This window comes from Perca flavescens, chromosome 15 (assembly GCF_004354835.1).
Source record: "Perca flavescens isolate YP-PL-M2 chromosome 15, PFLA_1.0, whole genome shotgun sequence".
NCBI classification, from domain to species: domain Eukaryota; kingdom Metazoa; phylum Chordata; class Actinopteri; order Perciformes; family Percidae; genus Perca; species Perca flavescens.
This window is the reverse complement of record NC_041345.1, coordinates 33294296-33432079: the sequence shown is the minus strand read 5'-3', so window position 1 is coordinate 33432079 and position 137784 is coordinate 33294296. Positions and strand designations below refer to the sequence as shown.

At 41.0% G+C, this 137784-nt stretch overlaps 5 protein-coding genes, 1 long non-coding RNA gene and 1 pseudogene across 8 annotated transcripts in view; 1 reads left to right on the top strand and 6 right to left on the bottom strand.

Annotated features, from left to right (window-relative positions):
- Positions 1 to 6398, bottom strand: part of utp18 (UTP18 small subunit processome component) — a 22573-nt gene extending 16175 nt beyond the window's left edge. For 2 of the 3 annotated variants that reach the window (XM_028599538.1, XM_028599539.1), the window contains exons 1-2: positions 6017 to 6398; positions 2407 to 2558 (exon numbers count right to left, since the gene is read on the bottom strand). In XM_028599538.1, the coding sequence (XP_028455339.1) occupies positions 2407 to 2558; positions 6017 to 6235 (371 nt within the window). In that variant the 5' untranslated portion in view covers positions 6236 to 6398. The remainder of the gene's footprint in view (positions 1 to 2406; positions 2559 to 6016) is intronic. The other variant, XM_028599540.1, reaches the window with a different exon arrangement.
- Positions 6399 to 16411: 10013 nt separating this feature from the next.
- LOC114570255 (cephalotoxin-like protein) lies at positions 16412 to 17277 on the bottom strand. Its single transcript, XM_028600497.1, is given in 2 exon segments — positions 16412 to 17025; positions 17028 to 17277. Coding segments are annotated over 2 exon segments (864 nt in total).
- A 24396-nt stretch (positions 17278 to 41673) lies between these two features.
- LOC114570254 (cephalotoxin-like protein) lies at positions 41674 to 47737 on the bottom strand. Its single transcript, XM_028600496.1, has 2 exons — positions 47651 to 47737; positions 41674 to 43343 (listed from the first exon to the last, which is right to left on the bottom strand). Exon 2 carries the CDS (start codon positions 43339 to 43341, stop codon positions 41674 to 41676), a length of 1668 nt encoding a protein of 555 aa, XP_028456297.1. The 5' UTR covers positions 43342 to 43343; positions 47651 to 47737.
- Positions 47738 to 60113: 12376 nt separating this feature from the next.
- On the bottom strand, positions 60114 to 62138 carry LOC114570319 (uncharacterized; annotated as a pseudogene).
- A 105-nt stretch (positions 62139 to 62243) lies between these two features.
- On the bottom strand, positions 62244 to 85063 carry LOC114569988 (uncharacterized). The gene is made up of 5 exons (XR_003694442.1): positions 84942 to 85063; positions 66325 to 66487; positions 65750 to 65944; positions 62584 to 62700; positions 62244 to 62441 (listed from the first exon to the last, which is right to left on the bottom strand). It is a non-coding gene; the product is annotated as an uncharacterized LOC114569988 (long non-coding RNA).
- Positions 85064 to 93581: 8518 nt separating this feature from the next.
- On the bottom strand, positions 93582 to 107868 carry LOC114570366 (WAS/WASL-interacting protein family member 2-like). The gene is given in 11 exon segments (XM_028600658.1): positions 93582 to 96006; positions 96173 to 96274; positions 97117 to 97185; positions 97188 to 97231; positions 97233 to 97347; positions 97958 to 98093; positions 98095 to 98582; positions 98739 to 98846; positions 102761 to 103058; positions 105458 to 105541; positions 107666 to 107868. Coding segments are annotated over 10 exon segments (1458 nt in total). The 5' UTR covers positions 105515 to 105541; positions 107666 to 107868; the 3' UTR covers positions 93582 to 95965.
- Positions 107869 to 132585: 24717 nt separating this feature from the next.
- LOC114570253 (SE-cephalotoxin-like) lies at positions 132586 to 134238 on the top strand. The gene has a single exon (XM_028600495.1). It carries the CDS (start codon positions 132586 to 132588, stop codon positions 134236 to 134238), a length of 1653 nt encoding a protein of 550 aa, XP_028456296.1.
- The last annotated feature ends 3546 nt before the right edge of the window (positions 134239 to 137784 follow it).

Sequence of the window (137784 nt, the reverse complement as noted above, 5' to 3'; positions counted from 1 at the left end):
TTTTCAGTTATTGCCTGTTGCCTGCTGTGTTCAGACTCCGCTACATTCATGAAGGGTCTTTCTAAGAGCAGATGCAATACAAAGAAAAGTTCATATATAGCTGACTGCTTGAATTTGTTGATAAAAACCATGTGTAGTAATATAGGATTTTTTTTCTTTTAGATAATTGTTTTGGCCATTTTAGGCCTATATTTGTACAGGACAGATGAAGAAATGAAGGGGGAGAGAGAGATGGGGGAATGAGCAGGTCATTCACACACACAGACACAATCACAATCACACACACAGCTAAAGACATGAAAGGGGAGAGAGTCAAACTGGCGGCCACTGCGTCTAGGAGTAAACCTCCATATATGGGCGCCTGCTCCACCAGGTGAGCTAGCCGTTTATCAGTGTTTTAAGCCCCCCAGCGTCTCCACCAGGATTAGACAATCACCAGTGTTTCCCGCAGTCTTCAAAAAAAAAGTAAATATCCGCTGTGTTCCTCTGTCCTGTTTGAGTGGCTGTAATGTCCAAGTCGCATCAACACAGTCACAGCAAAACAAGGTAACAGCCAGTTGTCAAAATACCACCAATCACAACGGAAAGAACCTTTGATTCCTGATTTTTTTTTTTTTTTTATACAAACATTCCTTTGTTGTTTTATTCTATGTTACATTATTAATTCTTTCTTTGCCTAATTATATTCATGTTACCTCGCACATACGATTATGTATTTTTAAGGCATATTGTTTCTGCCTTCCCTGTTCTACCTGTAAAGCACTTTGGGTCAACTGTTGTTCGTTTAAATGTGCTATACAAATAAAATGACTTGACTTTCTTCTCTTGTTTCAACCAAGTGAAGACATGACGAAGTGACTGGACTATCAGCACCTCTCTCGCGTGGATTCTCACTGTCCCGGCTGCTGCTGCCCGCTCTTTGAGACACATACAGCTGTTGTCTGGTTGTTTTAATCACTACACACGGTTCACAACCCACGGTTAGTTAGCGTAGTTAACACTACAGAGTGAAATGACATGTCCTGGTTTTATTTCACGCATACTATCTGCTTTGAGTGAGTCTATTATCCCAGAACTGTGTTTTGGAGAAGATTTGTCAGGTGAAGTGGAAGAGAGCGTGTCACGGAGGAGAATGGGAGCCATGCCAGTAACACTGTTATAGCACTATACTTTATTTTTTTGTAATAGTTTAATGAGCTTAAAATTGCACATTTTTGAAAAGCTGGTTATTTATTAATTATGAATTATTATTGAAATGTAATACTTAGTAGTTAGGGTTAAGGTTAGGGTTAGGTGCCTTGAAGTCAGCGGTCACAGCGCTGCCTGGAAGGACACGTTGGGGGCTTAAAACACCATGGAGCGAGCTGCCTGGGGGACCACAGTACTGTATATAAGAAATCTGAGGAGGTGGCGTATCATGATGCATCGTTAATTGCAAGATAAGCAAAAGCAACACGGCATGGCACGGGCACACCACGGTCCAAACGTAAACATGTTGGAGTCCTTGATGAGGAGGAAGGGAGTTCAACAGCACGGTAAAGTAAATGTAAAGTTCTTATACAGCGCTTTTCTAATCTCATCGACTACTCAGAGCGCTTTAACATAGTACAGGAACCACTCACCATTCACACACATTCATACACTGTGGCCGAGGCTGCCGTACAAGGTGCCACCTGCTCATCAGATAATCATTCACACACATTTACACTCCGATGCACAGCATCGGGGGCAACTCAAGGACACTTCGACATGGGCTTGCAAGGACAAGGTTTGAACCACCAACCTTCCGATTGGCAGGCAACCGCTCTACCACTGAGCCACAGCCACCCCAGCTGACTAACATGACAAGCTAGCGTTAGTAAAACAGGGGTGGTATAGTTTGCAAGACTAAAGACACGGTTTTATTCAGTCAACTTTTTATGTCATTATGTGCTTGTCCCATATCAGTTATTGTTGACAAATATATTAGAGTGTGGTGTATAAATGAACTTAACTTGCACTTACTACAATGATGGTAATAGTTTTATAAATAAGTGTGAGTGTGTGTGTGTGTCTCTCTGCGTGTGTGTGTCTTGTCTGTATCTGCTATTTGGGTTACTTACTTTTACACAACTATTAACTAAAACAACAAGTATGTATGTATTGAGTTGATGTAAATTAATGTTTTTTTTTGTTTTTTTTATCAGATTCATCGATTAATCGAAAAAATAGACAGATTAATCGATTATTAAAATAATCGTTAGTTGCAGCCCTAGCGCAGACGTTGCTCTACCCTTCCAAAATAAAAGCCTTTTCTCTTTGAGGGGGCCTGTGAGCATGCTGAGTGCAGACGTTGCTCTACCATTTCAAAATAAAAGCCCTTCCTCTTTGAGGGGGCCTGTGAGCGTACTGAGTGCAGACACTCACTCTTCCTCCAGATTGTCATCCTCGTCCACCCAGGCGGCTGCTCTGATTGGCCGGCGCTGCAGGCAAGCCGCGTCCTCAGCCTCCGATTCCCCCGACTCATGGTCTCCGTCCTCCACCAATAAGCTTCCAGTCTGCTCCGCCGCATCCTCCTGCTTAGAGTTTAGAGAGGATGATGATAAAAATACATGTATGTGTGTGTGTGTGTGTGTGTGTGTGTGTGTCTGTATATATGTGTGTGTGTGTGTCTCTGTCTGTGTGTCTAAACTAACACTCTCTGTTCATTAGGCCAGTTGATATCAAGATGATGATGACAATATGATATATTGTGCAGCCCTATTTGTTGCTACTTTAATTTGACAGTTTTGTGAACGAGGTCTGGTGGGAAGCAGCACTGGAATGTAACTAAGTACATTTACTCCAGTACTTCAGTCCAAATGTTGAGGTACTTGTACTTTTCTTGAGTCTTTTCTCTTCATGCCACTTTCTACTTCGCCACATTTCAGAGAGAAATGTTGGACTTTTTACTCCACTACATTCATCTGTTACAGCTTTAGTTACTCCACTACATTCCTCTGTTACAGCTTTAGTTACTAGTTACTTTAGTTACTCCACTACATTCATCTGTTACAGCTTAAGTTACTAGTTACTACATTTTAGCTTTAGTTTAGTTCTGCTACATTCATCTGTAACAGCTTTAGTTACTAGTTACTTTAGTTACTCCACTACATTCATCTGTTACATTCATGTTACAGCTTTAGTTACTAGTTACTTTAGTTACTCCACTACATTCATCTGTTACAGCTTTAGTTACTAGTTACTTTAGTTACTCCACTACATTCATTCATCTTTGTTACAGCTTTAGTTACTCCACTACATTCATCTGTTACAGCTTTAGTTACTAGTTACTTTAGTTACTCCACTACATTCATCTGTTACAGCTTTAGTTACTAGTTACTTTAGTTACTCCACTACATTAATCTGTAACAGCTTTAGTTACTAGTTACTTTAGTTACTCCGCTACATTCATGTTACAGCTTTAGTTACTAGTTACTTTAGTTACTCCACTACATTCATCTGTTACAGCTTTAGTTACTAGTTACTTTAGTTACTCCACTACATTCATCTGTTACAGCTTTAGTTACTCCACTACATTCCTCTGTTACAGCTTTAGTTACTAGTTACTTTAGTTACTCCACTACATTCATCTGTTACAGCTTTAGTTACTAGTTACTTTAGTTACTCCACTACATTAATCTGTAACAGCTTTAATTACTAGTTACTTTAGTTACTTCGCTACATTCATCTGTTACAGCTTTAGTTACTAGTTACTTTAGTTAGTCCGCTACATTCATCTGTTACAGCTTTAGTTACTAGTTACTATAGTTACTCCACTACATTCATCTGTTACAGCTTTAGTTACTAGTTACTTTAGGTACTCCACTACATTCATCTGTAGTGATGGCAAAAGCCATCTACCTGTCTCTTAGACCCCATCCCAACGAGACTACTCAAACTGCTGCAGACAAAGGACTTGTCTCCATACTTGTTTTATTAGATCTTAGTGCTGCTTTTGACACTATTGACCATACAATCCTGTTACAGAGATTAGAACACTTAGTCGGAATTAAAGGAATTGCACTAAGCTGGTTTAAGTCTCATTTCTCTGATCGATCTCAATTTGTTAATGATAAATCCTCTAAGTACGCGAAAGTTAAACATGGCGTTCCACAAGGCTCAGTGCTTGGACCAATTTTATTCTCCTTATATATTCTTCCTCTTGGTAATATCATTAGGAAACACTCAATTAACTATCCCTGCTATGCGGACGACACCCAATTATGCTTATCAATCAAACCAGACTAACTTCAAGCATGTATTAAAGATATAAAATCCTGGATGACATATAATTTTCTGATGTTAAACTGTAACAAAACTGAAGTTATTGTGCTGGGCCCTAAACACCTCCGACCTTCATTATCTAAAGATATAGCTACTCTGGATGGTGTTGTCCTACTACTGTCAGAAATCTAGGAGTTATTTTTGATCAGGATATATCCTTTAACCCCCATCTAAAACAATCATCGAGAACAGCCTTTTTTCATCTTCGTAACATTGCCAAAATTAGGAATATCCTGTCTCAAATATCCTGAAAAAACTGTCTCAAAACGATGCTGAAAAACTAGTCCATGCATTCGTTACTTCCAGGCTGGACTATTGTAACTCCCTACTGTCAGGTTGCTTAAATAAGTCCCTTAAGACTCTCCAGCTGATCCAGAATGCTGCAGCACGTGTTCTGACGAGAACTAAGAAAAGAGATCATATTTCTCCTGTTTTAGCTTCTCTGCATTGGCTCAGGATTGACTTTAAAGTCCTTCTCCTGACCTACAAAGCCCTAAATGGTCAAGCACCATCCTATCTAGAACAGTTCTTAGTACCTTATTGTCCCACTAGAGCACTGCGCTCCCAGAATTCAGAGCTACTTGTGGTTCCTAGAGTCTCTAAAAGTAGACTGGGAGCCAGAGCCTTCAGCTACCAGGCTCCTTTCCTGTGGAACCAGCTCCCAGTCTGGGTTAGGGGGGCAGACACCATCACCTCATTTAAGAATAAACTGAAAACTCTCCTCTTTGATAAAGCTTATAGTTAAGAAGTGAGGAGTTGCAGCGTCCGCCTAACCCGGCCCACCTGCTTCTCTTCGTAGTCATCAGATTTATTGATCATATAATCAATAATATAGTGTGAGTAGAGGGGGGCAGGTCGGTACAGCCTCTCATCAATGTTTTCATTCGTTTCCTTTTATATGCATCCTGTCCCAGAACTGCTTGTTACTAACCTAGCTCTGGGGAGTTTACTCCCCGGAGTCCTTATGTTTCTTCTTTCAACGCCCGGCCGCGTCCTGCTGCGTCTGCTGCACCCACCCGTGCTCTGCAGCGCCACGTTTCATCCCGCAACCTCCTGCTGTGACATGAACTACAACGACTACCTTCAAAGTCACTGTTCCACTATCTTTAATGCGACTATTATCGCCTTCACACCCCCAACCGGCCCCGTCAGACAATTTTTACAGCTTTAGTTACTCCACTACATTCATCTGTTACAGCTTTAGTTACTAGTTACTCCACTACATTCATACATTCATCTGTTACAGCTTTAGTTACTAGTTACTCCACTACATTCATACATTCATCTGTTACAGCTTTAGTTACTAGTTACTCCACTACATTCATACATTCATCTGTTACAGCTTTAGTTACTAGTTACTCCACTACATTCATACATTCATCTGTTACAGCTTTAGTTACTAGTTACTCCACTACATTCATCTGTTACAGCTTTAGCTACTAGTTACTTTAGTTACTTTACACATTCAGATTCCTGCACACAGAACACATGTAGTTTATAAAATCTGATGTTTGATTCTAAAGTAAACTAGCCGACAATATAACGGCTACAAGTCACGCTGAGATGATGTGTGTGTCTCTGTGTGTGTGGACTGTAACTGTAACAGAGTACAGTGTGGTATTAGTACTTTAACTGCAGTAAAGGACCTGCCTACTTTGCTCCACCGCTCTCTTAAATGGCTGTAGTATTTGGGACCGGGCTCTGGTGTTACCTCGCCGAGTCTGTCCAGCAGCTGTTCCTCCGCCCCGAACACCAGCTCCTCCAGCAGCTTCACCGAGCTGTCTTCCTCTCCCAGCACCGACACACACTGCACGTTTCTCCGCCGTTTCTCCTCCTCCTCCTTCGGGTTAAACTTCGGTGCTCGGGTCCGTTTCTTGGCCGTTTTTCTCTCCTCCGTCGACGGCAGCTTGATAACATTCACGTCCTCCATGTTTCCTGAACCAAACTCCCAACAGAAAACTACAGATGTAAGCCCTCAGCGGACAGACATGAAGGAATAAACTGTTAATATTTCTGTTATTAATCCGCTTTCAGCAGCTTCTGGTTCCACATGTGGTGGAGTTCAGTGTTTTTCTTCATGTGTTTCCGGAACACTGACCTCTGAACCCGGGTAAATAAAAGCCCGCCCCCTGGTGTTCACTGACTGTAATAGGTTGGGAAAAACCAGAGTGATAGAGAAAGACCTAAAATAATAATTAAAAAAAAACTGATACAAAATTTCAATAAAAAATACTAATAAAAACTATTAAAAAATATTGCAAATGATTGTGAAAAAATTCAGTTCCTTCTTACACAAAATAATAATAAACAACTTAAATAAAAACTATAAAAAAGCATAATAAAAATGAAATAAAATTATACTGAAATCATAGTTTGTGTTAGAATCTGATTGTTTTCATCATCTCTGCTTCATGAACGAAGATTGTTTTTGCTCAAACAGCTAAATGAACTAAACCCAGCGAGGAATGTAACTAAGCACATTTACTCCAGAACTGTACTTCAGTCCAGATGTTGAGGTACTTGAGTCTTTTCTTTTCATGTCACTTTCTACTTCATCATTCATTCTACAGTCATCTGTTACAGCTTTGGTTACTGGTTACTTTACACATTAAGAGTACTGCACACTAAACACATATAGTTTATAAAATCTGATGTTTTATTATAAATAGAGCCACCAACAAACCCATCAGACTTCATGTAAATAATCAGGACTTTAAGCGTGTAGCCAGCATATTTCCACCAGACTCCATGTAAATAATCAGGACTTTTAGCTTGCAAAGAGCCAGCATATCTTCACCAGACTCCATGTAAATAATCAGGACTTTAAGCGTGTATAGAGCCAGCCCTGTGGTGGCAAATTTTATTTTAACCATTTGTTTAATGATATTGACCATTTGTTTTTAGATTGTTTTAAACCTCCACATAATCCTGTTCCTTCCTGTAGACTTAAAGGCATCAGTGAGAGAGCTGGCCTTGTAGACTGTGAGCAATAGCAGAAGTTATTTTTGCTAAAGAAATTGCAGCTCCTCATTTGTTTATTTCTCTCAGATAAAGTGAAGAAGGCTATAACACTGTCTGAACCGTATCTCTTTCTGTCTCCTGAGATAAGCAGGTGTTTAGTCTAATGTAGGAGACACAGGAGCAGAATGGAAGGTTGTAAAATCATCTGACTGTCTATGGTATTTTTTAGAAAAGTGGCAACATGCTAAAGATATTTGAAGAGGGGTGGCTTAACGAGAGTTTCTTCACTATAAGATGTTTTGATTTTTAGGTTTCTAGTTAGGAAAGACATTTTCAGTTGTGCTGCGTGTACCTTTGAAACTGTGTTTTCTCCATTTGCAAATGTAAATAAATACTCAAAGACCAAACTTTGGTTTAATTCTCAAACAGTCGTTATTCGTTTTCATTTGATCATTGATATTTCTAAACGCTGCTGCTTCATAGGAAAACTTCCATCACAATTTGGCGTTGTCGGCAGGATGGATGAGTTAACAGAGAAAAGAGCTCCGTTGGGTCGCTGATGACTGGCTATCCAGGGATTAAAAATCACCTGCCTCATACCTCTAACCTTAAAAAGGTTTTTCAGAGAGAAGAGGGTTAGGACCGCGGAGCGCTCTTGACTGTTTTCCACTCCGTTAAAAACGAACAGGAAGAGATTTCAAGCAGCACGGTAAGATCAAATTGATTAATTACAATTGGATTGTGAATTCAAGGTTTTGAACAAACCTTCTAAACAAGCAACCGTTGCTAAACGAATTAAGTAATGAATAATTGCCGAAATCATTCTCTTAACTAAAGAGAATAAATGAAACTAATTCTGACTCTTGGGAAGTGAGTAACTGGGTATTTGTTTTGGGTCATTAGATAGGACAAAGATGTTATGAATGACATCTTTTGGCAGACACGGACAACGTCGGACATATTTATGATTGAATTCTCATATGGTGATAAGACAATTGATTGACGGACAAGACCAGTAAGAGAACTGGCAGAACAGTAGGCAAGGCCTAAAGAATTAATCTACGAAACTGATAGCACGTTTCGTGATTAAAGCGGCGGACTGCAGAGTAAAACAAAACAAAAAATAGTTAACTATTTAAGAGATTTTTGACTGCAGGGTCGCACCGGGTTTTTCATACAAGTCTCCCCAACAAAAACAAATAGTCTAAACTCTAAACGAGTTCTGGACCCTATAAGGACGGTCTGGGTTGTAATGATACTCTAAACAAGTTCTGGACCCTTTAAGGACAACCTGCAGGACAGTCTGGGTTGTAATGATACTCTAAACAAGTTCTGGACCCTTTAAGGACAGCCTGCAGGACAGTCTGGGTTGTAACATTACTCTAAGAGAGCTTCTTGATTATTTAGAGACAGACTGCAACAAGGCAAAACATACTAAATAGGTTGAGTTATTTGACTATTAAGTTGATTTTGTCCGCAGGGCTGTACACGGGTTTTCACGCAAGTTTCCCGAACAAATAATCTCGCGGTGTGGTGACGATCACATCGACCAAGACATAGTATACTATAAAGTCCAAGAATCAATTATGGGAAATGAAATTTCCCGTTCCAGTGATGCAACTGGACCCATAGTGGGTGAAATGACTCATAAATATGGACCGGAATGTTTGCGATGTCTGTCATAACTGGTCATAAAGCTTTGGCTTTCCGAGAAACGGATCTTTGTGTACAAAGACACTGAGAATGTTAAAGCAAGATTTTAGAAGAAGTAGAAAGAAAATTAATGGGCAACATATGGAGCGCGGACCCGAAGGAAAAAAGGCCGCTCCCACGAAGGACGTGGTCGAGCCAGAGAGAGGCCGAGGCGGGTACCGTGGGCAAAATGTTGAGCCCTACAACCGAGACCCGTGTTTGTACTGCAAGGACTTTGGACATTGGGTATGTAAATGCCCAAAGAAAAAGCAAATAACACCTCCGACAAAGAACAACACTAGTCCCTCTGTTTGACTGAGTCCAAAAGCTGATGAAGAAGGTAGTGCTACCACACACACACTCGCTTCATGCAATGAAGAAATGCTTGGCACTGATACACTGTTTTTGTTTTTGCTATTAGGGACAATTGATAGGTTAGAAAGTTCTGAAAAATAATCTATTCAGTTAAACCATTATAGTATGTTATCTTCTGAAACCTAGAAGAAGATGCCTACTACTGAAGGTAAAGTTAAAAGGGTTCCACTCACATAACTTGATTATTAGAGCTAAAGATTTGACACTGAAGATTATTTGGTCATTCTATTTGGTCAATTGGAGTTGCAGGTCAAACAGTCAGAGAACAATTCTCTGTTCCTCTCTCCTGTACATGGGAAAAAAACAATTCTTGGTGTATGAAGGTTCCACTTATTTGGTTTAGGTAGTGATTTAAGGTGCACTTTTAACATTGGTTTAACCTCAACACCTGACGGATTGAGAATTTCTCCTAATGTTCAACTGACGTAACCACGTTAATTACAGTGTGGCTAAAGTGACCTCACTGAGGCGGCGTCTGTAATCAGCCCTGCCTCTGACTGCATGAAACCTGATAACCAATACATCACTCAAGGCTGCATCTGCTTTTTATCCCTCATGAAAAGGTTTTTGGTGCAGTGCTGTTTTCATGTAAAATGAACAGAATAGCAGCTTGTTCAGTTTAGTGTTAACGATTAGATTTTTACTTGAGCCGGTCACCTAGAATGTCTGTACACGTTCCTGATGTCACTGTAAGACTTTTGCTGCCAAAGCTATTGAAGCGTTCGTGAATATGAAACTGTCTCTGCAGTCTCCCCCGATGCTGGGACTGCCAGATCCCTAAAAACAGTTCATACAGACATACACGTACATACACATGCTTGCAATGAAGACAGGCTTTCTGCACGCTACAAACACTCCCCCACGATAGACAGATCAAATTAGGCGCTTAAAAACAGCACGACAAACAGAAATAACTTTTGGAAAATATGTCCAAGTATTCAATGTGTTTGTCTGGTGTGTATACAAATTGCCTAGCATGGTGTTAATTATACAAGGGAAGAAAATTGGATTTTTAGTTGATTCGGGAGCAACAATTTGGGTTTAGTGAAGTTTTGTTCTTCAAATCAGAAGCTCTCTGGTAAACTAGGGTTTTTTTCCCTTAGAGAAATGGTTAGAAGAAGGTTATCTCAGAGAAGTTCACCATTCTTATGAATTGAGTATATTCAGATCCTTAGGATCCTGAACTAGATAAGAAAGGAAAATGTTCATCGTTTCTTTCTCCCTTCCATCTGAGTGTCCTGTAAATTTGGCAGGGAGACATTTGAAAATGTCTATTTGAAATTGAAGCCATTGGCTTTAAAATTGTGCTGTGCGATAAAAATCACTCTTTGGCTGACATATTTTTGTTGCCTAAAAGTACGTATTTGTTTACAAATTTTAATGTAACACGTACCATGTCAGTCTGTTAATCTCCTGATTACGGTAACAAATTGGGACACCTGTAGCTAAGTTTAAGGAATCACAAATATTACATGCATTCCTTTTGTCACCTTTTGACCCTGATGAAGACTACGTTGAAAAGTTTTTTTTAACAAATCAAAGGACGAGAATGAGTTTTCTTTTGTCCATGGCCATATACGCATGTCCAGTGGCTGTCACCTTGACTGATAAACTATTAGTTTTTCAGAAATTCTAACTCAAAAGCTCACATTCATGTTTCTTTGTCTCCAACAGAAGAGGAGACAGACGTAGGACACCTTGTGACTATTTGTAAAAATTTACTGACTGGACTGACATTACTGATAATGTTTTTATTTGTCTCCATCGACAGGAGACTATAGAAAACCTATACGACAGCGTAGGCCGTGTATTCACAGTGTTTTACATATTCAGTGAACCTGTGACTACAATAGATGCATATTCACACGGTAAAAACGACATTTTATCTACTGATGTTTCACCACCTTTTGTCTCAGGTACAGCGTTATCTCTGGACAAAACACACAAATGTGATGTGGATTGATTGACAAATTGTTAACCTGTAGTCATCAAGCTGCGTTCGGACTACAGGCCCCAGAAACATCAGTACACGCTATAACAGGAAGTAATCGACAGAAATCCGACCGTGTTTTTAATTCTTTATTGACGGATGGGGTTTATAGTTCCGTGTTTAGATTCTCCAACACGTACACTTATTCTCTCAAGTAACATAAATAAGAAGAATCATTTTTATTACAAATGTTAAAGTTTAGTTTTATTCAGGACCTTCGAGCAGTAAATGCAGTGGGTCTATGCTCCTAATAGAGCACCTAATGTCTCCCACAGCTAAACATAACATTCTGCAGGGAATGTTAAAGGTTTTGATTCTCTGTTGTTTCGTCTAACGTTTTTCTTTCCTCAGAGTTCCAGTAGAAAGACAGTAAATATCGTTTTATAGTTCTGGGTGATGATAAGCTGTACACCTTGACACACCTTTATGAGGAATACATTGAGTTGTTGATTAATGATGCCATAAATTACAGAAAGAATAGTGTGTTTATATGTTTATATGTACCCTGGAGAGATCCTTCTTTCTTTGACAGAGGACAGCCAGAGGAGGAGACACACACACACACACACACACACACACACACACACACACACACACACACACACACACACACACACACACACACCACACAGATAAGGCACAAGCTAAAACCAAGCATGAGTAGTACAGTAGTACAAGTGAAATTTTATGTGATATGTTTCCCGTAACAGGTAACGATTTGGATAAATAGATGTTCAAAGTACACGTGATTAGGTGTGCTTTAGAAGGCTAAAAACTTTAATTTGTAATGATTCTTGGAACTAGCAGATAGTAATTAGTGTTACTTTGGGTTGTAAACTGGAGATAAAAAATGACATAAACAATGTATTTTGGGTAATTCGTCTTAGTTTAATGGTGATATTGAATAAATGAAGGTTTAAATGAGATTTAATCCTAAAAGCAGTACGTTTCATGTCGTACTCTAATGAGTTTTTGAGTTGCTATATCACAAATTGTTTTATCTAAATTAGTTGATGTTGATGTTGAAACTTTACTGAGGTGAAAAGTCCCCTAAAGAAATTATTCATTGAACTTTGGTTACTGATAAACAGGATTTGCTGTTAAACCTAGAACAATGTTAAGGATTAGAATATTAAACAGATTATCTATATTGCTTTTGAGTCATGAGCTTTGTCATGTCTCAAAAAGGAGGGATATAGTAGCAATAAATACTGTTAAATAATTTTAGTGTTAAATCATTTTTCTAAAGACGTTTGAAACACTTGTTGTGACATCACTGTAGCTCCAGTTTAAAAGACCTTGAACAACCAAAGTGATAGAATAGTTAACAATTGAACATTTAAAGGAAAAATCTGCTTAGCTGAGAACAAAATTGACAAAATTGATAGTTCAACTGTAAACAAAAGGATCATCTACCCCCTGATTGACACAGTAGTGTAAGGGGATGCAATAGTAATTGTTTTTGTTTTATTGGTTCTGATTTGCTCCAAAGAATTTTGCTCTAAAGATTTTTTTTCTTTATTTATACATAGGTAGGGAGAGGCCCATAATAAAAAACACCTATTTCTTCCACGGCAGTATAAGGGAAATGACAGGATAGGTTAGGTTATTGCGTGAGAATTTTCTTCTGCTCTTTTGGCCATGAGAATCCAGGTGTCAAGCCTGGGGATTCTGTGGTGATAACAACTTCAGGAGGAAGGATTGGCAGATAGACGGTGAAAGAGACCATCGAGATGGTTCCAGTGACACAGGGCAGTGAAAGGTTCCAGGGAGAGTCACCTGGATACACGCATCACTACAAAAGGTTCCGGAGGAGAAGAGGAGGACAGGTTTTTCTACAACCTGCAACAAGTGACGAGCAGATCTTCTGCTGAGTCACCTACAAAGGAAATGGATTCAGAGATCAGCCTGACAGACGGCGTTTCTGTGCTATCTCTGAAATCTAATCTGGAGTTTTTCTCACTGTTTGCAACACATTGAGAGAGGAGGAAAACGAGAAGTTTTTCCAAGGAAGAAAAACCAGAAGCTACATATTGGTATTGTAGCCTGCTGTTTAAAATCCTTTCAGAAGACAGCAGTGATACTGATCTCTTCTTTGACAACCACAGCACATTCTCTGACAGTGACAGCAGAATATACTTCACAATTGTAGAGGACACACCACCTCTCTCTCTCTGAACACACACACACTCACTGCTCATTCTTTTGAGGAACTGTTGACATTCCTCTGAGATGAACACACACACTTTCAGAGCAGTGTGCTCTGGCGCACACATGGAGCAGATGGACAGAAAGGACTGGAACAGGTACCCTTCAAGAAGAACATGGGGGGGTTTCCACATTTGTAGTGTGATTATTATGATTTTCTATTGCATTTATGGTTTTTGCATTTTATTTTTGATGAGAGAAAAGTATGATAAATCAGGTGTAACCATTCCTCCCAACATTTACATACACCAACACACTAGGGTGACTGGAGGAAAAGACGGGTGATGCGTTCACTACTTTCCATCAATGAGAAAATAGTGGTTGGAATACAATAAGTACGAGTACAGAGCTAATATTACTGTAATGATTAACTCACGTCCACTCTTATGTTCCGATAATAGGCAAAGGGATGTTTGGCATACAAATGCTACTAAATTGGGGCTAATTGGGGTTTTGTACTTTATGTGGTTCCTCATGACCACACAAACTCAACTGATAGATTATTGATGAAAGAAAGTAAATTATTCCTAAACAGCAATATTGTTAATATTGAACAAAGTTAAGTATAAAGACCTAGGCCATTTTGTTGTGTGCTTTAGAACTTAGGAAAAGTTCCTTGTGGATCTTTTATTACATTGAAGTAATTTCACCTTCCACATTTTGATGACACACATAGACACCACGTTTGACTAAGACTCTTGAAAGATTATCTAATAGATACATTTTCTACTAAGGAATGATTTGGGTTTAGTTAGGAAATGTACACGTGATGTAGGTTATGATTTCTGTTTCCAGTGAAACCACACACATAGAATAACTGAATTTTATTTGTGCTCTGACAGCACTTAATGATGTTAGAGACAAGGAGGGGTCAGTTTGATTCTGATTCTTCTCAACTTTCACTCTGTGAGAGCTTTGATAATTGTACTGAGCGTGTTTCAATTGATTTATATTAAAATAACCAAAGGGGGGAAGCATTTGATGGCATTGCATAATTTAATTATCAGCTTTATGGAAAATTTGACTTCGCCGTATGGGTAGATATGAAATTAGTAAATGTTCACACTTCACACCAGGTTATTTTAATGTTTAAATACATAACACATTCTTTACACAAATTATAAGGCAGTAGTCTGATGTGACATTAACCAGTGACATTTATGTCCAGGGTTTTTAGCAGATTATGTTTGGTCTTAGGATTTGTTTTTTTGTGTTTGCTATGTTATTACCCTAATCAAGAAAAAGAGTTCTTCATTCTTATGGTAAAAATGATTGAGCCTTCTGACGTATTCCGTCTTTCTGAATATGATAATAATGTTTGGACACCGTCTCTGATACTGTGGGAGATTGATTCATTTTGTTTTATTCTTTGACGTGGATGCTTACTACTATTTAAAAGAGGTTTTTTTTGGTACCTTTCCATTTAACAGGTAAGAAATAGACATGAATATCCATAGGGTTGAATCTTTAAAAGTAAAATTTATTTTTGTGATTATTTTGTAATCAAAAGGGTGAACTGTGGTGGCAAATTTTATTTTAACCATTTGTTTAATGATATTGACCATTTATTTAAAGATTGTTTTAAACCTCCACATAATCCTGTTCCTTCCTGTAGACTTAAAGGCACCAGTGAGAGAGCTGGCCTTGTAGACTGTGAGCAATAGCAGAAGTTATTTTTGCTAAAGAAATTGCAGCTCCTCATTTGTTTATTTCTCTCAGATAAAGTGAAGAAGGCTATAACACTGTGTGAACCGTATCTCTTTCTGTCTCCTGAGATAAGCAGGTGTTTAGTCTAATGTAGGAGACACAGGAGCAGAATGGAAGGTTGTAAAATCATCTGACTGTCTATGGTATTTTTTAGAAAAGTGGCAGCATGCTAAAGATATTTGAAGAGGGGTGGCTTAACGAGAGTTTCTTCACTATAAGATGTTTTGATTTTTAGGTTTCTAGTTAGGAAAGACATTTTCAGTTGTGCTGCGTGTACCTTTGAAACTGTGTTTTCTCCATTTGCAAATGTAAATAAATACTCAAAGACCAAACTTTGGTTTAATTCTCAAACAGTCGTTATTCGTTTTCATTTGATCATTGATATTTCTAAACGCTGCTGCTTCATAGGAAAACTTCCATCACAATTATCTCCACATATAAATGGGTGAATTAAGGGTTTATTTCAACCAAACCAGAGTGGTGATTGTTGGAACAGTGGGAAGATGAACCAAGACGGATTTTGGTAGTTTTATTTAGTTTCTGTCCACTTTGAATGAAGTGTGTGTTACAATGCTAACAGTAGTGATTGTTTACATGGAGTCTGGTGGAGTTTGGTGATGGTGATTTCGGGGCTGTTTCATGTTAAACTAAAAGGATCTTACTCTTTAACTAAAAGGTTTATCTCTGTAGAGATCCATCCCATAATGTTGTCAGACACTTAGAATAATAATCTGAGTCTGGCAGCAGCAACAACAGAACTTGTAGTGGACTCTAACTGCTGCTGAACATTAGTCCTGTAGGGTTACATTACAGCTCGGTTCTGGTTTAATACTGGACCAGTTTCACAGGTTGTTGTTCCATCAGACACTCAGACACACAAACATGGAGACATAAAGTCTGGGTTAAAGAAAAACCCTGAAATTACCCTTTAAAGCAGGGGTCTTCAACGTTTTTTAAGCCAAGGACCCCTTTACTGAAAGTTAATATTATCATATGAAGTTGCAACCTAAAGCCTTCTTACATACCCTTTTGCATAAGCTATTAAAATATCAATTGTTGGCATGATTTTATGAATCATCTTTTAATCTTACACATGTGGCACAGTGAATCTAGGATTAACTGTATCTGTGGGCTGCTATCTTAGTGACTACTTTACCTATAGGCCAGTAAGGTCTATAGGTTGGTCAGGCAGTATTCCAGAGCTAATATCTGAGCTGTGGAGACGTTCTTGAACATCTGGGTGTTTTCGGCTTCTTTGCCCGATGAATCCAACCCTATCAGTTTCCAGTAGAACTGGTTCAGCACCATCCCCTTCCACAGCAAACTGCTGAAATAGACGTTATATTTGCCGATCTCTTGAACGTCACATTTAAACTTCTTCCTCAGCAGTTTGTTGAGGTTTCCACTGAGAGACGTGTCTGAGACTGTCAGGTAATGGTAGAGGTTGGCCACACTGGATTCAGTTCCTGTGTTCTCATAGTATTTGACGAATATCTCAGCCAGTCGGAGTTTCTGCTCTTCACTTTGTACCAACTGACTGTTCTGAAGAAGCTCATTGAACTTCTTCCAGGAGTTGAGGATGCGGAGCTCGTCTTGAGAGTAGACACTGGCGTAGTTAAACCATTCTACGTCTGTTGCCAGGTCTGAGATCTGGATGGAGAGCAAGTCCAACTTTCTGTTCACTTCTTCAAACCCTTTCTTCACCTCGTTCAACACTGGGTCATCCTGAGGGATGAAGATCAAGATCATGTTGACAAAAGAGGCGACCAGACCTCCAATGCCAGGCGCATCACATCTGTCAACCTGTCGGGATCAATCTTTTCAATCACTTCTTTGACAACAGTGAGGATGCTGTTTGCCACCGCTAAAGATTTATCCACTTTCTCTCTGTTTTCGAAAGGCTGGTCTCTCTTCACCCTGTAGGATGTTGAGAGGATGGAGGATGTGGGGTCATATGACCGAGCTGAGGATGTCGTCCAGTAGAGAAGAAGGATCAATGAAGCCAACAGCATGGAGGCAGACAGCCGAGGGAACGCCATGACTGCAACACAGACAAACAAAACATGGAAAAAATATTATATGGTAGTTTTTATAACCTGTGAATCAAACAAATCTGCTGAGCTGGTGTTTTATTTTCTCTGGCAGATACGTCTGTGTCTCAGATAAGATGATGAGAACCTTGGCAGTTCAATCACAGAGGAGCGTCCAACAAGCCACTCCATCCAATTGATCAAAACAGAAACTTTTTACATTTGTCTAGAAATAATTAAGGAACTTACTTCCATAGAGAAAAGCGTACTTCTGTGTGCTACCTATGCCCCCCCCAATCGACTCCCCATATTATAAAGAAGAAATGTTTTCCATGCTGGAAGAAGAGATTACCTATTCTAATCTCATGGCCACATTATAGTCTGTGGAAACTTTAATGCTAGGACAGGACAAGAACCTGACACCCTGAGCACACAGGGGGATACAAGCGTCATCCGACGGGAACACAGTGCTGTCCTACGCTCTGACAAGAGTGTGTTAATGAAACATTAAGTTGTTAAATTTGTCCTAATTTAATGATCAGTCTGTGTAATGTTTAAATAGGTCAACTGGAAGAAAAAGCGTTGTGCGTTGGCAGAACGTGAGTTGGCGTACCCCAGTTACTGCTGTGCATTTAAATATATTGTAAAAGGGTGAGGATGTACAAACACGGCACTGAGGTAAAAGCATGGTGAGGTATGTACCAGACTACACTGAGGTAAAAGCATGGTGATTTGGTTTGACCACACTGAGGTAAAAGCATGGTGAGGTATGTACTAACAGGCTACACTGAGGTAAAAGCATGGTGAGGTATGTACTAAAAAGCATGGTGTAAAAGCATGGTATGTACAAACAGTAAAAGCATGGTGAGGTATGTACTAACAGGACACACTGAGGTAAAAGCACTGAGGTACTAACAGGTCACACTGAGGTAAAAGCATGGTGAGGTATGCACTGAAGCATGGTGAGGTATGTACTGAGGTAAAACAGACTACACTGAGGTAAAAGCATGGTGAGGTATGTACTGAGGTAAAACAGGCTGCACTGAGGTAAAAGCATGGTGAGGTATGTACTAACAGACCACACTGAGGCATGGTGAGGTATGTACTAACAAAAGCATGGTGAGGTATGTACTAACAGGCTGCACTGAGGTAAAAGCATGGTGAGGGTATGTACTAAAACAGACTAACACTGCACTGAGGTAAAAGCATGGTGAGGTATGTACTAACAGACTAACACTGCACTGAGGTAAAAGCATGGTGAGGTATGTACTAACAACAGGTCACACTGAGGTAAAAGCATGGTGAGGTATGTACTAACAGACCACACTGAGATAAAAACATAAAAGCATGGTGAGGTATGTATAACAGACTACACTGAGGTAAAAAATCAGTAAAAATGAGGTAAAAAGGGAATAATTCTGTACTAACAAAATGAGGTTTGTTTAACAGTCACACTGTAAAAAATGGTGAGGTATGTACTAACAGACCACCTTTTTCTAAAAACAAATGGTGCCTTCAATTGGATTGGATAGTTGTGTGACTACTGTTTACGTCTATAACCTGCTACGTCAGTATTAATTTGGGTTAAAATTGTTTTATTAAACATATGCTATGTAAGATAATACAAACTTTCAAATCAATCAACTGTAAGATACTGCAAGAAAAAAAAGCTGTCAAATCAATAGGCCTGCAAGAAATTCGGGAAAAATATGAAAAAATATGAATCTTTTTAGAATTGATATCACAGTTCTCTGCCACAAAGCAATATTAATGTTTTTTTTAAAGTAATGTTTATTGCACACATGAAAACAAAACTAACTGGCAGCACCAAACATAGATTTATATATTTTATATATAATAAAGTTTATACTGGCCATTTAAGTACAGTAGGCTACCAAAAATACTGACATATAACACATTGAAATAAATATGGCCCTGATACAGGCTCTATCTGATCAAAATATAATCCTAATACAGGCTCTATCTGAACTAAATATAACCCTAATACAGGCTCTATCTGAACTAAATATAATCCTGATACAAGCTCTATCTGAACTAAATATAATCCTGATACAGGCTCTATCTGAACTAAATATGGCCCTGATACAGGCTCTATCTGAACTAAATATGGCCCTGATACAGGCTCTATCTGAACTAAATATGGCCCTGATACAGGCTCTATCTGAACTAAATATGGCCCTGATACAGGCTCTATCTGAACTCCTTCAATATGTCTTTACATCATTAAAACATGCCAATAAACATGCTGCAGCTGCAGCTTCAGTCTCTAGAGAAATGGAGTAAGAACAGTATCAAAAACAGGATGATTTCTTAGCACACTCTTTAACTGCTTGCCTTCCATGTCTTCAGCTGCCCTATCAAAATAAAGGCCCAAAATGCCCCCAAACAAATTATTATTATAAAAAAAAAAATCGAAGTCATCTTAAAATTAAATTGCAAACAGAGGTGAATCGAGACCTACCATATAATATGTTTAACTTCAGTTAACTGTAGAATACTTTGAAAGTACAAGTTGTTACTGTATTTTAAAAACTGTAAATTTAGTGACAGTAAGATGATGATAATTTTATGTTTTTTTTCTCTCCAGTTTTTTGTATGAAAATTCTTAACTTTTAACTTTTCTTTTTTACAGAAAGCAGAGAGTTCAGACCTGGAGAGATGCTCGGAGAGCTGGATGCTGGTCCAGAGACGTCTGCCTGCTGTGATTGGTCGGCTGATGCTAGGCCAGAAGTGTTTGCCTGCTGTGATTGGTCGGTTGGCTGGATGGTTGCTGGATGTGATGGTGGTCTCTGAGGACAGTCTGCAGGTTGTTGAGTCTCGGAGGAAGCCCCTGATCTCTGAGCCTGACAGGACAGAAGCAGTCCTTTTTCACGGAGCTCCCGCAGCTCTTCGTCTGTACACTTACAAAGTTCTCAGTGCTTCAGTTTACATGTAGGGACCCTCATTATGCTACCGTTGAAGTTTGGTGATATTTTGAGCCTTTTTTGTGGTATAAATAGCGATTTGTTTTTACTTTCCCTGTGCCCCGAATACTAGCTAGCGTTGTAAGCTAGCATTGTAAGCTAGGTTAACCAGCGGTCCACGCTAGCTTCGTTGAAGCTCCAAACACAATCAATTAGCATGAAAATGGTATGTTACAGTTTTTCTCAATTGTTTACACACAATTACTGGTACTTGAGACACAATGAGCACAACATGTAACCCATGCACCAACCCCCTGAACCAATTCTGCTGAACTACAAGCACAATTCCTGCTTTACACTCAAATTGCAGTTCTAAAACACACTTTTTTCAAAACACTACACACAATTTCTCTGCATTTGGCACAATTTTCATGCATACAATCTGTTGTTTTCACAAGAAACACACTGACATTCAAATATGAACATTGACTCATCACATGGGCTAACACCCATCACACAGTTTTACAATTAGCAATCAGAGCTTTAGCGTAAAAGGGCAACAGGTGAGCTCTTCTGTTTTGGAGCAATGGATGCCAACATTAGAAACAGAGGCAGAGCCAGAGGAGTGAGAGTAAGAGGAGGAGGACGGGGAGGACGGGGAGGACGAGGACGAGGACGAGGAAGGGGAAGGCCAAGGACCGTAATCTCTGATGAGATCCGAGCCACTTTGGTTGATCATGTGGTCAACCATGGTCTAACAATGAGGGAAGCTGGGCAAAGAGTACAGCCAAATTTGAGCAGGTACACTGTAGCATCCATCATCCGGACTTTCCGAAATGAGAATAGGTAAGAAATACTCTCACTAGAAAATTGCAATACTACATATCAATACAGTACTCAGTGAGTACAGTAGTACAGTATTGCCTGTGGACTGTTTTGTAGGACTGTAAAAATAAAGTATGTTTCAAGTATTTGGGAAATGTATTCCTACTTTGTATTTACAGTATTTTACTATTTGTTTGGCAGAACTGAAAGATTACCAACACAAGGTGGTCGGGAACGTCTTCTGTCTCCTGAACAGGAAACTGAAATAATCAACATGGTCCTAGAAAATAACGCCATAACATTACGGCAAATACAAAGAAAAATACTAGAAAACAATGAGATGTTTCAAAATATTGATAGGGTAAGCTTATCAAGACTGTGTCTTGCGCAGAAATAATCTGAGGATGAAGCAGGTCTACAGGGGGCCATTTGAACGCAATTCAGAAAGAGTCAAAGAATTGCGACATAACTATGTGCAAGTGAGTCCTATACAATCCCACAATTGATGCATACTCTCAACACTGTATAAATTATACATATTTCAGTATTGTAATCATAATGATTGTGCTCCACAATAGTGACCACTCATGTCTATTTCTGATATTGTTATGTGTGATTCAGAGAGTCCTCGAGCTAGAGGTGGCTGCAGTGGAGCACCAGTTCATCTTCACTCATGAGGTTGGATTCAACCTCACAAAAAGACGAAAGAGGGGAAGGAACATCATCGGCCAGCGGGCCATTGTTGAAGTCCCTGGCCAGCGCGGAGGGAACATCCCAATGTGTGCAGCGATTACCCACCAAGGCGTCATCCATCACCATGCTACCCTTGGCCCCTACAACACTGCCCATCTGATCACATTCCTGGACACCCTACACCACCCACTCATTCCACCAGACCAGGTAGATGGCCCAGAGCAGATCAGGTATGTTGTCATTTGGGACAACGTAAGTTTCCACAGGGCTGCTCTGGTTCATAACTGGTTCACTGCCCACCCACGCTTTTTAGTCCTTTATCTCCCTCCATATTCTCCATTCCTCAATCCAATTGAGGAATTTTTTTCTGCCTGGAGATGGAAAGTGTATGACAGAAATCCACAAACACGTATACCTCTTCTCCAAGCTATGGAAGACTCATGTGGAGATATAGCAGCTGATGCTTTTCATGGCTGGAATCGCCATGCGAGGCGATATTTCCCCCGCTGCTTGGCCAGGGAAAACATTGCTTGTGACGTGGATGAGGTGCTGTGGCCGGACCGAAACAGAAGAGAGGATGCAACATAGGTTTTTTTTGTTTTTTTTTTATTACGGTATTATTTTATGTAACTGTATACAGAAAAATCTTCTGTTGTTTTGTATGTAGACCACTGTATGTGAAACTTTGTGTTGGTTTGGAATGGGATGTACACGGTGTACATTGTTTTTGTGGGAAAAATAAAATATATTTGTTACCGTGTATTTGTGTTTTCTGAGTATAAGAACAATATTCTCAATTTTTTTTTACAACACACTTATGTACTGTCTGTAGTAAGTGTAACACTGAACCAAAAAGTCATTATGATGAATGGAGAAGTGTTTTCAGTGTTTTACATTGAGCACATCTGTGTTCATCTGGTTCTTATAAATGTCTATTCATATGATGGTTTGTGTGTGTCATTTGAAAACAAAATACCCTTTTGAGAAGAAATAATTATTTTGAATGTAAAGTTTAATTTTGCAGGAGCGTTGAGGAGTTTTGCCCATTGTGTGTGTGTTCTTTGGAATTGTGTGTAGAGTTCTGAGAATATGAGGCATGCTTTCAGAAAATGTGTGTAAACAATCGAGAAAAACTGTAACATTACACTTTCACCCTTTCATCATTTACATGATCAGGTCAGCTCTCTGCTTCTGATACACTTTGAACTGTTCGTTTGATTTCGTATGAAATAAGGCGACCACCGGTCACATGATCGTCACATTTACATAATCAAGAACTTTGGTTGCTTAAACAAAAATGAGTCAAAAAGGTAGAAACAAACGATCAATGTGGTCGTTTGAAGAATGATGTGTGTGTGTGTGTTTGTCTGTGTGTGTCTGTTTGTGTTTGTTTGTCTGGCTGTGTGTCTGTGTATGTCTGTGTGTGTTTGTGTGTGTGTCTCTGTGTGTATGTCTGTGTGTGTGTCTGTGTGTGTTTGTATGTATGTCTGTGTGTGTGTCTGTGTGTGTGTCTGTGTGTCTCTGTGTATGTCTGTGTGTGTCTGTATGTGTGTACCTGTGTGTGTGTGTGTATATGTGTGTGTGTGTTTACGTGTGTGTGTGTGTGTTTATGTGTGTGTGTTTATGTGTGTACAGTTGAAACCAGATATTTACATACATTTCAGAAAAAACACAAACATTTATTTCTTTACTGTCATACATTAAATCAGAGTATACTTTTTCTGTTTTAGATCAACACATTAACATATTTTTTTGCATTTGTTAAAGAATTTTTATGTATTTTTTTTTATTACTTTCATCAAAGTCAGAAGTATACATACACTTCCTTAGTATTTGGTAGAAATGCCCCGAAACTTTTTCACGTGGGCCAAACGTTTTGGGTATCCTTCCACAAGCTTACAACAATAGTTTGCTGGAATTTTGGCCCACTCCTCTTGACAGAACTGGTGTAACTGGGTCAGGTTTGTAGCCTTCTTGCTCGCACTAACCTTTTCAGTGCCGCCCACAAATCTTCTATGGGATTGAGATCAGGGCTTTGTGATGGCCACTCCAATACCTTTGTGACTTTGTTGTCCACTTTGTAACTAATTTGGAGGTATGCTTGGGGTCATTGTCCATTTGGAAGACCCATTTGTGCACAAGCTTTAAAGGTCCCATTGCATGAAAATTTCACTTTATGTGGTTTTTTAACATTAATATGAGTTCTCCCAGCCTGCCTATGGTCCCCCAGTGACTAGAAATGGTGATAGGTGTAAACCAAGCCCTGCTATCCTGCTCTGTCTTTGAGAAAATGAAAGCTCAGATGGACCAATCAGGAATCTTCTCCTTATGAGGTCATAAGGGGAAAGGTTACCTCCCCTTTCTCTGCTTTGCGCACCCAGAGAATTTGGCCCCCCCATGAGAGAGAGAGAGAGACATCATGGCTTTCAAACGAGAAAAGTGGCAGTTGGTCAAGGCCACACCCCCACCCTCCACCTTGCCCCTCCCTCTCTCCTCCTCAATAGCTTCAGACACAGAAATGGCACATCCTAAGGAAAGCTCATTGTGGGACTGGCTCTAGTGGCTGTAGTTCTGCACCAAAGCTGAATTTCGGGAAAGAGACTTCAGATACAGTATTAGGGGACCACTAAGGTCTATATAAAAGAGACTTCAGATACAGTATTAGGGGACCACTAAGGTCTATATAAAAGAGACTTCAGATACAGTATTAGGGGACCACTAAGGTCTATATAAAAGAGACTTCAGATACAGGGGACCATACAGACTTCAGATACAGTATTAGGGGACCACTAAGGTCTATATAAAAGAGACTTCAGATACAGTATTAGGGGACCACTAAGGTCTATATAAAAGAGACTTCAGATACAGTATTAGAGGACCACTAAGGTCTATATAAAAGCATCCAAAGAGCACCATGTCATGGGACCTTTAACGTCCTGGTAGAGGTGGACCTATATAGGTTTTCTCAGGCCGATGCCGATCTTTTGAAAATCAGGGTCGGCCGATGGCCGATATATGCTGCAGATCATTTTTGGCCGATATTTGCTTGTTTTTAACCTCTATTTGAAAAATAAAATGTATATATTGCATTTGGCCTTCCCTGGTGTTGGCTGGGTGAAGCGCTGCCATAAGGGGGTGGTTTTCTTTTCAGCCACAGACTTAATGACTAAAAATGGGGGAAAATACAAGGTTAAGTTAGTATTTTTGTATAGTATCTTCTTCAAGTCATTTTATGGATGTTGGCTGGTACAGTTTTTTCCGATTGCTAAACGACAGTGGGCACAACTGGAGTCACATGTGCAAAACTCTAACTACAGTCTGCACTACCAACAGTCACCTGAGCTAAACAGTTCACACCTCCTGCAAAACTCATTCAAAGCAACACAACTCTTAACACACGTCTCAAAACAGGCTCAGTGCAGCCAAACACTATGGACAGGCCTCACTGAGATAACACACACTGTCACTCAGAACACACTGAGATAACACACACTGTCACTCAGAACACACTGAGGGTAAAAACACTAGCATCAAACACCAATACACAAATTACAAACTTTTTCATCTTTACAGTTTGAACAATTTGAGTGACTTGACACTACTCAACAGTTTATTTAAGGAAAAATATAGATTGTTTAATATACCAATTGTTACGTAAGGTAAACAAGAAGGAATGAAAATCAGCAGTTTTCTTCAATATAGTATTTTGTCTCTAGTAATTTATGGAATTACTGGATAAAAAAAAACTAAAAAGGTACATACGTAACAGTACCAAAGAATAGTGTGACTAATCCTGCCTCTCTCCAGCATCATGTGGCAAGTTTTCTTCATCACATTGGATGTCTTCATCATCTCTAAATACTAATGAATGTGGTGTTTCTATTGCTTTCACCTCCATTACTTTCTGAAAAACAGTAAGAACACAGTTTTACTATTGTAAAGATATAGTGTTTTTCACTTTTTTTATATCTGTGTATATAACCTCAGACATCTTACCTGGACATATTGGTATCTTTGATCTTTTACCTGTTTCTCTCAAACATACAGTGTATAATTGTTTTATTCTTATTTGGTGTTTGTATACAAAAAAAAAAGTCTCTGATCTTTCTCTATATAAATACCATATATGTTCACTAACTAGTCTATAACTAGACACCTGCTTAGGCTTTCAGCTAAAACTCCAATCAGCAGTGTTTGATAGGCACCAGACTGGAATCTATTCTGTTTTGAATGTGTGGTTAACAGTGTTGACAGCAGTGTGTTAGCATCTGAACAAAGTGCTGTAAATCTACAGTGTTGTGCACATTGTGGTTAAAGTCATGGGATAAGTGTGTAGAGTTTAGAAAACTGTGTTCAAGCAAAAAAAAAAAAAACTAGAGTCTGGTCTAAATGAACTGCTGCTGTGCAGACTGGAGTTAGTTTTGCACATGTGACTCCAGTTGTGCCCACTGTCGTTTAGCAATCAAAAAAACTGTAATATTGGTATTAGCAGTGGTGCGCTGCTCATGTGGCGACCTGACGGCACAGAGAGTAGCGTCTGTCTGTTTATGTATTTTACGCCGTTCTTTACGTCTTTTGTGAGTGGGATTGCTGTGTACAGATTATCATGGGTGGAGTGCGGACAATTTGAGTTTTTGAAAGATACCCTAAAGTTTTTCCTTGAGAGGGATCTACTTCGTGGCCTTCTCCTTGCTTCCATGCCTATCCAGTCGTTGAGGAGGCCACCTGTAACAGCTGATTGAGCCAACCATTACCGGCTAGCTCGTAACGCCAACAATAGAGGAATGGATGGTGCAACTCTCCTGTGGTTAGTGGCGCTCTTGTCCTATTACCTGGATAACTTCTCCTGTTTTACATACGGACTATGCACTCCGAATGGACAGCAGATTACATACTCGAGGCACTCCCTGCTGCAATTGCAACATTTTCCCCATGAAGTTGCGCTCTCTGTGAGGCCTCCGGATGAGATCCAGCGTAAACATCCGAACGATAAAGACACCACACACATGAGAAAGGTAACAAAGCGAGGCAAGAAGGGTGGAATTAGAGCCAGATTCAAAAGGGAAAAAAATAAACACAGCGCACTCCCCTCTATTGTGTTAGCCAATGTGCGCTCTTTGCGCAACAAAATTGATGAACTGCAAGCCAATTTCAATTATATGTATGAATATCGGACTGCATCTGTTTTGGCATTTACTGAGACATGGCTTAATGCGAGCGATGAAAACAAAAGGATGCATATTGATGGCTTTGGATCACCCATACGTCTTGATCGAGATCCTATGCTTACAGGCAAACAGCTGGGAGGCGGTGTCTGTTTTTATGTTAACAAGAGCTGGTGCACGACAGCTGTTGTTAGGGAAGAACTTTGTAATACTGACATCGAACTGCTGCCTGTTTCCCTGCGTCCCTTCTACCTACCAAGGGAATTTCCACAACTTTTTTAAATTATCGTTTATATTCATCCCAGAGCTAAAGTCTGTAGCCATTGACTGTATTAGAAAACGATAGATAAACTTGAACTTATATCTCCAGACGCCCCTAAATTAATTTTAGGTGATTTTAATAACTGCTCAGTGGACAGATCTCTTAAAAGGTTTCTACCAATATATTAACTGTCCCACCCATTCAGGAAAGACACTAGATAAATGCTATGGATCAGTGCCAGGAGCATATAAAACCATCCCCCTGCCCCCTCTTGGCTCTGCTGACCACCTGGGCATACTACTAGCCCCAGCATACCTACCAGTTGTGAAGAGGTCAGAGAAAAGGATGCTTTGAGACCACCAACTGGTCCATACTGACATCCTCTTCTACTGACTTAAATGAGCAAGTGGATACACTATCATCTTATATCTCTTTCTGTGTGGACAATATTATACCTACTAAGAGGGTCACAATATTCCCTAACAACAAACCCTGGGTGACCAAGGACCTAAAGGAGATTTTAAACAAAAAAAAAAAAAAAGAAGGTCTTCTTCACTGGCTCTGAGTTGGAAAAGAAAGAGGTCAACAGAGAGGTCACGTGTGCCATAAAAAAGGCCAAACTGAGATACAAAAATAAGGTGGAGAGAACATTTGCCCAGGGCGACCTCCGCTCTGCATGGCAGGGCCTTAAAAGTATGGCAGCAGTTAACCTTGGTCCTGGTAGTCGCAAGCCCATCCAGGTTGCAGGCTGCAGCCTGACCTCACTACCAAATGACCTGAACATCTTTTTCACCAGATTCGAGAGAGATCACAGTTCTGATCTCAAGAGGTTAATTTCCTCATTCGACCCTGATGACTGATCACTATCGACTCTGGGGAAGTGATCTGCGCCTTTAAGAGGTCCAAAGTGAACAAGGCGCCAGGCTCAGATAACATCTGTGGGCGGACCCTTAGGCACTATGTGGAGCAATTGGGAGGTGGATTCCAACTCCTGTTCCAGTGCTCCATCAACAGCTGTACAGTCCCCCGGCTGTGGAAGCACTCACCATACCCAAGAAGGGTACCACTAAAGTCCTGAACGACTTTAGGCCTGTGGCCCTAACCTCTCTGGTAATGAAGGCCATGGAAAGACTCATAAAAGGACTATATCACAAAGATAACAGATCCTATGATGGATTAACTCCAATTTGCTTATCTGGTGGGGAGGGGGGTTGATGATGCTAAAATGTTCATCCTAGACAATATCCACAAACATCTGGAAACCCCAAACTCCATAGCCAGACTTCTGTTTGCTGACTTTTCGTCGGCATTTAACACCATGCAGCCACATATACTAGCAGAGAAGCTCATCACCCATTTTCATTTGGATCATCAGCTTACCTTGTGGATTATAGACTTTCTGACCAACATGACACAGAGGGTACTGATTAACGACACCTTTTCAGATGTCCGGATCACGTCAACAGGTTCGCCACAAGGGTGTGTCCTTTCCTCCCTCCTGTACATCCTCCACACAGACGACTGTAAGTCTACTCAGCCAAATTGTCATATGGTGAAGTTTGCTGATGACGCAGTCGTCCTGTCTCTGCTTTCAGGCAAACTCCATGACCACAGTTCAGCTCTGCAGGAGTTTGTGAAGTGGTGTGAAATGTGCTGTTTGGAGCTGAATGTGGATAAACCCAAGGAGATGATAGTGACTTTCTCTCCCAAGCAGAGGCAGTTGGCTGAGGCAGTTACTACTACCATCCAAGGAAAGCCAGTGGAGGTTGTAGAGGAGTATAAATATCTTGGGACTATTTTTGACAACAAGCTGAAGTTTTTGTCCAACACAGACGACATTCTGAAGAAATGCCATCAGCGGCAGTACCTGCTTAGGAAACTAAAATCATTTGATGTAAGCAAGGTAATCCTAATCACATTTTACTATTCATTTATTGTAGTATAAAGTATAAAGTGTGATGACCTTTTCCTTCACTTGTTGGTTTTTTCCATTAGCCTTTAAAACAGGAATAATTTACATCGAACTGTTAAAGTCTGTTCCAGAATTATTGGGCACCCCTTGAGAGATCCGTCTATCCTATGTGAACAGCGGACACTGAAGAACAGTGATGCCACGTAACGCATTACTAGTAACCCAAACGGGGCTCTGTGTCTATCTGAGATCTACCGTATCAGCAGAGCAATCACGTAATGCACAGCAGACTATGGTGCAGGTATAGATTTTCTGAAATAAAGTGACTTTATTCTTGTAATAGCCTATTACAACTTTATTTTTCACAAAATATCACAACTCCTCCAAATCACAGACAACACAGATATATTTTGAATGTGCACAAAGTTTTGAACATGAGCAGAAATCTTGCTCAAACATCTGAAATATTACTGTCCAGGGGTTTATTAATAAATTAAAATGAATTAATGTATCATTGAGGTGAATAAATGTCATATGCACATTTAAGGAGGTTACTTCCAACAAAGACGCCAAACAGGAGGGAAGAGTAAATGATGATAGGCTACAAGGTGCTGACTCAGATATAATTAGAAAAGTCAATCCAAAGGAGAATAAATAAATGAAAGCAATACAGAATGCCTGAGAGCCTTACTTCAATATATTCCATAATGTTTTTATATTTGGATTGTAATCTATGTTTCTCTTCACATAAAGATATTTGCATCTTACATTGATTCAGAAAAAGGTAGAAATTGGTGCATACAAATTCCTAGAATGCAGGAAATGAAGTGTTTAATGCTCAAAATTTTCAATAAATCATTTTAGTTCTTTTGGTGTTATTGGAATAAATAACACTTCTCAACATAAATCACACTAAAACTAAAAAAAGCTGTTGCTGCAATTTTGTTAATTTTACAGGAAAAAACACCTATTATTAGATGAGGAGCCTACGATCAAAATAATGAACTGTAACTGTCTGTGTCTATGTCTGACCTGGGCTGGCACATGTTCACGTTAAAAAGTGTGTGCTTGCACGAGCACTACGGTCACGTGCAAAGTGTCCCGGTTTTAGCTCCGGGAAATCTGGTCACCCTACACTAGGCCTATGTTGTAGAGGAAATGCTGTCCTTAAACACGGCTGACTGGCTCTCTTTGGTGCCATAATAAACCAGATCCTACTACTGGCCACGCCGAGCTGCCTCACAGTAAACCGGTTGTCATTTTTATGTTGAGGCTGTGGGGGGGGGTTGTCAGCAGCTGCTGCATGTAACTAATAAAGTAACTTGTAATCTAACTTCGTTACTTTTAAAATCAAGTAATCTGTAAAGTAACTAAACTACTTTTAAAATCAAGTAATCTGTAAAGTAACTAAGTTACTTTTTCAAAGTAACTATGGCAACACTGCTGAAGACTGCCTGTAAGATTCTTCGTGATCCATCACATGTTATGTTTATAATGTTTGAGTGGCTCCCTTCAAGGCCAAGACTTCGTTGTCAAAGCTGTAAGACCCAGAGGAGGAAGGTGACCTTTGTCCCCAGGGCTGTCCAACTCCTGAACTCCAATCTTCCTGAACTATCATCTTCCCAAAAACTGTCCTGAAACATGTATTTTTGTTTTGTTGACAGACAAAGCCAAATGGACAAAACCTAATTAAAAGGGGGGAAAACAACTTTAGGCCATATGGTCAAAATTAAATGATTTAATAATAATGTAATAACTATAACTTATAACAATAACGTATTTCACTAGTAAATTGCTGTTGAACGACAAAAACAACCACCATGGCAACAAGGTATTTTACAACTACTTTGAATGCACCGCGACGCACCGTCTGTGTTGTTCTTCAGACAAGTAGACAACGGCAGCTGCACACTGCTTAACATGCTGCTGTTGGATCCTATACAGTGAAATAAATCACACTTTACACCGTTTAGCTGTCAGCATTTTAATTGTATTTAATCCATCTGCTAGCTAACGGTAGGCTAACGTTAGCTGCTGACGAGTGTAATGTTAACTAGCGGCACATGCTGCGATGTTTCTGTTATTCTAACATTTGTTTTCAGAGCATCAGAGAGCAACGCAGGCATATCAGTGGCACCGAAATGACTCACAGAAATCCGCATTGCTATTCGCTCCGGTAGATACGGGTCGTTAAGGCACAGGGGCCATATTAGCAGCGGGTCTACTCTGTACCAACCCTAGCAACGACGCTAGCAAAGCAAAGCCAGTCCTTCACTAGCCTATGGTGCGGTGGTCTCTTTTAACTACAACTTCTTTCTCTGCATTGAGTTGACAACCCTCTCAAATATAGACACACAAACAGAACAAATAATGTCGCCTATTCATGTTTTTTCTCGAAGTTGGCAGTAACATGTCATACGTTTTTCATTAAATATATAGGACTTTAAGAATTTAATCCTTACCGTTTTCTCCGAGGAACAGCTCCTTCCTTAGGCACTGGGTGAGGTCTGCTCACTCTGCTGGTAATTGACTCTAGGGGCAGCGTGCGTCGAACACGTGTTCCACAACAACAACAACACCAGGCTGCCCGCAGATGTGCCTGCCTATTAATCGGCTTGATATTGGCCGATGCCGATTATGTAAAAAAATGCCAAAACAATCGGCCAATTAATTGGGCCGATTAATCGGTAGGCCTACCTCTACTTCCTGGCTGATGTCTTCAGATGTTGCTTCGATATATCCACAAATTTTTCTTTTTTCTCATGATGCCATCTATTTTGTAAAGTGCACCAGTCCCTTCTGCAGCAAAGCAGCCCCATAACATTATACTACCACCCCCATACTTCACAGTTGGGATGGTGTTCTGAGGCTTCAAAGCTTCGCCCTTTTTCCTCCAAATATACCGTTTATCATTATGGCCCAACAGTTCAATTTTTGTTTCATCAGACCACCGGACATGTCTCCAGAAATTAAGATTTTCGTCCCAATGCGCAGTTTCAAACTGTAGTCTGTCTTTTTTATGGTGGTTTTGAAGTAATGGCTTTCTTCTCCCAGAGTAACCTTTTAGCTCATGGTGGTACAGCACTCGTTTACTGTGGATAATGACACTGTCTTACCAGTTGTCAGGGATGCAGGCTTGGACCCAAATGCAGGAAGACAAGGAGAGTGCAGCAGTAAGAAATAATAGTTATTTAATGTTAACTCAAAGAGACTTACAAAGGAAAGCAGAGCAGGTGAGCAAAACCAAAAACGAGAAATCCAGGAACACGGGGACACAGCAAAATCACAGGAATAGCACTAGAAAAACAAATGACAATGACGATCCACCAACAACAGACACAGAAAACACAGGGACTAAATAAACAGGGTAATGAGTAAACGAGGGACAGCTGACACAAGGAGAGGGAAACAGGTGAAACACATTAGGGCAATCACAAGGGCGGGAAAACATAGGAAGAAAGCCAGACAAGACTAGGGAGAAAAGACAGACTTCACAATAAAACAGGAAATGGGAAAACCAACAAAAACACGAAACCAACTACAACAAAGAAACTTCACACAAGGACTGGCGAACAGGTGAAAGACAGAAAACCAGAAGACAGGGAGTAACAAAACAAGAAACACTAAGGGGAACAGAATAACTCCTAAATAAAACAGGTCCAAACATACAAAAAACACCATAAGAGTGGGGCAGGCGTGACACCAGTTTCAGCTAGCATCTTCACAAGGTCTTTTGCTGTTGTCCTGGGATTGATTCGCACATTTCGCACCAAAAAACGTTCCTCTCTGGGACTCAGAATCCGTCTCCTTCCTGAGCGGTATGATGGTTGTACATTCCCATGTTTTTTATACTTGTGTATTATTGTCTGAACAGATGAACGTGGGACCTTCACATATGTGTATATGTGTGTGTATGTGTGTGTTTATGTGTGTGTGTACGTGTGTGTATATGTGTGTGTGTATGTATACGTGTGTTTGTATGTGTGTGTATGTGTGTATGTGTGTGTGTTTGTGTGTATGTGTGTATATGTGTGTGTATATGTGTGTGTGTTTGTGTGTATGTGTGTGTATGTGTGTAGAGCACTGGAGTGCTTGTATATGGGTTAGGGGGTTAGGGTTAGGATTAGGGGGTTAGGGTTAGGGGGTTAAGGTTAGGGTGCAACAGACTAGAGCACTGCAGTGCTTGCATTTGGCTCTGTGCTTTCCAGGTGTTCTTGTTAGAATTGGTTCTTCAAAATGAACTAGTACAGATGACCTTTTAGGCCTGCTATTTTTTCCCATGTACTGTAAAGCTTCATTGTTAAACATGTGTGTGTGTGTGTGTGTGTGTGTGTGTGTGTGTGTGTGTGTGTGTGTGTGTCTGTGATTCCCACACATAGACTATTGTGTGGCGGTCCGTCTCACTATCAACACCGGCCGCCACACATTGCGTTTCATTATTATTTTTTTAAACGCTATTTAAAATATGTTCTGCATTTCCTTTCCCTGCTCTCCTCTGTCTCTCTGTCGCTTGTGTCTCACACACACACACACACACACACACACACACACACACACACACACACACACACAACCCGACTCTTAGCAAACAAGCGATTGTGCCCGCTTTAGAAAGGTAACTAGTCGCAAGTTTGCAGTAAAATGCAGTTGGGTTGTCGAGGTCAAAACACTATATGTAGCAGCTGTGAATCAAATAAACGTATTATAAATAATGTTATGTTATTTTTTACTCTTACACTGAATATTTTCTGTGTCAATCCAGATGAGTATTGAAAAGTATTTTCCGCAACTGAAAAAGGCCCTTGTTGAGGATGAGGACCAGCCTGAACCGGAGGTATCAGTCTGAAACAGAGCTCAACAGTCCCACCAGTGGAATTAGTTATGGTATTAATGTGTTTTACAGTATTTTCAGGCTTCAACCAGTGAAAGACAGGGGAGAGAAAGAGATAGATTCATTAGGCATTGAAGTAGGAGATGAGGACAGCATCCATCTGCGTGCGTCTCTCTCTCTCTCTACCACCCACCCACCCACCCACCGGTGAAACGGGCGACACCCACACACTGCCACAAGTTGCTTCCTAATCTGTGGGAAACACTGCTTCATTCAGAACGGTTTGACACATATTTTACCTTTAATAAATATTGCACCCTGAGATTTGGATATTGCACTAGTCCATTTTGCGATTTCAATAAAAATTGGGATTATTTGTTCAGCCCTAATATATTTGGGGAGCGCCAAACATTCCTCTATGCAGGAAAAACACCAGGGCACGTTCAGCCTCAAGACAGCGAGCAGCGTGTTGCTATGGTTTCCTGGTTGAACGCCATGTTTCCTCTGAACGGTCTACAACGGGCTCTGAGATGTGTTGTCTCTGGTTTATTGTCCCAGCTGACAGCCAATCAGCACTGAATGAAAATGTTATTTTTGGGTAAATACTATTAGAAGCATGCTAAGCGCAGATATTGCTTTGACATTTCAAAATAAAAGCCTTTTCTCTTTGAGTGGGCCTGTGAGCGTGCTGAGTGCAGACATTGCTTTAACATTTCAAAATAAAAGCCTTTTCTCTTTGAGGGGGCCTGTGAGCGTGCTGAGTGCAGACATTGCTTTAACATTTCAAAATAAAAGCCTTTTCTCTTTGAGGGGGCCTGTGAGCGTACTGAGTGCAGACACTCACTCTTCCTCCAGATTGTCATCCTCGTCCACCCAGGCGGCCGCTCTGATTGCCCGGCGCTGCAGGCAAGCCGCGTCCTCAGCCTCCGATTCCCCCGACTCATGGTCTCCGTCCTCCACCAATAAGCTTCCAGTCTGCCCCGCCGCATCCTCCTGCTCAGGGACAGGAAATGATGTCAGAGTCAAACAGTGAACTGAGAATAGGGCTGAACCACGTGAGGAACATACGTTGAATATCTATCTTCTGTAAAAATATTTTATTTCAACTCTAACTCTCTCTCTTAGAGTGTTAGATATAGAGATGATGATAAATATACATGTGTGTGTGTGTATATATGTGTATGTCTGTATATATGTGTGTATATTTGTGTGTGTCTGTATATATGTGTGTGTGTGTGTGTCTGTATATGTGTGTGTGTGTGTATGTATGTAGGTAACATTCACGTCCTCCATGTTTCCTGAACCAAACTCCCAACAGAAAACTACAGATTTAAGCCCTCAGCGGACAGACATGAAGAAATAAACTGTTAATAATTCTGTTATTAAAGCAGCTTCTGGTTCCACATGTGGTGGAGTCAAAGCCGGTCTACGGAAAGCCGTTCCACTACCTATTCAGCCCCATTGTACCGAATTTGGTTGCAGTTCCACCAGAGTTCCACTGGGGGTGATCGTGGTCCAGTGCAAAATGAATGGAACTCTATGGAGCTAGACGGCTAAATGAATGGGACTCTATGGAGCTAGATGTCTAAATGTGTCTCTTTCGCCCGATTGTTGTTGAGAAACCTCAGATTTGATTGTAGTTTTTGCAAGTACAACATGGGTTATAGGTCGAAAGTTGAATGAACAAGTACTTATGTCCTTTTGATTTCTTACAGGGTGAGTTGTTGTTGCCCATGACACGCTAGCATTCTGCTAATGAATGCTGATTGGTCGGTGAATGTCTGATTACGATCGGAGATCCAGCTTGACGGCATCCGAAGCAGAGCCTGAATGTCAGAGTAAACATTTCGGCGTAGTCTTTTGTTGGGGACCAAGAGTCTGGTTAAACCTGATTTTAACCAAAAGGCCTCAGATTAAACTGACCTCTGGATACAGGACACACATGTGCTCAGAGACAAAGGAACATTTGGCCAAGACAAAGGAATCTTGGCCTGCATGTAAACCCCAAAGCCGGGATAATTCACACATCTATGCGAAAGTGCCAGCCAGAAGGGAAACGCCTCACAACTGGCAGGAAGTCAAAGAACTACAAGATTGTAGTCTTCACCCTTTCAAGAGTTTTGAGTCTTCCTATTGGTTCAGCGGGACCATAAACACAGCAGGGGGTCTTAACCTATAAAAAGCCTGATCCTAGGAAAATCCTCGTCTTCCATTGCAACTCTGTTGCTGAGGGGAGAGCGCAAGCGCTTGTGCTGAACTTCCATTTTCTGGAGAAAGTGGATTTTATTTCGGTGGATCCTTGAAAACGCACCAGTGTTTTCATATCTGCAGTGAGAAGGAAACAACGTTTTCTTCTCAAAGTCGACTAAACTTTCCCCTTGCTGCCTTTTTGGAGGAAGTTTCTCCGTGGCTGCTGATGAGCGCCAGGGGATTCGTCTGTTTCATTTCTGTGGAAATCTATGGACAGACACAAACAGACTGAACACACCGTAAGGAGGCTTATGTCTGGGCAGAGATAAGTAGTATGTTTATTAATGAGCAAAGGGTTCGCTACCATTGTTGCCATTATTGTGATCCGATTTAATCACGTACTGGTCCATATGTGATTATTAATCTGTGAATGTATAAATCGAACAATTATACCGTTGGTTTATGTTGTGTTAAGTAGCTGGGTATAACTGTAATCGCTACCTGCTTAATCACTCCTTTCAATTCAATTCAATTCAATTCAATTCAATTCAATTTTATTTATAGTATCAAATGATAACAAAAGTTATCTCGAGACACTTTACAGATAGAGTAGGTCTAGACCACACTCTATAAATTCCAAAACCCCAACAATTACAGTAATTCCCTCAAGAGCAAGCATTAGCAGTGGCTATTGCGACAGTGGCAAGAAAAAACTCCCTTTTAGGAAGAAACCTCGGCAGACCCAGACTCTTGGTAGGCGGTGTCTGACGGGCCGGTTGGGGGTGTGATGAACAGTGGTGATAACCGTCACATTAGAAGTCAAAGTGACTTCGAAGGTTATTGTGGAAGTTCATGTCATAGCAGGGCACATCGTGTCATACTGAGTAGTGCAGTCTCCTATACCGGATCCTGACTACTCTGTGCATAGGAACATCACAGCAGGGCGTTGCGGGATGTAACGTGGCGCTGCAGAGCACGGGTGGAGGCTGCGGATGCAGCAGGACGCAGCAGGATGCGGCCGGGAAATGCAGAGAATCGCAGAGCATAGCTCTGCGAAGAAGAAACATAAGGACTCCGGGGAGTAAACTCCCCAGAGCTAGATTAGTAACAAGCATTTCTGGGACAGGATGCATACAAAAGTAACAAGTAGAGATTAGAGAGCAGCTCAGTATGTCTTAGGGAGGAACAGCCTTCCCGGCAGTCTAGAATTGTAATAGCATAACTAAGAGAGGCAGGTTAAAGACAGGTGCCTGGTCGGGCTAGAACTCTCCCCAACCGGATCGGGCTGTACTGGCCTGCCTCCCTCTACTCTCGCTAGATTATTAATTATACAGTATATAAAACTGATGACTACGAGGAGAAGCAGGTGGGCCGGGTTAGGCGGACGCTGCAACTCCTCACTCCTTAACTATAAGCTTTATCAAAGAGGAGGGTTTTCAGTTTACTCTTAAATGTGGTGACGGTGTCTGCTCCTCGAACCCAGACTGGGAGCTGGTTCCACAATACTGGAGCCTGATAGCTGAAGGCCCTGGCCCCCAGTCTATTTCCAGAGACTCTAGGAACCATAAGTAGCCCCGCATTCTGGGAGCGCAGTGCTCTAGTGGGACAATAAGGTACTATGAGCTCTTCTAAGTATGATGGTGCTTGACCATTTAGAGCTTTGTCAGTCAGGAGGAGGATTTTAAATTCAATCCTATATTTCACTGGAAGCCAATGCAGAGAAGCTAATACAGGAGAAATAGGATCTCTTCTCTTAGTTCTCGTCAGAACACGTGCTGCAGCATTCTGGATCAGTTGGAGAGTCTTAATGGACTTATGTGGGCAACCTGATAATAAGGAATTGCAGTAATCTAGTCTAGAAGTAACGAATGCATGGACTAGTTTTTCAGCATCGTTTTGAGACAGGATATTCCTAATTTTGGCAATGTTACGAAGATGGAAAAAGGCTATTCTTGAGGTTTGTTTTAAGTGGGCGTTGAAGGATATATCCTGATCAAAAATAACTCCTAGATTTCTGACAGCAGTGCTGGAGGCCAGGGTAATACCATCCAGAGTAACTATATCTTTCGAAAAAAGAAGTTCGGCGGTGCGTTGGTCCTATCACAATAACTTCAGTTTTGTCTGAGTTTAACATCAGGAAATTGTGGGTCATCCAGGATTTTATATCCTCAATACACGTTTGAAGTCTTGCTAACTGACCACATTCATCTGGCTTAATTGACAGATATAATTGGGTATCGTCTGCGTAACAGTGATAGTTAATCGAGTGTTTCCTAATAATGTTACCTATAGGAAGCATATATAAGGAAAATAGAATTGGTCCAAGCACTGAGCCTTGAGGAACGCCATGGCTAACTTTAGCGTGCTTGGAGGGTTTATCATTAACATTAACAAATCGTCAAATCGGGATCGTTCAGAGAAATAGGACTTAAACCAGCTTAGTGCGATTCCCTTAATGCCAACTAAGTGTTCCAGTCTCTGTAACAGGATGGTATGGTCAATAGTGTCAAATGCAGCACTAAGATCTAGTAGAACAAGAATGGAGACAAATCCTTTGTCTGCAGCTGTTAGAAGGTCATTAGTAATTTTCACCAGTGCCGTCTCTGTGCTATGATTCTTTCTAAATCCTGATTGAAAATCATCAAATAGACTGTTGCTATGTAGAAAATTACATAACTGATTAGCAACCACCTTCTCAAGGATCTTGGATAGAAAGGGAAGGTTAGATATAGGTCTATAGTTTGCTAAGACATCAGGATCGAGGGTGGGTTTTTTCAGAAGAGGTTTTATCACAGCAATTTTAAATGACTGCGGTACATAACCTGTTAGTAAAGACATGTTGATCATATCTAATAATGAAGTGTTTACCACGGGTAACGCTTCTTTGAGTAGCCTCGTTGGGATGGGGTCTAAGAGACAGGTAGATGGCTTAGCTGAGGATATCTTTAACATTAATTGTTGAAGGTCTATAGGATAAAAGCAGTCCAAGTATATGTCGGGAGTCGTCGTTCTTTCTAGCGGTCCTGCATTTAAAGATGAACTGTTAGAAGTTAAGGGCAAAAGATGATGAATTTTATCTCTAATTGTTATAATTTTATCATTAAAGAAGCTCATGAAGTCATAACTACTCAGAGCTAGAGGAATAGATGGCTCAGTAGAGCTGTGGCTATCTGTCAGCCTGGCTACAGTGCTGAAAAGAAACCTTGGGTTGTTCTTGTTTTCTTCTATTAATGATGAGTAATAGTCTGATCTGGCCTTTCTTAGGGCCTTCCTATAGGTTTTCAGACTGTCTTGCCATTCCAAACGGGATTCCTCCACTTTGGTGGAGCGCCGCTTACTTTCGATGTTTCGTGAGATTTGTTTTAATTTGCGAGTTTGGGAGTTATACCAATTAGCTAATTTCCTTTGCTTTATCGTCTTCTTTGTGAGAGGAGCGACAGAGTCTAAGGTCGTCCGTAGGCAAGTCGTAGCACCGTCTACAAATGTATCAATTTGAGAGGGACTGAGGTTAACATAGAGGTCCTCTGTTATGTTAAGGCACGACATAGACTGGAATGCTGTAGGAATATTTTCCTTAAATTTAGCTATAGCACTGTCAGATAGGCATCTAGTGTAGAAGCTGCTATCTGGTTTAGTATGGTCAGGTAACAAGAATTCACAGAGTTACTAGTTACTGTCTGCGATAGAATCTGTTGTTAGCCACTGAAGTGGTTATAGTGACGTTCTCCTCAGCAAAACAAAAGTCTCAGTCTGTCCTAAACTACACGTTAGCCACACACACACGACACAGGCTAGCCGCGTAGCTCCCGAGCTAACGCTGTAGGCTAGCTTCACACGTGGAATCGGCTTACGTTCGTACAGAGCTAACACAGGAACTAACTACCATACCGGCTAAGCGTGCACGTTGCCTAGCAACCCCCGGCTTCTTCAGCCCTGCCCGTGCACCCAGCACCACTACCGCCCTCTTGAGGCTAAATAGTTTTGTGCAGCTCACCGGAGTAGCCATTTTGGGAGTTTGTTTTCGTGTTAGAACCACACTCCGACACCGCCTCCCCCCCTTTTACTCACTCTCTCTCACACACACACTCACACACGGACACAGACGTGTCCGCCCATGCTGCTTTGTTTTTGGTTTTTGGTTGTGATATTGTAAAAAGGTATATAAGTATATTATTGAAGGATTATTGATTAGCTACTGATAATTGTGACGTTAATAAATCTTATTATACTTAATTAGCAGTTGCTTGTGATTATTTGTGTACTTGTTGTAATAATTGCTGGTTGATCAGGTCCGTGCTTGGATTCACCCCTTCCTTTATTTCCTTTTTAAAGGATTACCACAGAAATGAGACTGTTCCACAGTTTGATTATTGGTCCCTGACTTGCAGGGTGGTGCCCCGTTTTGATTGTTTGTCGATTTGATACAGTTATTAATAACCATATTCATAACTTTATTAATATTGATAAAACATCTTTGATAATTTGCCAATGATCAAATCTGTACCCTACGAGAATCCTACACTTTAAAACATCAGGAAACCTCTTTCTAGCACGTCAGTGTCAGTCTAAGATATCAGCCCACAGATACAGTTAATCCTAGATTCACTGTGCCACCTGTGTAACATTAAAAGATGATTTATTAAATCATGCCAACAATTAATATTTTAATAGCTTATGCAAAAGGGGTATGTAAGAAGGCTTTAGGTTGCCCTAACAGTTATTGTAGGCCCAGTTTAATATGCAACTTCATTTGATACAATATTAACTTTCAGTTAAGGAGTCCTTGGTTTAAAAAAGACCCCTGCTTTAAAGGGTAATTTCAGGGGTTTTCTTTAACCCAGACTCTATGTCTCCATGTTTCTGCGTCTCTGTGTCTGATGAGAACAACAATCTGTGAAACTGGTGCAGTATTAAACCAGAACCAAGCTGTAATGTAACCCTAGTTACACTAGCACTAGACACTGACTATCATCAGTGGGAAGTTATATTTGCTAATAATATGTTGGAATTATGTGAAGACATTTTTTGAAAGACTTTCAAAAATTTACAATAATTTGGAGGCCCCCCTGCAATGACTCTGAGGACCCCCTAGGTGTCCTGGACCCCCTGTTGAAGATCTCTGCTTTAAAGTGTAAAACAACTAGGAAAAAAAAGACCAAACATTCATTTAAAATATGGAAGGTGGTCGTCTATTCCCACTGTTATTTGTGCGTTTTATTCAAACAAATCCAAATATTCACACATTTAGTTACAAAAAACAAGGAGTGAGTCTTTAGTTAGTAATTCTTTTATTTGTTTCTTGTCACATTATCTCCATCTGGTGGTCAGATCAAGAACAACAGAGTTACACTGAGCTGGAACAGACTGCAGCAACTTAACAGTTAACAGAGGACAGAAAAACAGATCAACACATCATCCTTCAGCTTTCTAAAGAAACAACTCATCTCTGACACCGACATGCTTCACTGTTGGGAGGAAGGTTTACAGACTAGAGTTGTTGACTAAACATAATTTTGTTTTAATGAGCATTGTTTACTTCATTGTCCTTCCTAGCTGTAAGTCATCGTTCCTGTCGTCTGTCAGCGGTCTGCAGATATCTCCTACTAGCCACGATTTATGTCATTGATCGACTTGAGAATCTCTTCCAGTTTTTTTTCCAGTTTGAGCTCCATCTTTTTCATTTTGGTATCAATGGTGCTGATATCAGGAACAACTTGTAAATCGACTGCTGTAGCTGGGCTAATTTGGGTTCTCTCTTCACATCTCTCACCATAGTAACCCTCTGGACAATCACACATCCATTCATTGGAGTCCAGCAGCTGCTTGCACTTTCCGTTGTTGTGACAAATTTCGCCTAGGCAGAAAGGCAACCTCCGGGAGTAATAGATGGAAATCTTTCTTGTATAGCTACCCCACCAACAGTCACGTTGGAGTATGGGTGCTGGAGCCTCAGCAAACTCTTCCCCATAGGCAGCATGTGTCGCTTTAGCATAATCAGTGAAATGGTCAGGATCATCTACTGGATTCGGATAAAGAGACCAAGTATACCTACATTGATGTACTTTGTTCTCAATATCACACAATTTGTCTTCAAAGCATTTATCAGCTGCTTTTATAACTTGTTCTTTGTTCTTGTTGTTTTTTGCTTTCAGAGTGTATCCCACAGCGACGGTGATCGTGTCCTCTGTAATCTTAGTCAGATTATATAGTATGTAATAATCAGCCTGGGCTGTGTTGTACACCAGCACCACCCAGTTGTACCAGTTGTACTTCTTATCTAGAGCTTTTTTCACCTCATCAGCGATGGCTTTTTTGTTGTCAGCACTGAATCTTTTCCTGATCTCCACCACGTCTTCCTCCACATACTGCATGTGGTTGGTCAGGCAGTAGTCTAGAGCTGATATCTGAGTTCTGTAGACATTCTTGAACATCTGGGTGTGTTCGGCTTCTATGACTGATGAATCCAACCCGATCAGTTTCCAGTAGAACTGGTTCAGCACCATCCCCTGCCACAGCAAACGACTGAAATAGACGTTATATTTGCCAATCTCTTGAAAGTCACATTTAAACTTCTTCCTCAGCAGTTTGTTGAGGTTTTCACTAAGAGATGTGTCTTTGACTGTCAGGTAATGGTAGACGTTGGCCACACTGGATTCAGTTCCTGTGTTCTCATAGTAGTTGACGAATATCTCAGCCAGTCGGAGTTTGTCCTCTTCACTTTGTACCAACTGACTGTTCTGAAGAAGCTCATTGAACTTCTTCCAGGAGTTGAGGATGCGGAGCTCGTCTTGAGAGTAGACGCTGGCGTAGTTAAACCATTCTACGTCCGTTGCCAGGTTGGAGATCTGGATGGAGAGCAAGTCCAGCTTTCTGTTCACTTCTTCAAACCCTTTCTTCACCTCGTTCAACACTGGGTCATCCTGAGGGATGAAGATCAAGATCATGTTGACAGCAGCGAAGACCAGACTTCCGATGCCTGGCGCCAAGCTGGCAACGTTGGAGAGACTCTTCATCACATCTGTCAACTTTTTGATATCAATCTTTTCAATCCCTTTTTGGATTAAAGGGAGGACTTCTTTTGCCGCTGTTAAAGCTGCCAAAGATTTTTCCACTTTCTCTCTATTTTCGAAAGCCTGGTCTCTCTTCACCCTGTAGGATGGTGAGACGACGGAGGATGGGGGATCATGTGACCGAGCTGAGGATGTCGTCCAGTAGAGAAGAAGAATCAATGAAGCCAACAGCATGGAGACAGACAGCCGAGGGAACGCCATGACTGCAACACAGACAACACAACATAAAATCATAAGATAAGATAAACTTTATCGTCCCGAAGGGAAATTTGTCTCAGGCAAAATTGCTGGCAACAGGTACATACAAACCTATTCATAACTTATCATTTCATTCAGTTTGTACAATATACAGTACAATAGATGACAGTATATATGTAATGTACGTATTGCACTTTATAAACGAATACTATAAATTACGCATAGTAAAGAAATTGCACTAAATAATAGAATGCCATTTGATTGACCATTTGGTAAGTAATTGACACAGGTTAAAATAAACAGCTCTAATAATATAAGTCAGCACAGTGTTACAGTGATGAGGACTTATGTTGTAAACGCTGGACGTTCAAGAATCAACAATCAATTGTTAGTTGTTGACTCGTTAGCATTTGATTGTAAGTTATGTAATCATAACAAATGCACGTTCACAGCTGTCCATATTTGTGACAGCAGTATAGAAGTCAATAACACTCTGAAACTGTAGGGGGCGCCACATCAAGGAAAATAACAAAGATGCATTATGTTACTTTAATATGTTTCTTTTTTATAAGATTCAGTGTTCTCCTTTCCCTGATGCTTGGCCATTGTTCTTTTAGCTCCTTGGTTGTTTGAAATTCCTAATGCAGAATGAGACTTTGTGAATACAGCTCGTGTTCAGGTCTTCACCCTGTTTTTACCGTGGTCTGGGTGAATGCTCAATTCTGACTGGCTGCAGGGTGTCTGTAAATACATGTAAGTGATGAAGGACAGGTTAAACTGATGGCTTACCATTCTACATGTGAATGTGAATCTGTTATTTTCAATATCATTGAGCCTCTTTGGACTGCAGTCAAATCAGCCGACACTAAATTTGTAGTGCACTCTTATACTGGCACGCGATGTAAATGCATTTAAATGGCCCAGATCAAGTAAGCGATGGACGGACTAGTGTAGTTAGCGAAATGATAAACATGGGACTACTTCTGGTTTTCAAAACACAATGTGTTGATTTTTTGTAAAATCTGACTGAAGTTGCTGTATTCATGACAGCATGGAAAGGGTGTGTAGGCAAAGATTTAATAGAAAAAACTAAAAGCACCGACTACATCGGCAATGTCATTATTATTTTTTTTTTTAAAGAATATTTTTTTTTACTTTTTCCGCCTTTAATGGACAGGACAGGTTAGAAAGGGGAGAGAGAGGGAGGACATGCAGGAAATCGTCACAGGTCGGAGTCGATCCCTCGACCTTTGCATCGAGGCATAAACCTCTAAATATATGTGCACCTGCTCTAACAAGTGAGCCCCGGCAATGTCATTTTAAACAGTACAAATGTTTCGTCTGGGTTTAGTTAGAGATGTCCTGTACTCCAATATATTTTAGTCATTGTGGGACATTTCGTTGTTAAAATCTCCAAAATCATACAGTAAAAATGATTTTCAGTAAGGGTGCAGTCAGTGATGTCCTAAACTCAAATATATCATTCATTACCTGGAATTATGGAGCAAAGTCTTTTTTATAGTACCTTATGTTTCAGATTTCAAGTCATTTTACCATAGAAATGTGAGACTTTACTTCCACAAATCTCCAAAATTAGTTACATTGTTAGATTTTAATTATGATGTTTTTAGAGATGTCAACTCAAATATTTGACTGGATTCATGGAGCAAAATAGGGTTTTAGCACCTCGACTTTCAGATTTGAAACCATTTACACAATGTGGGACAATTACTTTGTAAAATCTCAAAATGTATACAGTAAAACTTTTCATTTTATTTCTTAAAACTATAATCCAATAATCTTATTTTTATGTGTAGGCCTACTTTATATATAAACTTTGACACCTTATTTTGAAAACTGGAAGTAGTACCATGTGTATCGTACTGATAACTTTGGTAAGACCGTCGGATCGTTTGATACATTTACCAAAAGTACTAGTATAAAAGTGTACTACAATTTCAGCGTTGGCTGATTTGACCACGGCCTCTTTTGGGGAGATCTCAAATGAGAGACAACCCGAGAATTTAGGGCACCTGGAGGCTTTGTGTCAAGAAGAATTGGCATCTCTACCATCTTGGGAATAAGGTACTCATCCACAACTATCACTAAAGACTGCAAGCTGTCATTAGTAAAAGAGGACAATACACAGTATTAAGATCTAAGCGTATGTTAACATTTAAACGGGGATCATCTCATTGTCTTTATTGCTATATTTTGAGTCATAGACATTTCATAAATTGTGAGCACAACTGTAAATATCTCCCCTTGCTAAGCAACGCAAGTCGTATCTAAGGTCCGTCCTATTTACTGGAGCAGTGAACATTTGCATTGCATAAGAACCTTTTTGGATGGGAATGATTGTTCCAGACATTAGGCAAACCCCTCAGGCGTAAACAGGGAAACAGAGTTATTGTTTGGAAAAAAAAAACACATTAAAATATAAATGAATGGTCTTAAAAAATGTAATTTGGCAAGTGACTGCGGTAAGCAGGTTAATGCCCTCCGAGGTGTTTGACTAAGGCGAGACCACCGTTTATAAATGTAGATAGATAGTTAATACTCTGTCAAGTTTTTTAAAGCATCTATAAACATCATTTGAATAGCTTTTAAGTTACAACTAATGCTAAGAATAATGCATTAACAATAAATAATGTTATATAATGAATAAATGTAATGTAATGTAGGTAGTCGGACGTTTCTGGCCTCGCATTCATCCATTAATTCCTGACAATTGACACATCGGTGGTCATTAACCATAACCTAATTTATGTTATTCTATCATTAATTAAAGGTTATATACTGTAAAATAATTACTTAATACATTTAGATAGTAAGTGCTCTGTCAATGTTGATACTTTTTGTTTTATTTGGATGACTAATGCTTAGACTAATTAGTTAATGATTAGTTAACCCTTGTGTTGTCTTCCTGTCGACAATGCAACTTTTTGATTTTGTGGACGTCTTTTTCGGCACTTTTTTTGCTTTTCCACGCGCTGTAGGGAACCATTCATGTTATTTCTTTAGAAAATTTTGTTGAAAGAAACCCAAATGTCTGATACAGAAACTTTTTGAAAATGGGTTTTAGTTAATGATTAGTTAATGATGAGTTAATACTCAATGTTACTAATTGATTTATAAAGCTTATATTGACATTATTTACATGGCTTGGTCGGGGTCCTGATCACCCTGTCGGGGTTGTATTCGCTAAAACAACCGTCTCGCTCTACATTATCCTGTAGTTAATGGACTTAATGGACATTTCTGGCCTCCTCTTCAACCATTTATTCCTGACAATGGCCATTAACCATTACCTAATTTATTTTATTCTATCATTAGGTGTCTATCATTTGTTCCTTTGTTTGGCTGGTTACAGTACAATAACTATATGCTTAAGTTTAGCACAACAATGATTCATTTAAGAGACATTAAATACAAAAAGGACAGGCAAAGGAAACCCTCAGGGGGCTTGGCATAGTTTTTAGTTTTAATAATTTTCTGGGACCTTGTGTGTGTATTCTCCCTTGTTTAATGAAAGCTATTTACACATGTAATAATTGATTTTATCTGGTTTAATCAATATATTTACAGTATTGAACTTGAATATAATATATTAAATAAAATATAAATATTTGAGCCTAAAACTAAGGCGGGGTAATTCACATTTACAGATGTTCTTTTACCATAGACATGTCAATTCACAGGTGTTCTTTACTGCTTTTGTTTAATTTTTGCGTTTTAAATCTGTAAAATAAAACAGAATATTCCTGTGAAATGACAAGGGTTGGGTATCGTATGGTTTTTTTCCAATACCGGTGATGCCTGAACCGATACGTTTAAAAAGATTTTTTTTTTTTAAATAAGTAAGCAGTGCTTAGGCCACATGGTCAAAATTAAATGACTTATTAAAAATGTTATAACAATAACTAACAATAAAACGACAATAGGTTATTCAACAATAACTTTGAATGCACCAGGAGGCTGGCGAGGCGAGTTTCAAGTGAATGCACCGTCTGTGTTGTTTTCCGACAACGGCAGCTGCAGACTGTTACGTCAGCATTTTTACTGTGTTTAATCCAGCTACTAGCTAACGCAGACCTGCCAAGTGTATTATTTTAACTATCGTCACATGCAGCGATGCTTCTCTAACCTCCGTTTCGAGCACCAGAGGGCAGCGCTGGCATTTCACTAGCACTGAAATGAGGCACCGAAATACGCGTTACTATTTCGAACTAGTAGATAGCGGTTGTTAAGGCACCGGTGCTGTATTAGCACCGGATGTCAGTACCCAACCCTAGAAATGAAAAAAAAAGACCTGGAGAGAGGATCGGAGAGCTGGACGCTGGACTAGAGACGTCTGCCTGCTGTGATTGGTCGGCTGGCTGGGTGGTTGCTGGATGTGATGGTCTCTGACAACAGTTTGCAAGATGTTGAGTCTCAGAGGAAGCCCCTGATCTCTGAGCCCGACAGCCCTTTTTAAAGGAAGCTGATTGGCCACACCTTCTGACAGGTGGAGCTGCAGACGCAGACGTTTACCATTTAGGGACAACTCTCTGACACATCTCTGAAAAACAACTCTGCATTTCATCTGTCTGTCTGTCTCTCTGTCTGTCTGTCTCAGAGCCTGAATATGTAAACTCTCTGCTTCCAGGGGGAGTCTCAAGTCTGCAAATCTGCCAAATTCTGCTTTGAGTGTCGCATAATTGCAGTAATAAAAGGTTCCCTTCTTTTGGTTTGGCACACAACTTGGCGGGCCAAAACTTGCGAGGGGCCGGGTTCAACAGGTCAGAGTCTGGAAATGTTCATTTATACACTGCAACAACAAAAGTGTCTCCTGAATTTGTCAAACTGAAGCAAACAGCGAACGGACTGTAAATATTCAAGGCAAGGCAAGGCAGCTTTATTTGTATAGCACATTTCAGCAACAGAGCAATTCAAAGTGCTTTACATGAAAACAATAAAAAAGAAAGATAAAAACAGATAAAATAAGAGAATAAAAGTTACAGTGCAGTATAATAAATTAAACATTGAAGAGCAGTTAAAAACAGTTAAAAATATAAAAGCAGACAAAAAGGATACAAAAGGATATTTTGTGTCATTATATCCACTATCGGTCCCTCTGGGACGTGCTTCCTACTCTGTTTGCCACCTATTCTGGCGTGGAAAGTACTTTATTTGTGTCTTCAAATCAGGCACGGCGCCAGGATTCCAGTTTTGGATGGGCCAGACCAATTGTGGGTGGGCCTTAAATTAAAAACGTTATCAAATCCCTGTTTAACCTAATAAAAATGACTAAGGCTAATATACTGTTATATTATATATATTAGATGTGCTTATAGGGCTGGGCGATATGGAGAAAATCAGATATCACGATATTTTTGACCAAATACCTTGATATCGATACCGCAACGATATTGTAGTGTTGACTATTGGTGCTTTCACAAAATATTTACACAATGAGATTTTTGATAAGTAATCATCAGTAATGTGGACATAATGACTAAGTGGGTAAAGGCAAATAATAGAACAGTTACAACGAAATGACATCACTTTACTGTAATGCAGCCTTTAAAACCAGGAAAAGACAACACTTATGCCATATTACGATATTATGATATCCAAAATCTAAGACGATATCTAGTCTCATATCACGATATCGATATAATATCGATATTTTGCCCAGCTCTATGTGCTTACATAATAAAGATTGTAATAGCTTGATGCTATTTATATGTTGTTGCATTGTAAAAAGTTTCGGTGCAAAGGACGGACCTATCTGCGATCGCTCTCCTTGGTTCTGCCCAAAAGAAGAGCGCTTTGGACTCTCCATTACCACCATACCTGGCTGCGCTATAGGGCATCTCTCCTAACCTAAGGCCTATCGACTGTAAAAGTGGTCAGGAATCTAATATTTCCCCAAAACATAGTTTAGTTCTGCTCGTATAACATGAGGCAGAATATTTTTTTCAACTGTTGTAAGTTTTCAACAATATACAGATCAACAACACTGCCCAACAGTTTCAATCAATACTCGGCCACAGAGCGTGTTCATTGACAACGTCATCTGTCATGTAAAACAAGACTCAAGTTATTTCCTTACTTTACTGTGATGATTCATGTTATAAACATGTTTAACAAAAAATAAATAAATCACATTAACAGCCCTAAAGCATTATTGGCCATAACAAGAGAAAACCATGAGGGAACAACAACTTGACAACAGTAACAAGCTGTTATAGAAATAGAACTGCGCCTGCAGCTTCTGTAGCGGGTTATGAATTGATTATTTTAATCCATATATCTCATATAACGACATAATACAATACAGGCAGAGTAGCCTTCACATACCTTACTGTTATCCTCTGGCGGTCCTACACAATTAACTCAGCAGAAGAAGAAGTGACCGGATACTTTAGCACTGGTTGAGTTGCGGGCTCATCCACGGAAGACCGATTGTCAGTACCCGATCCGTTCCACCGGCACAATCCGTTCTGCGCGTGTGCAAGATGACACGTATGCCATGATGTAGGCGCAGATGATAATGCGTTAATGCCACCACCACCTATCTGATTTAATTTTATAATTAATTTAACTGATATTTAATGTATGATACTCTGGCTATGTACCTTTTCGTTATTTTTATTCTTTTTCTTTCTTATGTTTCTTATCTTTTATGAAAACATGTTCTGTAACGAAATGAGTTGTGTTCGACAAATCCAATCTATTTGTTTTGACAAATTGTAACAGAAATATTTTGCATTTAAAAAAAAACAAAAGAAAACCTCGGAATAACAATGGGAATAATGGCACCGCTTCCACCTGCACGATCCGTTCTGCGCATGCGCGGACCGCTAGGTGATTATAGCGGTCTGCCGTTAGCCTCCACCGGGAAGCTAACGTTAGTTTAGCTAACGGTTAATTTGGCTAACCGCTAGCTGATTGTAGCGGTCTGCCGTTAGCCTCCACCGGGAAGCTAACGTTAGTTTAGCTAACAGCTAATTCTAGCTAAAACCGCTAGCTGAGACAGCATGTAAACTTTAAAAGACCCTCAAAATAAAACTTGAAAATAAACGTTAACATATATAACAGCTGTTACGTCAGTTCTAATTTACTTGTGCTCATTTAAAATACAATCACTCAATATTTGTCTTTATTGTTATTACTGTAAAGTCTAAATTTAGCTGTAGCCTGCTTTTCAACGTAACCGGGGGGCGGTGCCTGTTATTCCGAGGTGGCATGAATGCAGCATTATCATCTGCGCCTACATCATGGCATACGTGTCATCTTGCACATGCGCAGAACGGATCGTGCCGGGGCTATATCATCCACTCGCGAGGCAGAAGCTAAAGGCTATAGCACCGGCGCTGGTCGCGCTGGCCCTAGCCGCGTTAGCATCCTGTGGTGTCCGAGACAAAGACGTGCTCGGCGTTGTGGATCTCAGCTCTCCTTCATCTCCTGGTTGCAGCGATGACTCTGAGAACGTTCGTGCACGTTTAAGGTACCTAAACAACGGCTGTTGCAACCTTGTCCTTTACTGGAAATGATTTTCACACTCTCAGATCACTGGGAGCTAGCCTAGCATACCGACAAGCTACATCCGATCCGAACCTCACTGTCTGCTGAACTTGCGCAGAAACATAAAAATAGACATGACCAGTTTTTTTAAATTGTATTTGAAAACTAAACATTTAGACCATTTTAGCACAAATTATGAGATTATTTGCCTTTTTTTTAATAATTCTTCACCAAATTATAATATATTAATTAATTAATGCTTTTTGAGGAAATGTTTTGGGTGGGTCTGTTGAAAAGTGGGTGGGTCTGTTGAAAAGTGGGTGGGTCTGTTGAAAAGTGGGTGGGTCTGTTGAAAAGTGGGTGGGCCTAGGCCCGTCAGGCCCACCTATAACGCCGTGCCTGTTTCAAATATAGTCGTCACTATTTTCTTGGAAAACTGTAGGTTGAAATTCACACTTTTTGTTACAAGTGGTCTTATTTCAAATTGAACCCTATTGATTGAAATTCACACTTATCGTAATTATTTGTCTTATTTTTAACCTGTGTCTGTGTTCAAGATTCCTGTTTTACAATCCTTGTGAGGTTGAATCGTAAATTCATAAAAAATGGTTTTCTATCTTCCACTTGAACACACCACAATTTGGGAACAGTGACACACAATCTAGTCAAATAATAATTTATTTTTTCAAACTAATTTCAATTAATGCAAATGTGATTAATGCATGCAGGTTTTGTTATTTGGGCCTTGGGCTGCTCCGTAGTTAGTGAAATCAGGAAGCGATGCAGCATTAACGTTAGCAGAAAGCTTTAAGTTCTCCATGATAACACAGAGGGGATTAAGAAATCCATCATCCGCTGTCTGGCTCACCACAGCGGAGTGAAGTGCATCTCCAGTCTGATCTACTAGGAGACATGTGTTAATGGTGTTCCTGGGATAATTGTATCCCAGGAATAACAATTACAATTAAGGATAATACGTGTTTGATGCACAGAAGCAGATTTTCCAAGTTCAGAGTTAACAACACTTTATTTATTTTGGCACTTTGGTTTGTTGGAAAAGCCAACGTCCTTTCAGTGGTTCCACCTTTACCAGCATCTCTTTCACAATCTTCACTTGCAGGAACCCTCTGTTATGTAATGTTAACATTGATATTAGGGTCATATCCAGTCTCAGTGGGTATGCTATTATCCTTTTTCATACACACACTTTTCATCATAAAATTTCCCCTAAAACTCATTTTGTATTTTCTTAAATAGTTTTGTAGTAAATTTATTACACAGCTACAATACTTCTGACCCATTTTATTTCCATTTAGATGAAGCCATCTAACATTTTTGCTCCCTCTGTGCTGGGGCCCTGGCAGGCCTGTGATTGGTCCCTGGCCGGTCCGTGGCTGGAAAAGAAATCCTCCCACGATGATGTAGTGAGCGCGGAGCCGTCTGGTAATGCCCCTGAGCACTGTGTGTGGAAAACTAGTTGCGATAGTTCATCTATCCACCAAGGGAATCAGTAATATGGACACTCAATCCATCATGCTGTATGTTGACCAGGTCATGACAATATTCTGCTGAAGCATTTGTAAAAACCCGATAGACTACAGATGGCTTGTTGTTTTAATGCTTTAAGAAGCGATACACCCGAGGGAGACACAGCTGTACTGTCGATCTATTCTCTCCATAAAAGCTGTGTTATTCAAAAGAACTGCATGAAAATGAAAATGAAAGTAATGCTAAGGGTAATGAATGATATGGAGTAAGAAATAGGCTACTTCTTACTCCATATAATTCATTACCCTTAGCATTATTATTATTAATATTATTATTATTATTATTATTATTATTATTAATAGTAAATATAAAAAATAGATAAAGAAACACAATACAATTATTATTAAAATATAGATAAGGCAGAGCAAAAATTATAAAGGACAACCAAGGCATCTTTCAAATATTTATAAAAAAATCCATAAAAACATATTAGGTGGGACCCCCTCTGCAGGTAGATATTAACCCTTGAAAAGGAAAGGATAATAAAATCTAAAAAACATGCTATAAAAGATATACATATGTAAATATTAAAATGAATACCCAGTAATTATTAAACATAAATATGGATTAAAGCAATAAGAAAAATCATATAAAAGAGAAAACAAAGGAAATTAAAGCTGCGAACAGCGATGGACGGGCCCTCGCGCTTCTGCGCGCATCGGGGTTGCCGGCAGACGCCGCTCCTTGCAACCGTGCATTTGTGCGGCACTCAGGCACCGCAAATCGTCAGCAATGAAAAGGGAACTCCCCGCCGAGTTCAACGATACCTCACACAAGACTCTATGTCATACGGTTCATTAGCTGTGAAAAGGGGTGTGGCTAAAGCATAGGGGGCGGGCCAAACCATCACCAATTTAAAAGGAAGTCTCTGCTGAGATGAATGATACCTCACACAAGACTCTACCTTAGATGGATCAGCATGTATGAAAGGGGGCGTGGCCTAAACATAGGGGGCGTGCCAAACCATCACCAATGAAGAATAAAGTCTCTGCTGAGTTCAATAATACCTCACACAAGTGTATACCTTAAATGGTTCAAATGTTATGAAAGGGGGTGTGGCTTAAGCATTAGGGGCAGGCCAAACCATCACCAATGAAGAATAAAGTCTCTGCTGAGTTCAATGACACCTCACACAAGGGTATACCTTAAACGGTTCAAATGTTATGAAAGGGGGCGTGGCTTACGCATTAGGGGCGGGCCAAACCATCACCAATGAAGAATAAAGTCTCTGCTGAGTTCAATGATACCTCACACAAGGGTATACCTTAAACGGTTCAAATGTTATGAAAGGGGCCTGAGTAAGTGGGCGTGGCCATATTATAGGGGGCGGCTCAGTATCACATGTTGACCACACATTCTAAGTTTCATGTAAATCGGATGATGTTTGTCATATAAGGCGCATTTCCTGTTTCCAGCTATGACCAAAAGTCAATTTTGGCCTGTAGGTGTCCTCAGGCCTGGACCCTGAAATTTCGGGCAGATACGACAACGTGCACTCAAGTTACAACAACTTCTTTGTTCATCGCTAAACACTCAAAATGGCCGCCACGCCACGCCCACACCGCCTGACGAAAAGTTTTTCTTTTACACCGTCTGACTTTTAAACCTACAGGCCAAAATTGACTTTTGGTCATAGCGCCCCCCGCTGGCAACAGGAAATGCGCCTTATATGACAAACATCATCCGATTTACATGAAACTTAGAATGTGTGGTCTACATGTGATACTGAGCCTGTTTAAGGTAGAGTATTGTGTGAGGTGTCATTGAACTCAGCAAAGACTGCCTTATTCATTGGTGATGGTTTGGCCCGCCCCCTATGCTTAAGCCACGCCCCCTTTCATAACGTTTCAACCGTTTAAGGTATACCCTGGTGTGCGGTATCATTGCACTCAGCAGAGACTTCCTTCTTCATTGGTGATGGTTTGGCCCGCCCCCTATGTTTAGGCCACGCCCCCTTTTATAACTAATGACCCATTTAATGTAGACCCTTGTGTGAGGTATCATTGAACGCAGCAGAGACTTCCTTCTTCATTGGTAATTGTTTGGACCGCCCCCTATGTTCAAGCCACGCCCCCTTTCATACATGCTGACCCATCCAAGGTAGAGTCTTGTGTGTGGTATCATTGAACTCAGCTGAGACTTCGTTTTTAATTGTTCATGGTTTGACCCGCCCCTATGCTTAATTCAATTCAATTCAATTTTATTTATAGTATCAAATCATAACATAGGTTATCTCGAGACACTTTACAGATAGAGTAGGTCGAGACCACACTCTATAATTTACAAAGCCCCGCCCCATTTCATACAATTGGAACTTTTTAAGGTATACCCTTGTGTGAAGTATCATTGAACTCAGCATAGACTTCTTTCTTCATTGGTGATGGTTTGACCCGCCCCCTATGCTTAAGCCCCGCCCCCTTTCTTACAATTTGGTCCGTTTAAGATAGACCCTTGTGTGAGGTATCAATGACCTCAGCAGAGACTTCCTTCTTCATTGGTGATGGTTTGACCCGCCCCCTATGCTTTAGTCACGCCCCCTTTCACAGCTAATGAACCGTATGACATAGAGTCTTGTGTGAGGTATCGTTGAACTCGGCGGGGAGTTCCCTTTTCATTGGGGACGGTTTGTGGCGTCTGAGTGCCGCGCAGATGCACGGTCGCAAGGAGCGACGTCCGCCGGTAACCCCGACGCGCGCAGAGGCGCGAGGGCCCGTCCATCGCTGCTCGCAGCTTTAATAGTCTTCTTAGAATTGTACTTAATGTCAAAGTCTGAGCCATATTGGGAGCAGACCATTAATAACTGTTGAAGGCCAGCACTATATGGACTAAGAATGACCAGATCATCTGCGTACATCAGGTGGTTGATAATGGTGTCCCCAACCATACAGCCTGTTCCACAGTTGTTTAGCAGCTTTGATAGATCATCCATATAAATATTGAAAAGAAAGGGAGATACGATGCTTCCCTGCCTAACTCCATTGCTTACATTGAATGGGGCAGACAGAGAGTTACCCCATTTCACATACATTGACTGATGAGCATACTAAAAAGCCAAGATTTTCACTAGATATTTGGGAACCCCTCTGTTGTACAATTTGTAGAATAGCTTCTCATGATTCACACGATCAAAGGCTTTAGAGGCATCAATAAAACTGTTATACATATCTAGGACCTCCTTTATGGCAAAAATACACATATCCGTGCCATGTTTAGAGTTGAAGCCAAACTGGTTGTCAGGGGTCAGGACAAATTGTTCCAGCCTATTCAGTATAGTCCTCTCCAAGACCTTGGATAAAATACTGGCCAAAGCTATAGGCCTGTAATTATCCAAGCTGTTAATCTTACCAGCTTTGTCTTTGATAATAGGCACTAATGTGACAGACAGAGGTGTCAAGTAACGAAGTACAAATACTTCGTTACCTTACTTAAGTAGAAATTTTGGGTATCTATACTTTACTGGAGTAATTATTTTACAGCATACTTTTTACTTCTACTCCTTACATTTTCACGCAATTATCTGTACTTTCTACTCCCTACATTTTAAAAATAGCCTCGTTACTCATATTTCAGTTTGGCTTGTTTTCATTCCAGCTCGTCATCGTTAAAAAAAAACACACACAAAAAACCCCTATCCAGATCGTTCCATCCGGAGAGAGTGAATTTGATTGTGGTTGGATGAGAAGTATAAACATAGCTATTCCGACACCCTATTGGTTTTTACGCGATCCATAACACCTGTACAGACCCGGTGCTAATACGCCACCGGTGCCTTAACGACCGTTATCTACCGGACCGAATAGCAACACGGATTTCGGTGCCTTAGGTGCCTGCGCAATGCTCCGAAAACGGACGTTAGAGGGAACTGAACATCGCCGCACGGGACGCTAGTCAACACTACGGTTGGAAGCAGGTTAGCCTAGCGTTAGCTAGAAGATGGAGTAAACATGATAAAATGCTGAGAGCTAAACGGTGTAAAAGTGTGTCTGTATTTCACTGGAGAGGAGTCTGACACCAGACTGTAGCTGCCGTTGTCTGAAAAACACAGAAGAGATGTAGCTAGCCCGTCAAATTTTACGCACTATGCAAGTAAGTACATAGTGTACGAAGTGCACTTCCCTTAGTGCATTACGGGAAGTGCGCGATTTGAGACACACTATACGTGTCACATTTTTCAGCCCTTCTGAGTTTGCAGGTAGCGATATGATTTTAATATACTGTAACATTATTATAGTCATATGATTTTGTCCCCGCGTTTTAGAGTTAAGCTGTTGTCCTTAATGGCATTTCCCCCCCTTACATCAGGGGTCTTGAACGTTTTTTAAGCCAAGGACCCCTTAACTTAAAGTGAGATGTAGCAGGGACCCCCTACATATTGTATGAAATTAAGTTGCATATTAAACTGGGCCTACAATAACTGTTAGGGTAACCTAAAGCCTTCTTACATACCTTTTTTCATAAGCTATTAAAATATTAATTGTTGGCATGATTTTATAAATCATATTTTAATGTTACATACTGTATGTGACATACTGTATGTAGCACAGTAAATCTAGGATTAACTGTATCTGTGGGCTGATATCTTAGGGACTACCTTACCTATAGGCCAGTAAGCTTATCATTTATGTTTGCTAATAATATGTTGAAATTATGTTAAGGCATTTTATTTTTATTTTTTTTTTAAAGACTCAAAAATGTACAATAATTTGGAGGCCCCCCTGCAATGACTCTGAGGACCCCTTGTTGAAGATCTCTGCCTTACATTACTTTTACTTTTATACTTTAAGTAGTTTTGAAAGCAGTACTTTTACACTTTTACTTAAGTAAAAAGCTTGAGTTGATACTTCAACTTCTACAAAAGTCTTTTCAAACCCTAGTATCTATACTTCTACTTGAGTAATGAATGTGAATACTTTTGACACCTCTGGTGACAGATAAAACAGAATCAAGTAGATTACTGTGGACTAACAACCCAGTAAAACACATAGCAATTAGGGGACAGAGTTTTCTACTTGCAAGTTTTAAATGCTCTGCAGATATATTATCCATACCACATGCCTTATTATCTTTTAGCATCATAATTGCATCATATATTCTTTAGGGAAAACAGTCACATCTTCATTACTGGCAATGTTACCCACTGTAAAGGAGTTACTTTTAACAAAGTTAAACAGCGCATAATAATGTTTCTTGCCTCAGCATGCATCTATTCCACATAGTCATTCCAGCCTGGCTTGACTTTGTGCAATCTGTGTGTCTTATACAGGGTTATACAGGTTAGACCAATCTATTTTTCCCACACACATGTTATCTACAGACATGAGAGTAGGTAGATTACCTAGATTTACATATAAAGAAAAAAAGGCACATGATCAGTAGTGGCAAATTCATAATTAATTCTCATGTTCTCTAAAGAATCATGTGCATCAGCCGTGCAAATGCAGTGATCTAGCCATGAAGTTGTGTGCCATGCCTCACTGATGTAAGGTGTAGCTACCATCAGGCAAGAGCACTTTGCTAGAAAGAATCAGACCATTATCAGATCAAAACTGCATTAAATGTTTGGCAAATAACAAGCATCTGCATTCATATCACCCACAATAAAGAAGCATGTGGAAGCATTATCTTGAATGAAAGACATGACACAAGCCAATCTATCTAGATATTATCTTCATTTTGAGAACACTCATAAGGTGTATAAATGTTTAAGATAATTAAGGTTTTATTACCACAATTGAACTTGATTCTGATTACCCAATCAACATCCGGTCTGACCACATTAACCAGCTGATCATATGTTGTATGCCATAACAGGGCCACACCGCCAGGTATTCTACCATGAACTATCCTGGTACTGAGGCCAGTAGTAGATTCACCCACCCCATAAAAGTCTTTATGCAGGGAATTTAGACCCTCTAAATCCTGCTTTGGTAAAAAAGTTTCTTGAACACATAGTACATCACAGGCCTCCAAGAGTTTATCCACTACAAGGCAGCGCTATTTGTCTGCTTCACTGTACCCAAAGTGCAGTCGTTGTGCATTATATGTCACAATATTGATATTAATTTATGTTTATTCATCCCGGCGGCTGCTCCCCTGTGGAGCTACAGGTGTAAGGACATTAACAGAGTGCTGCTGCTGTGGGCCAGCCTCTCCTCCTGATCCAAGGGCCGCCCTGTCATTGTTAACTTTGGGTCTGCGAGCCTCAAAACATAGATCCCCGCCAAAGTTGTGGATCGTACATTTCATCAACAACTGTCTGTTGGCTTCTAAAGTGTAATTGTTCTTATCTTGGATGACTATTTGGCCCCCTTTGTTTGCGGGTTTTATGACTATGTGTTTGTTATTACCTAAGGAATTACTAATGTGTTTGTGTTTCTGACTAATGTTGGGTGTTCTGTGTGGAAAGGGGCGCTGATGTGTGAGTGTTTGGTTGTTTTTATTGATTAATTGTGCTATTTGTGGTGATAAAATGTCTGTGTTTAGTTTTTTTAGTTTAACATGAAACAGCCCTGAAATCACCATCACCAAACCCACCAGACTCCATGTAAATAATCAGGACTTTTAGCGTGTATAGAGCCAGCATATCTCCACATGTAAATGGGTGAATTAAGAGTTTATTTCAACCAAACCAGAGTGGTGATTGTTGGAACAGTGGAAAGATGAACCAAGACGGCTTTTGGTAGTTTTATTTAGTTTCTGTCCACTTTGAATGAAGTGTGTTTTACAATGATACAAGTAGTGATTATTTACATGGAGTCTGGTAGGTTTGTGATTTCGGGGCTATATCATGTTAAACTAAAAGGATCTTACTCTTTAACTAAAAGGTCTATCTCTGTAGGGATCCTTTCATAATGTTGTCAGACACTGAGTCTGTAATAATCTGAGTCTGTCAGCAGCAACAACAGAACTTTTAGTGGACTAACTGATGCTGAACATTAGTCCTGTAGGGTTACATTACAGCTTGTTTCTTATTTTATACTGGACCAGTTTCACAGATTGTTGTTCCATCAGACACTCAGACATAAAATCATAGAGTCTGGGGTAAAGAAAACCCCTGAAATTACCCTTTAAAGCAGGGGTCTTCAACGTTTTTTAAGCCAAGGACCCCTTAACTGAAAGTTAATATTGTATCAAATGAAGTTGCATATTAACCTTGGCCTACAATAACTATTAGGGCAACCTAAAGCCTTCTTACATATCCTTTTGCATAAGCTATTAAAATATCAATTGTTGGCATGATTTTATGAATCATCTTTTAATCTTACACGTGACAAAGTGAATCTAGGATTAACTGTATCTGTGGGCTGCTATCTTAGTGACTACTTTACCTATAGGCCAGTAAGACTATCATCAGTGGAAAGTTATATTTGCTAATAATATGTTGGAATTATGTTAAGGCATATTCTTTTTTTTTTAAAAGACTTTCAAAAATTTACAATAATTTGGAGGCCCCCCTGCAATGACTCTGAGGACCCCCTAGGGGTCCCGGACCCCCTGTTGAAGATCTCTGCTTTAAAGTCTAAAACAACTAGGAAAAAAAAGACCAAACAGACATTTAAAATATGGAAGGTGTTTGTGAATTCCCACTGTTATTTGTGCGTTTCATTCAAATAAATCAGAATATTCAAACTTTTATTGTCAAAAAACAAGGAGTGAGTCTTTAGTTAGTAATTCTTTTATTTGTTTCTTGTCACATTATCTCCATCTGGTGGTCAGATCAAGAACAACAGAGTTACACTGAGCTGGAACAGACTGCAGCAACTTAACAGTTAACAGAGGACAGAAGAACAGATCAACACATCATCCTCCAGCTTTCTAAAGAAACAACTCATCTCTGACACCGACATGCTTCACTGTTGGGAGGAAGTTTTACAGACTAGAGTTGTTGACTAAACATAATTTTGTTTTAATGAGCATTGTTTACTTCATTGTCCTTCCTAGCTGTAAGTCATCGTTCCTGTCGTCTGTCAGCGGTCTGCAGATTTCTGCTACTAGCCACGATATCATTGATAGACCTGAGAATCTGCTCCAGTTTGTTTTCCAGTTTGATCTCCATCTTCTTCATGTTGGTGTCAATGGTGCTGATGTCAGGTACAACTTATAAATGGATCGCTGTAGCCAACCTAATTCTAATTCTCTCTCCACATCTCTCACCATAGTAACCCTCCAGACAATCACACATCCATTCATTGGAGCCCATCAGCCGCTTGCACCATCCATTGTCGTTACATGTTTTACCTTGTCAGACAGGCAACCTCCGGGAGTAATAGATGGAAATCTTTCTTGTACTTCGACCCCACCAACAGTCATTTTGGTGTGCTGGAGCCACAGCAAACTTTTCCCCATAGGCATAGGCATGTGTCGCTTTAGCATAATCAGTGAAATGGTCAGGATCATCTACTGGATTCGGATAAAGAGACCAAGTATACCTACATTGATGTACTTTGTTCTCAATATCACACAATTTGTCTTCAAAGCATTTATCAGCTGCTTTTATAACTTGTTCTTTGTTCTTGTTGTTTTTTGCTTTCAGAGTGTATCCCACATCAACGGTGATCGTGTCCTCTGTAATGTTAGTCAGACCATATAGTACGTAATTATTAGCCTTGTCTGTATTGTACACCAGCACCACCCAGTTGTACTTCTTATCTGCAGCTTTTTGCCTTTCCTGATCTCCACCACGTCTTCCTCCACATACTGCATGTGGTTGGTCAGGCAGTAGTCCAGAGCTGATTTCTGAGCTGCGTAGACGTTCTTGAACATCTGGGTGTGTTCGGCTTCTATACCTGATGAATCCAACCCGATCGGTTTCCAGTAGACCTGGTTCAGCACCATCCCCTGCCACAGCTAACAACTGAAATAGACGTTATATTTGCTAATCTCTTGAAAGTCACATTTAAACTTCTTCCTCAGCAGGTCATTGAGGTTTCTACTGAGAGACGTGTCTTTGACTGTCAGGTAATGGTAGAGGTTGGCCACACTGGCCTCAGGTCCTGTGTTCTCATAGTAGTTGGTGAATATCTCTGCCAGTCGGAGTTTCTGCTCTTCACTTTGTACCAACTGACTGTTCTGAAGAAGCTCACTGAACTTCTTCCAGGAGTTGAGGATGCGGAGTTCATCTTGAGAGTAGACGCTGGCGTAGTTAAACCATTCTACGTCTGTTGCCAGGTTGGAGATCTGGATGGAGATAGAGTCCAACTTCCTGTTCACTTCTTCAAACCCTTTCTTCAGCACCAGGTCATCCTGAGAAATGAAGCTCAAGACCATGTTGACAGGAGGCAACCAGAACTCTGACACCAGGCGCCAAGTTGGCGAATTTGGAGAGATCCTTCATCACAGCTGCTACCCCTATGCTGACAGTGAGGCCGCTGGTTATCATTTCAAAAGTTTTTTCCACTTTCTGTCTGGTGTCGGGTGGCATGGCTCTCTTCACCCTGTAGGATGGTGAAACGACGGAGGATGTGGGATCATGTGCCGGGATGAGGATGTTGTACAGTAGAGAAGAAGGATGAATGAAGCCAACAGCATGGAAGCAGACAGCTGAGGGAACGCCATGACTGTAACACAGACACTAAACACAGCAAGTTCAAGACTCACAACCCCCCCGTCCCCAAACTTATTTTTTGTTTTGTTTTTAATGTCTGCTGGTTGTTGCCTTTCCTGTTTCTCCTTTGGCTTGGAGCCCCCAATTTGTTCTGATTTGGCTCTTAAGCCACAACAAATAGGACCCAGACACCCAGACACCCACACACACACACACACACACACACACACACACACACACACACACACACACACACACACACAGGTTGATTTTACGTTTTTGTTATGTGTACAACCTGCTATATCAGTATTAATTTAGGTTAAAATAGGTTCTTGTAATGAAGGTCCTCTTCATCACTAATATTTTGCAGCATTAGTACATTGTAGCTCATTATGTTACGGGTAAATAAAATGAGGAACAACAGTTTTGAATGTTTATTGGAAAATATTAATATATCTGTTTTGTGAAGGTTGCAGCTGGTGTTGATTGGAGGTCAGCCCTGTCAAGAGAAACACATGTACTCAGTTGCTAGTTTGGTTACCTACACATGTGCAGTATGGTATAGTCTTTGCCTGATTAGTTGAATGCAGGTTAACAGTTGCTGTTTGTACAATAGTAAAGTTTGTGTTCAAGTAACTCACCTCTGTTGTGTCTCCTCTCCAGAGTGTTCAGGCTAAAAGAGTCCCCAGCGAAGCGAGCCCTATATTAAAGGTTCCGGGAGATATTCAGCCCCAAAACATCACTGCTCTAGAGGAGATCTGCATGGAGGAATGGGCCAAAATACCAGCAACAGTGTGTGAAAACCTTTTGAAGACATACAGAAAACATTTGACCTCTGTCATTGCCAACAAAGGGTATATAACAAAGTATTGAAATTAACTTTTGTTATTGACCAAATACTTATTTTCCACCATAATTTGCAAATGAATTCATTAAAAACCGTACACTGTGATTTTCTGGATTTTGTTTTTCATTTTGTCTCTCATAGTTGAAGTGTACCTATGATGAAAATTACAGGCCTCTCTAATCTTTTTAAGTGGGAGAACTTGCAAAAATGGGGGCTGACTAAATACTTTTATGCCCCACTGTATGTGTGCCTGCTCTACCAACTGAGCTAACTGGCCACAACCCAGCCAGATACTTTTAAGCAATTGAAACATGCTTGTTCTGGAAATGTCTTTTTAATATGACTTTTTTGTTGTGCTTATATTATGCTCATTTTCAGCTCAGTAGAGAGACAACAGTAGAGAGTAGTATGAAGAGAGACAACATTAGAGAGTAGTATGAAGAGAGACAACAGTAGAGAGTAATATGAAGAGAGACAACAGGAGAGAGTAGTATGTAAAGAGACAGCAGTAGAGAGTAGTATGAAGAGAGATATCAATAGAGAGTAGTACATAGAGAGACAGCAGTAGGGAGTAGTATGTAGAGAGACAACAGCAGAGAGTAGTATGTAGAGAGACAACAGTAGAGAATAGTATGTAGAGAGACAACAGTAGAGAGTAGTATGTAGAGACAACAGTAGAGAGCAGTATGTAAAGAGACAACAGTAGAGAATAGTATGTAGAGACAACAGCAGAGAGTAGTATGTAGAGAGACAACAGTAGAGAATAGTATGTAGAGACAACAGTAGAGAGTAGTATGTAGAGAGACAACAGTAGAGAGTAGTATGTAGAGACAACAGTAGAGAGTAGTATGTAGAGAGACAACAGTAGAGAGTAGTATGTAGAGAGAAAACAGTAGAGTAGTATGAAGAGAGACAACAGTAGAGAGTAGTATGTAGAGAGACAGCAGTAAAGAGTAGTATGTAGAGAGACAGCAGTAGAGAGTAGTATGTAGAGAGATAACAGTAGAGGGTAGTACATAGAGACAACAGTAGAGAGTAGTATGTAGAGAGACAACAGTAGAGTAGTACATAGAGAGACATCAATAGAGAGTAGTACATAGAGAGACAACAGTAGAGAGTAGTATGTAGAGAGACAACAGTAGAGTAGTACATAGAGAGACAACAGTAGAGAGTAGTATGTAGAGAGACAACAGTAGAGAGTAGTATGTAGAGAGACAGCAGTAGAGAGTTGTATGTAGAGAGACAACAGTAGAGAGTAGTATGTAGAGAGACAGCAGTAGAGAATAGTATGTAGAGAGATAACAGTAGAGGGTAATATGAAGAGAGACCTCAGTAGAGAGTAGTATGTAGAGAGACAGCAGTAGAGATTAGTATGAAGAGAGACATCAATAGAGAGTAGTACATAGAGACAACAGTAGAGAGTAGTATGTAGAGAGACAACAGTAGAGTAGTACATAGAGAGACATCAATAGAGAGTAGTACATAGAGAGACAACAGTAGAGAGTAGTATGTAGAGAGACAACAGTAGAGTAGTACATAGAGAGACAACAGTAGAGAGTAGTATGTAGAGAGACAACAGTAGAGAGTAGTATGTAGAGAGACAGCAGTAGAGAGTTGTATGTAGAGAGACAACAGTAGAGAGTAGTATGTAGAGAGACAGCAGTACAGAGTAGTATGTAGAGAGACAACAGTAGAGAGTAGTATAAAGAGAGACAATGGTAGAGAGTAGTATGTAGTGAGACAACAGTAGAGTAGTATGAGCTAAGCCTTCTACCTGTCTCTTAGACCCCATCCCAACGAGGCTACTCAAAGAAGTGTTACCCGTAATTAACACTTCATTACTAGATATGATCAATATGTCTTTATTAACAGGTTATGTTCCACAGTCATTTAAAGTAGCTGTGATAAAACCTCTCCTAAAAAAACCACCCTCGATCCTGAGGTCTTAGCAAACTATAGACCTATATCTAACCTTCCATTTCTCTCCAAGATCCTTGAAAAAGTAGTTGCTAATCAGTTATGTGATTTTCTACATAGCAATAGTTTATTTGAGGACTTTCAATCAGGATTTAGAAAGCATCATAACACAGAGATGGCACTGGTGAAAATTACTAATGACCTCCTTACTGCTGCAGACAAAGGCCTTGTCTCCGTACTTGTTTTACTAGATCTTAGTGCTGCATTTGACACTATTGACCATACAATCCTGTTACAGAGATTGGAATACTTAGTTGGCATTCAAGGAATCGCACTAAGCTGGTTTGAATTATAAGAACTGTTGGGACTTTGTAAATTATAGAATGTGGTCTAGACCTACTCTATCTGTAAAGTGTCTCGAGATAATTGAATTGATACTATAAATAAAATTGAATTGAATGGTATGTAGAGAGACAACAGTAGGAGACAACAGTAGAGAGTAGTATGTAGAGAGACAACAGTAGAGAGTAGTATGTAGAGAGACAACAGTAGAGAGTAGTATGTAGAGAGGAAAGAGTAGAGAGTAGTATGTAGAGAAGAAAGAGTAGAGAGTAGTATGTAGAGAGACAAGTGTAGAGTAGTATGTAGAGAGACAACAGTAGAGAGTAGTATGTAGAGAGACAACAGTAGAGAGTAGTATGTAGAGAGACAACAGTAGAGAGTAGTATGTAGAGAGACAACGGTAGAGAGTAGTATGTAGAGAGACAACAGTAGAGAGTAGTATGTAGAGAGGAAAGAGTAGAGAGTAGTATGTAGAGAGGAAAGAGTAGAGAGTAGTATGTAGAGAGGAAAGAGTAGAGAGTAGTATGTAGAGAGACAAGTGTAGAGTAGTATGTAGAGAGACAACGGTAGAGAGTAGTATGTAGAGAGACAACAGTAGAGAGTAGTATGTAGAGAGACAACAGTAGAGAGTAGTATGTAGAGAGACAACAGTAGAGAGTAGTATGTAGAGAGACAACGGTAGAGAGTAGTACCCCACCCACCATCTTTTCCTAAGCCTAACTGTCCCGTTCCTGTGCTGCATGTCAGTTAAACATATGTCCCGACCCAGAGCCTCTAAATATGACAGCAAAGGAGACTTTTTGCGTCAATAACAAACAGCTGGTCCACGGTCTTGCTGGTCCATGTTCCTGCTGCTCCACGTTCCTGCTGCTCCCCGTTACTGCTGGTCCACGTTCCTTTATATTTATTAAAAAAAAAAAAATCACATTTGAATAGTAATTTCAGCATTCGAATAGTATTGACTTTTTTGCTATTCGAATTATATTCGAATTTTGGTATGCGTTCCAACAGCCCTAGTATGTATGTGTGTGTGTGTGTGTGTGTGTGTGTGTGTCTGTGTATGTGTGAGAATGATGTAATGTGTCCATGTGTGTGAAGGTTGAAGCTGCTGATAGTTTTAGGATTCAGTAGAGAAGATAAACGAGGAGGCAGATGGTGTACTGTATAGACTTCCTTTTTGGGGTTTTTGGTCGTTCGTTTAAACTAAATGAGCCGTTATCAGCGGTGTGTCAGAGAGTTGTCCCTCCATGGCACAACTCTGTGTCTGCAGCTCCACCTGGTCAGACGGTGTGGCCAATCAGCTTCCTCGGATGCCCTCCAGCTCACCCAGTAGAGCGTGCGCCCCATGCAGGCCCATGAGTTCTTTGCAACGGCACAGGTTTTATTCCGACCTGTGGCCCCTTGCTGCGTGTCATCCCCCATCTTTCTCTCACCTTCCGCTGTCAGTATCAAACACACACACACACACACACACAATTCACAGCTGTGTGAGATAACTATCTCATTACCTCACACATACTTATTTAAACGTACAATATGTAACTTTCTGAATGCATCTATTCACGGACGAGTTTACCCATTCAAGTTTATTCACGTTACGTTTAGTAACGTTTATTCATGTTATTCTAATAAAATAGCTGCAGTTTCCACAACATAATTTGATTTGTATTGTTAGCTGACCGGTTAGCTAGTGAGCCAGCAAGCTAACGTTAGCCAGCAGCTAAAACACAAAATATTTCACATATCTATGTCACCTTTTGGATGGTTTCAACACCGGGGCGGACGGGGTTTGTTGTAACGCTAGCTAGCTACTCAACGAGGCTGAGAGATGGGTGTTGGGGGGATTGCCTGGGGGGGATCTCCGCGACGGCGAGGACGTTCGATGCCTGTTGTGCAGCAGCAGAACATCTCCCAGCTGCCTGGAATGATTAACCCTGAAATTTGGCAGGGAGGAGATTTTCAGCAGGGACACTGGTAGCGCTAACAGAGATGTAGCTAGCTAGCTAACGTTTGGATGGCTGCTGTTGTGACTCGGGTGCTGGGTCTGATATGGTCTGTTTCCCTACGCTTCATTAAACTGCCATTAGCGTCGTAAGCACCAGGCACTGGAGTTAAGTGCTGGCCTTAACAGCCTCCTTGACATATAACTAGCTAGCTAGTTATATGTCACAGGTAAGACAGAGGGGGGAGAGGGACAGAGGGAAGGCAGGCACTTCAATTTATAAATGCGCTTGTGCTGGTTGAGATTGCTGTTAGCCTTGTTTCACTCAGGGGAAAATGTCAAAAAGACAACAAAGTTTGCTTAACTTTTTCAAATACGCTGGCCAGTTGGATCCCAAACCTCCCGTTACCTCCAACCCCCGTTTTGAGTCGCCAGATCCACCCCCCCTCTGCGCTCCGGGACCTCCCACTTTACAAATTAAGCACTGCAAAAACTGGAATATTATGTGCAAACGTACTCAGTGTCGGCGAGCACTTTGTACTCTGGATTCTTCAAGTAATCAGTTCTAGAACCGGAACATGTTCATTTATTTAGTGATACCTGTTTTGCTGTTATTTGGCAGTCCAGAATGTTTTTGAATAAAATGACTAAACATCTAAAAATGTGAATCTGCATTTGATTGCATTTGATTATTACAAATAATGAAGCAAAATGTTCATCTTAAAAAGGTCCAATATGTAATATTTGTACTGTAATAAATCCAAAAATGACACCAATGCCTCATCAGATATTAAGGAAAAATGTTAAAATGAAATACTATCTTTTCTGACAGCAATGTTAATGTCAGTATTTTTTCTTTTTGAAATTTACATTCCGTGACGGAATTTATGTTTATGTTTTGATCTGTGTGTTGTTATCAACGGTCCAGTTTGGCAGCCAGGCCGGGTTGCCAGATATACCTGTAAACACGTAAACCCAGCACGCTACAGCTGTAACGGTAGTACAGCCATGAAAGCAGCAAACAAACGAACAGGATCAACGGAGATAGATTCTACATGACATAAAAAAGAGAAAACAGCATGTTTCTAACAGTTGCGTGACCAGAGACGTAACAACCCCCTGGTAAATATTGGAGATGTATTTGAAAGATGGAGACAGCTTAGATCCCAAAAGGACTCAGAGTTGGCTTATTTTCTCCTGAACAGGTAAGCATTAGCTTCAGGCTAATTTATCACAGCTACTAGGGATGGACATTTTTTGTCATTTAAACATTTGTGTACTCACATTGAATTATATAGCTAGAGTACCCAAGTAGGTTACTCGATTACACAATTGAGAAATAGCCAGTAAAGTGATCCCGACTGGTCCTGGCTAACGCCGCCATGCTAACCCTGCTAACTGTTAACGTTACCGGGAGGACCAGGCATGCAGCCCATGGCTGTTTACAGCGTGTAGTTTAGCGGCTGGAGCAGACAGCGGTGAGTTATTTTAAACCACAAGAGGGGGGCTGTAAATTGGAAAGAGAGGACCGTGAGTTTGCAGTGTGTTTAGCGATTGTTGCCGTAATTCTAAGCCAATGAAGTGTGTTCCGTCGGCAAGGTCGTTGTATTTTTAGCGTTTCGTATTGTAATTCTAAGCCGAGGAAGTGTGCCTGACTGGCGTGTGGAGAGGCCAGTGAGGTTGTTGTGTTTTTAGCGGTTCGTACTGTAATTTTAAGCCGAAAAAGTGTGTCTGTCAGTTGGACAGACGCGTGAGCACGGGCTTTTATGACTGTCAATATAGCCAGCATCTACCGTTAGCTACTCCGCTGTGCTGTGGAGTAATGTCTGGCTATGTGAGACTAGCATCTAACGTTAGCTACTCCGCTGTGCTGTGGAGTAATGTCTGACTATGTGAGACTAGCATCTAACGTTAGCTACTCCGCTGTGCTGTGGAGTAACGTCTGGCTATGGGAGAAAAGCATCTAGCAACATTGTTGTGAATGCTGCGGTCTCAGCCTGGCAACCACCAGTTTCACAGGTTGTTGTTCCATCAGACACTCAGACACACAAACATGGAGACATAAAGTCTGGGTTAAAGAAAAACCCTGAAATTACCCTTTAAAGCAGGGGTCTTCAACGTTTAAACCAAGGACCCCTTAACTGAAAGTTAATATTATCAAATGAAGTTGCAACCTAAAGCCTTCTTACATACCCTTTTGCATAAGCTATTAAAATATTAATTGTTGGCATGATTTTATGAATCATCTTTTAATCTTACACATGTGGCACAGTGAATCTAGGATTAACTGTTTCTGTGGGCTGCTATCTTAATGACTACTTTACCTATAGGCCAGGAAGACTATCATCAGTGGGAAGTTATATTTGCTAATAATGTTGGAATTATGTTAAGGCATCTTCATTTTTTTAAAAGACTTTTCAAAAATTAACAATAATCTCGAGTCCCCCCCTGTTCAAGAACTCTGCTTTAAAGTCTAAAACAACAAAGCAAAAAAGACCAAACATTAATTTAAAATATGGAAGGTGGTCGTCTATTCCCACTGTTATTTGTGCGTTTTATTCCAACAAATCAGAATATTCACACGTTTATTGACAAAAAACAAGGAGCGAGTCTTAAATTAGTAATTCTTTTATTTGTTTCTTGTCACATTATCTCCATCTGGTGGTCAGATCAAGAACAACAGAGTTACACTGAGCTGGAACAGACTGCAGCAACTTAACAGTTAACAGAGGACAGAAAAACAGATCAACACATCATCCTTCAGCTTTCTAAAGAAAACTCATCTCTGACACCGACATGCTTCACTGTTGGGAGGAAGTTTTACAGACTAGATTTGTTACTGTGCTAGTCATGGATTGTCTATAACAAACACCATGTTCGAACATAGGGATGCTCATAAGTGTACTTGGTACCAGAGCACCCTAGGCCAACGGTCAATGATCAATTTTATAATCGTTTCATCTGATCTGAGGCCGCATGTTTTGGACACTCTGTTGAAGAGAGGGGCGGAGCTGTCAACCAATCACCATTTGGTGGTGAGTTGGTTCAGGGGGTGGGGGAAGACTCTGGACAGACCTGGTAAGCCCAAACGGGTAGTGCGGGTAAATTGGTCTTAGGGTCTTAGGTGCCTCAAGGGGCGGTAACCCACGAACACCGTGGTGGACACCAGTGGTCAGGGAAGCCGTCCGACTGAAGAAGGAGTCTTTCCGGGATATGTTATCCCGGAGGACTCCGGAGGCAGTTGCAGGGTACCGAAGGGCCCAAAGGGCTGCAGCCTCTGTCATGAAAGAAGCAAAGCAGCAGGTGTGGGAGAAGTTTGGAGAAGACATGGAAAATGACTTTCATTCAGCACCAAAGTGCTTCTGGAAAACTGTTCGCCACCTCAGGAGGGGGAAGTGAGGAACCATCCAAGCTGTGTACAGTAAGGATGGAACACTGTTGACCTCAACTGAGGAGGTAATAGGGCAGTGGAAGGAGCACTTTGAGGAACTCCTGAATCCGACTAATACGCCCTCTATGTTAGAGGCAGAGCTGGAGGATAACGGGGGATTGTTGTCAATTTCCCAGATGGAAGTCACTGATGTAGTCAAACAACACAGTGGCAAAGCCCCGGGGATTGATGAGATCCGTTCAGAAATGCTCAAGGCTCTGGGTGTGGAGGGGCTGTCCTGGTTGACACGTCTCTTCAACATTGCGTGGAAGTCTGGGACAGTGCCAAAGGAGTGGCAGACTGGGGTGGTGGTTCCCCTTTTTAAAAAGGGGGACCAGAGGGTGTGTGCCAATTACAGGGGTATCACACTTCTCAGCCTCCCTGGTAAAGTCTACTCCAAGGTGCTGGAAAGGAGGGTTCGGCCGATAGTCGAACCTCGGGTTGAAGAGGAACAATGCGGATTCCGTCCTGGTCGTGGAACAACGGACCAGCTCTTCACTCTCGCAAGCATCCTGGAGGGAGCCTGGGAGTATGCCCAACTGGTCTACATGTGTTTTGTGGATCTGGAGAAGGCGTATGACCGGGTCCCCCGGGAGATACTGTGAGAGGTGCTGCGGGAGTATGGGGTGAGGGGGTCTCTTCTCAGGGCCATCCAATCTCGGTACGACCAAAGTGAGAGCTGTGTCCGGGTTCTCGGCAATAAGTCTGACTCGTTTCAGGTGAGGGTTGGTCTCCGCCAGGGCTGTACTTTGTCACCAATCCTGTTTGTAATATTTATGGACAGGATATCAAGGCGTAGTCGGGTAGGGGAGGGATTGCAGTTCGGTGGGCTGGGGATCTCATCGCTGCTCTTTGCAGATGACGTGGTCCTGATGGCATCATCGGCCTGTGACCTTCAGCACTCACTGGATCGGTTCGCAGCCGAGTGTGAAGCGGCTGGGATGAGGATCAGCACCTCTAAATCTGAGGCCATGGTTCTCAGCAGGAAACCGATGGAATGCCTTCTCCAGGTAGGGAATGAGTCCTTACCCCAAGTGAAGGAGTTAAAGTACCTTGGGGTTTTGTTCGCGAGTGAGGGGACAATGGAGCGGGAGATTGGTCGGAGAATCGGCGCAGCGGGTGCGGTATTGCATTCAATCTATCGCACCGTTGTGACGAAAAGAGAGCTGAGCCAAAAGGCAAAGCTCTCGATCTACCGGTCAGTTTTCCTTCCTACCCTCACCTATGGTCATGAAGGCTGGGTCATGACCGAAAGAACGAGATCCAGAGTACAAGCGGCCGAAATGGGTTTCCTCAGGAGGTTGGCTGGCGTCACCCTTAGAGATAAGGTGAGAAGCTCAGTCATCTGTGAGGAGCTCGGAGTAGAGCCGCTGCTCCTTCGCGTCGAAAGGAGCCAGTTTAGGTGGTTCTGGCATCTGTTAAGGATGCCCCCTGGGCGCCTCCCTAGGGAGGTGTTCCAGGCACATCCAGCTGGGAGGAGGCCTCAGGGAAGACGCAGGACTAGGTGGAGGGATTATATCTCCAACCTGGCCTGGGAACGCCTTGGGATCCTCCAGTCAGAGCTGGTTAATGTGGCTCAGGAAAGGGAAGTTTGGGGTCCCCTGCTGGAGCTGCTCCCCCCACGACCCGACACCGGATAAGCGGAAGATGGATGGATTTGTTACTTGAACATAATTTAGTCTTTAATGATCATTGTTTACTTGTTCTTCCTTGCCGTTCTGCTCAGTCAGTTGATGTGTGTTCAGTTTGTCCGTTGGCATTAAGTCATTGTTCCTGTCGTCAGAGGTCTGCAGATTTCTCCTACTAGCCACGATTTATGTCATTGATAGACATTAAGAATCTTCTTCAGTGTGATCTCCATCTTTTTCATTTTGGTGTCAATGGTGCTGATATCAGGAACAACTTGTAAATCGACCGCTTTAGCCGAGCTAATGGGGATTCTCTTTTCACATCTCTCACCATAGTAACCCTCTGGACAATCACACATCCATTCCTTGGAGTCCAGCAGCTGCTTGCACGTTCCATTGTTGCTACATGTTTCACTTCTTCTACATCTTACTGCTGTACATTTAAATATGCTGAGGGCCAGATGTACTAACGCTTTTTCGCCCACTTCAGGAGTATTTGGTTTGCAACGTGCGCGTAAAAGCATGGCGAGGTATGTACTAACAGGCAGCACTGAGGTAAAAGCATGGTGAGGTATGTACTAACAGGCAGCACTGAGGTAAAAGCATGGTGAGGTATGTACTAACAGGCAGCACTGAGGTAAAAGCATGGTGAGGTATGTACTAACAGGCTGCACTGAGGTAAAAGCATGGTGAGGTATGTACTAACAGGCCACACTGAGGTAAAAGCATGGTCAGGTAATAATAATAAATATTTATTTATATAGCGCTTTTCAAGGACTCAAAGTCGCTTTACATGGGAAGTATATCACCAAAACAGAACAAAACAAAACAAACAAAACACAACAAGATTCAGACACAGATGAAAAGGGAGGGGGTCGTGGGGCTAGAGATAGGCAGAGGTGAAGAGATGGGTCTTGAGGCGGGACCGGAAGATGGTGAGGGACTCAGAGGTGCGGATCTCTTGGGGGAGGGAGTTCCAGAGCCTGGGAGCTGCTCTGGAGAATGCTCTGTCCCCAAACCTGCGGAGTTTTGACTTTTGGATGGAGAGGAGCCCAGCTGGGGTGGATCTGAGGGACCGTGACGGTTGGGAGGGGGAGAGGAGGTCAGTGAGGTATGAGGAGGCCAGATGGTGGAGGGCTTTGTAGGTGAGAACCAGGGTTTTGTAGGTGATCCGGTGGGAGATAGGAAGCCAGTGGAGTTGTTTAAGGACTGGAGTGATGTGGTGCCAGGATTTGGAGCGGGTGATAAGGCGGGCAGCTGAGTTCTGGACCAGTTGGAGAAGGTTGATGTTGGTAGAGCTGATGCCAAGGAGAAGTGAGTTGCAGTAGTCCAGTCGGGAGGAGATGAAGGCGTGAATGAGTCTTTCAGCAGCGGGGGGTGTGAGAGAGGGTCTGATTTTGGCGATGTTGCGGAAGTGAAAGAAGGAGGTTTTAATGACTTGACGGATGTGAGGCTCAAGGGAGAGGGTAGAATGAAAGAGAACGCCAATCTGGGAATGGTGCCGTGAGGGTGAGGTTATTGGTTTTACTGAGTGTGGATTTGGAGCAGATGAGGAGGAATTCTGTTTTGTTGCTGTTGAGTTTGAGGAAGTTGTGTTGCATCCAGGTTTTAATAGCTGACAGACAGGAGTTGATGTGGGAGAGGGGAGGATTGTGGGGGATTTGGTGCTGAGGTAGATCTGGGTGTCATCGGCATAGCAGTGGAAGTCCAGGCTGAAGTGGCGGAGTATCTGACCAAGAGGGAGGATGTAGATGATGAAGAGGAGGGGGCCGAGTACAGAGCCTTGGGGAACACCATCAGTGACTGCACCTGTGGCAGAGGTGTGGTTGTGGAGAGAGATGAAGTGGGATCTGTTTGATAGGTAGGTGTGGAGCCAGCTGAGTGCAGTACCTTCGATACCGAGGTCTTTTAGTCTGGTGAGCCGGATGTTATGGCTCACAGTATCGAAGGCTGCACCCTTCCAGGTGTAAACCAGGAAGTGGGTGTCCTCCCATATGCCTCCTGGTGAAATGGCAGCAGTAATGAGAGCAAGACGGAGACACAGGTCAAGGAGACGAGCTGAAAGGATTTTTGCCACAAGGATCACACTTTTTCAGTGGAGTGAACACAAAATCATTAAGTGTTACAGATTAAGCAGCCATGTAATATTACAGTTACTGGAAGAAATCAGACATGACATTGAATCTCCGACTCAGTGTTCACATTCCAGCAGTTGTTAAACTCCTTGCTACGTTACAAATTTTGGCATCAGGATCATTTAAACAGTCATAGCATCAGCAGTGGGAATATCTCAGTCTGCACTCAGCCCTATCATAGCAACAGTACTTAATGCTTTGCTACAGGGCACTAGTCAATACATACATTTCCCCACCACTAATGCCCAAATAACACACATATCGAACGAAAATCAGTAAAATAAAAGGGAATAATTCTGTAAAATTTGTCTGTTTTTACAGAAAGTAAAGTCTGCCGAAGCCTTTTTCTTAACAAAAAGTGCCTTCAATTGGATTGGATAGTTGTGTGACTACTGTTTACGTCTATAACCTGCTACGTCAGTATTAATTTGGGTTAAAATTGTTTTATTAAACATACGCTATGTTAGCCTGACAAGCCAGACCCATATCCAGATGTAGGGTCTGGGAACTCACCATTGACGGAGCTCGATAAACGGTTGTCTTTCAAATTCCCTCTGCACGTAATAGGATAGCGCTGCAACCAGGCAGAGCAACAAAGAAGGTAGCGGAGCTACTTGATAGATTAAACTTTTGCCATATCTGGTCGGCAAAACTCCGAACACATCTTCCTTTTTTAAGAATGATTTCTGTGCCGTTCTTTGTTCTTTTATCAAAGAAAAGCTTAACTCCAAGTCTTCCAGAAATCCACTGTTCCCAGCAGCAGCAGCCATAAGCCCCGCCCACCAACTCTATACACAATGTGATTGGCCTGACCAAAATTAAGTTTTTGTAGCTTGAAAGTCAACGGAGAGTGCCTAGACCCCCTCTGGCTGCCAAATAAATTTGCTGCCACTAGGGGGAGTCTAGATTTCTAGGCTAACGCTATGTAGGATAATACAAACTTTCAAATCAATCAACTGTAAGATACTGCAAGAAAAAACAGCTGTCTAATAGGCCTGCACGATTCGGGGAAAAATATGAATCAAGATCTTTTAAGAATTGATATCACAATTCTCTGCCACAAAGCAATATTAATTTTTTTAGTTTAGTTTATTGCACACATGAAAACAAAACTAACTGGCAGCACCAAACATAGATTTATATATTTTATATATAATAAAGTTTATACTGGCCATTTAAGTACAGTAGGCTACCAAAAATACTGACATATAACACATTGAAATAAATATGGCCCTGATACAGACTATCTGATCAAAATATAATCCTAATACAGGCTCTATCTGAACGAAATATAACCCTGATACAGGCTCCATCTGAACTAAATATAACCCTGATACAGGCTCTATCTTAATTAAATATAACCCTGAAACAGGCTCTATCTGAACTAAATATAATCCTGATACAGGCTCTATCTGAACTAAATATAACCCTGAAACAGGCTCTATCTGAACTAAATATAACCCTGAAACAGGCTCTATCTGAACTAAATATAACCCTGATACAAGCTCTATCTGAAATAAATATAACCCTGATACAGGCTCTATCTGAACTAAATATAAGAACAGTATCAAAAACAGGATGATTTCTTAGCACACTCTTTAACTGCTTGCCTTCCATGTCTTCAACTGCCCTATCAAAATAAAGGCCCAAAATGCCCCCAAACAAATTATTATAAAAAAAAAAAATCAGTCATCTCAAAATTAAAAATTGCAAACAGAGGTGAATTGAGGCCTACCGTATAATATGTTTAACTTCAGTTAACTGTAGAATACTTTGAAAGTACCAGTTGTTACTGTATTTTAAAAACTGTAAATTTAGTGACAGTAAGATGATGATAATTTTATGTTTTTTTTCTCTCCAGTTTTTTGTATGAACATTCTTAACTTTTAACTTTTCTTTTTTACAGAAAGCAGAGAGTTCAGACCTGGAGAGATGCTCGGAGAGCTGGATGCTGGTCCAGAGACGTCTGCCTGCTGTGATTGGTCGGCAGACAGCGTTACAGCACGCACGGAGATGAGAAGGGTATGTATCGACTTGTCTTACTCTGGGGGTTACGGTGAATAAGCTAAATTCCCAATAAGTTGGCGTGTTCCTTTAACATTACACTTTCACCCTTTCATCATTTACATGATCAAGTCAGCTCTCTGCTTCTGATACACTTTGAACTGTTCGTTTGATTTCGTATGAAATAAGGCGACCACCGTTCACATGATCGTCACATTTACATAATCAAGAACTTTGGTTGCTTTAACAAAAATTAGTCAAAAAGGTAGAAACAAATGATCAATGTGTTAATTTGAAGAATTGTGTTTGTGTGTGTCTCTTTCTGTGTGTGATTGTGTCTCTGTGTCATTTTCGATAATTAAAATACAGTTTTGTAGCTTTAATGTCAATGAAATATTGTGTTTAATGAAAACTATTTTTACACATACACATAGGCCTGTCACGATAACAAATTTTGCTGGACGATAAATTGTCTCAGAAATTATTGCGATAAACGATAATATTGTCATCGAGAGACCATTTGCATCTAATATAATGATAATGGCATAATAATGCAGGTACACCTTTTCAAAGATCAATATACTTATTTCTAAAGAATATTTAACACTGGAACTGGAAGACATTTTAAATATCCACAATATGTCTTTGATCTCCTTTAGTATGTCGTCTTTCACGCTGATGTACAGTTGTGGGATTGCCGTTTGTGACACGTAAGTTCTCAGACTACAGACTCTGTACTACATTTTACAATTATTTAACACTAAATATTAAATTTAAATAATATATAATGAATAAATTAAATCTATCTGTATGGCTATATGCCACATGGCCAGTAAATGTACCAAAATAGTTCTGTTTTTCAGTCTTCATTTTGGCGAAGGTGCGGCTTCTGCTCCTCTTCAGGTCGGAGCTTCGTGGGGGCGGGCCGACACACACACACACACACACACACACACACACACACACACACACACACACACACACACACACACACACACACACACACACACACACACACACACACACACACACACACACACACACAGTCCGTGGACAGCTGTAGGCTTGTACCGTTAATGTTCTGTGCATTGTCGGACACATGCAGCCACTTTCCTGAAACCGCTTATAGACTGACGAGTCCAGCGGCGTGTATGTCCGAGCCTGTCTCCCCCCCCCCCCTCCACCTGCAGGTTGTCAGTTGCGTGGTTTGGAATGAAAGGAAGAAAACGGGACGCCGAGTAACATGGTGGATATCGCTCATATACTTTTTTTTTTGACGCCGCCTTAACTGCAAAGTGCTGCAGGAAACCCTGCTCCAACTCTCAACTAGCGTTTTTCTGTCTCTCTCTCTCGGCCTGGAGTCCCGCCCACACAAAGACCATGCAACTGACAAGAGGGTTCACTCCTCGTTACGCTCAGGAACCGAGAGTGTTCCTCCAGTCTCTCTGGTAGAGAGAGATGAGGAAAACAAACAAACATGCAAATGGGAATTATCGCGGCCGGAAAAATTATCGAGCTCATTTTTTTTTATCGTGCGATAACTCGATTTATTGACTATTGCGACAGGCCTACATACACAATACATTTTCTGTTGGGTGTTAGTACTTTTAGTGCAGTTAAGGATGTAAACAAATACTTGTTCCTGAGTGTTGAGTTTGTGTCTCTTTGTGTGTGTGTGTTTGTGTCTGTGTGTGTGTGTCTCTGTGTGTGTGTATGTGACCACAGGGTCTCTCAGGAGGCCTACAAGTCTTTTTTGGAATAGAGACGCTCAAATCGGGAAGCAGTTTGTTGCACAGCATGAACAGCCATAGTAGTGTGTGTGTGTCTCTGTGTGTCTGTCTGTGTGTGTGTGTGTGTGTGTGTGTGTGTGTGTCTTTCTCAGGCTTGTGTAAAATTCTGAATTTCAGAATTGGCCTCCATTCAATTCATGAATTGGAATTTGAATTGAATTGACTCCACCGGAAATTGAATTTGAATAGGAATGACAGGAAGTGGAATTAAATTCATGGTCACACAACAGAAATGTGTTGAATCTCACATTCAGTGTTAGGAAGGTTGCTATGGAAATGTAAATGCCTACTGTTATAAGTTACCCATTATAAATGTGTTTCGGATTACTTTATTTGGATTACTTTATCAATGCAAAGCAATTCCCTTTTAATTTGATTAGTAACTAATTGAATTACACATTTTACCTCAGTAATACAACTAAATACAATTACATTAATTTTGTAATTAAATAACATAATTTCATTACACGTAACTAGTCACACCTCAACCCTGCATACATTTTGTGTGTATGTGTGTGTGTGTGTGTGTGTATGTGTGTGAGAGAGTGTGTGTGTCTGTGTATGTGTGTGTGTGTGTGTGAGAGAGAGTGTGTGTGTGTGTGTGTCTGTGTGAGTATATTAAGTATCAGCATGACGTGGTCACATTAAAAGGAACCCCGACTAGTACGACATGTTGGCCTTATAAGATTAACGTGGGCGTCAGCTATTTAAAGGTGCTACAAAAACACTCCAAATGTTTGTTTTTTTGTTAAAAAATGCAGAAAATATGTTCCCTCGTAGGCCGCCATGGTTATTTACGTCGCAATGTATTCTGGGGTAGTGACGTGTATTGGTTGTGTACCCACGTACCGGCTATTGACAGTACAGTAACAGCGAGATGAACACGTCTGCCGTTCAGCCTTTTCAGTTTGACCGTAGGCTTAAAGGACGAACCTAGGGGTCAATTACAGATGTGTACCCACTCTGTCGTTCTCTGGGACAGGTTTTCATGCTAATTGATTGTGTTTGGAGCTTCAACGAAGCTAGCGTGGACCGGTTAACCTAGCTAACAACGCTAGCTTGTATTCGGGGCACAGGGAAATTAAAAACAAATTGCTATTTATACTACAAAAAAGGCTCAAAATATCACCAAACTTCAACGGTAGCATAGTGAGGGTCCCTAAATGTTAACTGAAGCACTGAGAACTTTCTAAGTGTACAGACGAAGAGCTGCGGGAGCTCCGTGAAAGGGCTACGAGAGAGAGAGAGAGCTACCGGTAGTCAATGCCGCAACACAGCCTCGTACTTCGGGAAACTGGTGGTGTACCTGTGGACATTGTGAAGCTATGGCCACCGGACAGGAGTGTCTGTGTTGCACGGAGTGGGACCTGTTGCGTCACGACACCCAAGAGACGCAGTGTTTTGTACAGTCTGAAGATTCCCCCTCTCTGATGAACAGGGAAACGTTTTTCCAAGTCCCGAAAACAAATTGGAGACGGCGACCCAGACCAGAGGGACAAGATGGACAGTTATCCACTTAGTAAGTAAACTAGCTAGCTAGACAAGTTATGTTTACATCGGTGCGATTATTTCAGATATATTGTGCAAATTGCTTTTGATTTTAGTTGGCATCGCCAGCTGTAAGTCATGACTGGTTTCCCGAAGTACGAGGCTCTGTTGCGGCATGGCTCTCTCTCTCGTAGCCCTTTCACGGAGCTCCCGCAGCTCTTCGTCTGTACACTTACAAAGTTCTCAGTGCTTCGGTTAACATGTAGGGACCCTCACTATGCTACCGTTGAAGTTTGGTGATATTTTGAGCCTTTTTTGTAGTATAAATAGCGATTTCTTTTTAATTTCCCTGTGCCCCGAATACAAGCTAGCGTTGTTAGCTAGGTTAACCGGTTCACGCTAGCTTCGTTGAAGCTCCAAACACAATCAATTAGCATGAAAACCTGTCCCAGAGAACGACAGAGTGGGTACACATCTGTAATTAACCCCTAGGTTCGTCCTTTAAGCCTACGGTCAAACTGAAAAGGCTGAACGGCAGACGTGTTCATCTCGCTGTTACTGTACTGTCAATAGCCGGTACGTGGGTACACAACCAATACACGTCACTACCCCAGAATACATTGCGACGTAAATAACCATGGCGGCCTACGAGGGAACATATTTTCTGCATTTTTTAACAAAAAAACAAACATTTGGAGTGTTTTTGTAGCACTTTTTTATAGCTGATGCCCATGTTAATCTTATAAAGCAAACATGTCGTACTAGTCGGGGTTCCTTTTAAAGGAAGAACATCTCTTATCATATCTTAGGAAACTCTTGTTCTAACAGATGATATCTGGGTTGAATCAGAACATTAGTTCAGTCTGAGGACAGGTTCCTCTTCTCAGTACTTCTCCATTCACCTGTCATCTAGTCTTGGTAGTTTAACATTAATGTGGTCGTTTGAAGAATGATGTGTGTGTGTGTGTGTTTGTGTGTCTGTCTGTCTGTCTGTCTGTCTGTCTGTGTCTGTGTGAGTGTGTTTGTGTGTATGTGTGTCTGTGTGTGTATCTCTGTGTGGGTTTCTGTATGTGTGTGCGTATGTGTATGTGTATGTACAGTTGAAACCAGATATTTACATACACTTCAGAAAAAAAACACAAAAACATTTCTTTACTGTCATACATTAAAATTAAATTAAACATTAAAATTCTTTTGCTGCTTCTTGGCCAGGACTCCCTTTAATCTCAATGGGACTTTCCTGGTTAAATAAAGGTAAAATAAAAAATGAAAAATAAATTACATTTTTATGTATTTTTTTTAATCACTTTCATCAAAGTCAGAAGTATACATACACTTCCTTAGTATTTTGGTAGAATTGCCCCGAAACTGTTTCACTTGGGCCAAACGTTTTGGGTATCTGTGATGGTCACAGCTGTGGCCATACAGCCATCTTAAAGGCGGTAACCTCATACACTCACATTTATCTTAGTTCATGCTGTTTTCCTTAAGATTGGTTTCTATATCTTTTCAGACACATTATATATTTTGTTGTAAACATTTATTTAGTTTTAAATAACGTGCAGGATACTGGATTTGGTTTACATATACAGTATGCTTTATTAGTTTTGGATTGGTTTTCTAATAACTTTTCATTGAGCTTACCAGTGTTGCGGATTCCACACCCTGGAGTGAGGCATGCAGGCTGCTGGGACAAAGGGGTGGCATCTGGAACAACAGCAACTTTATAGGGGTGGTGGCTAAATTGGACTATACCACTACTTGTTATGTCGGGGGGGGGAGTTAGCTTTATTTGTCCTCAAGATATTTGAGTTTTGATTTATATTGTCTTTAGTACATTTATTCAGTTAATGTTAATTAAGATTACATTTCTTTTGGAGTAAGTGTTTAGTTGTTTTCTTTTGTAAGTCCCCTTTGCTTCTTGTATAGGAGGTCAGTTGTATTTTTGAGTTTAATTTCATATGATCAACCTTAAAAACCTGGAGGACATTATACAACATCTGAAAACCTCCTCCTGTTGCCTTGATATTCTACCAACGGGTGTTTTCAAAAATGTTTCGAATTGTTTGGCTTCTGATCTTCTACAGATTGTAAACATGTCTCTGCTCTCAGGTATCTTCCCACAGGCCCTGAAAACGGCAGTCATCAAGCCACTACTAAAAAAGAACAATCTAGACATGACACTAATGAGCAACTATAGGCCAATATCAAACCTTCCATTTTTAAGTAAAATCATAGAAAAAGTGGTTTTTCAACAACTCAACCTTTTCTTATCGCTAAACAACAGTTTTGATGCCTTCCAGTCAGGTTTTCGACCACACCACAGCACTGAGACAGCTCTTGTTAAAGTCTTTAATGACATCCACTTAAACACAGATAGTGGCAAAATTTCAGTCTTAGTATTACTTGATCTCAGTGCTGCATTTGATACGGTAGACCATGACATATTGCTTGACCGATTGGAAAACTGGGTTGGTCTTTCTGGCTCAGTACTAAAGTGGTTTGAATCCTATTTAAAGAATAGGGACTACTTTGTGTCTATAGGTAATTATACATCTGAGCATACAAATATGACGTGCGGAGTTCCCCAAGGCTCAGTTCTGGGGCCTCTTCTGTTCAACATCTACATGCTTCCACTGGCTCAGATTATGGAAAACAACAAATTAAGTTACCATAGTTATGCGGATGACACACAAATTTACATAACCTTATCGCCAGGGAACTATAGCCCAATACAACAATTAAATATGTGCATTGAACAGATTAATGATTGGATGTGCCAGAACTTTCTTAAATTAAATGAAGAAAAAACGGAGGTGGTTGTTTTTGGAGCAAAAGAGGAACGATTGAAAGTCAGCGCTCAGCTTCAAACGACAATGTTAAAAACAACAGACAAAGCAAGAAATCTTGGTGTAGTCATGGACTCAGACCTAAATTTTAAAAGCCACATTAACATAATTAAAAAATCAGCCTATTATCACCTTAAAAATATATCAAGGGTTAAAGGGCTTATGTCTCAGCAGGATCTGGAAAAACTTGTCCATGCTTTTATCTTCAGTAGACTTGACTACTGTAACGGTGTCTTTACAGGTCTCCCTAAAAAATCAATCAGACAGCTGCAGCTGATTCAAAACGCTGCTGCTCGAGTCCTCACTAAAACCAAGAAAGTGGATCACATCACTCCAGTACTGAAGTCTCTACACTGGCTTCCAGTGCCTCAAAGAATTGATTTCAAAATACTTTTACTGGTTTATAAATCACTAAATGGTTTAGGGCCAAAATACATTTCTGATCTGTTAATACATTATGACACACCCAGACCTCTCAGGTGGTCTGGGACAGGTCTACTTGTTGTCCCCAGAGTGAGAACTAAACAGGGGGAAGCAGCGTTCAGTTTTTATGCTCCACATATCTGGAACAAACTCCCAGAAACCTGTAGGTCCGCTGCAACTCTCAGTTCTTTTAAATCTAAGCTAAAGACCTATCTTTTTGATGTTGCTTTTCTTTAAATAATCTATTTTATTAACTTTAATTTCTTATACTGCACTGTAACTTTTATTCTTATACTGCACTATCAATTTTATTCTTGTATTTTAATGTTTTTAATTTGTTTATTATTGTTTTTTAATTGTTTTCTAACTGCTCTTTAATGTTTTATGTAAAGCACTTTGAATTGCCCTGTTGCTGAAATGTGCTATATAAATAAAGCTGCCTTGCCTTGCCTTGCCTTATGTTCAGAGCTTAAGTTTGTTTGTTTGACCTCTTTTAAGGGCCCAAACTTTATCTTTATTTGTTGTCATGATTTTGTGGGTAAAATTAAAACCCTTTTTTTGAAATCTCCTTGCGACTCCTTATGCCTAACTGCTTGGTCCCTGACAGTATCCTTCCACAAGCTTACAACAATAGTTTGCTGGAATTTTGGCCCACTCCTCTTGACAGAACTGGTGTAACTGGGTCAGGTTTGTAGCCTTCTTGCTCGCACTAACCTTTTCAGTGCCGCCCACAAATCTTCTATGGGATTGAGATCAGGGCTTCGTGATGGCCACTCCAATACCTTTGTGACTTTGTTGTCCTTAAACCACTTTGTAACTAATTTGGAGGTATGCTTGGGGTCATTGTCCATTTGGAAGACCCATTTGTACCCAAGCTTTAACTTCCTGGTAGAGGTCGACCTATACGGGTTTTCGACCTATATGGGTTATCTCAGGCCGATGCCGATATTTTGAAATCAGGCTCGGCCCATGGCCGATATATGCTTGTTTTTAACCTCTATTTGAAAGATAAAATTTATATATTGCATTTGGCCTTCCCTGCTTTTGGCTGGGTGAAGCGCTGCCATAAGGAGGTGGTTTTTTCTTTTCAGCCATCAGACAAGTCATTTTATGGATAGGTATAGATATAAAATCTAACACGTTTTTTATAAATCAGCTAATAATTCAGTGCATTGTAAGTGATACAAGGCTAAAAACGTTTCTATCATCTTCCCAAAAACTGTCCTGAAACATGTATTTTTGTTTTGTTTTGTTTGTTGACAGACAAAGCCAAATGGACAAAAGCTAATTATCGCAAAAGGGGGGAAAACAACTTTAGGCCATATGGTCAAAATTAAATAATTTAATAATAATGTAATAACTATAACTTATAACAATAACGTATTTCACTAGTAAATTGCACGACAAAAACAACCACCAGGACGAGGACCACAATGGAAATAAGTTAGTAACTTTCTTGTGTTATCCTCGAAAGTTCTGTTAAATGTGCAATGTCTCTGTGATGGCATCTTGTTATGCATTTATTTCTGTTACTGTCTAATAAAAATCAAAAAAAAAAAAAAAACATGGCAAAAGGGTATTTTACAACTACTTTGAATGCACCGCGACGCACCGTCTGTGTTGTTCTTCAGACAAGTAGACAACGGCAGCTGCACACTGCTTAACATGCTGCTGTTGGATCCTATACAGTGAAATAAATCACACTTTACACCGTTTAGCTGTCAGCATTTTAATTGTATTTAATCCATCTGCTAGCTAACGGTAGGCTAACGTTAGCTGCTGACGAGTGTAATGTTAACTAGCGTCACATGCTGCGATGTTTCTGTTATTCTAACATTTGTTTTCGGAGCATCAGAGAGCAACGCAGGCATATCAGTGGCGAAATGACTCACAGAAATCCGCATTGCTATTCGCTCCGGTAGATACGGGTCGTTAAGGCACAGGTGCCGTATTAGCAGCGGGTCTACTCTGTACCAACCCTAGCAACGACGCTAGCAAAGCAAAGCCAGTCCTTCACTAGCCTATGGTGCGGTGGTCTCTTTTAACTACAACTTCTTTCTCTGCATTGAGTTGACAACCCTCTCAAATATAGACACACAAACAGAACAAATAATGTCGCCTATTCATGTTTTTTCTCGAAGTTGGCAGTAACATGTCATACGTTTTTCATTAAATATATAGGACTTTAAGAATTTAATCCTTACCGTTTTCTCCGAGGAACAGGTCCTTCCTTAGGCACTGGGTGAGGTCTGCTCACTCTGCTGGTAATTGACTCTAGGGGCAGCGTGCGTCGAACACGTGTTCCACAACAACAACAACACCAGGCTGCCCGCAGATGTGCCTGCCTATTAATCGGCTTGATATTGGCCGATGCCGATTATGTAAAAAAATGCCAAAACAATCGGCCAATTAATTGGGCCGATTAATCGGTAGGCCTACCTCTACTTCCTGGCTGATGTCTTCAGATGTTGCTTCGATATATCCACAAATTTTTCTTTTTTCTCATGATGCCATCTATTTTGTAAAGTGCACCAGTCCCTTCTGCAGCAAAGCAGCCCCATAACATTACACTACCACCCCCATACTTCATAGTTGGGATGGTGTTCTGAGGCTTCAAAGCTTCGCCCTTTTTCCTCCAAATATACCGTTTATCATTATGGCCCAACAGTTCAATTTTTGTTTCATCAGACCACAGGACAGGTCTCCAGAAATTAAGATTTTTGTCCCCATGTGCAGTTGCAAACTGTAGTCTGGCATTTTTTAATGGTGGTTTTGAAGTAATGTGTTTGGATCTCTCCTCCGCACAGCCCCCCCCACCCACCTATTCACTCATACACGGCTCCCCTGCAACATGGAGAGACACAGCTCTGCCGGTCCAAACTACTGACATTTTTCTACAGTTTTAATTGTTATTCACACAGCTGTATATTGTTAAGTATGAGAGGGAAACCTGTATTGGTACCAGCGGTTCCGCTGGTAACTCTGTTATTGCGGCTGCCACGGCGAAAAACACATTAGAAGGTTTTAAAGGGGTGATAGAATGCAAAACCGATTTTACCCTGTCATAGTTGAATAACTACAGTTCGGTGGGTAAATAGGACATACATAGAAGCTCAAAGTCCCACTGACACCCCTTGACTATGAAAATCTCATATTTTGAAACTGCCGCTGAAAACGGGCGAATCCCAACAAAGCTGGAAGTTGACGTCAACCTCCCAAAAACCGGAACCTTTGTCAGCCCATGGGTGTATTAAGAGAACGGTCACGCCCCAACATTTACATAGGCTACACAACTGACCTGAGATCAGGTAGTCTTCCGAATCTAGGTCACGCAGATCTCTGCTATTCCATTACAAAATTCACTTCTGAGACTTTTTTTAGCAAGAAATCAACTATGTAAAGCTCAAATATGGGCCGCTTTACGAAAATGGATGGCTAATTGCAAATTTTGTCCGACTGTGTGTCGGAGTTCAGCGCTGGTGCTGCCTGTGTTGCTGCCTCGCCGCCCGACCTGCCTTCCTTCACAGACCCCGACCTGCTCTGAGGTACTTGGAGCTCCGTCACGACTGGCAGCCCACAGCACTCCATACCCGCGCAAAGTCACCGTTTTTTGGGCTAATGGACTACCAAATGCCGCTGCCCTGACAGAGCTCCAGGGCCTGCAGCTCCCCTCTTCCTGCTAGCTAAATGCCCGGTGTGTGTGAGTGAGAGCACAGTCAGCGAGCTTGTTACGCCAGCAATCTGTTACCACAGGTTCCAGTTAATCTTTTAATGTGTGTAATTATAATGTGTTGAGTTATTTAAACAAACGATTGGGTAAATAAACGCCGCTTGTCCGCAAGTCTCATTGATAGAGCCTGCGGCTGGATGGAGCTCTATCAATGAGAGCTAGCTAGCCTCCTCTTAGAAGTCCTCTGAAATTCACAAATATTCATTAACTTGAAATCGGACACCGTTGTTAGCTTTATAAGATGTTTAGGTAGATGTTGTGTAAGTGGCGTGACGAAATTCAAACTGTAAATATACTCGAATTACGACCAAAGATGAAGCTAACTATCCGTGATTTGTAGCTACACATAACTAGGATTGAAGGGACAGTTGTAGCTAACGAAATTGATAATCTTCACAAATATTCACTAACTTGAAATCGGACACCATTGTTAGCTTTATAAGATGTTTAGGTAGATGTTGTCTATGTGGCGTGACGAAATTTATACTGTAAATATACTCAAATTACGTTTCAAATGAAGCTGACTATACGTGATTTGTAGCTACACATAGTTAGGATTGAAGGGACAGTCGCAACTAACTAAACCCCTAATCTTCACAAATATTCATTAATTTGAAATCGGACACCGTTGTTAGGTTTATAAGACCTTTAGATAGATATTGTATAAGTGGTGTGACGAAATTCAAACTGTAAATATAGCTACTCTAGTTATGCCGGCAGCTGACAGCCAGCCAAGATTAACTGGAACTGTGGTAAGAGATTGCTGGTGTAACAAGCTCGCTGACCGCGCTATCACTCTCACACACGGGCCATTTAGCTAGCAGGAAGAGAGGAGCTGCAGGCCCTGTCAGGGCAGCGGCGTTTGGTTGTCCATTAGCCCAAAAAACTGTGACTTTGCGTGGGTATGGAGTGCTGTGGGCTGCGGCGAGGCAGCAACAAAGGCAGCACCAGCCGCTGAACTCCGACACACAGTCTTACCAAATTTGCAATTGGCCATCAATTTTCGTAAAACGTCCCATATTTAAGCTTTATATAGTTGATTTCTCGCTAAAAAAAGTCTCAGAAGCTAATTTAATAACGAAATAGCCCGACAAACAATGTATAACTTTGCAGTGTCTGAAATATGAGACCTGCTGTCGAGTCTCCCATGTGTTTCTATGTAGTTTGCTCAAACCAATTTTAAATATTCATGAGCATACCATATTTGGAAGAAAAGCTCTTGTTCCAAATAGAGCCATATTCACAGGGTAGTTAAGGGCCTAATAAAATAACATTCAGGCAATTTTCAGCCCAACCAATGTTACATACCCCATTAGGAGACCTTAATATCTAACATAACTTAATAACTTAAACTTAATATCTAACTTAGTATACGCTTCAGTCCATCGCACTCCCCCTCTATCCCTCTGTCTCCCTATGTCTTTCGGTCTGTTTTATTTTATTTATTTTTTTAAGATTTCGGCCTTTATTTAGATAGGACAGCTGAAGACATGAAAGGGGAGAGAGAGAGAGGGGGGAATGACACGTAGGAAAGGGCCGCAGGTCGGTGTCGAACCTCTATATTAACCAACTGAGCTATCCGGGCGTCCTCTTTCTCTTTTAATCAGTCTGTTGTTGTTGCTGAAAACAAGTGAAGGAGCTTTCTCAGAGATATTTTTTTTTTAAATATATCCTAGGCTATTTATTTCAGATAACGTTCATTTACATGTGTTGCAGCTGTATATTTTCAAACTGGTAAAGGAAACCCTGTCTTTGCATTTTATTTTAATCACAGTCTGTTTTAATAAAACAGCTTTTGAAAAGTGGCTCTGACTTAAAGCTGAACATTTAGCTCACTTTGTAAAAAAAATACAGAGCTATATATCATGTATCGCCATTCAGCGCTAACGGCGACGCAAGGAAAAATTTGGGTGCACCTAAATTTTGTGCGGGTGCACCTAAATAAAAAAGTTAAGTGCACCAGTGCAACCAAGGCAAAAAGTTAGTGTGGAGCCCTGACGTCTGTGTTCTGGATTTAACAAACACAAGCTTTGAGCTTTTTAACCATCTTCATCCTAAAGACTTAAATATGTCGGTGGATGTCATGCGCTCCTCCTACATCATATGTATTCCATATTGAGTTATCAGATGATTTGCACATGTCTATGATATTCTACTGTCTTAAGACAATTGTGGTGTTGATTTGAGGAAACTATATATACATTAACTAAACTCCCCTGTGGGAAACAGAGATAATTGCCTAGTTGGGACCACTGAAGCACCCTTTCCTGTAATATTGCAACTGTTATAACAGCAGAAACATGTTAAAAATCGTGGCCACCGTTAAAACAACTGTCTTGATGTAATTCTGTAATGAATATGTCATAACTTTCCATATATGTGTGATCAAACTTTGCTGCCATTTTTTGATAATCAAAATAATTTGTGAATTTTCTTTTTTTCTGCAAATTCAAAATGCTTTTACACAAAACGCTAAAAGACAACATCTGGTACATTATCATGTAACACAGTTAAACAGCATCTGGTTTTGGCTCTATCTGAAATCAGGTAATTCACCTACGACTGCACACCTGTACATGGCTCTAACACCATTGTCAAGTGCAGACGACAGTACGGTGATTGGTCTCATCAGCAACAACAATGAGACGGCCTACAGGGACGAGGTCCAGCACCTATCATCATGGTGCACTGACACCAAGCTGGCTCTCAATACCAGAGCTCATTGTGGATTTCAGGAAGTCTAAAGCTAGCACACACACCCCCATCCTCATCAACGGGACTGAGGTCATCAACAGTTAGTTAAAGGACTAGTCATCATCTAACAGTTAGTTAAAGGACTAGTCGTCATCTAACAGTTAGTTAAAGGACTAGTCATTTTCTAACAGTTGGTTCATCATAAGTCGCCACACAGATCTGGAAACCAAACCCTGTCCTTTGGGTTGCCAGACCAGTTATGATTAGGCCAAATGTTGGTGCCGTCTAACTAACATCGAACTAACTGGCCAACTAAAATGAACATACACTGGTTATTAACAAGCTGGGCAAGCCAATCAATGTTTTGCATTGCATTTAGTTTTTTGAAATGGGTGCGGGCTAAGCCCCAAACCTCCTCAGGTCCTAGAAACGCCCCAGTTTAAAACGTGTCAAGCTGTCCAAAAAAAATTGGAAGAATCACCTAAGTAGGTATCAGATGTAAAGCTGTGCTCTGATTGGTTGTTTCTGCTCAGATCTGTGCTGTGTATCAGATAAAACCACGAGAGGCAGTAATGCTGAAGCTGTTTATTGCAGAGAAAGAATAAGGAGTGGTACAGCAGAATGGAGGACACACCTTGTAACACAACACCACAACCACAGCGTAGCCTACAGCTCCTTCACAGCGATGACTCAACCAGGGTTAGACCAGGTGGTACCCCTCCTCCATCTACTCGGGTTTGGTCCGGGTAGACTAGGGTCCATTTCACTGTGAGTTACAACGACCTGGGTCAGTACCAGCCGGGGCGGGACGAATTATGTTATTGGTTAGAAATGAGAGGGGGGGCAGTTGTCACTGGTCGCCGCTATGAAAAAACCTAACAACATAGATGTAGTCTCACTGCGCTTTACGCTGGGTTTTCACAGGCAGCTTCAACATCAGCAGAGTCAGCTTTGGCAGGGCTGTATAGTCTATATCCTCGACCTTTCACTTCTGGGATAGCTCCGGTGCCGCCAGATGTCCGTCCCCTTCCTCTGTCTCTGTGTTGGCGTTCTAACCTCCGGTGGATTTGTGAGGACTATGATTAACTGCTCCTCAGATCTCTGCAGGGTAAATCCAGACAGCTAGCTAGACTATCTGTCCAATCGGAGTTTTCTGTTGCACAACTCAAACTACTTTTGAAAGTACACATGTTCCACCAAAACAAGTTCCTTCCTGCGACTATTTAGCAGAGGCACCGTGGCTCCGTCCGGAGCTTAGCACCGCCCAAGATGATTGTGATTGGTTTAAACTAGGGATGCACCGAATCCAGGATTGGGCTTCAGAATCAGCTGAATATTGGGCTTTTGACGGGGGTTGGGTTTCTGACGAACCTTTGAATTTTTTTCCACCGAACCGAACCCTACTCTGTCACTCAGCGCGCTACGCTGGTCTCCGTAGTGACGGCGCCATTGATTTCAGGAAGGCGTTTCCGTAGGTGGAGCCTTCAATGCAGCAGGCTGTGAGGAAGTGGACATGGATCTGGTGAGCAGAAAAAGTTGTTGTTTGGCAGAACTTTCAGTCAAAAGAAAGCTATTCAAGTCCAGCTACATGTTCAATCTGTTCAATGCTGATTGGTCTGGTGGTGGCGAGGACCCTAAACTATACACAACATGGCTGCTGTTACAACATCTGGTCTGAAAAAAAAAAAAAAAAAAAACTCGTATCTGAAAGAATACGAGTTGTGCATGAAGGAATCTCCAGACAGCAGCCAGAATGCAGCAACTTCAGGAACGGCAAAGGAAGGACAGTCCCAGCTAAAAACTGGTGTTAACCAGACAGTGCCTCTCCCGGGCTGTCAGCTGTTCTCTCGGAGTCTCCCTACAGCGGGAGCGGAGCAACCCAACGGCCGGCTGCTGCTCATTAGCTAACATTTTTTAATTTTCTAATTTCACCCAACATGCCTTCATCACACACTGGTTAGAGAAAATCAGCTGGCGATAGCGATGTGCTTTCTTATGATGTGAAAAGAGCGTGAATTCAACATTAAGTTGTTACATTTAACTATTTTAGAGACTGTGGACGTTGTTTACTTCATTAATGTGTTCACTGTGTTCATGGACTGAGGATCAGAATCAGAATCAGAAACGCTTTATTGCCAAGTACGTTTTTAACACATACAAGGAATTAGGTTTGGTGTTGTTGGTGCATCTCACACATTCTCTAAATAAAATACATACTACATATAAGTACTTACTATAAGTGAAGTATATGTATATGTACACAGTATACAGTATGTATTCAATTAAAAATAAAACATTAAAAATAAAATAAAAGATAAAAGATGGGAGTAGAGGATGTGATTAGAGTTTGGTTCGGGGTTCGGCATCTTAACTAGTGGGTTCGGTATTCGGCCACACCCCAAAAATCTGGATTTGGTGCATCCCTAGTTTAAAGAAACACCAATAAAACAGAGCACGTTTTTCTCCCATCCAGGAATGCTGTGTGGACTAGACAGACCTTCCTCCAGCGTGCTGTGGAGGAGGGTCTGGACAGGAGAGACTACTGCCTGTATAAACCCAGCGCAAGAACGCAAAGATATGAATATAAGTTCAATTTAATTCACGGAGATGCCTGTAATATATTTTCACAAAGTGATGCTTAACTCTATTTGGCATTGACTTAAATAGCGTAGATGAGGACACAATTCAAAACAATTTAATTTAACTTAATTCACTTTTTCCACGGCCTACCAAATTGTCTCAATAGTTTGTGTGGTTTTGGTCCAGTTTCTCCTCATGTTTTTAAAAATATATATAATTTAAATCATCATCAAGTCCATGGTGCTGAAACAGAGCATTATAGCTAAAACAGAAGGGAGCTGTCCATGGTGCTGAAACAGAGCAATATAACTAAAATAGAAGGGAGCTGTCCATGGTGCTGAAACAGAGCATTATAACAAAAAAACTGAAGTTTTTTTAGTTTTACACTATGAAGGTTAAACTCTGCAATTAATCCGCAGTTTGCATGCATGCATGAACTGTGGTGGTCCGTTACACTGAAGGCTATATTCAACATTACTGATAATGTTTGATCAATATAATGTAGAAATCATTACACTTCACAACATTTTGCATCCATAACATGATTTTGTCATTGTGCAATTTAGCACAGCAGTAGCCTCTGTAAGTCAATCCTACATTTTTCAACTTTGGAGCAATACGTGCTCCTTGGGGGAAAAAAGTGACCATAAACTCCTGTTCATTCTGTGTGTTGTCGTATCTGGCCCATGTCCCAGATGTGAAAGCCCCCTTACTGGACTACTGAATATATGTGAGAATGTTATTCCATTATATTTTGTATTTTTCATTGTTACCTGCCACCAGAATTTTGTGATTTCCTTGCCATAAATATAGACGTTTTTACCATTAATTGGTGCCTAAAAATGTATCAGAATGCAGGAATTGAAGTCTTTTACCCTCAAAAGTTCAAGGGGGAAAAACCCCCAGACCCCCCTGCTCTGTGTTCCCCCAAAGGTAAGGAAAAACCCTGAAGTATAATCACAGACAGCCATAAAAACATTAGAGTTAAAACAGATGAAAAGATGGAGAACCAGACAGACAATATATACAGTGTCAACAGAGAGAAACACGGACAAATCGGACAGTGACGACAAAAAAAAAACATACTGTAGAGAATGACAGTAACAGCAGACAAACGGCTTAAACAGGAAGTATGTGTACTTAGCTCTTTAAAAAGTAGTAAGCATTGTTTGACAGTTACTTACATTAAATATTAAAAAATCTGTTACATACGGTACTGCTTATATTATTTCACCATCTGTACACAAAAGTAATTAGTGAATGCAGGTGTCCGTGGGTGGGGCTGCATGGGCGTGGTAATGTGGGCTGGAGTGGCTACAGTTCCAGGGCTGAATTTTTGTCCCAGTCGGCCCCTGGTGTCTGGTTCCAGACTGGAGCAAAGACCACTATAGGAGCCGTTAGCGCGGATACAACTGCCCACCGGCCTGGGAGTGCACCATCCCTTTATCAGTTAAATTACTGTTCTTTATTATCAACGTTTTATTCCTTTGAAGACATTTGGCAGAACAGCATTGTCTTTTTTTTTTTTTTTTACCAAGTTGGATTGCTTTCGTGAACTTCTATCTAGCTTATACTTTTAGTTCTCAACACACAGTCTGTTTCAGCACCCCCCCCCCCTTCCCCTTCTCACACAGCTTTGGTGCACAGAACCTTCTCAGCAGCTTGCCAATTTGCCAATACCCCCACAGTGAAATGATAGATAATAGATATATAATATAATATATATATTTTTTTAAGTGCCCCATGTGTCATGAAAAAATTGCGCCCCGGGCTGCAGCCCACTTCGCCCGTGCCAGAAACCACTAGTGCCTGTGAATGTGTGAGAGGAAAGAGACGAGGCTCAGGAACCGACTGAGAGTTTATTAGAGACAGAGAGAAACATGCTGTTAAATCATCACTACAGTTAGAACTACCAGCTGTCCTCCTGCAGAGCACACAAGTCACTTCTTAGAACAGTTAGTAACATGGTTCTGTCTGTTTAGTAGCGTTATACAATGTTGGACTCAACAAGATTTACAGCAAACCGTTTTGGAAGGCAAACGGGGGGAGGAGAGAGACTTCCTGTCGCAGTTAAAAATGCATCATACACTCCGAAAAATAAATCCGTAAAATAAGAGACAAAGTTCTGGCGGATTGTTACCCAGAACCTTGTCCCATATATTGTATGTTGTGTGTAGCTGCAGTTTAAATACACATTTAAAACTACTTCAAGAATCTAAAAAAAAGCCACAAAAACACTTTGAAAAAGTGTCACAAAAGGTCCAAAAACCAGTTTTAAAATGTCCAAATTGTCCAAAAATAAAAAGGGCGAAAAACATCAAACAAAGTGATAACGTGGACTTCTTTAATCTCCCAAAACCCTTCGAGGCCGAGAGAAGTTGTCAGAGAACAAGTTCTACAATTTGAAATGTAAAAAACAGAAATCTAAATGTGAATCACTTCTATGGACAGACAGCTGTTACAGCTGTTAACACACAATTTTGAATGTTTTATTTATATTTTTGTCTTCTTTGTATGTATTACTTATGTCTGTTTTTGTAGTTGACTTCCACTTTTCAGGGTTCTACACGTCTTCATTTTGTTCAAGAAAACTTTATTGACAGCGCAGGCAGCAAAATCTATGAATGAATCGTTAACTGCGACTGGAGACAAATCTGTTATTAATAAAATGTGACAAAAGAAAACTGCTGAGTCACTGTTCAGGTCCAAACCTGCAGATTTTAAACTTAAAATTAAAAACATGAATCAGCAGGAAACCAGTGGAGAGAAAAGAGACACAATATTAAAATTTTAAAGACGGCTTTCAGAGACTTTAAACATTATGCTGACGTCACCTTCATATATTTACATAAACACGTCATCTGAAGACATGTTTTAAATGTTCGAACTTTTCTCATAAAATCTCAAAAAGCCTTGTAGTGTTTCATCTTTAAATATAACTTTATTGTCATTAACTCTTCTTTACATTTGGACTTTATCTCAGAGACGTTTCCTTGTTAGTCCTCGTTTAGTTTAGGTTTATAGTGTTTCTGAACATTACGTCTTTAATATTTCATATTGTTCTTTTCTCTCTTAATGTCACGATGATTTACTGTTCAAAACAAACACTTTGCAGCAGCGGCAGGAGTCAGGTGACTTGGTTCCGTCCATCTTGGCACTTAAAGACTCTCTGAGGCCACGTCCCGCCAAAATAAAGCGCTGATGATGCAGGGGAAGTATTAACAAGTGACACCCACGTCACAGGAAGTGATTTCAGTTCAGTTAGAATAGATTCAAGTTGTTTGTGACTGTTGTCAGTGTTTACATCTTAACCTTTGACCTTCTCACTTCAGCATAGTTACCTTTTGGACATTTGGTCTTAAATCTCCGCTGGAGGCCTCGCTTCAGAAGGGTTGAAAATCACCAACTTTCTCTTTTTAGCGTTTAGCTTAGCACAGCGTCATGACAACCATAAGTTGCTTGGCTGTGTCGTCCTCCCCAGCTCTGCCTTTTTGTCCAAGTACGGTCACTTCTGGCTCCCAAAAACCAGGATGGCCTTGGCCAAAACATCAAAACTCAAGGCTTCAGAACAGCAGTCCACAAACCAACAGGTGACCTCCGTTATGTTTATCAGGAAGTCTTAATATTTCCATAACAAAGTCGCAGTATAGTGTTATAGTTTTGTCCCGACTTGTTCTTCTGTAAATTAATAACAAGGTAAAACTTAACTCTCATAATATTAAGACTTTTAAAATGACGCCTCCTCTGAACCTGCGACTTTTACAGTTTGGGGGTTTCGTCTGCAGCTGTGACACTGAAAGAGAGGAACACACTCCTTCATTTTCAGTTTGTCATCCCTCCATCCGTCCATCCCTCCATCCAGGAGAACTGAATCACTGAAGTCCAGCAGCATTTCTTCTTCCTTCCTTCCTTCACCTCGCTAGTTGGTCTCGCAAACAAAAAGTGCAAGTGCAAAAAAAGAACTAAAACCATCTAAAGTTGTTCATGCTGTCCAGAGAAAAAGAAGAAGCTGTGGATCAAACTTTTTATCACTTTCCTCTCCTCCGACAATCAGCTGGGAGCGTAAACAAGGCGGCAAGGGAGGCTGCAGAATGATGTCATCAGACAGAACGGAGGGGGGTGTGTATATGTGTGTGTGTCTCTGTATGTGTGTGTATGCGTTTGTGTCTGTGTGTCTGTATGCATGCGTGTGTGTGTGTGTGTGTGTGTGTGTGTGTCAGCCCTTCACCTCCCAACAGGAGGCAGTGGAGGAGCTCCTCTCATCACTGCAACAGACAAACAGAAACATTAGCAGAATTCCACATTTAAGAGCATTTGCTTAATTGCAGTGTGTGTGTGTGTGTGTGTGTGTGTGTGTGTGTGTGTGTGTGTGTGTGTGTGTGTGTGTGTGTGTGTGTGTGTGTGTGTGTGTGTGTGTGTGTGTGTGTGTACCTCTGTTGGCCTTGCTGGGGTAGATCTTGGCAAAGTGTCGGTACTCTTCTGGAGGAGGGAAGTCGTCCAGAGGATGGAACGAATACTTGGACTCAAAATCATCTGCAGGAGGAGAAGAGACGCCACATCGTTTTTTATTATCCAACAACACAGTGTGAGGTGGTGCTCCACCTTCAGAGGAAGACCAATAACAGGAAGACAGAGGACGGAGAGACTGATGTAGGGAGAGTACAGAGAGATGAATGAAGGGAGAGACGGATAAAGAGAGAGGACGGAGAGATTGATGAAGGGAGAGGAGGAAGTGGTGGAATAATGGAGCGTAAGAAACAAAGCATAACTCAAGGAACAGGAAGCCCCGCCAGGCCTTAAGTGTTTATGCCAAAAATAATGCTCCATATCCAATGTTTCCCCTATATTCACTCTTAAGTGGATTATGTAAAGGCCCAACACCATAAAACTAAAAATCTAAAGACTGTCGACCTCTGTGTCTCTGCGCTGTGGTTGGAGCTACACTATGAACTGAGTCCTCTAGCCTGCAACAGAGCTAACTAGCAAATAAATACAACTTGCTTGCGCCAAACCAAGACAGTTTTTTTTATTTGCTTAACTCTATGATGGCTCTAAGGAACTTTTGTGCTGACTTTTGTATGTGCTTTATGTCGACAACAATGCAACAAAAATTGACAAATAAAGCAACAAAAAGCATCAAAAATATCAGAGAAAGCCACTAAAAAGATGGAAAATTAAACTAAACTGTTGAAAGAAAAAAAAACTACAAAAATCACGAAGAAAGTGACATGCAGTACATCAGTCAAAGAGATTTTACTTTGCCAATGAAATAAAAGCATGTGAATAAACTCTTAGAGTAGCGGAGTTGGACATATAATAATCTCCGGTGATGATAATAATAATCTGTGTGTTATGGACGGAGAAGAGAGACTCACCGGCGAATGAGCGAGGGATGGAGGAGGAGGTGGAGGAGTGTCCGTTGCGGAGAGGAGGGGGGGGCGGGGAGGAGCAGCGGGGGTGCGGGTGGGTGGGGGAGGAGGCTTCCCTCTGGGGGGGGTCAGAAAAGAGGGATGGGCTACCATGTGTCCTGTACGGAGGAGGGGGCGGGGCTTCTCTGCCGGCGGATCTCAACGCGGCCGCCGACGGCTGCACCGGAACCGGAGGAGCTGAGGAGACAGAAATCAATAATAATATATAATAATAATTATATACAATCATAATCAGGCTTTCCCTCAGTCTATTTAGCTTGTTAGCCCACCAGGCTTAAGTCACTGGCAATTCTTTTTTAAATGTATTTTAAGGGCGCCCAGATAGCTCAGTTGGTAGAGCGGGCGGCCATGTGTAGAGGTTTACACCTCGACGCAGCGGACCCGGGTTCGATTCCGGCCTGCGGACCTTTGCTGCATGTCATTCCCCCTCTCTCTCCCCTTTCACCTCTTCAGCTGTCCTATAATTAAAGGCCTAAAATGCCCAAAAAAATAATCTTTAAAAAAATGTATTTTAAGACATTTCTAAAACAATTTGTCAATTGTGTATGTGTGTGTGTTACTTTGTCTGTCTGTGTGTGTGTGTGTGTGTTTCTGTGTGTGTGTGTGTGTCTGTTTGTGTTTCTGTGTCTGTGTTTTTTGTGTGTGTGTGTGTGTGTCTGTTTGTGTTTCTGTGTTTGTGTTTTTGTGTGTGTGTCTGTGCATTTCTTTGTCTGTCTGTCTGTCTGTCTGTCTGTCTGTCTGTCTGTGTTTGATGTTTTCAAATCTCCAGTTAGCTTGTTAGACTCACCTGCTGCTCTGCTTGGCGTGTCCCTGATGGGGGGCGGTGGCCTGTTGGCGCCCTGTTGGGAGGGGGTGGGGGAGGCGGGGGGAGGTGGAGGGGCGGGGCCTCTGGTGGGGGTGTGGCCTCCCGGTGGGGGTGGCCCTCTTGTTACTGAGCGAGTTGTGGCGCTGCGGCAGCTCGGGCGCTGGCTCGCCGCTGCCGGTTGACCCGTTGGCGAGGCGGTACGGGGGGGGGGCGGGGCCAGGGAGGAGGCGGAAGAGGGGGGGGCTGTGTTTCCTCCGGAGGGGGGGGCGTCTGCTGTTGGCAGGCGACGGCGGCGGTTTGGAGGGGAGGGGCGGGGTGTTGTTGGGGGTCGGGGGGAGGGGTTTCTCTCGGTTGTAAGCAGAAGAGGGAGGCGAGGGGGCGTTCCCACGGCGACAAAGAGGAGGAGGGGGGGGGGGGGCGGAGGAGGAGTGCTTCATGCTGCTGGAGGTGGAGGAGGGGGAGAGGTTGGGAAGAGAGGGGCGCTGAGAGCGGGCCGTTTCCACTGGCGACAGCGCCTGAGGGGAGGGGCTCTCTGTGTTGTCATGGCGATGGCTGGGGGGGCGGGGCGCTGCGGCTCGAGTGGAGGGAGAACGTCCAGAGGAACCGTCTGCAGGGGGACATTTTGCAGATATTAACATTTACAACAATAGAAACTCCCTCCTGTGTGTGTGTGTGTGTGTCTGTGTGTTTGTGTGTCTATGTTTAAATAACAGAAATAATTTAGACAATAATGGAAATGAGAAGAGATAAAGCCAGTGTGTACCTGCGACTGGTCTGAGTTTGGGGACTCCGGCGGTGAACAGTGTCTGTGGAACAGAACCTGAAGGACTGCCATTGGCTCCCCCAGCTGCGGCTCCGCCTCCTTTAAGCTCTGAGAACCACAACCATTGAACAGGTGAATGAAATCTCCGCCTCCTGATGGAACTATACTTAACGATGACTCTACAATGACATCACTGACAGGGCTGCACAATGGATTTTTATTGCCATGTCATTTGCAGCTAAAAAATGTGTCGCACACACACACACACACACACACACACACACACACACACACACACACACACACACACACACACACACACACACACACACACACACACACACACACACACACACACACACACACACACACACACACACACACACACACACACACACACACACACACACACACTAAGGAGGGAGTTCGGTCTGTGCCTAAAATGTATTGGATTGGCCCTGATATTGTCATGACGATATTTCCCTCCCATGGTGCAGCCCTGACCACTGACGTATGAGTGAATGAGTGAGTGTGTGTGAGGGTGAGGAGGATGCAGGTGAGGTCGGGGACATTTGAAACACTGAGGTGATCGATGGTGAAATGAGGCGAAGTGACGTGAGACTTGAGTAGAAAATTGAATGAAGTGTTTACGCTCCCACGCAGCTCCGATGACATCATCGACAGCACAACATGAGTGACAAACAAACAGTGGAAATCGTTATCAATCATCACAAAGGTTACAGGTCACAGCTCGGCTCTGTGGAGGACAGAGTAGTACTCCGAACTAGAAACATGGCCACTTTACTCTGACAAAGTGTTTGTGGTCTCAGAGGGAGTTACGTGCTGGAACTATTTCTTCTCCCCACAACAGTGTATCCATCCGCCCAGTAATGTGCAGTGTCTCCAGGGGAGGATCCCAAATCTCCTATTTATATTTAATATCTCCTTGTTTGAACTGGAAGTTGCTCTGGTCCTCCTTCTCCTGGTTCCTGCCCCGAGGAGCGAGAATGGAGGATGGAGGAGGGATCTCTGAAGAGCTATGAGCTATAAACTTGGAAACATTGGAACGAGCGACAAAAAAAGTCACAAGAGTCACATGAATATGTCAGTTGTTTGGGAGGAGTTAGCAACTCTTGTCAATGTTGGTCCTCGGGGCAGGACTAATGGTGCGTTCTTTTTGTTCCACCGAAGTCGATTTACGAGTCGTTTTGCAGAGTTATGAACTGCAAAAAAAACGCCCCCCCCCCCCCGAGGTCGTATATATACGACTCGTCAAGTCGTCTGAACTCAGAGGACCCCGAGTTCACTTTCAAAGATGGCTACATCGTGCATCACACGTAGTAAACACTGTGGTTTTCTACAATTTTAAGCACTTTTGTCTTTGTTGTAACCAAATGAAGAAGTGGTACACATAGTGCTGTATACTGCTACCTATAGACATGTCTCTACAGTCTTATTAGGAGTTAAACATAGTGCTGTATACTGCTACCTATAGACATGTCTCTACAGTCTTATTAGGAGTTAAACATAGTGCTGTATACTGCTACCTATAGACATGTCTCTACAGTCTTATTAGGAGTTAAACATAGTGCTGTATACTGCTACCTATAGACATGTCTCTACAGTCTTATTAGGAGTTAAACATAGTGCTGTATACTGCTACCTATAGACATGTCTCTACAGTCTTATTAGGAGTTAAACATAGTGCTGTATACTGCTACCTATAGACATGTCTCTACAGTCTTATTAGGAGTTAAACATATAGTGCTGTATACTGCTACCTATAGACATGTCTCTACAGTCTTATTAGGAGTTAAACATAGTGCTGTATACTGCTACCTATAGACATGTCTCTACAGTCTTATTAGGAGTTAAACATAGTGCTGTATACTGCTACCTATAGACATGTCTCTACAGTCTTATTAGGAGTTAAACATAGTGCTGTATACTGCTACCTATAGACATGTCTCTACAGTCTTATTAGGAGTTAAACATAGTGCTGTATACTGCTACCTATAGGCATGTCTCTACAGTCTTATTAGGAGTTAAACATAGTGCTGTATACTGCTACCTATAGACATGTCTCTACAGTCTTATTAGGAGTTAAACATAGTGCTGTATACTACTACCTATAGACATGTCTCTTCAGTCTTATTAGGAGTTAAATACCGCCTGATTAGTTATTTTGGAGCTTGTGCAGCTGAAATTGGCTACAGACGCTCGGTTGCTATATGACAACAACGGCTTTAAGCCGAGCCTTGAGCAGAAAGCAGAGCAGTAGCCTAACGTTAACGTTAATCAAAACGTGATTTTCATGTATCAAACTGTGAAATATATTTTTGTAATATGTCAATAACTGGGTGAATAGAATCCTAAATGTTACTAAAAATGTTACAAAAATCCATCTTTTCTCCGACTCGTAGTATTGTGTGACAAAAAGAACGCAACAACCCCACGGTTATTTGTTTTTCATAGATGTGACGTCACACTCAAGCTACTAGTCGCGATTACAAGACAAAAAGAACGCAACATAAGAGCTTTGAGATGGACTTCACCGAGGAGGGACAGAACCACTTCTGGTTCAGCCGAGGACCGAGGAGTCGAGGAGCTATCAGATAAGGGACACAAGATGCAGCCTTCCTGGAAGCCGTGCAGCTGAAGGAGTTGCTAACTCCGCCCAGACAGCTGACAGAGTTACGCTTCAGAGAAAAAGGACGTTTCATTCCCTTAAAAACACATTTCCTCGTTTCCTCTCATGCTTATTAAAACATAATGCATCGTGTTAATCAGTTAGTTTACTCTATCAGTGTTGTTGTTTGCAGTCAAACAGCCCTGAATGTTTGGCCTTTTTGCTTTAAGAAGTGAATTATTAAAACTGATTCATTCAACGCTTTCACACAATCATATCTGCTCTTCAACAAGAAATAGTTCCAACATGTAACTTCCTCTAAATCGGTGGTTTTATGTTTCTGTTTGTCTACAAGAGACTGTTTGAGTGTTTGCAGTGAAACTGTGGACAGCATGAGTCATCATCAGTTTAAGAGGCGCTCTGCTCTGCAGGACGCTGCAGCATCCAACCAGCCGCTCCACAGACAGCAGAGTGTTGAGTCACTACTGACATATTACTGAATCATCAAACCCCAATCAGCTCCGATTCAGGAAAGATCAGCCAAGAAGGAGGACAGAAGAGTTGAATCGTCATCATCACAAACAAAACAACATCTCAGACGTGGAGGGACAGAAAAAAGTGGAACAAAAAACAAACATTAAAATCAGCTGATTCAGAGTCCTGATGTTTGTAGAATGATAAATATGACCATGTGTATGTTTGCTGTGTTGTTGTTATGTCAGTTTATTCCAGATGGTTTTAATCCTCCTCCATCAGTGGGTCTCTGACACAGTGTGTGAATCATGACTCAGCAGTTTCTAATGGATGTTCAAACAACTATCACTGGATTACTGTGATACTGGAGAAACGTTAGGAACAAGTTCCGCTGCCTCTTTTTTCTAGGAAGTCTGAATATGAATATTTAAAAAAAATTAAAATGACCAGCTCGGTCTCCTAGCATTATTTATCCTGAAATGGATTCCTTAGGTGGTCTATTTCAGATCTAATAAAACGGAGACTCTTCAGAGATCATCTCAAGGTTTAAAACATCGGAGAAAGCATCAAAAGCGGCAAAAAGACGCAAAAACGTTGGCAAAAATGTCAAAACCTGTTTAAAATGTAAAAAAAAGGTATTTTAAAAAGTGTACAAGAAAGCCTCTTCAAAGATCTGTCTATATGAATTGATATTGGATCATTCAAATGAAGATCAATGTGAATCGGAAAATCTATTTTTTTTAACCCAGCCCTCTTAATAATAATAATAATAATAATAATAATAATAATAATAATAATAATAATAATAATAACAACCCGTGTGGATGTTTTGGACCATGACAGTGACCTTCTAAGCGGCTGGCTGAAACCCTGCTGCCTCCTGCAGTCGCCCTCTAACATCAGAAGCTTTGTCTCTTACTCTCCGTCTTATCTGCAGCAGTCCTCTGCTGATCCTCAGACGGCGGCGCCTGTGGCCCCTGCGGCCCCGGGGGCCCCTGGCTCTGTTGCTGGTGTAGGTATTGGTATAAGCGAATGTATGGGTGATCTGTGGGAGGTGTTTGGCTCTTTGGTGTTTGGCTCTTACTGTCGAGCAGCGGCGCGCTGCGGTCGTTCACCACCGCCACCTTCTTCAGCCGCGTGCCTTTGCAGATGTCGGTCAGCAGAGCGCCGCGACCTTTGGCCTCGTCTCTGCTCAGCTTGGGGGGGCTGGTGTTGGCCTGTGGGGGCGGAGAAAGAGGAGTTACACCATCAGGGAGCACGTTGGGCTACACTGCACACATAACCATAGGTGTGATTTTGGCATAGGACAAAAAAAAAAAATAGGAAAATATATGGCGCACCCATGATGCGGCAACAGCACCCCCACCCCTCCAAATACCTGAGGAAAAATGTCATTAGGACCACATAATAAAATTAACTGTTTTAGTTGAAAAGGAAACTACAGAAATTGTGGCCAAGGTATTGTATACATACAATTTCACATGATGTTTTTATGAAATCATGTGTTTTACAGTAGTTTTTTTTTGTCTTAGTCATTGTCACGTTTAACCTTTGTGTTGTATTGCCTGGTCCTTTTGGGTCAAAATTGAAAATTTGCTTTTTTTAGTGCTTTTTTCTGGCCTGTTTGTCGCTTTTTGCGATGCTTTTGGCAAAAAACGTTGTATGGAACCCATAAAACATATCCATGCATCCATGATAATTTTTGGGCAATTTGGTTGAAACCCATATTTTTTTTATTTAAAAAACTTTTTTTATAGGGTCAAATTTGAACACATTGTAAATAACTAAATATCTATCTTTAAAACTGTGCATATATCATCAAATGTCAAAGTCTGGAAATACAGCCGTTAAGCTCTCACGCAATCGTTCTAACGCTCTATGTCCTTGTTATCGGTCTAAAATGTAATACTGTTTATAACAAACCCTGCATGAAGAAAAGTGTGTTTGCCTATTACATTTCGATTTCAAATTGTATCTCAGGGTGGTGGATACCACTAGTCTTTGCTGTGATTTTAGCAAGGTGTTAACAATCACAAATTGTTGTAGACTAAACATATAAATACTGCAGTGAACCCGTGCGTAATGCTGCATGATTGCCCTGCTGGCCCTGCAGGAGGACTGGAATGGAAGAATCAGGAGAAAAAGAGACTTCAGGGACCATGACGATGACTGGCTCATATGCCGATTTAAATTCCCTGATGTAGCTGTAATAGTAATATAGCTGAGCTCTTGGATCTATGTAGTGAATTGGGTCCAGTAGAGAGGGCAACGCGCCGGAACCGTGCCATCCCGGTCCAAATACAGGTCCTCGCCACTCTGGGTGAAACTGGCTGTTTTCAGAGGGAAATGGCTTACAGCTAAGTGTTTTTTTAAATAAATATTATATATAATCTTCAACTTCATCACTAAGGCTTGTTTGAATATAATATATAGTTCTGTTAAATCTTATATAGGTCTGGTATATCGAAGCTGTCCCCGAGTGCTGTAATGCCTACTGTTTTGGAAGATTTTATTAATAAAGGTAGTCTATAGATCCGGTTTCCATACGCTGTGCGACAACAGGCCAAAATTATATTTCAATTGGCAGCAATTCCCGAGCGTTTGAGAGGTTTGTTTGTTTGTTTGTTTTCTCCGCCAGTCGTCATGATTCGGCATGTTTTGGTGTAATGAAGAACAACTGCCAGGGTCATTAACATACTGATCAGCATTCACGAGGTGCTTTACATTGACTATTTATGGTTAAAAATGGGCGTGTACAGGGCGGGATAAGAGGCTGATCCACGTACGTACACTTGTAGTCAATCTGTGATTTATAAAGGGAACACTGCTTACAGGTGTGCGTACGCACGGTTTTATAAATCTGACTTTTTTTTCGGCGTACGCCAATTTGGGCGCACGTACACTTATAGTAAGGATCCTACGCACAGTTTTATAAATGAGACCCCAGGTCAGCTGTCAGCTTACGCCAGCTAGCTAGCTTCTATTAGCTTTCACCGACGGCTTGCCATAGACAGTATATGGCCAATGTATATGGCTCGCCCAGCACATCTGTGTTCGCTGCATAGAGCTCTTTTTCCCGGCTTTGAAATTACGATTCCTACGCCAAGACCCGCCCTTCAATCACTACTACTGGCCAGGCGGCGTCCATGCTTACGCAAGGTAACGTAACCTGATTTGTTCAGGTCTTATCCCCTTTTTATTGCGGATTTGCATGATTTACAAGAGTCTCATTTTCAGGTCGGAAAAGCCGGATTTCCAGATTTATCCGGAAGAATCACACCCCTGATAACGTATGTGGACCGTTAGCAGAGCGGATGAGCCGCTGAATGTATCTTTTAACCGTCTCCACCTGCCGCGCTACACGGTGAGGATTGTGTGAGTCACAGGCGAGACAGAAACCTTTTTCTTTGGGATTGTTGTCGTTTCTTCAGTTTTTGGAGCCGACACAGCGCTCTGAAACATCAATCTACTGTCAGCTGTTATCAGAGGAAACGAGAAATAAAAACAGAAACTCTCCAAACCAAACTGCCAACACGCTCACTGACAGGCATACAGGCGTTTCCTTTATATCTGTTGTTTAGTTTGTGTGTGTGTGTGTCTGCGTGTGTGTGGTTACCTGGCTGAAGGTGGGGGGAGGAGGGGGTCCCCCTGGTGGAGGAGGAGGGGGAGGCATGCTGCTGCTGTTACAACACCTGATCACCTGAAACACACATCACATGTCTTTAATTCTGCTGGACCCACAAAACACAAACATTTCAAACATAGTTTGGAGTGATGACAGCTAAAAACAGGGGAGTGGTGGCTAGAAGGGATACAGCTAACATACGCAATGCACTTAGAAGGGATACAGCTAACATACTCAATGCACTAAGAAGGGATACAACTAACATACTCATGGCACCGTGGGTCAGAGAGAACACCATTTTTAATGTATCTGGATTAGACCAGATCTACATCAAAAAGACAGTTTGCATGTTTTTCAGTAAAACACACACTGAATCTGACTGTGATCCTAAAGTGTGTGTGTGTGTGTGTGTGTGTGTGTGTGTGTGTGTGTGTGTGTATATATATATATATATATATATATATATATATATATATCTCGAGAGGTCATTGAAACAGTCTCACATATTAAATAACCTGATATTATTCTTGATTCCAATCTGTTTTTCAAAAAAACAAGTGATAAAGGTTATGCAAACCACTAAATATAATCTGGCAAACTTTAGATATATTAGAAACTGTATGAATCCCATGATCATCCCCCACCTAACATACTGCATGACGAGCTGGACCCAGGCAAAAAGCTCAACACTGAAGCCTATTTTCTCACTTTATGAGCAAGCTCTCAAGGTATTAGACAGAAAACACAAATCTTATCACTGCAATATTCTTGATACTGTCAGTATAAAATGCTTAGCTGTGAAAACACACTGATACATGCCTGATTTTTAAAATTCTAAATGGTAAGGCTCCACCACCACTCTGTGCTTTCATAAAACAGAAAAACTCCAACAGCAGAGCTACAAGATCTGCCCTTACAAGGGACTGTGTAGTCCCCTGTAGGACCAGTGCTTTTAGTCACCTATGCTTCTCTCTAAGAGCTTCTAATTTCAGGAACACTGTATGTGTGCTTTTTATGTGCTTTTGTGAATTATATTTTATTGCTGACTTCACATCTGGGAACAACTGACCAAGTCAATTGATGGTTCTCATTACAGTTAAAAATGAGCCTGCTGTCTAACACTGGCACATTTACAGAAATGTTAATGAATGTCCTTAAATAAAATAAAATAAATTAAATGAAAACCCCAAAACTCAGACTGGTCAGACTCGAACTACACTGACACGGAGACTCTAAAGACTGTGTGTGTTTATTGTGTATTTATTGTCTGTGTGTGTGTTTGTTGTGCCTGTGTGTGAGTATGTGTGTGTCAGACTGGTCAGACCCGGACTACATTAACATGGAGACTCTAAAGACTGTTTTACCCCCAGATCCTGATTCCTGAGACATGTATTCTGTTTGTTAAAACAGAAAAGGCGACATCTCCTTGCGGTTTCTCAGCATCGTCAGATAGCTACATTAGCTCGCATCTAGCATCATCAGCACCGGCCTGACGCTGCTAAGCTAACAGCTAGCTAACACTGTATCTGTGGAAACGGTCATTTACGGTTGATGCTAGAAGGGATCCCTACGGCTACGTCAGTTTAGTTTAGTTTAGTACAAAGGTTGTGGCTTTGGTTTAAAACACTCCAGATGAACGAACACGCGTGTCCTGGGTGAAAGTATTAAAATCATATTATTATATTAGGCTACCCGAGATTTAGCTTAATTTACAGCCATAACGTTAGCTGTATCCCTTCTAGCCACGACCGCCTGAAAATACGTAGAAAAAATAGCTAAATGATAAACATAATGCGTCATAAATGTCAAAAAGTGTGACAAAACCATCGAAAGTACGTCAAAATGGGGGAACTGCGGTGTCTCTGTAGCTAGCTATCGCTGTATTATAGTGTGGTTAACGGGTTGAGGCTAGAAGGGATACATCTAACGTTACGGCGATGACTGTTAACTCCAGGAACCAAAACGACTTGTTAACTTTATGAAAAAGGTCGGGTTTGGATTAAAACACTCTCGAGGAACGAACACCAGTTTCCTGGATGAAGGTATTAAAATTATATTATTATATTCGCGTAGATTTTGCGTAACTTCCGACCGTAGGTGTATCCCTTCTAGCCACAACCGTTACTTAGCTACTGATTCGCAGAGTTAGCTGCGCAGCTAGTTAGCTGTGCATTAGCACATAGGTGAAATAAACCCTACTTGTGAACGTTACGGTCTCCCCGCCGGTTCACTCATACTCCATCTGTCTGTTCGGTGTCTTCATGTCTTCGTCGGGGTCCAACTTCCCGCTGTTTGTCCCTCTCTCAGGGGACTGTTGTTAGCTGTTAGCCGTTAGCCTGTCAGCTCTGCTGCAGAGACTGTCAACATACAGGAGCGCGCGAGTACACTGCAGCCGCAGCGCGCTGCTCATAGGAAGTATGACATGAAGGCTCTGCATCTCATAAAACATACACATATATTGTTCAGTATTTCTAATAACTTTTATACATTGTAATATTACAGCTGTCATTTATTTTGTGTTTGTACAGCAGCCACCACTAATAGATAAAGACCTAAATATAGTATTTATAACATAATAAAATAGGTATAATATTAAATAAGTAACCAGTTTGCAAGTAGCATAATACTGCATTATAATGTGTGAGGTAGCCTAATGAGTAGTAGTAGCAGTAGTTAAGTAAGGAAAGTTTATTTGTATAGCACCTTTCACAGATAAAAATGGCAAAGTGCTTCACAATAAAATGTAATACAACAAATTAAAATACAAATAGAAAATCTAACAAACAACCATAAAAAAAACCATGACCAACTAAAAGCTTGCTTGAATAACAGTCTTCAACTGCTTTTTAAAAGATTCAACAGAATTCACACATTGAGAGAGGGAGGCAAGACAGTATGAAGCTGTATCAAGTCAGAGATATAGGGAGGAACTTGACCGTGCAGTAGTAGTAGTACAGGTTAGAGTAGCAGCTGATGAGTATCTCTGGATGTAAATCCAACAAGCTGAACCTCCTTGAGTCAACATCAGACAGGTGAAGCTGCTGCAGAGGAATCTTTGTGGTTAACATTACAGCTGTCTTTTGAATATGAAGACAGATGCTATTGCTCTCTGTGTGGACTAAAACGGTCTGGTATTCAAATATAGTTTCAACGGTCACTTTATTCTATTCATTATTACTCTGTTCTTTGTTTGGTTGGATCAGACTGCAGCCTCCAGAGGGATGTCCCATCAGGACAGATTATGTGTGTCGTAACGTAAAGACTTCTCGTTTCCGATGCCTTCATGGTCTGTTTAAGTGAACTGATGGGATAGATGCAACGCTGTAGTCAAAACCCCCTTCATCCAGTCCAAGACCTGGACTAGTTGGGACCAAATGAGAGACAAGTCAAGACTGAGACACTCCTCTTCAACACCACTCACTGACCTGTTGCTCATTTATGTGATGCAAGAGACCGTATGCTATATTTTCTATTTTAAGATGATCATTTTGCATCATTATTTGTAATAAAATGCAGATTCACATTTTTAGCTGTTTAGGCATTATATTCAAAAACCATTCTGGACTGCCAAATAACGCACATGTATCACTAAATAAATGGAGATGCTCCAGTTCTAGAACTTATTACTTAAAGAATCCAGAGCACAATGTGCTCGCTGACAGAGTACACTTAGATGCACATAATATTCTGTTTTTTTGACCTTATTCCGGCTGGTTGGTTTGCATACAGAGCCATAGCAACACGGATTGAGACATATTCTGAAGGCGCTGTATACATGTAAAAAGAATGTTTCTAAAACCTGAATAATACCAGAATATCCCATGTCTTAATCGGACAATGCTATATTCGGAAAAGGCCTGTTTACATGAGCTGTAATAATGGGATATTTGTGTACATGTAAACATACCCATTGATTACGTTTACATGCACACCAGTAGTCCTCTACAGTGCCTTGCGAAAGTAGTCGGCCCCCTTGAACTTTGACCTTTTGCCACATTTCAGGCCTCAAACAAATATATAGAACTGTAATTTTTTGTGAAGAATCAACAACAAGTGGGACACAATCATGAAGTGGAATGAAATTCATTAGATATTTCAAACCTTTTAAACAAATAAAAAACTGAAAAATTGGGCGTGCAAAATTATTCAGCCCCTTTACTTTCAGTGCAGCAAACTCTCTCCAGAAGTTCAGTGAGGATCTCTGAATGATCCAATGTTGACCTGAATGACTAATGATGATAAATAGAATCCACCTGTGTGTAATCATAAAAATAAAATAAATGCACCTGCTCTGTGATAGTCTCAGAGGTCTGTTTAAAGCACAGAGAGAGCACATCATGATGAACAAGGAACACACTAGTCTAGGGGGAAACTCTAGGGGGAAACTTGGGGTTCAGTATCTTGGCCAAGGACACTTTGAGATGGCAATGCAGGCAGCCAAGGATCGAACCACCAACCTTCCGATTGGCAGGCAACCGCTCTACCACTGAGCCACAGCTCTCCCTTAGCATAATGCGTATTATTCAGGGTTTAGAGGCATTCTTTGGAGTATAAAGCACATTCAGAATCTGCGTCTCAATCAGGGGTTCCTACCACGGTCGAGCTGCATGCCCAAAAGAAAAGGAAAGTAGAAAAACAGCTACTTTTAAATGTACTTTTTAATGTATACTTTTCATGAGCCGTGGTTCCTGATGCTCCCCATTCCTGCTGCTGACCGTTCCTGCTGCACCATGGTTACTACTACGCCCCGTTCCTGCTCGGAATATTGTATTATTCAGAATCAAAGTGGAATATTTGTGTGCATGTAAACATACCGATAGTTACGTTATTGTAACTCCAGATTCTATGAGTATAGGCTTTGCCCTCTAAGGCTACGCTATTGGGTATATCCCTTTGCGCATGCGCAGTCGTGAAGATTTTCTTTGCCGCCCTTGCGTACAGTACGGGCTTCAACTACGTCCGCAGATACTGTATATGTACAGAGCGGACCCGTTGTTCATCTCCCAACATCAGCTTTTTCTTCAGCTAATGTAATAGGAGCAGGTGGCCCGAATCTTAGAGGGCTACGCCTATACTCATAGAATCTGGAGTTACAATAACGTAACTATCGTTCTATTTCGTATAGGCTTCGCCCTCTAAGGCTACGCTATTGGGTTAAGGTGAAGCTGATGTAGTCAATGCCACCTGCGACATACTTTTTTTTTTTTTTTCTTCTCTCTCACATGCACTGGCAGAAGATCACATCAGAAGCGTTATTTTGGTAAAAAAGCCTGCCATGGTAAATACTTGACCTAGCTGGCTGCAAAGCCCAAGCCATGAGTGTAGGCGTGCATGATAGTGAGAGTTGTAAATGATTGACAATTATGGGACGTCCATGTTCCTCTCAGCCACCCAGAGTAGGGGGGGTGAGGGTCTCAGACGAGTGACCTACACATGCAGTAGTACATATCATGATTGTAGGCGTGCATGGTTAGTGAGAGATAGTGACAACATATATATGAGGCACCGCTCTCCTCCCAGCACCCACAGCAAAAAAAAGGGGGGGGGAGGAAGCAGGCAGGCAGAGCACACATACAACTGAGTATTATTCGACGTTGAGTGAGGATAGAACCGAGTGGGTCATAGAGGGCTCAGACATATCGCGCAGATAGAAACGGATGAAAGGCCATGGAGATGCCCAGGATGCCGCTGCGCAGATGTCGGCTACTTTCATGTCCTTGAACAGAGTCGCCGAAGCAGACAGTGCCCTCGTAGAGTGTGCCCGGATGCCCGTGTTATAGGTCTGGGTGATAGCCTCGCACAGCCAGTGAGGCTGTTTTGAAAAGGCCGCTCCTTGAGAGTGTTCCCTATAGTGTACAAACAGCTGCTGTGTCTGCCTTATGTCCGCCGTGCGTAAAACGTGCCGTGATAACGCGCGCGCCGGGCATAACCAGTGCAAAACCTCCTCCGCGTCGTTGTCATGAGGCGGGGGAAAAAACCCCTTGAGGGAAAAAACACCCTTGACCTAAAATAATTAGTTACAATTTTTCGCTGTGAACGAGGGGTTTGGCTGCAAGGCGGCTGCGCTCCCGTCCCCTCTGATGGAGAGGCAGGACAGTGAACTGACAGTGCACATAAGTTGCTCACTCTCTTGGCTGACGTCAAGGCAAGGAGGAGCGCCGTTTTTAGTGACAGCAACCTGAGAGAGGCTTGTGCTAGGGGCTCGAAAGGAGGCTTCCCCAGAGCTCGAAGCACCAGTGCTACTGTCGCTGGGTTACCACCGGAGGTGAAATATCGCGCCGTCCAGCTGTGACAGAGCGTTCTGGCGCCACGGCAGTTGCCAGGGGGGACCCGCCAGCAGCTGAACCAGAGTCGGGAACCAGGATGCGCTGGTGCGCTCCGGTGTCACTAAGATGACTGACAGATTCTTCTCCGGAGGAAAGCGTATAGGAGGGTTCTGGGCCAGGGTTGGTGGGAGAAGGCGTCTATGCTGAGGAGTGGATTGTCACGTGTGCTCAAGGAAAACCACAGTGCGCACTGTGTGTTCTCTTGTGAGGCGAACAGATCCACTTCCGCTTTCCCGAACCTGCTCCGCAGCTCCTGAACAATAGAGGGATTCAATTTACACTAGTTGTGAGAGGGCCCTCCCTTCGACATTAGGTCTGCCGCCCGGTTCAAAACCGGAAGCCTATACAAAATAGAACTATTGATTACGTTTACATGCAGTATTCCACTATTATTCAGAATCAAGTCATGTTAACAGACAATACAGCATGGTGGAATTTTCAGCCTGCATGAACGTTTTCTAGCCTAAACTGAGCAGCTTACAGTTTTTTTAAAATCACTTTGGCACTAATTTCAGAACCTTGACGTCATTTTTCAAAACTCTAGACACAAAACTCACAATTGATCAAAATGCACATGAACCTGAGATCATTTGTTCATTTAACAAAGATCACCTGTTCAATATGACACAATTTAACATCAAAGTACTACTATTTCAAAAAGCAATTCACATTACATTTCAGATGATTGTCTATTCATTTCATTACAATCATCTATCAATCCATAAACAGCTCAAAAAAAAAAGTAACTGTTGCATTACTCCTAATGCATAGTTGTATGGAAACAGACAAACAATATTCCATGTTTAGATCATGAAAGTCTCAGATAACGAGATTCCTTGTCACCAGTTTGCGTGGAGCTGTCAGGATTGCAGCAGGTGGACCCAAATGCAAGACTCTTCCAGCAAATGTGCAGAACAAACTCTCTTTATTTTAACTCAAACAACTAACAAACTCTCAACTACAAATAACCAGGACTCACACAGGACAAACAGGGAGTGACAAACCTAAAAGAGGCAAAGGAAACAGAGAGACTAAATACACAGGGTAACGAGGACTAACGAGGAACAGGAGGCACAACAGGTGAAACAAATCAGACAATCACAAAGGCGGGAAAACCAAAAGACAGGAAGTAAAACTAGACAAGACAGAAAACCAGACTTTCAAAATAAAACAGGGAACAGAGCAAAATAGAAAAACGAGACTACCACAATAAGACAGAACACGGAACAAAGTCCAAAGCACAAATCACAACAAAACACACAAAAAGGCCACAAGAGTGGCACAAAGGCAATAAGTCTCAGCCGGATCCTGACAGGAGCATGAACCAATTAGACGACATTATCTATGGATGTAATATTTCATCATCATTCTTTACTGTAATGTTTACAGTTTTTTACAATCACTTTGCTACTAATTTCAGAATCTCTACGTAATTTTTCAAAACTCTAGACACAAAACTCACAACGGTCATCACTTGTAACACAGGCTATCCAATGTTCAAAACATTGCATTGTGCATTCATATCTCTAAATACATCCTGCACTTACACAATCACTGGTTCAAAAACTAATATATTGTGAAATATCATTGAAACGTTACTTTAGATCACCCACACACAAGCTACCCATAGTTTCACTGTGTCATGGTTCTTATAATCATTAAATATTGTAGTACAACATAGGTGATACATGTTTCATTATGGTACTACATATAAATATATCCCTGTAAAAGTACTGCAGTAATAGAGAGAATACTACAGACACAGTGGAATCATTGAACAAAATCTGAAATGTATTGATGAAAAACAATACAATGTGTATATATACAGTATATACTGTATATATATATATCTCAATAATCAGTAACGAGTTGGCAGAATTGGACAAGCAATTCCAAGGGCCTGCAGTGTTGAGGAACACTGCATTTGATGTTTTACAGTACTGTCTTTTCTTTTCTGTTTTGTAGCTATTTATTTTGCTTTGATTCAAATACATTTTTTTACAATCACTTTGGCACTAATTTCAGAACCTTGACGTCATTATACAAAACTCTGGACACACAACTCACAACCGATGATCAAAATACACATTTTTCAAAACGCTAACACCTTTTTCAATTGCTTGGATACAATCCACATAAACCTGAGATTGTTTGTTCATTTAACAAAGATCAGCTGTTCAATATGACACAACTTAACATCAAAGTACTACTATTTCAAAAAGCAATTCACACATTACATTTCAGATGATTGTCTATTCATTTCATTACAATGATCTAACTATCAATCGATACAACTGCTCAAAATGATAAGTAACTGTTGCATTACTCTTAATACATAGTTGTATGGAAACAGACAAACAATATTCCATGGTTAGATCATGAAAGTTTCAAGATAACGAGATTCATTGTCACCAGTTAATGTGGAGCATGAACCAATTAGACTACATGATCTATGGATGTAATATTTCATCATCCTTCTTTACTGTAATGTACTACTGTTTACCAGACACTGTTTCTATGCTCCATGTACTACCTTTACTGTAATGTACTACTGTTTATCAGACACTCTTTCTATGGTCCCATGTACAACTATTTACAGTATTGACAGTACTGCACTGTATGCATGCAGGCGCTTGGAATTGCTTGTCCAATTTTGCCAACGCATTACTGATGATTGAGATATATACTTTATTTAAGGGATAATATAGAGCGAGGCGGTTGTTATAGCGAATACAACCCCGACAGGGTGATCAGGACTTGAATCAGCCTGAAGGGGTTGTATTCGCTATTATACTAATAACTGGACTAATAACCAGGGAAACAGAGTTATTGTTAGGATAAACTTTAGATTTCGATTGTAAAACTAATTAAAATATGAACTAATGTTTGAAAAATATGTTATTTGGCAAGTGACCATGGTATAAGCGGGTTAATGCCCTTTGAGGTGTCCATTGTCAGGTATTACTGGACTTGCGCGTCGGACGGTTCGCGCCTTGCCGTCCTCCATTAATACCTGACAATGGACACCTCGTTGGGCATTAACCCTTACATACACTCGTACCACATTGTTCGCCATGCCTGAAGGCTTTTTCCAAGATGTTTGGCTAATTCCGATGTAGATGAGAACCTGCGGCCAAATCCACAAGACAGAGTAGATGAAGATGTAGAATACAGTAATCACTTCTCTGTTTTGCTTTTTAAATTACAAGCAAGTTGAGGAATACTGCATTTGATGTTTTACAGTACTGTCTTTTCTTTTCTATTGCCTAGCTATTTATTTTCGCTTTGATTCAAATCAACCTATGTTGTGATCGTACTGTTTTGTTTTTCATCAATACATTTTAGATACTCTATTACTGCAGTACTTGTACAGGAATGTATTTGCATGTAGTACCACAATGAAACATGTATCACCTATGTTGTACTACAATATTTAATGATTGTAAGAATGATGACACAGTGAAACTATGGGTAGCTTGTGTGTGGGTGATCTAACGTTTTAATGGTATTTCACAATATACTGTATTAGTTTTTGAACCAGTGATTGTACAAGTGCAAGATTTATTTAGAGATATGAATGCACAACGTAATGTTTTGAACATTGGACAGCCTGTGTTACAAGTGATGACCGTTTTTTTTCTAGACAGTTTTCTGTCTAGAGTTTTGAAAAAATGTCATGACATCAAGGTTATGAAATTAGTAGCAAAGTAATTGTAAAAAACTGTAATGAAGTCTAATTGGTGAATGCTCCACACTAACTGGTGACAATGAATCTCGTTATCTTGAAACTTTCATGATCTAAACATGGAATATTGTTTGTCTGTTTCCATACAACTATGCATTACAGTTTTTTTTGATTGCTAAACAACAGTGGGCACAACTGGAGTCACATGTGCAAAACTCTAACTCCAGTCTACACAGCAGCAGTTCATGTAGACCAGACTCTAGTTTTTTTTTTTTTGCTTGAACACAGTTTTCTAAACTCTACACACTTATCCCATGACTTTAACCACAACGTGCACAACACTGTAGATTTACAGCACTTTGTTCAGATGCTAACACACTGCTGTCAACACTGTTAACCACACATTCAAAACAGAATAGATTCCAGTCTGGTGCCTATCAAAGACTGCTGATTGCAGTTTTAGCTGAAAGCCTAAGCAGGTGTCTAGTTATAGACTAGTTAGTGAACATATATGGTATTTATATAGAGAAAGCTCAGAAAGACTTTTTTTGTATACAAACACCAAATAAGAATGAAACAATTCTACACTGTACTGTTTGAGAGAAACAGGTTAAAGAGCAAAGATACCAACATGTCCAGGTAAGATGTCTGAGGCTATGTACACAGCTATAAAAAAAGTGAAAAACACTATATCTTTACTAACTGCGTTTTTACTGTTTTTCAGAAAGTAATGGAGGTGAAAGCAATAGAAACACCACATTCATTAGTATTTAGAGATGATGCAGACATCCGATGCGATGAAAAAAACTTGCCACATGATGCTGGAGAGAGGCAGGATTAGTCACACTATTCTTTGGTACTGTTACGTATGTACCTTTAGTTTTTTTCCCCAGTAATTCCATATATTACTAGAGACAAAATACTTTATTGAAGAAAACTGCTGATTTTCATTCCTTCTTGTTTACCTTATGTAAAAATTGGTATGCTATACAATCTATATCTTTTCCTTAAATAAACTGTTGAGTAGTGTCAAGTCACTCAAATTGTTCAAACTGTAAAGATGAAAAAGTTTGTAATTTGTGTATTGTGTTTGATGGTGTTTTACCCTCAGTGTTCTTTTTACCCTCAGTGTGTTCTGAGTGACAGTGTGTGTGTTATCTCAGTGAGGCCTGTCCATAGTGTTTGGCTGCACTGAGCCTGTTTTGAGACGTGTGTTAAGAGTTGTGTTGCTTTGAATGAGTTTAGCAGGAGATGTGAACTGTTTAGCTCAGGTGACTGTTGGTAGAGCAGACTGGAGTTTGAGTTTTGCACATGTGACTCCAGTTGTGCCCACTGTCGTTTAGCAATCGGAAAAAACTGTAAGAGTAACGCAACAGTTACTTATCATTTTGAGCAGTTGTATGGATTGATAGTTAGATGATTGTAATGAAATGAATAGACAATCATTTGAAATGTAATGTGTGAATTGCTTTTTGAAATAGTAGTACTTTGATGTTAAGTTGTGTCATATTGAACAGGTGTCATATTTAACTTTGTTAAATGAACAAATGATATCAGGTTTATGTGTATTGTATCCAAGCAATTGAAACAGGTGTTCGAGGTATGAAAGAATGTGTATTTTGATTATTGGTTGTGAGTTTTGTGTCTAGAGTTTTGAAAAATGACATCAAGGTTCCGAAATGAAGTGATTGTAAAAAACTGTATATTAGAGAGAGCAAGAACACACACCCACATATATATATATATATATATATATATATATATATATATATATATATATATATATATATATATATATATATAACACACACACACATATATATATATATATATATATATATATATATATATATATGTGTGTGTGTTCTTGCTCTCTCTAATATGGGAATGATATATATTTATATTTATATATATATATATATATACACTGTATAAATATATATAATTTCCTTGTTGCATTGTCGAATTGATCATTTCCAGACAGACTGTGTGTGTGTGTGTGTGTGTGTGTGTTTGTGTGTGTGTATGAGAGAAAGCTGAACTGAACTCCTGTTTATGATGCTGTAAAACCTTTTGATAGACTTCCTGTTTTAGGGTTCTGGCTGTTAGTTAAAACCAAGAGAGACAGAATGTTATCAGCTGTCTTCCTCCCTACATGGCTCACACCACTCATTTTATTTCATTTACCAATCATCCAAGTACTACTATTTCAAAAAGCAATTCACACATTACATTTCAAATGATTGTCTATTCATTTCATTACAATCATCTAACTATCAATCCATACAACTGCTCAAAATGATAAGTAACTGTTGCGTTACTCTTACAGTTTTTTTCGATTGCTAAACAACAGTGGGCACAACTGGAGTCACATGTGCAAAACTCAAACTACACTCTGCATTACCAAGAGTCACCTGAACTAAACAGTTCACATCACCTGCAAAACAGGCTCAGTGCAGCCAAACACTATGCACAAGCCTCACTGAGATACACACACACACACACACACACACACACACACAACACACTGAGATAACACACACTGTCACTCAGAACACACTGAGGGTAAAAACACTAGCATCAAACACCAATACACAAATTACAAACTTTTTCATCTTTACAGTTTGAACAATTTGAGTGACTTGACACTACTCAACAGTTTATTTAAGGAAAAAATATAGATTGTATAGCATACCAATTTTTACATAAGGTAAAAAAGAAGGAATGAAAATCAGCAGTTTTCTTCAATATAGTATTTTTTTCTCTAGTAATTTATGGAATTACTGGATAAAAAAACTAAAGGTACATACGTAACAGTACCAAAGAATAGTGTGACTAATCCTGCCTCTCTCCAGCATCATGTGGCAAGTTTTCTTCATCACATTGGATGTCTTCATCATCTCTAAATACTAATGAATGTGGTGTTTCTATTGCTTTCACCTCCATTACTTTCTGAAAAACAGTAAGAACACAGTTTTACTATTGTAAAGATATAGTGTATAGCTGTGTACATAACCTCAGACATCTTACCTGGACATGTTGGTATCTTTGCTCTTTTACCTGTTTCTCTCAAACGGTACAGTGTATAATTGTTTCATTGTTATTTGGTGTTTGTATACAAAAAAAGTCTTTCTGAGCTTTCTCTATATAAATACCATATATGTTCACTAACTAGTCTCAAACAAGACACCTACTTAGGCTTTCAGCTAAAACTCCAATCAGCAGTGTTTGATAGGCACCAGACTGAAATCTATTCTGTTTTGAATGTGAGGTTAACAGTGTTGACAGCAGTGTGTTAGCATTTGAACAAAGTGCTGTAAATCTACAGTGTTGTGCACGTTGTGGTTAAAGTCATGGGATAAGTGTGTAGAGTTTAGAAAACTGTGTTCAAGCAATAAAAAACAAACTAGAGTCTGGTCTACATGAACTGCTGCTGTGTAGACTGGAGTTACAGTTTTGCACATGTGACTCCAGCTGTGCCCACTGTCGTTTAGCAATCAAAAAAACTGTAAGATTCAGAATCTCTTTTAAAGTGAGTCAGAGAGGCAGCACGATAAGTTACCAGCGGTGGAATTAGTATTCAGATCCTTTACTGCAGTAAAAGTACTAATACGCTAGTGAAATAATACTTTAAAGTGACTCTGTAGCTCACAGCGAGATGACAGAGCAGAAACTTAAAAAGCACTTTCACCAAACATAGTACGGGTTCCAGGAATGACGCAATGTGTCCGTGTGTGTGTGTGTGTGAGAATGACGTAATGTGTCCGTGTGTGTGTGTGTGTGAGAATGACGTAATGTGTCCGTGTGTGTGAAGGTTAAAGCTGCCGATAGTTTTAGGATTCAGTAGAGAAGATAAACGAGGAGGCAGATGGTGTAATAGACTTCCTTTTTTGGGTTTTTGGCTGTTAAACTAAATGAGCCGTTATCAGCGGTGTGTCAGAGAGTTGTTCCTACATGGCACACCTCTGTGTCTGCAGCTCCACCTGGTCAGACGGTGTGGCCAATCAGCTTCCTCGGTTGCCCTCTAGCTCACCCAGTAGAGTGTGTGTCCCATGTAGGCCCTTGAGTTTTTTGCAGTGGCCTGGGTTCGAATCCAACCTGCGGCCCTTTGCTGGGCGTCATACCCAATCTCTCTCTCCCACCTTTCCTGTCTATCCACTGTCACTATCATAATAAAGGGAACAGCCCCAAAAAATAATCTACAGACACAGACACACAGACAGACGCTAAAGGAATTTTCAGGCCTTTTTTGTGACAGGACAGCTAAGACTTGAGGGGGGGGAAGGGGGATGACATGCAGCAAAGGACCACAGGTCAGAACCGAACCCGCAGCCGCTGCTTCGAGGACTGAGCCTCTGTATATGGTGTGCACGCTTTACCAGGTGAGCTCCCCAGGCACCCTCATCAACGGTGTATCAGAGTTGTCCCTACATGGTAAACGTTGACGTCTACAACTCCACCTGTCAGAAGGTGTGGCCAATCAGCTTCCTTTAAAAAGGACTGCTTCTGTCCTGTCAGGCTCAGAGATCAGGGGCTTCCTCAGAGACTCAACAACCTGCAGACTGTCCTCAGAGACCACCTTCACATCCAGCAACCATCCAGCCAGCCGACCAATCACAGCAGGCAGACGTCTCTGGGCCAGCGTTCAGTTCTCTAAGCCTCTCTCCAGGTCTGAACTCTCTGCTTTCTGTAAAACTAAATTTTAAATTGTGTAAAATGTCATTTTACAGAAAGATATAGATTTTTCCTGTAGTTTTAAAAACACAAAAATATATTTATTTTGCAAAAATAGACTTTTCTGTAAAAGAACAGGAAACATCTGACATTATGAATACCTGTAAAACTACATTGATGTATTGTTTTCATATGATTCTGTAAATACATTTTATAAATTAGATCAAATTATTTTACAGAGCTAAATATCTAATATATATTTAAAATATATTGTTTTTAGACTTGCAAAGTTAAAACGATTAGTTATCAACTAATAATCTCCAACTATTCTGATAATCAGTTATTATTTAGTAAGTTTATGATAAAACTGGTAAACGTCTCTGATGTCAGCTTGCTAAATGACAAACAAGACATTTGAGGACGTCATCTTTGTCATGGTTGTATGTTTCTGTTTCCTGTTTTATTTTGGTAGTCTGTTTTTCTGTCTTGTCTTGTTTTATTTTAATTGTGTGCCCCACCCTGGGTGTTTCTCAATCTGTGTTCTTCTATTGACTTGTGTTCTTGTGTCCCTGTGAAACGTCATCTCGTGTTGCCAAAGTACTGTCCCAATACACAAGTTCCCATTTCGCCAAGAACAGTTAAGATTCCCGGAAATGTTCTTGACACGCCCATTTTACCGAGGATACATCGGTTGGTAACTTGTATGAACTTTGCAGCACCTGTATCCCAACATTCGTTTCGGCATTCAATGATGGTTGGATTTCCAGTACATAGACAGCCCAAAAACAGGACAATTTAAACAATTTTCACCATGTTATTCCTCACTAAATTCACTTCTGAGAACATTTTAGAGAAATGAACGGGCTGGATTTCGAATATAGGCAGTCTTGTGAAAATCTTTGCCGAATTGACAATTTGCTCCAAAGTTTTCGGAGTTTTCGGAGCTCCATAAATTGATAAATCTCGGCGCTCGGACAGTCCCACTCGGAGACCCCGCTGTAGGATCCCGGAGGTCTTTTAGACCGGTCCCGTAAATAAGAGGCTTTTATTTCGCCGTTGACGGATCGTTTGTTTAAATATCACAACACATGTGTATCATAAGATTAACGGGAACCTGTGTTAACTGTCTTTTTGGAGTTAAACTCCACAAGCACACACACAGACACACACACACACACACACACACACACACACACACACACACACAGCGCAGCTTCATACACACACACACACACACACACACAGAGAGACACACACACAGCGCAGCAGGCAGAGGCGGGGAAGAGAGATATACCCGTTTCTTTTCGGGAGACTTGTTTACTTTAAATTATGCGATAGGCTATAGCCTACATTAGATTTAGTATTTAGTTCATAATTTTGGTGTATTTGTTTTCTGGTTTATTAGAAGTTGAGTTTCAGTCTGTATGTTAAATGAACAGTTGTACATAAAGTGGTAACATGCTATGGCATTTATGTAGACTAAAGGGGAGACGCCAACCTTTATCATTTAAATTTCTAATTTCCATCTGTTGTCCCTGGGCATATACAGTGCACTACAATAATATAGAAATGATAATTCCACATAACACCAATAGGAACACATAGGACACACCAGTGCATATTTATTTTTTAATTTAAACTGACTTAAACTTATACACTAATAGTAATAGTAAGGATCACGTTCCACTCTTTTGAATAAGTAAAGGGTGTTTGAGCTAAACCATAAACAATCAAATTAAAACTCAATTAGTTTATTTTTCAATATTATTGCAATAGTTGTAGCATTATGAGGTTTTTTTGTCCGGAGATTGTTTTAATACAGAGTGGTTATATAGTTGTGGTTTATATATCTAGCTGGTATTTTGGAGCCCTGTAGGTAGCCTCTGTGCTGGAGGTGTTGAGCAATAACAGGAAGAAGGCATCGTCTCAAACTGTTAACAGAGTTTTCTGTGCTTGTGAACTTGCGAGTTAATTCTTCCAAGAAAAACCAGCAAGAACATTCTCCCCAAGAACACAAGTCCATACTTTGCATTCTTGAGATTGAGAAACACACATGGGGCGTTTCTCAATACCAAGAATGTACGGACTTGTGGTCAACACAGGTTCCCGTTAAAGGTGCAATATGTAATAGTGTATGTAATACTGGCAGCTAGCGGTTAAAATAGTTACTGCACTACCAATTCAAAATACTGGAGAGTCGTTTCCCCCGCCTCCTCCTGCCCAGACTCGAAGTTCACGGAGGTTGCCAGGCTGAGACCGCAGCATTCACAACAATGTTGCTAGACGCTTTTCTCACATAGCCAGACATTACTCCACAGCACAGCAGAGTAGCTAACGGTAGATGCTAGTCTCACATAGCCAGACATTACTCCACAGCACAGCGGAGTAGCTAACGTTAGATGCTAGTCTCACATAGCCAGACATTACTCCACAGCACAGCGGAGTAGCTAACGGTAGATGCTAGTCTCACATAGCCAGACATTACTCCACAGTACAGCGGAGTAGCTAACGGTAGATGCTAGTCTCACATAGCCAGACATTACTCCACAGCACAGCGGAGTAGCTAACGGTAGATGCTAGTCTCACATAGCCAGACATTACTCCACAGCACAGCGGAGTAGCTAACGGTAGATGCTAGTCTCACATAGCCAGACATTACTCCACAGCACAGCGGAGTAGCTAACGGTAGATGCTAGTCTCACATAGCCAGACATTACTCCACAGCACAGCGGAGTAGCTAACGGTAGATGCTAGTCTCACATAGCCAGACATTACTCCACAGCACAGCGGAGTAGCTAACGGTAGATGCTAGTCTCACATAGCCAGACATTACTCCACAGCACAGCGGAGTAGCTAACGGTAGATGCTAGTCTCACATAGCCAGACATTACTCCACAGCACAGCGGAGTAGCTAACGGTAGATGCTAGTCTCACATAGCCAGACATTACTCCACAGCACAGCGGAGTAGCTAACGGTAGATGCTAGTCTCACATAGCCAGACATTACTCCACAGCACAGCGGAGTAGCTAACGGTAGATGCTAGTCTCACATAGCCAGACATTACTCCACAGCACAGCGGAGTAGCTAACGGTAGATGCTAGTCTCACATAGCCAGACATTACTCCACAGCACAGCGGAGTAGCTAACGGTAGATGCTAGTCTCACATAGCCAGACATTACTCCACAGCACAGCGGAGTAGCTAACGGTAGATGCTAGTCTCACATAGCCAGACATTACTCCACAGCACAGAGGAGTAGCTAACGGTAGATGCTAGTCTCACATAGCCAGACATTACTCCACAGCACAGCGGAGTAGCTAACGGTAGATGCTAGTCTCACATAGCCAGACATTACTCCACAGCACAGCGGAGTAGCTAACGGTAGATGCTAGTCTCACATAGCCAGACATTACTCCACAGCACAGCGGAGTAGCTAACGGTAGATGCTAGTCTCACATAGCCAGACATTACTCCACAGCACAGCGGAGTAGCTAACGGTAGATGCTAGTCTCACATAGCCAGACATTACTCCACAGCACAGCGGAGTAGCTAACGGTAGATGCTAGTCTCACATAGCCAGACATTACTCCACAGCACAGCGGAGTAGCTAACGGTAGATGCTAGTCTCACATAGCCAGACATTACTCCACAGCACAGCGGAGTAGCTAACGGTAGATGCTAGTCTCACATAGCCAGACATTACTCCACAGCACAGCGGAGTAGCTAACGGTAGATGCTAGTCTCACATAGCCAGACATTACTCCACAGCACAGCGGAGTAGCTAACGGTAGATGCTAGTCTCACATAGCCAGACATTACTACACAGCACAGCGGAGTAGCTAACGGTAGATGCTAGTCTCACATAGCCAGACATTACTCCACAGCACAGCGGAGTAGCTAACGGTAGATGCTAGTCTCACATAGCCAGACATTACTCCACAGCACAGCGGAGTAGCTAACGGTAGATAATAGTCTCACATAGCCAGACATTACTCCACAGCACAGCGGAGTAGCTAACGGTAGATGCTAGTCTCACATAGCCAGACATTACTTCACAGCACAGCGGAGTAGCTAACGGTAGATGCTAGTCTCACATAGCCAGACATTACTCCACAGCACAGCGGAGTAGCTAACGGTAGATGCTAGTCTCACATAGCCAGACATTACTCCACAGCACAGTGGAGTAGCTAATGGTAGATGCTGGCTATATTGACAGTCATAAAAGCCCGTGCTCACGCGGAGCTCTGTAACCAACTGACAGACACACTTTTTTGGCTTAAAATTACAGTATGAACCACTAAAAACACAACAACCTCACTGTCCTCTCCACACGCCAGAAACGCTAAAAATGCTACTACCTTGCAGATAGAACACACTTCATTGGCTTAGAATTACGGCAAGAATCGCTAAACACACTGCAAACTCACAGTCCTCTCTTTCCGATTTACAGCCCCCCTCTCGTGGCTTAAAATAACTCACCGTTATCGGCTCCAGCCGCTGAAGAGGCTACACGTTTTAAACAGCCATGGGCTGCTTGCCTGGTCCTCCCGGTAATGTTAGCAGGTAGCAGGGTTAGCATGGCGGCGTTAGCCAGGACCAGTCGGGATCACTTTACTGGCTATGTCTCAATTGTTTTTGCGCGTAACCAACTCGGGTACTCTAGCTATATAATTCAATATGAGTACACAAATGTTGAAATGCCCATCCCTAGTAGCTGTGATAAATTAGCCTGAAGCAAATGCTTACCTGTTCAGGAGAAAATAAGCCAACTCTGCGTCCTTTTGGGATCTAAACTGTCTCCATCTTTCAAATACATCTCCAATATTTACCAGGGGGTTGTTACGTCTCTGGTCACGCAACTGTTAGAAACATGCTGTTTTCTTTTTTTTTGTCATGTAGAATCTATCTCCGTTGATCCTGTTCGTTTGTTTGCTGCTTTCATGGCTGTACTACCGTTACAGCTGTAGTGCACAGGGTTTACATTTTTACAGGTATATCTGGCAACCCGGCCTGGCTGTCAAACTGGGCCGTTGATAACAACACACAGATCAAAACATAAACATAAATTCCGTCACGGAATGTAAATTTCAAAAAGAAAAAAACCCTAACCCTAACCCTAACCGGCGTCAATTTATGGAGCTCCGAAAACTTTTTGGAGCAAATTGTCAATTCGGCAAAGATTTTCGCAAGACTGCCTATATTTGAAATCTAAACTAAAAAATCTAAAATTTTCTCAGAAGTAAATTTAGTGATGAATAAGATGGTGAAAATTGTTTAAATTGTCCTGTTTTTGGGCTGTTTATGTACTGGAACTCCAACCATCATTGAATGCCGAAATGAATGTTGGGATACAGGTGCTGCAAAGTTCATACAAGTTACCAACCGATGTATCCTCGGTAAATGGGCGTGTCAAGAATACATCCGGCAATTTTAACTGTTCTTGGCAAAATGCGAACTTGTGTATTGGGACAGTACTTTGGCAAGACGAGATGACGTTTCACAGGGGCACAAGAACACAAGTCAATAGAAGAACACATATTGAGAAACGCCCATGGTCTGAATGCGTGTTCTTCTTCTTCTGTTATATTGGCGATTGGCAAAACAACTTGTTGCATGACTGCCACCAACTATTGGGCGTAGCATCAGGTGTGTGAAAACATGGAGGCCAAAAAATGTGCCGCTGTTTTCTTATGCGAAACAGCACATGGACAGGTGTTTGTGTTATCTGCAGGACAACCAACGGGAAAGGATTCTCACCTTTCAACACATTTTATCGATTGTCGTTTTTGTACGTCAGGGTTATTGCCGTTTGGCATAACAACTTGTTGCATGACTGCCACCAACGGTTGGCCGTAGCCAAGAGCATCAGGTGGTGAAAACATGGAGGCCACAATAACAGAAGATTCTCTGCTGTTTTCTTATACGAGCATCCAAACAGCACATCGCCAGGTGTTTGTTTGTGTAGGACAACAGGACAACAGGACAACCAACGGGAAAGGATTCTCACCCTTCAACACATTTTATCGATCGTCGTTTTTGTACGTCAGCTGTCAACAACTCAACTCAACTCAACTTTATTTATAAAGCACTTTCAAAACCACAAGTGGAACCAAAGTGCTGTACATAAGGTATAAAAACATAAAAGCTTAAAAAACAATACAAACAAAACAAACAACTTACAAAGCATTATCAAATGCTAAGGAAAACAAGTGAGTTTTAAGAGCACTCTGAAAAACCCCCAGAGAAGGACAGGTTTTTACAGACAGAGGAAGGTCATTCCAAAGCCTAGGAGCTGCAACAGAGAAAGCCCGATCACCTTTACACTTTAAGCGTGTTCGTGGAACTACAAGAAGTGACTGATCATGTGATCGCAGAGATCTGCTGGATTGACATTGGCTGATTAAATCAGTAACATACTCAGGGTTAGACCATGCAGGGACTTAAAAACATACAACAGCGCTTTGTAATGGATTCTGTATCGTATGGGTAACCAATGTAGTTTCATTAAAACCGGAGTAATGTGTTCTCTCTTCTTAGTACCAGTTAAAAGTCTGGCAGCTGAGTTCTGAACGAGCTGCAAACGGGACAGAGAAGCCTGACTCACACCCAGATACAAAACATTACAATAATCCAAACGTGATGACACAAAGGCATGAACAACCTTCTCCATATCATCAAAAGTAAGGATAGATTTCAATGTAGATATTGATCTAAGATGGAAGAAACTGTTCTTAACGACAGCATTGATTTGCCGGTCAAATTTAAGCTCAGAGTCAAAAATGACACCAAGGTTCTTCACGCTAGACAGTTTTTTCCCAGGAAACAAACCCAGGCAGTCATCATCCACACACCCCCTATTTCCAAATAAAATCATGTCGGTCTTATCCTCATTTAATTGGAGAAAGTTATTTGAAAGCCAACACTTAACCTCTGCCAAACATGCTTGAAGAGACTGAATGGCACTTTCCTGCCCATGTTTCAGTGGTAGATAAATTTGGGAATCATCTGCATAAAGATGATACTGAATCCCAAATTTATCAAAAATAGAAGCTAGAGGCAGCATATAAAGTGAAAATAAAATTGGTCCCAGTATTGAGCCCTGCGGAACCCCACACACAAGGGGGGCAACAGAAGAAGAATAGTCCCCTAAACTGACTGAAAAAGTTCTATCCTTTAAATAGGAAGAGAACCATTTAAGGGCTAAGCCCTGAATACCCACCTGATCTCTAAGACGATCAATGAGAATTTTATGATCAACCGTATCAAATGCCGCCGTAAGATCTAACAACAGCAAGACAACACGGTTTCCAGAATCAACACTTCGTAGTATATCATTAGACACCCTCAAAAGAGCAGATTCTGTACTATGACCAGCTCTGAAACCTGACTGGAATCTGTCGGAAATGTTATTTCCAATTAAAAAGTCATTAAGCTGTGCGTTCACAATTTTTTCTAGTATCTTAGAAATAAAAGGCAATTTTGAGATCGGGCGAAAACTACTATTGTCAAATGGGTCTAAGCCGTTTTTTTTTAAAAGGGGCTGAATAACCGCATGCTTAAAACTAACTGGAACAACACCAGATGACAAACTAATATTCATAATAGACAGAATACTTGGGCCAATTGAATCAAGTACCTGCTTAAACAGAGAAGAAGGGAGCACATCACCAGGAGACCTGGTGGGCTTCATATGAGCAGTTATATCGTTTAGCTGCTGCAAAGAAACAAGCATAAAACCGGTCAATTGGTTCTGGGGGGCAACAGAAACGATAAAATCATTGCCAACAGATGAAATTAGAGATCTAATTCCATCAACCTTACCAATAACATTTTTTAAAAACTCTTCACACATGTCAGCAGAAGGAGTGAATAAAGGAGTAACAGTAGGATGAAGAACTGCATTTACAGTAGAAAAAAGTACTCTAGAATTATTACAGTTTCTGGAGTTAATGAGAGAGAAATAATTTGATCTAGCCAATTTAACAGCTCTTTGATATTCTTTCAAAATGTTCTTCCAAATCTCATAAGAGACTTGTAATTTATCTTTAACCCATTTGCGCTCAGCCCTCCTACACTCCTGCCTAAAAGCACGGGTAGTACTGTTCAGCCAGGGCTGTGATTTGACTTTTCTTCCCCTGGCTTTGACAGGAGCTACAGCATCTAAAATCTCTAAGCAAGAAGAGTTAAACTGATCGACCAAATCTTCTAAACCTATACAGGGAGAGTGTGACTCAATCAATGAAAATAAAGGAGAGACATTAAAAACAGCTGAAAAACTACTAGCTGTACATGGATTGAGGATGCGAGACGAAACTGTGGCAGAAACAGTATTACCCGGAGCAACACAAGGAAGGTTAGAATAAAAAATAACAGTCTTATGATCAGAAAAAACAGTATCAACAATTTTCACACTATCAATAGAGAATCCTAGAGATAATACTAGGTCAAGCGTATGACCACATTCATGAGTTGGACCCGAAACATGTTGCACAAAATCAAACGACTCTAATAAATTCATAAAATCTTTGACCAGGGGCTTTGAGGGGCAACACACATGTATATTAAAATCCCCCAAAATTAAAATATTATCAAAAGAAGGGACAATACCAGATAAAAATTCTGAGAACTCCTGTATAAAATCCCCACAAGAGTTAGGGGGTCTATAAATCAAAACACATAACACAGATTTAAAAGAATTCAGCGTAATTAACTGAGATTCAAAAGTGCTAAAAAGTGCAGAAGATGAAAGTCTACACTTAAATTTGTCTTTAAAAACAACTGCAAGACCCCCACCACGGCCAACAGACCTAGGGGTACTGAAAAAACTGCAGCCAGGAGGAGAAAGTTCGGAAAGAGAAGACAATTCACCAGCATTAAGCCAAGTCTCAGTAACAAATAAAAAATCAATTTCATGAGAAAGAAAAAGATCGTTCAAAATGAAGGTCTTATTTGCCAGAGATCTCGCATTTATCAACGCCATTGACACCGGAGTGGGAGTGGCATCAGAAGAGGATTGCAGAGAGGAATCATAAAATGTTACCGGACTCTTGTCACGTAAATAGCGAAGATTCCGATAATTAGCTCCTCGATCTGCAGATTGACGCCTGACGTACGCCATCCGCAAAAACTGAGGCATCAGCGACGAACACGGAAAGACAGGCACAATGTATGAATATCTCAAGCTCACAACCACGGCCTCCGCCATCGAAGAAACTGGTCCGACGGCTGGAAACTTCCCGATCCTCTTTGATCTCACAAGGACTCCAGCACGCTTCCCACGCTTCCTTCGCCGTTTCCTCCACATGCACAAACATCCAGGCAGGTAACACATTTTCCTCAATGCGACTGGCACAATATGCGAGTGCAGATGCCAATCATCTCTGGGATCGCTGAATAAACAATCGGACACAGCCGATCTAATATTAAGTAGCGTCATGCGATCGTATACCAGAGGGGAGCAAACAGAGCGCGTGATAAAACAAACAAGAAACATTACAAATAAAAGAGACAAGGACAGACTGTGGCAAGCCGGCAAACATCCTGGCGCCATCTTGCTCTGACGTTAATACTGCACTGTAAACATAGTTCTTAACTAGAATAAGTCACTTATAAGTTGGCAGTTTTCTGGAAAAGCCAAAAACAAAAACCCCACCAGAATTGTATAATGCATCCCTCCTCCTGCAGCTCCCAACAACCAACTGGGAAACTCTGTTCTAGCCCCAGTTTCCCACCTCTGATTCCCACAGGAAGTGACGTGAATGATGATGTTTTCACTCGGAAAAATGTTTTTCCAATGTCCAATGAACGCACGGTATGTCTTTGTGTTTTCTTTGTCTGGTGTCAGGTCATCGTACTGTTTTAAGTGTTCGTGTGTGGAGTCTACCCCGTTGTCTCTGTGTTCCAGTTTTTATTCGGTATTCCTGTTCTTTTGCTTCCTCTGCATTCTGGAGGGATTTTGCCTGCTGTCAGGAGGACTCCTTTGGTTGTTACCTTTTGACTGTTATTAAATCCTCAAACTCAACACTGCCTGTCTGCCTCTGCATTTGTGCAATTCTCTAAACCTTACAACAATTTTGTTCTTTGGGAAACACTGATCCACATTTTTCTTCTTTTCTTTGTCTTTTCTTCTCTCTCTTTCTCTCTCTACTCTGTCTTTATCTCTCTCTCTCCATCCCCCTCTGTCTGTCTGTCTGTCCTTGTCCTTGTCCGGTTACAGCTCTACACTAAATTATTAGAATTTAACAACTTAATGTTTCATTAACACATTCAGCTCACACTCACTCGTCAGAGTGTAGGACAGCACTCAGAACAGAACATGCGCAGTCGCATAAACCGATCATAGCCCGGTTAAGGTGAATACATGGAGGAATTCCCCGGTTTTACTGAAGGAGTTCTCTACCTCTGTTAACGGGTTATTAGAACTCAGATTTTAACCGGGGTAAGGTGTTTGAGAAATCAGGATATTGCGTTAACCCAGTGGTTCTCAACCTTTTTTATGCCAACGCCGCCCTATCCATTATCCAGCCCCCATCAACTATTATATTGGCTAATTGCCCTGAATATTAATGATTATGCCCTAATATAGGCCTATTATTGTTGTGACTATTGTTATAAAAAATAATCAAATAATCACATATTTGAATGACAAACAACACATGTATTAGTTTCCCTGGTATCAAAAAGCCATGTGAATAGAAATTATATATATTTACGTTTCTTTTTAAAAATGCAACCATTTGACATTGAAATTAAATAACCGCAGCCAATCAGAACGACTAGATATGTAACATTCAAACAATTATTAGGTATTATCAAAAGGCCTGCTGCATGGTGTGAACCTCAGCACCTTTATAAAATGACTCTAATTTGAATGTCCTTTTTTGTTTGTGAAGTGACCTTGGGTGATATGAAAGGCGCATCAAATAAAATGTATTATTATTATTTTTATTATTAAAAACACTAACAGTAGCCAATCAGAAACAGCTAGCAATTTAACATTCAAATCTATTTTTCATTCAAATCTAAATCTATAATCGAATTCTTCCAACAGAAAACAAGCTGGCACTTATCAAGGGGTAAAAGCAGAAGGATTACACACACACACATGTCTATGTTAGAAGAGTCTAGGTTAGAATAGTCTAGGTTAGAAGAGTCTAGGTTAGAAGAGTCTAGGTTAGAAGAGTCTAGGTTAGAATAGTCTATGTTAGAAGAGTCTAGGTTAGAAGAGTCTAGGTTAGAAGAGTCTATGTTAGAAGAGTCTATGTAGAAGAGTCTATGTTAGAAGAGTCTATGTTAGAATAGTCTAGGTTAGAAGAGTCTATGTTAGAAGAGTCTATGTTAGAAGAGACTATGTTAGAAGAGTCTAGGTTAGAAGAGTCTATGTTAGAAGAGACTATGTTAGAAGAGTCTAGGTTAGAAGAGTCTATGTTAGAAGAGTCTAGGTTAGAAGAGTCTATGTTAGAAGAGTCTATGTTAGAAGAGTCTGTTAGAAGAGTCTAGGTTAGAAGAGTCTAGGTTAGAAGAGTCAATGTTAGAAGAGTCTATGTTAGAAGAGTCTAGGTTAGAAGAGTATAGGTTAGAAGAGTCTAGGTTAGAAGAGTCTATGTTAGAAGAGTCTATGTTAGAAGAGTCTAGGTTAGAAGAGTCTAGGTTAGAAGAGTCAATGTTAGAAGAGTCAATGTTAGAATAGTCTAGGTTAGAATAGTCTAGGTTAGAAGAGTATAGGTTTACTATTGCCTGTCTTGCGAGGAAATAGCAGAAAAAAAACGTTTGGAGAAACTCAACCCCACGTTGCGCTGTGTTTTGAGGAGGTGTGAGAGAGTCCCGTACAGTAAACAGTGACATCACTTCCTCTATCGCTTCCATAAGAAAGTTTTAAAACACCAAACACAAGCTCTGAACTGCCCGGGAGTTGGTGAAACAGCTACATGTGTGCCAAACTAGCACAGTCGATGTCTCTCGCACGTCTCTTTTCTCTCTCTCTTTCTCCGTGAAATGAAGCTGCCTTCAGGTGCAGTAGGAAACGCTGTGTTCTATAAATGATCTGATGAATAACTGTTACTGGGAAATCTAGTATACTTGTGCTACATTGGGGGTTTAAAGAATACAACAGGACGTCGCGGTGATTGCTTTTTTTTATTTGAACGCAGTTTCATGTATTATAGAGCTCATTTAAGATGATGCTCTGACTTCCCGTTTCCCTGAAGGCAGCACGGAGCTGTGCCAAACTAAGTTGACAGAAGCACAGAAGAGAAGAAGAGTTATGATACCGGTCTCGTCCAGTCGCAGTGCTGTAAACTGGCAGCTTTTAATGTTGCAGACCACTGATTTTTTAGTAGTTTAAGTGTAAACATGTATTGTTATTGTGAATCTTTGGTCTAAACAAACGTTTTACTCTAATATTTTTTCCATGTTGTGTTGTCTGTGTTGCAGTCATGGCGTTCCCTCGGCTGTCTACCTCCATGCTGTTGGCTTCACTGATCCTTCTTCTCTACTGGACGACATCCTCAGCTCGGTCACATGATCCCCCATCCTCCATCCTCTCACCATCCTACAGGGTGAAGAGGGAGATGGATTCCGACACCAGAGACAAATGGGATAAATCTTTGGCCGTGGCAAACGGCATCCTCACTGTGGTCAAAGAAGGGATTGAAAAGATTGATACCAATAAGTTAGCAGCTGTGATTAAAAGTCTCGCCAACATCGCCAGCTTGGCGCCTGGCATCGGAGGTCTGGTTGCTTCTTTTGTCAACATGGTCTTGATCTTCATCCCTCAGGAAGATGAGGTGCTGAACGAGGTGAAGAAAGGGTTTGCTGAAGTGAACAGAAAGCTGGACTTGCTCTCCATCCAGATCTCCAACCTGGCAACAGACGTAGAATGGTTTAACTACGCCAGCGTCTACTCTCAAGACGAAGTCCGCATCCTCAACTCCTGGAAGAAGTTCAATGATCTTCTTAGGAAGACTTATTCGGTTCAAAATGAAGAGCAGAAACTCAGACATGCAAAGATATTTGTCAGCTATTATGAGAACACAGGAACTGAAGCCAGTGTGGCCAACCTCTACCATTACCTGACAGTTAAAGACACGTCTCTCAGTGGAAACCTCAACGAACTGCTGAGGAGGAAGTTTAAATGTGATTTTCAAGATATCGGCAAATATAACGTCTATTTCAGTCGTTTGCTTTGGCAGGGGATGGTGCTGAACCAGTTCTACTGGAAACTGATCGGGTTGGATTCATCAGGTATAGAAGCCGAACACACCCAGATGTTTAACAATGTCTACGCAGCTCAGAAATCAGCTCTGAAAGCCAAATGCCTGGACAACTATGAGCACTACCTGAAGGAGGACGTGGTGGAGATCAGCAAAGGACTCAGTGCTGATGACAAAAGAGCCATCGCTGTTCACGTGAAAGAGTTTCTGGATAAGAAGTACTTCTGGTACAACTGGGTGGTGCTGGTGTACAACACAGATCAAGATAACCGTCATGAGATATATAATATGACAAAGATACCTGTGGGTACGATCACTGTTGCTCTGGACTACACTCAGAAAGCAGAGGAGATAAATAAAGAACAAGTCAAAACCAACCTGGAACCTGGTATCTGCTACAAGAGGAGACCAAACCTCATTCCATTAGGAAGATTCCCCAAATCTGACATAACAACTTGTAATGAAATTAAAAATCAAATATCGCAGTGCACTCATGCCGTGGGTGGTGGTCCCATTAGAGAGTTTGTTAAAGTGATGCACGCCAGTTCTGAAAAGAATTTGGTTCAAGTCCCAGAAGCCCTGTGGAATTCTTCTTGTGAGGTGGGCAGCTATACTTACAGTCTTTACATCTATTACTCCCGAAACATGTCTGCCTGCCACCAAAACCCATGTAAGAACGGAGGAACCTGTGAGCCGCTGCTGGACACCAACGAATATTTGTGTGCGTGTCCTTCTAGTTACCATGGAGACAGATGTGAAAAGAAGATTAAGAACCAAACCGTCCCAGCTATTATCAAAGGTCACACTGTGCCTGACATCACCATCATCAATGCCAAACTGGAGGATATTCTAGACTACATCCGTCGTGGTCACTAACCAATCTTTGTCACGTACAGAGCATTCACAGAGTATTCAGAGCTTTACTATTTTCAGCTTTATGCTAAAATCAATACATTTCTCCCTCATTAATCTACACATAATATCCCATAATGACAAAGAAATCTGAATTTTATAAATGTTTTCTGATATATTAAAAAGAAGAAATTGAGATAATACATTGACATGAGTATTCAGCCTCTTGTGCTGTGATTGGAGTCCACCTGTGGTAAATTAAACTGACTGGACATAACTTAGAAAGGCCCACATCTGTCTATAGATGGTCTCCCAGCTGACAGAAACCACACCATGAGGCTGAATGACCTTCCTGCAGAGCGCAGAGATAGGATTGCGTCAGAGAAAAGGGGCCTCCATGACTCTTAGATGGTACAAGTCTGGAACAACCAGGACTCTCCAACAGCTCCTAATTTCAAAGCCTCAATTCATACTTTGCACGTGACGTCACAACTACTGGCTGGCGGGCAAGAACATCATTCTATAACGTATATTTGTTGTGTGAATTAGAAACACACTAGAATATCTTTGCATGCCCTGCGTGCCGTGCTAACGTTACTGCCTTTCATTTTTATTGATTCATGCAGACTGTAACAAACAAAGCTGTCTGCCAATTCTGCCATAAACAAAAATTGGACTCTGACTTGTCTTGGACTTAAACATCTTTGGACTTGGTCTTGACTCTGACTCAAAGCTTTTTGTACTCTGTCTTGACTAGTCCTGGTCTTGGACTTGTCTTGGACTCGACAAAGGTGGTCTTGGCTACATCCCTGGTCAGAGATGAGTTGTTTCTGTAGAAAGCTGGAGGATGATGTGTTGATCTGTTGTTCTGTCCTCATTTCCCTGAATCTCTCCAGCTGATGTCAGCACAACCCAAACATATATAATACACATTATATAATAATCTGGATATTAAAGTCCCATTTTATTCTGACTACAAAGTTTATTTCAGTTTTAAACCATCACCTGAGTTGTTTATTTTGATTTATTAAAAGTTTTAAGGTCCTGAAAATAATTAAATATGAATAATAAAAGTTTTTAAAGTGACATTATAACTGTTGAGTTGCTGCAGTCTGTTCCAGCTAAGTGTAAGTCTGTTGTTCTTGATCCGACCACCAGATGGAGATAATGTGACAAGAAACTAATAAAAGAATTACTAACTAAAGACACGCTCCTTGTTTTTTTGTAACTGAACATGTGAATATTCTGATTTGTTTGAATAAAAAGCACAAAATACAGTGGGAATTGACAACCACCTTCCACATTTTAAATGAATGTTTGGTCTTTTTTTCTTTGCTGTTTTAGACTTTAAAGGGTAACTTCAGGGTTTATTTAAACCTGGACCCTATGTCTCCATGTTTGTGTGTCTGATGGGAAACAACAATCCGTGTAACTGGTCCAGTATTAAACCAGAACCAAGCTGTAATGTAACCCTACAGGACTAATGTTCAGCAGCAGTTAGAGTCCACTTAAAGTTCTGTTGTTGCTGCTGACAGACTCAGAATATTATCCTCCTGCAGCGCCAGCAATCTATCCATTATTTTGATGGAGAGTGGGGTCATGTGGGGTAAGCCTTTCAGGAAAAGGTGGGTTTTAAGGGAGGTTTTAAAGAGACTCTATGGTATGGATGGATAGCTGGAGGGAGTTCCAAAGGTGAGGAGCAGAATGGCTGAAGGCTACCAGTATAGGCTAACAGTATAGGCTACCAGTATAGGCTAACAGTATAGGCTACCAGTATAGGCTACCAGTATAGGCTAACAGTATAGGCTACCAGTATAGGCTATCAGTATAGGCTATCAGTATAGGCTACCAGTATAGGCTATCAGTATAGGCTATCAGTATAGGCTACCAGTATAGGCTATCAGTATAGGCTATCAGTATAGGCTACCAGTATAGGCTATCAGTATAGGCTACCAGTATAGGCTATCAGTATAGGCTACCAGTATAGGCTATCAGTATAGGCTATCAGTATAGGCTGCCAGTGTAGGCTACCAGTATCGCTGGTACTCCGGTTCAACTCTAACCTGTGGAAAAGCTCCAAAATGTATAAATAATTTCCTTCTTTTCTCCCCAGACATCCTATATTATTCATTCATTACTTATTTTTCCTTCAACACTGTATTTGTATTTTATAAGGTTATTAAAAGCTGATACCTTATACTTTCACATTTTCACTGAATACAGTTCGTTCAATACCACAAAATGACTTTGAAGTTCACAACAACAATTCTGCCTGGCAGTATCTCATAGTGTGTTACTCAGCCCACACTGTGAAAGTGTCCTTTTCTGATCTTATTTTGCGTGCGAGACTGTAAAACGTGAATAGGATGATCCATGGGTCATTCCCTCAGATGCTACTGAAGGGCCCAGTGAACAGGCCTGGCTGTTTGTTTCTCTGTGCTGCCTGTCCCGGCTGTCTCCGGGCCTTGCTGGTAGATGGTATCTATAAAATGTTAGTTTTAGTTTCAAAAAACCTTCCTGAATTTACCAATAAGTATATTACAACAAACAGTCCTGCTATTATGGCGTCCTGTTTGTTATTTATTAGCCTTGTCTGGCATTGCCAAATGTCCACAGCACTGAGAAAAGTGGCTGAGTGTGGTTCTGTTATTTTGTTATTTCAATAACTTTATTATGAAGCAGCCAAATCAGGAAATGTTGGGTTTTATCAGCAGTAACTTAAAGGTCCCATGGCATGAAAATTTCACTTTATGAGGTTTTTTAACATTTTTTAACACAAAGCTGAATTTCGGGAAAGAGACTTCAGATACAGTATTAGGGGACCACTAAGGTCTATATAAAAGAGACTTTAGATACAGTATTAGGGGACCACTAAGGTCTATATAAAAGAGACTTCAGATACAGTATTAGGGGACCACTAAGGTCTATATTAAAGAGACTTCAGATACAGTATTAGGGGACCACTAAGGTCTATATAAAGAGACTTTAGATACAGTATTAGGGGACCACTAAGGTCTATATAAAAGAGACTTTAGATACAGTATTAGGGGACCACTAAGGTCTATATAAAAGAGACTTCAGATACAGTATTAGGGGACCACTAAGGTCTATATAAAAGAGACTTCAGATACAGTATTAGGGGACCACTAAGGTCTATATAAAAGAGACTTTAGATACAGTATTAAAAGAGGGGACCACTAAGGTCTATATAAAAGAGACTTCAGATACAGTATTAGGGGGACCACTAAGGTCTATATAAAAGAGACTTCAGATACAGTATTAGGGGACCACTAAGGTCTATATAAAAGAGACTTCAGATACAGTATTAGGGGACCACTAAGGTCTATATAAAAGAGACTTCAGATACAGTATTAGGGGACCACTAAGGTCTATATAAAAGAGACTTCAGATACAGTATTAGGGGACCACTAAGGTCTATATAAAAGAGACTTCAGATACAGTATTAGGGGACCACTAAGGTCTATATAAAAGAGACTTCAGATACAGTATTAAGGGGACCACTAAGGTCTATATAAAAGAGACTTCAGATACAGTATTAAGGGACCACTA

Bases quoted from the DNA above. Each gene is read 5' to 3' on its own strand.
- LOC114570253 (XM_028600495.1), top strand. From the start codon at position 132,586: ATGGCGTTCCCTCGGCTGTCTACCTCCATGCTGTTGGCTTCACTGATC.
- LOC114570254 (XM_028600496.1), bottom strand. From the start codon at position 43,341: ATGGCGTTCCCTCGGCTGTCTGTCTCCATGCTGTTGGCTTCATTGATT.